The following is a 116388-nucleotide window of genomic DNA, read 5'->3' on the forward strand; positions in this document are numbered from 1 at the left end:
CGCTGCTAAATATTCCACAGTAATATAGTGTATGTGTAGACTGGAGTTGTCCAGTCCTGCTTCACATCCAATGTACCTAGCTCTTATAGTCAGATTCCGCAGGAGGGCTTGATGACCTGGATCAGGTGTGTTATATTACATTTGGAACTAAACTCTGTGAGGCAGTAGATCTCCAGGACCAGTATTGAACCAACCTGGGTTGGGCCTGAATTTTTAATGGTGGTAGATATCCAGGACCAGGACTGGGGGCCCCAAGCCTTGGACAACAGCTGTGTAACTAAAAATGCACTTTTCAGTCAGCCTTCAGTACCACATTTTAAACTTATGCTTTACTAATGAAAGTACAAGTGCAGGACCAGGATTGGGTTACATAGGAGAAGTGTGTGATCAAAAAAACAAAAAAAACAAATCCTGTTGACTTGTAAGGATGGATTGCTCAAAACTGCAGAAAATCCAAAATCCACAACTGCACTGCCTTAATTTAGTCAAGAATTTCCCGTCCTCTTAACCATTTGGTCACAGTATGATTAGTGAGTGAGTTCTTTGTTTAATTAGGACATGATTCAGGTGGCAAGAAAGCCCAGCTCTGTTGTCCCTCTCAACTAGCCAATCCACACAGGCCAGCGGTCTCCCTCAGTTGCCAAACAATGCAAGCAATTCAATTATGACCTTGCCTACTCTCCCTTTGAAATCAGACATGATGGCATCATCACCATAGCAACAGTATGCCAAAGGGCAAACTCATGCCAAAGGGCAAAAACATGCTGTGAATGTGGGACCGTTTGAAAAAGCTGTTGCTCTTTACTGGGTAAAGTGTTGCCCAGTGCAGTCTTTTCTTCATGCTTTCATCTCTTTATGTCTTCTGCCACTAGAAGGGTAAGATATATAATCTCTGAGGTCATGATCAGGCCACCTGAGGCTGTCCGTTTCTTTTTCAGCGCTAAGAAAATAGATTTTATAGAACTAGTCTGTCAAGCTCATTATGGTTTATATCTCTTTCATCTTTTAAATGTTTTTAACTGGTGCCAACTTTAGTTGCTTGGATCTTTATTTCATGTCATACATCACAGCTTTAAGGCATTAAAGCATTAAGGCATACTTAGAAAATGAAAGGGGCAAATAATCTGAGTGCTGGCATTTTTAGTCCAAACATAACCCAAAAAATTATTACTATTATTATTATTGTTATTGTTGTTGTTGTAATTTTAAATTTTTTCTGGGCCAGCACAACTGATCAAACTCAATCCAGGGCCCACTTACTGACCACATGTATCAAATGTTATACAAGCAGAAAGAAAGTACAGAAGAAAGGTTTGAGTATTGCAATGAACAGAACTGCCTTGATCCATATTCCGCTTGGTTTTTAATGTTTGTATCATTACTTACTTCATTATTGCATCATGCCTAGTGATGTGTTATACTGGGAGCTGTCTTGTCTTTAACAGTCATTCAGACGCTGGCCACAATATTAAATCACATCCCAACCAGAACACTCCTCCAAAAACACCATGACAGTCACAGAGTCATCCACAGATAAGCCTAGCTTTTTACTGAAGACCATGCTAGTAAAAACAAATTTACATTATGTTCCTAAAGGCATCAGGTCACTGCAAGCCAATGAAGAAGGTGTGTGAAAATTTCAATAATTTGATGACATAACATGCCACAAGTACCAGCATATCACAGTGATGATATCAGTGGATGGAGAAGGTGGAATGGACTTCATAATATGCATTGGATCTTTAGATGACTTCACGACTTGATTGATACCCCTTTGGCTTCCAAACAAGTTGGAGCATAACTGATTCTACTTGTGGATTATTGTGGACAATAATCCTGCTTTGTTGGAATGAAACCCTACAATGGCTTTTTGCAGATAAGATTGGACTCTACTGAACTAAATAGATGATCCAGTGAAACAATGTTCTGTGTCTGTCATATTTTTGTTTTTTAATAAACTACCTTTCTGGATATGTTGGCATTATTTCCAATTAAGTTAGAAACTCAAAAAATTAAAAATTGTAGAATAGACTTTAAAAAGCAGTTAAAAACAGTCCAGCAGTAAAAAACAAACATTGGAAAATTATGGAAGCAAATCACCCACAGGACACAAACCCTTATGGTTACAGATCCAGACACATGTACATAGCTGTGTTATGTACATATAAGGGCAAAGATGTTCTTGCACTCTTAACAGAGGATAAATCAGGGACGCTGCATCACTCCTCCAGTCTGTCATGGAAATCAAAGCGAAGTAAAGCTAGTTTGTCCTTGCTTAACTAATGAGTGCTTAGAAAATATATCTATTTGGGAAACAGCTATAATTATTCAACTGAAACTTTGCTGGAAAGTGAAGTCCAGTGACCATCATCCAAACCTTTTATCACATACAGTTCTCTTTTGACAAAGCCCTTTTGCCAATGCCTACTATCAAGTCTATGGCTGTTTCCGAAGCTTTAAAATCTGCAGTAAATAATCACTATTTTTGTAAGTAGAAAGCTGCTTTTGAGCTTGGCAGAGTGTTTGGAAGCTGCCTCAACTGCAACCCCCTCTTCAGAGTCCCTTGAAAACAGATCATAGAAACGACCAACTTTGGACAGACTTTGGAAAGCATTGAGGGTGGATGTGGGGGAAGGAGGGTAATATGGTTTAGATTAAAAGCAGAAGTAACAACTTTACATGGAAATGCCTTTGAGACAATACCTAAAATAAGCTAAAATTGAGCTATAGCCCATTAGTCTCCTCTTTGCAGTTGGCAAACAAAAGAAGAGGCTGCTAAAGCCTGAGTAGTGAACGGCTGAGCTGGGTGCTGCTGCTACTCTTAGAGAAACAATAGGCTCCGGGAATGAAAACTATGATTGCTGTGTTAGCAGTTAGGATTGTATTACTACTGTATGATATGACTGAACGAATAGAACATAGTTAAACATTTCATAGTTTATAAATACTGTACTTGATCAACTGTGCAAATAGCAAGCAAGAAAACTTAAGTAACAACTAATGATTATTGTTGTCCAAGCACTACAGATATTTGGTTTCAGGAGAATGTATGTGATGTTTTAAGCAGTAGTGGATCATGAACTGTTCAATGGTCTCATGTCAAAAACTGGAATTGAGACTTATTTTGTCACTAATTTTGTCATAACATAAAAATTATTATTGCTTTTATTGATTTGATTGATAAAAAAATTCTTTTGAGGCTATTATTCATCATGCTGATCTATTCAATACTGATTTTATCCTAAACATTTCCAATTGGGGAAAAATCCCACTCACCAGTGTTCTCACAAGCACCATTATGCATAATAGAATGTGATAAATTCTTCCCAATATTTAGCTGAGCATCAGTTTGTAAATCAATCAGTATATAAACTCCCAGAAAGCCTTAAACCAGGGTAGTGCAAACAATAGACATACTATAATGATGCAACAGCAGGCCTCTCAATGTAACTGTAGAATGATGCAACATGACGTGTTCTTCTCTTTGTATTGACATTGATGTTTATAAAAGGAACGTATAACAGGAAAGAGTCTGTAACCTTGGAAAGAAAACCATTTTAGTCACTTTAGCCGAACAGAGAACTTTGGCTACCTGTCCCCATCTCCAGTCCAGTGCTTACAAGAAATAAACAAGAGAACTAAAAATCGCCATCAAATTAGAGTGTGAATGACCCTGAAAGCCACACTCACAGTAAACTGGAAAGCAAAAGAATACATTAGAAAATTACAATGGACTCAAGAGACATTTGTCACTAACACCACTACAGTGCAAACTATCTCCAAGAAAAAACCTAGCACGTGTGGTAGCTTAGGTTTCCCTTCCTATGAAGTCTGTGCAAGGCAATGTGTCCCATAGGTATTTCCTTTCAAGAAGAAGACCCATTTAATTTTGCAAGTATTAAAAAATGTTTGGATTCTGAGCAAATCTCTGCTTCACAGCTTATAAACCATTATAAAAGGCAGTCTAAGTGGTTTTTTTCATGTATCTTGACTCTAATTCTGGCGCTGTTACAGTTCTGAAAGAGCTCTCAGATAATCCTGTTTGATCTCCTTCATGATTCATCACTGTTCCAGTATCCTAGAGTGCCACAATACAGCATTGTGAAAAATGGTATTTAAAAATAAGTGTGTCACTTCTAATATGTGTTAATGTTCACATCTGCCGTTATCACAGATGACCCTTTAGAATAAAGACAATCGGATGGTTGAAGTTTCCACAACATTTTTAAGTGTGCCTGTTGGGATTTGTGCCCAACCTGTTAAAAGAGCATTTGTAAGAACAGTCAGTGATGTTGGACAAGAAAGTCTTGTCGACATCACTGACTGGCCTTACAAATTCCAAAACAACGTTCCAATTCATCCCAAAGGTGTTCAGTGGGGATGAGCTCAGGGCCCTGTGCATTCCACTGGAGCTACTCCACACCAAACTTGTCAAACCATGTCTCTATGGACCTTATTTTGTACTCAGGGCCACAGCCATGCTGGAAGAGGAAAGGACCTGAAATTTATTGCAAAGTTGAATGGATATTGTTTTCTAAAAATGTCTTTGTATGCCGTAGCATTAACAGTAACGTCAACACCCTTTACTGGAACTAAGACAATAGCTAGTACATTTTTATCTCAAACACGTCAAGAAGAACTTTGTGAGCATGTGCACTACACACAGAACGTACTGCAAAGCTAAAGAGAAGATGTTCAACAGCATGATGATGCCATGAATTTGACCTGCAGGCCGTAAGACCTCTGTTATTCAATATCTCACACACATGCAAAGTCTAGTGATTTAAGGAAAACAAAAGGCTTGAGAGCAGCAAGAAAGCCTACCACTTGTTATGGTTTATGGTTATTTATTTTCAAGAAATCTAGCAAAGTGTAGACAGTATAAAACACTGGCTTGCTGTCTTGCTAATATTAAGCATATTAGGCTGACAGCAAATAAAACAATTTTTTATTGATTTTTAATGCTTTTTCTCTTTTGTTTGCAGATGGAATATGAACGTCTTTTAACAATAAAAATAAAAAACTAAAATAATTTATAAAAAAGGCTAGTTAATTTAATTGACTGAATGGTTTAAAATCCTTTACTACACACTCTATATAGACAGATGTATTGGGATACCCATTCCTAATTATTGATTTCATTGCTAACAGGTGGATAAAATTAAGCTTGAGGAAAGTTTGAGGAAAGCCCTTTCCTTTTCCAGCATGACTGTGCCCCACTGCACAAAACAAGGTCTATAAAGGCAAGGTTGGTAAGTTTGGTGTGGAAAACCTTGACTGCTCCACAAAAAGCCATGACTTCAACCCCATCGGACACCTTTGGAATAAACTAGAACGGAGATTGCAAGTTAGTGTGTAACCCCACAAATGCTCTTCTGGATGAATTGGCAAAATTCCCACATACACGTTCCAAAATTGTGGGGGGGGGGGTCTAACTATATATTAATGACTATGTATTTAGAATGGGATGACATAAAAGCTACTGTAGGTGTAATGTGTGGGTGTCCCAATCATTTTTATCCATATAGTGTATGTCAATAAGTAGAGATTGCCAATGCAGTTAACTGTACAAATGCACTGTGATGATCCTCCTGTAGATAGAACAGTGTCAGGCATCTCAGTGAGATTCATATTCTGTAAGAATCTAAACTTCATTGAGACATGTATGACATAGTAATTATATATTTGTATTTTTGCAGTTTCACAATAAAGGAATAGGAACCTGAAGATCTAGCTCTGCATCTGCGTTCTTAGTTCATCCTATTGCCTCATGTTTACCTTGCTGGATAGCTAAGTAGCAGCAACAATTAGTGAGCCCATTACATTAAGAAAAAAAGTCAGCCTCTATTGAGTCATAATAGAGTGGTGGGATACTTCAAACGGCCAATACTGGAAGCCAACCACAGCCAGTGGCTCTATGGGGCTGGAAACCCTTATGTTGTCTGATCTATGAAGGCTGGTCTGGGTCAGGGAGTGGAAAGGAGAGTTGAGGAGCTTCTCAACTCAATAAATTCATAATGTGAGAAGGCTTAAGACAGCAAATAGGAAGTCTGCACGTATTTGGTTATAAATTATATCGCTTTACTTTATAAGACCTGTACTGGCTTCCAACTTCAGCCAGTGTATATAAATCCATGAGATCCCTTGGTCTGGTTTCATGTCAGACACTAAGCAATGTGGGACTTGGTCAGGGCTTGTACTGAAAACAAACTGGCATTAGAAGTTGCCGTCAGGTTTTGAACCTAACCTTTACTTTGACATAAAAATAGCTTTGATTCAAATTTAAGTGTCATGGTCTTAGTAGACCACGAATATAGTCTGTTCATGCAATGGAAGTTTTCAGTTGTTGTTTGTAATGTTAGACCTCCACCTAATGGCTGCTACAGGTCTTTCACTTTAGAATATTTCTTCTGGTTTCCACTGGGGAAAAGAGAGTTGTAGCTCGCTCTTTGTCACCTCATGTTCAAGTCACAGTTTGAATCAGTTTTTGGATACAAAAAAAAAAAAACAAAGTTAAAAAAAAACCTGTCTTTCCACCGGCATGGTTTTTATAGACAATTTCAACCTCTTCTAGAATCGTCCATCCTTTTACTTGAAAGATGGAATTGATCCATGCAGATTGGGTCCGCTTCCTTTAGCCCCCAAAGGAAGAACAGTAGTAGAAATTTCATAAATGCTCCTACATTTAACATTATTTTACCGTTCAGATCACAATCAGCCCCACAGCTCTCAAAACCGCCCCGACATGGACCCCGACATGTTTTGAAACAGAAGTGATCTAGGCTTAATTTATTTAAATATAAGAAACCCCCTGCAGCAAGAACGACTAAACCAACTTAAGGTTATGATTTTACAGACTGTCCCAGATATTGTGATGCTTAAATATCTACAGTTTGTATAGATGTGACAGAGATTCAAGAGGTGGTGGTGTAACAATGTATGTCAAGTCATGTTTTTCTACTACAGTTCTTGAGGTCGTCACTGTGAAAAACTGCTTTGAACTTTTAGCTCTGAAAATAACTGTAGGAGAAAACACCTCAGTCAATGTAATACGGGTATACAGACCTTCTTCTGCTCCTTCATATGCCATTAAAGGTAATGCAGAGCTGTTATCTAAATACTTGAACTCAGAAGCTATCATGGGCGATTTTAACTTAAACTGGTAAAGCAGTGTAAAGAACTGTGAAAGAACTGTGTGATGATTTTAATTTCTCACAACTGATCACTGATCCAACCAGACCAAATTTAAAGGAGCACTCTCAAGTCAACCATGATTGATCTATTTTTAACTAATAGGAGTGATTGAATTACAGCATCAGGAGTCTTTGATCTAGGTTTTAGTGATTATTGCCCAACCATGTGCATCAGGAGTACTCAAATGAAAATGTCTGGTTCTAGAATGGTAATCAGGAGAAAATTGTAATATTTTAATGAGCAGGCCTTTTAACACGATCTTGCTACTTAGTAATATTCACTACACCTCTGAACTTCAGAATGTTGATACAGCACTTAAGCACTTCAGTACAGCCTTTGTGGTCAACAAACACGCACCTTTTAAAAACTACAGAATTAAGGATAGATCAAGCCCCTGGTTCTCTAATGAAATATCGTCGCTCCTTAAGGCAAGAAATAAAGCCTGGAAACATGCTAGACAGACAGGAGGAATCTCACTGGCTTGCATTAAGAACACATTGATATAAATGCACACCTCTGACTAGGAAAGCTAAATCAGACTACTATTTGAATCTGATTTCTAGCTCTCAGTCAAGCCCAGTCAAGTTTTGGAAAGCTGTTAACTCAATAAGCCCTTATCTTCTGTCCCACCTCAGGCTGGATGATTGTCTGATAACTGACCTAGAAGAGATGTGTGCCACACAAACAGTTTGCTGTTGTCAGTCATTTATTTGCCAGTATATCAGTAAAACCACCTCTAAATGTTACTGAGTAACATTACTGAGAATGTTACTAAAGAAGCTGTAAGCCATAATGCCAGTTTTACCCTGCATCCCTTTTTCTTCAGTGTGGTCACAAAAGCACTTTTAACTATGAACCCTAGATCAGTGGGCGAGGATAAACTGGAGCTCGCCAACCGAATTGTATTGGATTCAGCATAGTGTTTTTCTTCGTATGCTCTTAGTGGCATCTAATGGTGATTGCGTTTAGCTGCACAGAAAAGGATGGGAGCTAATAGAGAACGTTCAGAAAAACAGGAAGTAGTATTCAGGAGCACATTTTCCTTCATGGACTCTTAGAGTGAGCATCTCAGTATTGCAGTCCTCTTAATGCTTTGCCTTGAAACCCACAAAAAGGCTTCAGTTGTAAGTCTCACTGTTTACAGTTACATTAATGTGTTTGTATATTTTTCTTGCAGTACTGAATTTATGATAATGGTTAGTTTTACTGTCAGCTACATGTATTGGTGATTGCTGGTTAAAGCATTGGTGTTTGTGATACTGATACCGATAAATGATACTGATGTATTTTCATCCTTCATTACTTACACTGGAATACCTACCTTTAAACACTTGTTCACATAGTTTTTTCAGTAATCGTGTCTCTCCAAATGTACAAGAGATATATTTAGTACATATTTTCCTACATTAAATCCTGCCAAACACAACTTTTCATTACTGGAGATCCATATAGGTCTAATCAGTTGACGTTTTCATAGACTCCTAGCTATTACTACTACTAATACTACTGCTATTAATATTAGTAGTATAATCACTTGTAGGTAGCTTGACCAGAGGAGGATGGGTCCTCCCTTGTGAGCCTTGGTTCCTCCCAAGGTTTCTTCCTCAGCTCTGAGTTTTTCCTTGCCACTGTTGCCCCTGACTTGCTCACCTGGGTGTTTTTACATTCTTGTTAAAACTTTGTCTTTTCTGGAATTCTGTGAAGCTGCTTTGTGACAACATAAGTTGCAAAAAGCGCTATACAAATAAATTTGATTTGATTTGATCTATCATTGTCATTAATTGAACTCTTAAAAAAATGACAACTTACATTCAATTGTGCTTGCACAACTTATGCAATCTCCACAGAACAGCATTTCCGATAGATCAGAACACACTGAAGCGAGTACACATCAGCTTAAGGTCACCATGCCCAATATCAAGAGGGGTATAAAGCACCCTACAGTACCTTTCGGATGAGTTAGTCACATTTGTGATGTGAAACTAATCATTTAACATTAGTACCTGACATCATTACCACAGAACACAATCAAATTGTCACAGTAATTTCCAACATCTCCTGTAGTGCCATACAGAAGAAATATTTGATGAGCTGGTTGTCCACAAACTTTTAGACATATAGTTTATTTGAAATTATGTGAAATTACAAAATGAGGAATAAACTAAAGCGAATAAGTAATAAGACCCATGAGCATGACCCATAAACTAGGCCACTACATGCTGCCACAGCTTCAGTGTGTCTTGGCATAGATTACAAGTCTCTGGAACTGTAAGGGATGGTTGGAACACTATTCTTTCAGAAGAAATCCCCTCAGTTGATGTTTTGATGAAGACAGTGCTAAGTAACATTTTGGTCCAAAATCTCCCATGGGTCTTTAATCGGCTTGAGATCTGTTAACTAAGAAGGTCATACCACATATTTTACATAAATTTCCATACCCATGAAACCATTCAGTGACCCCTTGTGCCCTTGTGAAACGTAGAAGAGAATATACCCATCAGGACAGAAGTACTTCATTATAGAATAAAGGTGATCAATCAAAATGACTGATAAGATAGGATGTGCAGTGACCCTTCCTTCTCAAGGGACAAGTAGACCCAAATCATGTCAGCGAACTGCCCCCCATAGCCATGAGATCTCCTTGGGTCCAGTATTCAGGCCTGGACTTGGTGTATACCACACAAGCACTCATCCACTTGTGAAGAATATGGGTGAAGGATTATTAATTTCACTATGAGATGGCCAATGGTTTTTGCACCACAAAATGAAATGTGCAAAGGTCTTTGATAAGATGCGATAGTCCTTTATTAGTCCCACAATGGGGAAATTCTCAATTGTAATTAGGGGTTGAATCCTAATATAACATCTCTCTCTAGCTGGTAAACTGACCTGCTCTTGCTGAGGAGACTGAAGAGAGGAGCAAGCTTTGACACAACTGTGTGGGAAGAACTGTGCGATCCTTTGTAGGGAGGACATTGATAGTCTCACACAGTGTATTGCTGAATACATAGACTTTTGCATGAAAAACACTGTACACCAAGACTGTTCAGTGTTTCTCTGACAACAAACCATGGATTAACTCTGTTATAAAGGATATATCCTGTTATATTCTAAAGGAGAAAAAGAAGGCCTTTTTATAAGGAGACAAAGAGGAGCTGAGAGCTGTGCAGAGGGAAAAAATCAGGGAGGGAAAAGAAAGTGGAGGAACCGCTGCAGAATAACAACATCAGTGAGGTCTGGAAAAGCCTATAAACAATCTCAAGACACAAGAAACCCAACCTCCAGGTTGTAGGGGAGCAAAAGAGGGTAAACAATCTAAATCTGTTTTTCAATAGATTACTCACCTCCCCCTACACAGTTAACCCTGCTGCAATCCCCCTCTCCTGGACACCCAGTGCACTGTCCTGCCCCCTCCTCTCCCTCTCCCCTCTTCACAACTCACACCTCACTGCACTTTATAGGAAAGGCCAGAGCAGACTCTACCTACTTAGGAAACTATGGTTATTTAGAATGCAGGGGGCACTCCTGAGAACCGACACTGTTGTGGCATCAGCCATGTTTTATGGAGTGGTCTACTGGGGCAGCAGTATCTCACCTGCAGACAGGAAGCGACTTGACATGCTCATTAAGAAGGCCGGCTCTGTCCTGGGAAGTCCCCTAGACCCAGTGCAAGTGGTGGGAGACAGAAGTAGGTTAGACAGTTAGCCAGACTAGCATCCATGCTGGATAACAGCTCCCACCCCATGCATGAGACTCTGGCAGCACTGGGCAGCTCCTTCAGTGACAGGGTGCTTTACCCCAAGGGCGTGAAGAAGCTTCATCACAGGTCCTCACACACCTACAACACAAAATGTAAAATTCATCACCATTCCTGTGTGCCATATAATCAGTACTCCATGTGGAATACTTGTATAATATCTCTATAAAGATTTTTTGCTTTTCTATTTATAATGTTTATATTGTTAACTCCTCACCATTACCATGTGTAATATAAATCAATACCTCATGTGCAACACTCCAAGGTAAAATATCCTTTCTGTGTACATGTTTAGCTTTTGTTTATTTATAGTTCTTTATATTATTATTTTTTGTGAAGGATTGAGTTTATATTCGCATCTATGTTTTACTTGTCAGTATTATATAATGTCTATACTGTAACAAGTAAGAAACTGTAAAACTAGTAAGTTAAGTAATTAGGTTACTTACTTTCTAGTTAGTTCTCTTCTTGTTGCTTCTATCTTGAGTGCCTTGCTACCCCTTTGCTGCTGTAGCACTGTGAATTTCCCCATTGTGGGACTAATAAAGGATTATCTCATCTTACCTTATCACATCCTCATTGATATTCTCAATCATGTGATTAACAGGGGTCTTCTTTTACCTTACCTATTGCACTAATGCACAGGCATCACACTCATTGAATGTGATCTTTTGACCATGATTTCCAACTCTATTTACTTATGTCTTTCCTATATATCTGAATGCACATGTAATTTTAGTCACTGTTTTTTTTGAAGCACTAGTTGAGCACATTTTGTGACTGAGGCTCCTGCTATCTGTGCAAAAGACACTTAGATTTTTCCCTCTTGCTATCTTGAATCAAAAACAAGGTCAGCTGAGCCTGCTCAGAACTTTTATCCTTGCCACAGAGCATGGTAGTATTGTAGCAACACATAAGAAGACAAAGAAAACCCTGCATGTATGGGTAAATGCTCTTTATTGAACAGGCACTTCAACTGAGAGCCTTTACAGAGACCAGAAATGCCCAGCCAGCCAAGCACCAGACCAATATGAAACCAGGGAGGGGGTGATACAGGAGGACATGTAGAGGGTGGACAAACTCACAAACAAAGCCCATCCTCCACGGGCACAAATGGCACCTCCCAACTTCCCAGGAGCCACTCTGCATAGCCAAACCCCCACTCAGTGCAACCATCCCCTGCTCTACATCAACACTGAGGAAGCTTTCCAGGTCTCCTGCTGCCTGAAACGATCTCTCTGTAGCCTTAAAAACCTATCACACCCCTTAATAGGCCCCACTAACCCATTAACTAACCATCCCTTTGACATAAGTGTCACTTATTCCATCACAATTTATATGCCAAATTAACCTATTAACTTATTATTACAAATATGTCTATTTGTTAGCTAATTATTGTTCTTGATTATGGAGATGCCATGATGTCACATTGTTTTTATAACAATGACAAGACTTTGTAGATGTTTTACTTTCTTTTTATTTTAAATGTGGAAGCTTTGACATGAAGTTAAATAAATACACTGTCATCAAACTGGAGACATGAAAAAGAGCACTCAAATTTATTCAGGTGTATAGACTATTTTTTGTTATTCAGGTGTATAGACTATTTTTTTGTTATTCAGGTGTATAGACTATTTTTTTGTTATTCAGGTGTATAGACTATTTTTTGTTATTCAGGTGTATAGACTATTTTTTGTTATTCAGGTGTATAGACTATTTTTTGTTATTTAGGTGTATAGACTATTTTTTGTTATTCAGGTGTATAGACTATTTTTTGTTATTCAGGTGTATAGACTATTTTTTGTTATTTAGGTGTATAGACTATTTTTTGTTATTCAGGTGTATAGACTATTTTTTGTTATTCAGGTGTATAGACTATTTTTTGTTATTCAGGTGTATAGACTATTTTTTGTTATTCAGGTGTATAGACTATTTTTTGTTATTCAGGTGTATAGACTATTTTTTGTTATTCAGGTGTATAGACTATTTTTTGTTATTTAGGTGTATAGACTATTTTTTGTTATTCAGGTGTATAGACTATTTTTTTGTTATTCAGGTGTATAGACTATTTTTTTGTTATTCAGGTGTATAGACTATTTTTTTGTTATTCAGGTGTATAGACTATTTTTTTGTTATTCAGGTGTATAGACTATTTTTTGTTATTCAGGTGTATAGACTATTTTTTGTTATTTAGGTGTATAGACTATTTTTTGTTATTCAGGTGTATAGACTATTTTTTGTTATTCAGGTGTATAGACTATTTTTTTGTTATTTAGGTGTATAGACTATTTTTTTGTTATTCAGGTGTATAGACTATTTTTTGTTATTCAGGTGTATAGACTATTTTTTAGTTATTCAGGTGTATAGACTATTTTTTGTTATTCAGGTGTATAGACTATTTTTTGTTATTCAGGTGTATAGACTATTTTTTGTTATTCAGGTGTATAGACTATTTTTTTGTTATTCAGGTGTATAGACTATTTTTTGTTATTTAGGTGTATAGACTATTTTTTGTTATTTAGGTGTATAGACTATTTTTTGTTATTTAGGTGTATAGACAATTTTTTGTTATTTAGGTGTATAGACTATTTTTTTTGTTATTCAGGTGTATAGACTATTTTTTGTTATTCAGGTGTATAGACTTTTTTTTGTTATTCAGGTGTATAGACTATTTTTTAGTTATTCAGGTGTATAGACTATTTTTTTGTTATTCAGGTGTATAGACTATTTTTTTGTTATTCAGGTGTATAGACTATTTTTTTGTTATTCAGGTGTATAGACAATTTTTTGTTATTCAGATGTATATACTATTTTTTTGTTATTCAGGTGTATAGAATATTTTTTTGTTATTCAGGTGTATAGACTATTTTTTTGTTATTCAGGTGTATAGACTATTTTTTGTTATTCAGATGTATATACTATTTTTTGTTATTCAGGTGTATAGACTATTTTTTTGTTATTCAGGTGTATAGACTATTTTTTTGTTATTCAGGTGTATAGACTATTTTTTTGTTATTCAGGTGTATAGACTATTTTTTTGTTATTCAGGTGTATAGACTATTTTTTTGTTATTCAGGTGTATAGACTATTTTTTGTTATTCAGGTGTATAGACTATTTTTTTGTTATTCAGGTGTATAGACTATTTTTTTGTTATTCAGGTGTATAGACTATTTTTTTGTTATTCAGGTGTATAGACTATTTTTTGTTATTCAGGTGTATAGACTATTTTTTTGTTATTCAGGTGTATAGACTATTTTTTGTTATTCAGGTGTATAGACTATTTTTTTGTTATTCAGGTGTATAGACTATTTTTTTGTTATTCAGGTGTATAGACTATTTTTTTGTTATTCAGGTGTATAGACTATTTTTTTGTTATTCAGGTGTATAGACTATTTTTTTGTTATTCAGGTGTATAGACTATTTTTTTGTTATTCAGGTGTATAGACTATTTTTTTGTTATTCAGGTGTATAGACTATTTTTTGTTATTCAGGTGTATAGACTATTTTTTTGTTATTCAGGTGTATAGACTATTTTTTTGTTATTCAGGTGTATATACTATTTTTTTGTTATTCAGGTGTATAGACTTTTTTGATTCGGATGGATGAGATTCGTCCAGAGATGCTCTGGATATTGTGGGGCTGTTGTGGTTAACACGCCTCTGCAATATTGCATGGACCTCGGGAACAGTACCCTTGGACTGGCAGATGGTGCCAGGACTGGTGCTCCTTTTTTTAAAAAGGGGGACCGGAGGGTGTGTGCCAACTATCGGGGTATCACACTGCTCAGCCTCCCTGGGAAAGTCTATGCAAAGGTGCTGGAAAGGAAACTCCGACTTGCCAACCCAGTTTACATGCATTCTGGAGGAATCACATGGACGCCTCCAGCGCTCGCTGGAGCGGTTTGCAGCTGAGTGTGAAGTGTTTGGTATGCAGATCAGCACCTCTAAGTCTGAGTCCATGGTCTTGGCCCAGAAAATGATGGCATGCCCACTCCAGGTAAGGGGTAAGGACCTGCCCCAGGTGGAGGAGTTTAAGTATCTTGGGGTCTTGTTCACGAGTGACGGGAGGAGGGATCGTGAGATCGGCCGCAGGCTGGGACAGGCGGCAGCAGTAATGCGGTCACTGTACCGGACTGTAGTGGTGAAGAGGGAGTTGAGCCAAAAGGCAAAGCTCTCTGTTTACCAGTCGATCTACATCCCAACCCTCACCTGTGGTCATGAGCTGTGGGTAATGACTGAAAGAACGAGATCGCGAATACAAGCGGCGGAAATGAGCTTTCTTCGTCGGGTGGTGGGCTACATGCTGTGTGATAGAGTGAGGAGCTCGGTCTTCCAGGAGGAGCTTAGAGTAGAGCCACTACTCCTCCACATTGAGAGGTGCCATCTGAGGTGGTTCGGGCATCTGATCCGGATGCCCCCTGGACGCCTCCCAGTGGGGGTGTCGTCCTACCCCGGGGTCGTCCTAGGACCCGCTGGAGGGACTATATCTCCAAGTTGGCCTGGGAGCGGCTTGTTGCAGGGGACAGGGTGATCTGGACCCTATCTGGACTAGTGATCAACGATGATGATGATGATGATGAAGAATAATGGACTTGATGAAAGGGAACGTCATAAGAATTAGATTTGTTGTATAACGATAGAATTCAGCGTGTGTGTGTGTGTTTGTGGGTATGGTAATAAAGCGGGGAGAGTTTATGATTGTATAGAGTAGTTTGGAACTGGGTATTGGATCACAGTGTATCAGCTTCTCCAGTAAAGTTGATTTAGTGGAAGATTACTGTTGTAAGAAGTTAATAACTGGTGTCCAGGTCGACTCAAATGGAATGTTTTTGTGTTTGATGGAAGCAGATATTTTTACCACAGATAGATGTTCTAAGTAGTACATTTTTCCAGTGGGTGACAGTAATGGTGTTTTTTGTTTGGAGAGGATATATTCAAAAAATCAGAAATTGGGAGGGGTAGATCTAATAGATTTTCAGTCCCTTTAATTATGGAGCACAGTAAGGATTTTAACTGGTGGAATTTGAGGAACTGATTGCTGCCAATGCCGTGGTTCTGGTTGAGATAAGAGAATGATACCAGTGTATTGTTTCGGAAGATATGTTTAATGTGTGTAATGCCTTTATTTTTTCAGTGTTTGGGTGATAAATGGTAGGTCTGCTTTCTGGATATCTCTTTACATAGTGTTTGTTCTATATTGATCCATGTGTAATCTGTCTGGTTGGGAGTTATCCATTTTAGAATATACTGTAATTGGTTTGCAAGGAAAAAACTGTAAAAATTTGGAGCTTTTAAACCTTCATGGGTTTTTACATTTTGTAATGTAGTCATTTTGATTCTTCGTGGTTTATTTTGCCCCCCCCCAAAAAATTAAATAGTGGTATCTAAAGTCTTGAGTCAGTTTACTGGAGTTTGAAGAGGTATCATTGAAAATAAATAATTAATTCTGGGTAGTACTGTCATTTTGGTTATATCTATTCTACCTAGGAGGAAATTGGGAAGGTTTATCCACCTTTGGAGGTCAGCACTTATTGTTTGAGAAGGGGGTGTAATTAACATTACGTAATTAACTAAAAGCTGGGGGGATATTTTGATACCCAAATATGTGATGAAATTAGTGCTTAATGGAATAGAGACTGTCTCTAGCAGTTTTTGACAAAGGTTCTTGTTTATTGGTAGAAGATTTGGAGCAGTTAATTGAGTAGTCTGAGGCCAGTGCTGAGAGACTCTCCAGCCCCCAGACTGCAGATTGAGGTAACGGGTTCAATGTTATATTATTTCTTCTGTGAGACTGTAAATAGCTGTAAACTTGACACCTGCAGGTTTGTGAAACTACTTTGTGAAACTTAAAGACCTCAGTTCACAGGGGTTTATCATGTATTGTGTGACCTTGTTACTGATCCCATATTATAGCCTTAGTTATAATAATATTATATAGTATGCAAAAGTTTATGTGCCCATGGTCAAATGAGATGTTTTCGTATTGAGAATAACCACACATTCTCTACAGAGAAACTTCTATACATTTTAATGCACAATTATGGCTTATTGCTGAATTTAACATAAGACTAAATAAATAAATAAATAAATGAAATTAGCTGAAAATGCCCTATTTAACCCCTTAGAATCCCTGGCTTATTACATACTAAGTCTCATTATTCAGTAATTACAGGAATTTCTGGGATTTCAGAGGTTGCTGCTGTTTTGCTTGGAGAAATAACCAGGAGTCTTCAAGAACAGGTAGTCAACTATATGTCAAAAGAAGACACCACAGGAGAACAGTCAGTGTTAATGCTTAATAATATTGTTATGTAGTTAATAAATAACCTTGCAGAGGCATTCATTCATCATCGCTTACTCTGTTTAACTATTACCCAGGAAATAGCCTGGCTATAAATGCCTTGATGGCTATAAGTCACCATGTGCCTTGTTACTAAGCTGTAAGCTGTAACAGCTGGGTAATCCGTAACTACGCAGATCTGTCTCAAATTTATTGACTTGTGTTGCTACTTCTTTAACTAATACATAAAGATGACCAGTCCGGTTAACATTTACTCAAATCAATTTTGTTTATTTACTTAAATTCATTGAAGTACATAAAACTCAATCCATATTTAGATTCAAAAGTATTTAAAAATTGACTAAAAACATAGGTGTGGTGAACCATTTGAAAAAAAATCTGATAAATTTTACATTCTTTTTTTTCATGAGTATTAAGTGTTACCAGTGAATTTATTCATTCATCTACACTCACCTATAGCACCAGTCTAAGTTCTGCAATTATTATTAACAAAAAAAAGTTCACTTTTTTTAAATGTCACATTTTGTGTTTTAGACATACAAAGATTTGAAGATTCATTCTCTTCATCGATCTATGAACTTTTTAATAAAGCATATGGTTTGGTAAATAGGGCTCCATGTTGAGACATTCTAAACTATTATACATTCATGGGCTCTGTTCTGAACACAGCTGCTGGTCTTGACAAAACACTCTCCAGACTACAATTTATATTGCAAAGCTAGCAAATTTTCCATGTAATTTAAAAATCATTTATTCATGTTTATTCACATGCACATTCCAAATTTTTCCTCCCTCACCAACAGGATATATTTCCCATGCTTGTGATGAAGAAAAGCGCATGCCAATCTCTATCAGCACCTCTATCGATAATCACTGCCAAAGTTAGAATTCTTCAGCAAGACGAGGTCTCTTTTAAATAAGAAGAAATTTTAGAAGAAAGAGAGAGAAATGAAAATAAAGCAAGAAACAATACACAAACAAATGAACTGGGGCAGTTTATTTGCTAGTAAAATTGTTTAATGTATTTTATAAAAATTAATTGGCTTTATATCAAAATAGGTACTACTTTAATAAATACAGTGCAGTGTTAATATTATTATACTTAATGCCTCATATTAATATACTAAACATTTGAAATGATATAGTATGGATTTTCCTACATTTTTTATTGTGCAGAGTTAATCTACGTGCTGAAATTTGAAAAAAAAAAAGCACTACAGCCAACAGCCTTTGTAACTACATTTAAATGTCACAAAAGCCTAAATTAAAATGAACTCATTATTATTGCAGAAAATACTGTATTAATACATAGATAAGCACTAAAATCAGCAAGTAATAAAGGGTAATAATAAGTATGCAATCATTTTAACATCCATACACTATATTTTGAGCAAGAAGTAATGAATGACCCGGAAATACACAATGTTCAAATACTAGATTACAGTCATTAGGATTTTATGGTACTGTTAGTAAACAATGTATTACAGCAAAATACACATAAATCATGAAAGAGAGAAATGTATACTAGAAACTAGAATATCTTGATATTTCTTCATTAGAGTTTTGATATTTCTGCCCATAAACCATCAATTAGGATTAGACGTGTGTTCCTCTTCAGGTCTTGCAGTGGTAACACTGTAAGATGAGTGTCTCATTTTACAACTGAAAGACAAACCAAAGGACAATTTCCAGAAGACACATCACTTCAGTGCTCTTGTCTTGCTAAATCATTAATACATAAGAGATAAAAGATTACCCAACAATGACCCTGAGTCCAAACTTCTGTTCTGAAATGCCATCAAGGACTATAAAGAAGTTCTAATGCTTGACTTGCAGTATAAGGCTTACCCAGTAATTTTCTGCATGTGACTGATGGTGTCAGGAAGCGGCATATCAAGGCTCTCTGGAAGCAGTAGGCTCAGCAACCCAGAAAGAACACTTAGAGTGCCCATTAGGATGTAAGGCAGGGCTCTATAATAGCCTCCTGGAACAATGAAAAAACAATAGCGTGTAACTACAAAGTGTTTATTGTGTATTTGGCGTACAATGGATCCTAATACTGTGCTTTTTATAGAGGATACCGACTTAAATTTCCAATAAGGAATCAACACAGTAGAACAGCGGTGTCTCTAATTTGAAGTAAAAATGTACAATGGGTTTGCCGTATTAGTAAACTCAGCTACAGCCTTGTGACATTCGTTTGGCATTTTTTGACTGGAACCTCCTTTGAAGTAAAAACATCATTATGTGGTCTCCATGTTTCAAATGTCAGGAAGACCACAATAAGTGGGATGAGAAGTATTGTTGTAATGCAGTCACAACATTTAGAAGGTATATAGATGTGTACAATAGCATGCCTTGACATTTGAATTTGCCAAATTGATAAGAGTTTACTCACCAAAGTAGATGAAATATGGTGCAGATATGCTGCCTATTCTTGAAGCCATTGAACAAGCTCCCATGGCTGTGTTCCTCAAGACAGTGGGATATAGTTCAGCAGTAAAAGCATATACTATTGCAAATGCTGTGGTGACGCCGAACTTGCCTAGCATCTCCAGCGAAATGGCAACATAACTCATGTCTGTGGCAGCAAAAGACAGAATACTCAAAAAGTTGTGACAAATGGTGTCTTGCATAACTCAATTATAAATTACAAAGCCATGAATACTTTTCCTTTAAACTGAGTTGAAACAAAATCATAACCACTTATTCTAATACATACATATTCATGATATTCTATTTGTTACACCCAACACTAACTTTAATGTTCAGAGCTTAAATTCAACTATAAATCTCTTTTCAAAGACACAGTGAGTAGTTCAGAGGTCAAAGTGGATAAGACTTTCAAAAATGAAATGTATTTTTTAGGGTTGGCTTAGAAAAGAAAGACAACAAGCCACACATGCTCTAACCTTGTAGTTCCTATGAATTGCACCAAAGCTACAGAATTTAATAAGCTTTAATACATCTCACGTTGGGGCAGAAGATGTATGAAGAGTAGGACCAATCCACCCAAAAAAAGGGTGAAGAAGAGACACAACCGTCTGGGCAAGTAGCGAAACATGAGCCAGGAAATAATATAGGCAGGCACTTCAACAGCTGCTGAGAAAAAGCAATTCAGATAGGGGTTCCCATATAGGTTGGACGTATTCAGAGACAAGGCGAAGTACCCTATAGAGAGAGTCATCCTTTATAACAAAATAAAAAAATAAAAAAAAAGGGGGGAAGAAAAAAGTCCTATTAGCATCTAGTAGTCTAAAATATAAGCTAGGTAGAGTGGTCCCACTTTATTGGTATGGTCCACCGTAGATGATAATTGTGTATTATGTATTACAGCCAAATGTAGCTAATTAGCTAGAGACTAATCATATTAACAACAGTTATAACATCTTTGTGAAATTTGTAGGTCTTGTTTTATTGCTCAGTCAAAACTTTCCCAAGCTCAAATTATTAGCAAGCTTGGTTTCAAGGCAAAGGGTTACATTTAAGTGCTTTGCTTTGGACAGCTGGGCTTTTATTTGTTAATAAAACAGTGTGCAGATGGACACTTACCAGACTAGGCACAGCAGGATGGTAATAGTACGGATGTTGCTGGATCTCACCAGATCACAGAGGTTGTGGGGCTGCATAGTTCCAGCCTTGTCCCTAGGCTACAGAGCACGCGAAAACAAATGTGTTGCAATAAAACAGCAGTGACCACCATCGCCAAACTAAAACACACACAGGCACCATCTAAAGACAGCTAAGAAAGCATGCAAACAAGGGTCTGTAGTTGTTTAAATGGAAAATTTCCATTTTAATGAAAGCATCCTCAATTTCTTATTTCAGAAGCTTGTAATTAGAAGAGATTGTCTTGGCATAACACAAGAACAACAGTGTAGGGCAAGATATGTCCTCTGAGCTGCCCTATGGTGCCAATATGATTATGAAATCCTAATTTCAATGTTTACTGTACATCATAATAATTGTAATAATTAAGTCCGAGCCTGTCTTACGAATAAGGGTGCAGTGAACAAATTTCAGACAACAAAATAAGCTCCAATTCACAACCACTAAAATTTCCTTGCAACTATAACTTTTTACATAACATGACAGGAGGCACCTAGATGGCTTGTTTTTAATCACAGACTGTGAAAAAATGAATCCAAAATAATAGGCAGGAAATAGAGACCCTCAAAAGAGACAGAGGAGCGTGTCAGTGATATAGCTTTAAATTTCAATACACAATTTTGAACATTTACATTTTACCATAATCAAAATCACTACACATTTGCTTCTTCAGAGTGATTGAAAGAAGCAACCTCTACTTCAACTCACCCATGTCAGTGTGGATTTAATTAAGGCATTCCATCTCCATGGGGAGCCATCTCACTTTATTACAACTCTACACAACAATACAAGGAATGCACGCAGAAGGAAAGTATCTCTCTAATGAATCATACCTCATATCTAACTGTACATAATTTGGAGCAAAATAATGCACACGAGTCTTATGGTGAGTTAATGGCGAAAGACATAAATCATGGGATATTACACAAGTACATGACCTATGCACTTACCTGAGAAGGTGGAAAAATTTCTTCAGGGGCTTTGATCCCATTCCTCTTGGCAGCATCCCTCAGTATGGCCTCTGCCTCATCCACACGACCCTGAGACAGCAACCACCTTGGAGACTCTGGAACAATCCTGTAATGTCAAAAAACAAACAGAGATCTCTAGGTGAGCAGTCCTGCCATCGTTAGGGTTGTCATTTAATTCAGTCAAGCCCATTTACAAGTTACACACATGCACTGCATTGTTTGTGTGAATCGATCATATTAACAGCTGCATCATTCTAATGAGTAAATAATAACTTGTTACCTGGACTCATTTGATCAGTATAATATATGACACACACCTACCACCAAAGTGGGATGTAGAGGAAGCCAGGTAATGTGAGGGCCAACAGTAACATCCTCCAGCCTCTTATGAAGTAAGCCACAAGTGGAAGTACCATGTAGCCAATGGAGAAGAAAATGCACACTCCAACAGTTGAGTAGATGATGCGGACCGGTAAGCTCAAAATCTCCGTTCCTTGTGATAAAGTGGTGTATTAAGAGAGCAAAATCCACACAGCCAAATATCTTTAGGTAAAAAAAAATATCCAAATTTGAACTTTGACTTTCACTCTTAGCTCACATTCTTGTAATACTGAATGTTAAACAACGTGTACATTCTGGCATCATTATGGGTACAAATGAAATAAATGCATGTCTACAGTTCAACTTAAAAATGACATTTAGCTTGACTTAAGAGTGTGAAATTCACTTCTACGCACCTAGAACAAATGCAGCGACATAGTTTGAAATCTGTCCCATCCCAACGACAAAGAACAGTGAACAGAACACAATCCAAGATGGAGAGAAAACCTGAATGAGAGTGAATACTGTCTGAACTCCCATCGTTAAAAACAGCACGATTTTTCTTCCATACCTGCAAGTGAACATACATTTTTTTGAACAGTAAAGTACAAGTACATAATTGATTCAAATATAAAAGGTTTGTCCATGTATTTCAGAGGATGGAAAGCTATGAATTTTCAACTATATAATTTATCACAAATGTGACAAACTACATAGTCCCTGTGATATAATGTGATGTCCATACTGGTGAAAATAAAACATCAAATCCTGACAGTAACTGTCTTTCTGTCACGTTCTGCCACATTACAAGCTTCTAAAGTATTGTGAAAAAATAAATGTGTCTACATGATTTTTTTAAATATTTGTTTTAGCTTTTTGAAAATGCTTCTTATGTTAGGTTTGTAGTAAAGTATTTTGGAATCTTGAAATTCTCTGCACCAAAAATGTACCACATGCTGCCACATCAATCACCATCTAGTCTGCCCAAAATTTAAACCAACAAAATGCAATGGTTTAAAAAGTCACATAGACATTCGTTCTAATGCAATGATTTCAGAGCCTGTTTCTTTTAATACTGTAAAGAATGTTCACATAATTGTAAACATTTGTGACATACATTACCAACCCTCATGATCTCCTAGCACATCTAAAGATCTGTAGGTGAAATTTGCCCTGTGAACAGGAAATACATTCCAACCGGTTCTTTGCCAAGGCATATATGAAGAACATCATTTTTTGACCACCTAGAAACATGCAAAGGCATGAATAGAGAATGTGATTTAAGTGTACTTGGTGTACCTGGATGTGCCCTTCATCCTCACCAAGTCTAATTCAATTACACTAAAATACCCAACAGGTTCCGTGTATTAACCAGATAAGTGTGTGGTACAACCTCCAAATTCGTACATGACTATTTTGGATAAAATAATGGGAAGTACCAAAACAATCTAACTAAATCACACTGAAATGCCCAACGGGTTATATGTGTTAACCATGTAAGTGTTTTGGCACTAAAAGGTAGTCATGAGCTGGTGATGTGACATGGGCTAGACTGTGGAAATAATACTCCTAGGATATGTATGCAAATGGCAGAACACAGAGCATCTGAATACCATGTTCGCAAATAAGTAGCATATTTACTATTTTACGATTAATAGATAAATACATGCTGCTCGAGTGATTCTTTGACATCACTGTGTTGTCATTTTCTCACTAAACTTGCACCCAGTTTTCACCTGACCCATTTTTCTTTGCAAACTATTTTACATTCCCCAAGGTTATGAGGTTATAATGTTATGATGCCTTGATCAGAAGAAATTCTAGTTGAGATGAGAATCATCATCTCCTTCCTCTTCTTTCTCAAGCAATCCTTCCCTTATTACTTATCCCAACCTCTCACTCTATGATCTCATCAAACCTTACCGCCATGACCCCATCAGCGTCTTCTACTACAATTCTATCAGTCCTTTCCTTTGTTGTCCTTTCCCTATGCCTCTTTTCCAGGTTTTTCAGTACTACCTTGCTGTTGCTGCCCTTCTTTGGCCTCCACAATCAGCTTTGTTGCGCCTTAAGCAGGCTTGCTTATACAGGTTTATGTCAGTTATGAGAGGCCTACATAGGCTGTAATGTAGCCGTATAAACAGTAAAGTGTTGCTTAAAATTTGTAGAAATGTTTGTACACTCGATCTATTATGGGATAAAAAGAAATGACAAATTATGATGGAAACACATTTGCTATATAAATAATGTAAAGTCTGATCAGAAGTAAAGAAGCATCAGTCGCTTTGTGAATGTAACCTTTTCCTTTCCTCTCACCACCTGGCAAGCCTCCTGTTCCTTGGTGCCAATAGCATAAGTCATTTGAATGTACACTATACCTCTTGGAGGAGGTGAGCAATGGAAACACTATTCTCACCCAGTGTTTGGGCAATGAAGGACTGAATTTTTAACAATGTGCCTACATATTTGGACTGTGGTGCTGTGCTGTCTAGATATTTTCCCACTCCTGAAAGGATCTTAAGACTTATTTAGACTAGATGAGTTCACCAGAATTATATTTTTAAAGACTTTTTTTTACACGTCTCTTCAGTGATAAACACTTACTTCTACATGGCAAAAATATCACTGCAGAATGAGTGAGTTTAGTGGGAATTTCAATTTATCAAATCTTTTTGAAAAAAATCTGAAAAGTTGATTTTGTTCATATACTTTTTACGGGTAGCTGCCATTTGAATTGCTCCTTTAATGAGTCTGGGGGGTTTCACTTTTCTCACTTCTTGGAAAAAACAGATGTGCATCTGAATAGGACTAAACATACACTATATTGCCAAAAGTATTCACTCACCCATCCAAATCATTGAATTCAGGTGTTGCAATCACTTACATGGCCACAGGTATATAAAACCAAGCACCCAGGTATGCAGACTGCTTCTACAATCATTTGTGAAAGAATGGGTCGCTCTCAGGAGCTCAGTAAATTCTAGTATGGAAGCATGATAGGATGCTATCTGTATAACAAGTCCAGTCGTGAAATGACCTCGCTACTAAATATTCCACAGTCGACTGTCAGTGGTATTATAACAAAGTGGAAGTGATTGGGAACGACAGCAAGTGTCATGAAGTGGAAGGCCACGTAAAATGACAGAGCGGGGTCGGCGGATGCTGAGGCACACAGTGCACAGAGGTCGCCAACTTTCTACAAAGTCAATCACTACAGACTCCAAACTTCATGTGGCCTTCAAATTAGCTTTAGCAGCGTAGAGAGCTTCATGGAATGGGTTTCCATGGCCGAGCAGCTGCATCCAAGCCTTCCAACCCAAACTTTTACCTCACAACCCAGACAAGGGGTGTCTAAGTCCATTTATCCTTCATCATCTTCTGAATGTATGGCTCATTTGCCATTAAAAAAGTGTTAAATGTGTGGATATTAAAAATATCACCTGTCAGATAGTTGTCCAGAGATGAAGGATCCAATGAGGACACCACAGAAGAAAATTGATGAAGTCAAAGGAGCTTTCCAGTCATCTGAGCATACCAAGTCCCACTGCCAACCACCAAACACAGCAATATCCCAATTCAGTGCATAAAAATACCACAATCACATGCAATCAGTGCTCACATGGCATTTTAAAAACATCCAAACTTATTGCTTTCATTTTCATTGAATTTATTATTTTTTACACAATTTGAATTCACCAGCTGCCCTTTAACAAAGAATGATCCACTTAAATGTGTCCTATATTACATTTTTGGGGGTTTTGTCACAACAGAGACAATATTCTGCAACAGGCACTACACTTCAGAAGCTCATATTTGCTTTTTTCTAATTTATGCCATTGTCAACTTTACACATAATATTTTATCTAAAACTTCCAGTGAACCTACATAATTGAATTTTTAAGTTCTCAACAATGCACCACTTTAAATGATATAATAAAAATTTTATAATGGGGGTGGGACAATGTGGGCATTTATTTATTATAGCCTCCTATTAGTACATCAGCATCCTCTGTATAACAATAAAACATTTAATCACATTGGTCTGAATGACAATCATGAACTGAAATGACTTAATATTTTTAAAAACAAAAGGTCTTCAGCATAATCCACGCAGGAAGGAGTTACAGCCGAGGCTACCTCTCTGATTCGATTTGCTCTCTGTTTTCATTCTGCCTTCATTCTGTCCACTGTCCATGACTCCTTGAGCACATTCCTTCCTTTACACTGTCTTTTCTTTCTCTGTCATCTCTGCCTTTTACTGAGTTTTCTGGCATTTGCTAAAACAAAATTTGCTAAGACAAAAATGTTAGAATTGTGTTGAATTATGTTTATATGCAGCATCATTCCACATAATGGCTTATTTAGATGAAGCCTGTAGACTTAAAAGAATGTTTTACACAGTTTTCAGTTTCAATGCTTGCAGTCTTTTGTACAGCACACCAAACAAAGGCAATACAGTAGGTAGTAACAATGTTAATATCTTCAGTCGTAGGCAGTTTAAACACTCCCAGTGCCAAGTTTGTTTACTTTCTATATGAAAGTAAATTAACACATCGTATACAGGGAACAAACTTAAATGGGATTTTTTGCACAATTTTTAATTCATACTTTATTTATTTCCTAAATAGTGGCCTATGGTAAAAAAAAGCTATGATACATTTTATGTTTCATGTTGTATTTTTGAATTTCTGTTAAATTTAGCAAATGTGCAGTAATTGTGCATTTAAATGTAAAGCGTGTTCTCTTCCGTCAAACTGAATTAGAATATTCAAACGTATTGCAAGATCATTTTTTGAGGGGTAGTTATGAGATTTGTGCACTAGATGAAATGAGATACCACAAATGACTACACTGGTGTAACCCTCAACACACTATTGATAACATTAACACTTTTTCCGACATATTTACTATATTTATTATGAGGTGCTATTTAGAGATGTGGTAATTAGCTTCTTTGGTCTCTTAGTCAATAACTGCAACTCTGTTTACTGGATTGAAAAGTTGTTGCCCTTTTATTACAACTTTACTTCACACTGCAGGTCTCTGTGGGCCTATGTATTTCATTATTATCCCCTTCAAATACACGATTTATTTGTATTTTGCATTCTGACTTTGATACAACATTAACTCAAACTGCTGAAATAGGTGATGGAATGCTTGCAGTTTCTTCACCTAAAGCATGGATTAGACCAATTTCAAACCTAGAACAAGTTGTTTTCATGCAGTGAAGCACAGTTGTTCATTTCCATTCCTTCTGATAAGCAAGACTTTGCTGACAGGCTTATCAGCTGACTGTCATATTTCCTACTGGATGCCACAAAATTGTCTACAACTTAATCATGAAAAAACTGAAATACTGATCCTTAGAAAAAAAATTCAGAGAAAGATGATTTATGAGAAGCTCGGTTCTTCATATACCAAACTTTAAAGTACCAAATCTGAGTGTAACCTTAGACTCTGAGTTCTGGTTTGTCCCGCATGTAAACACAGTCAGTAAAGTAGCTTTTTATCATTTGAGAAATATATTGCTAAAGTTTGGCCATTTCTATCTCAGAGTCGATTACTGTAACGTTCTTTTTACTAGGCTTTCTAACTAAGAAAACAATATGGCCTCTATAACAAAATGCAGCATCACAGATTCTAACAAAAACAAAAAAGAGCTGATATCACTTCCATTTTTAAATAACTGCACTGGCTAATTGAATCTTTTAGGACAGATATTAAAACTCTGCTATTAGTTTTTAAGGCTCTTAATCACCACTGCTTACATCACAGCATGTCTGTCTGTTTATGTTCCAGAATGTGACCTTAGATCAGCAGATACTGGCCATCTGCAAACACCTTCTGGAAAACATGGAGGAAACACAGTGAGGCATCTTTAAGTTATTATGCTTCTAAACTGCTTCTAAACTATTCCACTCTTTAACTTAGTGCTTGGTGACAATTCCATGTCTCTTTTATTTGATCTTTATCATTGTCTTACATGATTTTAGATTTATACTCAATTCTATTACTGTTAAGCTTTATTATCATTATTATCATTATTATTATTAGTAGTAGTAATAATAATAATAATATAATATAAAGGTGTAATTAAGCTTTAGCTTCCTGACTGCACATAGCAGGTATTTTCATTTTTCTGCACTTCAATGAATTTATGAATTTATGCATTTCCAAGACTATTCTTTTTAGAACAAGATCATTCTGTAAAACAGACAAATCAGCAATGGAACAGCACATCCCAATAGGTTAAGGTTTTTATAACTTTTTTCATATCTCTATTAAACTTGATTAACATAGATGATGGATATGGATGCTACCTCCCTTTCAAGTTGGCTTAATATGGGTTTTATATGGTTTTATAAAAAAAAAAAAAAAAAAAACACACACACACACACACCTGAAATACTCTCTCTCTCTCACACACACACAAACGCATGCACACACACACACACACACACACACACCCTCTAAGCCACTTCTCCTTCTGGGTCGTGGGGTGCTAAATTAATATTTAGTGTACATCAATAGACTCATATTGATTAAAATGTTATTAAGGATAAACTTGGACAGATTGGGGAAGTGAGGTCGATTATCACTTCCAGTCAACATCAGTTATTTCAACATATTAAAATCCAACCATTCATCTTTCACAACTGTCTTTTGAATTTTGGAAGTAAAACACAATGTATCTCACAAATACAGTATATACAGTGTATACACAAATACAGTGTATACAGTATCTCACAAAACTGAGTACACCCCTCACATTTCTGCAAATATCTATTTTATTATATCTTTTCATGGGATGACACTATAGAAATGAAACTTGGATATAACTTAAAGTAGTGAGTGCACAGCAGCATATAGATTTACTGTGCTCTGAAAATAAGTCAACACACAGCCATTAATGTCTAAATAGCTGGCAATTCAAGTGAGTACACCTCACAGTGAATATGTCCAAATTGTGCTCAAAGGGTCAATATTTTGTGTGACCACCATTATTTTATAGCACTGCCTTAACCCTTTTGGGCATGGAATTCACCAGAGCTGCACAGGTTAATACCTGAATTCTCTTCCACTCCTCCATGATGACATCATGGAGCTTGTGGATGTTAAGACACCTTGCACTCCTCCTTTCGCTTGAGGATTCCCCACAGGTGCTCAACTGGGTATCCCTTAATGAACTGTAGCTCCCCAGTGCCAGCGGCACTCATGCAGCTCCAAACAATGATGCTACCACCACCCGGCTTGACTGTAGGCAAGACACAGTTGTCTTCGTACTCCTCACCAGGGCGCCACCATACATGCTGGATATCATCTGAGCCAAACAAGTTTATCTTGGTCTCGTCAGACCACAGGACATGGTTCCAGTAATCCATATTCTTGGACTGCTTGTCTTACGTAAACTGTTTTCAAGCATTCATGTGTGTCAGCTTCAGAAGAGGCTGCCTTCTGGGACGACGGCCACGCAGACCAAGTCGATGCATTGTGCGGCATATGGTCTGAGCACTGACAGGCTGACCTCCCAATTCTTCAACCTTTGCAGCAATGTTGGCAGCACTCATGCATCTATTTTTTGAAGCCAACCTCTGGATATGACACTGAACATGTAGACTCAACTTCTTTGATCGACCCTGGCAAGGCTTGTTCCAAGTGGAACCTGTCCTGGAAAACCACTGTATGACCTTGGCCACCGTGCTATAGCTCAGTTTCAGGGTTTTAGCAATCTTCTTATAGCCTAGGCCATCTTTGTGGAGAGCAACAATTCTATTTCTCACATCCTCAGAGAGATCTTTGCCATGAAGTGCCATGTTGAATATCCAGTGGCCATTATGAGCGAATTGTACCTAAAATACCAAATGTAACAGCCCTGCTCCCCATTTACACCTGGAACCTTGTAGCTCTAATGAATCAAATGACAACAGGGAGGGACAATGACGCAATTTGGACATGTTCACTGTGAGGTGTACTCCCTTGTGTTGCCAGCTATTTAGACATTAATGGCTATGTGTTGAGTTATTGTCAGAGGACAGTAACTACTTTGTTATACCCAAGTTTCATTTCTATAATGTTGTCCCATAAAAAATGTGTGTATATATATATATATATATATATATATATATATATATATATACACAAACAGACATGTTAAATTTAGTTTTAAATGCCAAGAAAGTTAAGTTTATGCTGTTCTCCAGATCTTTAAAAATTTATTTTAAACCCGTGAATACTACTACCCTGACAAGATACAGCACTAAGCAAGTCAAAGAGTACAGGTATCATGGTATTTGAATGGATGACAAGCTTACATTTAAATCTCATATTAATGAACTAATCAGTATGCTATATTGAAATAAATCTTATCTGCTTATGGATGCTGCCCTCAAATCACTACACTCAATCCATCACTCCACCTAGCGATTCGTTGTAGCCAACCCTTACAACACTAACTACTACAGAATGTATATATAAAGTTGGTTGGTCCTCATTAACTGCAAGACAGTAAACACATTTATCTGAGTTCATTAAATATCAATACTTATTAGACTTGCTCCAGTGACTGGATCACCTGTCAAGTGCAGAGAGTTTTAATGAACTGGGAAGAATCGCTTTTGGCTACAGTGCACCTGTGAACTGGAATTTATTACAAGAATCCATGAAACTTGGCTTGCTAGTGTCATGCAACCATTTCAAAGTTTTAGTCTCTAATCACCTTAAGACAGCCTGCAACTGTTTTCATTGAGCTTAGCTTTTCTCCTTTGTATTTCATTTTACGGTTATTTTACTTACAAATCTATTTTCTCTTAATCTGATTTGCTGGTTATTTGTTTTACCTTTTATAATCCTTCGTTTGTCTATCTAGCATTTTATGTTAAAATCTTTAGTTTATTTATTATCTTGGTTTCATTTTATTTCTCTCTCTCTCAATCAATTGTTCTCTTAATTATTTTCCATTTATCTTCTGTGTTTTTTCTGTTATTTTGTTTATGTAGTTTTGCTCATTTTAATTTAATTAACATAATTCAATTCCAGTGTCTTTTCTCAGTCTCTGATGTTCTACATGTTGTGCTACGCTGTAAATGCAGGTCAGCATCATGTATTTCGAGGGAAATACAGGCTGATTGACTCATTTGACCAATTACGGCTTGGCTACAACGACTACCAACGAGTCTTTCATACAGAAAATAAGAACTTCAAAGTTCAAGTTTAGACCTACCCTGTACACTAATTGGTGATTTTATCAAACACCCCGACCCTCTCAGGTTTCACTTGGAAATACGTCGCTGTACAGAAGGAAAACTTGTTAGGAGTCGGTACCATGAACACACGTGACCGCCAGCTGTACCGAAATGGCCAGTTTAAAGCCGGACACGTGTGGAGCGAGTTAAGCTCAGGTGGTTTAGAACTGTGCCTGTGATAACAAAGAGAAGAAAAACCTATTCCAAGCCCCCCAGACGATCAACCTACCTCAGTGACGATGGTGGAAACGTATGTTTCCCGGTCATATTCCCACCCGTCCTCGCAGCGCTCCTGTTCTATGGCAGATACGTTCACGTCGACCCACGGCACCAAGCCCCTGTCCGAATAACTTTTCAGCACCTCCAGTTTGTACCTCGAGCATTCACTGGCTCTGCCGTTCGCTTCTATGGGAATAGAAACGTTCTTCCATTCGGCAGAAATATTTACACCAACGGGAATGTGGCAATGGTGAGGCGGCGTGTCGCCGATGAAGACGATGGACAAGCCTGTGAAACCGTTCGGGATAATGCTGGAGCACAACAGAAAGAACACCGTCTTTTGAAATGTACCCCAGTCTCCGAGGAAAGCCGTCCTGTGGTCGTAGTCTGAAGAGGACATCGCAAAACGGCAAAAGAAACACCCGTCAAACGCCGGCGCGGAAGTGAGGCTCAGGTATGAGGTTTATGTTTTATATTGAGGTGGAGGAGGATGAAGGGAGGGGAAGAGAAGAGAGGGCGGCGGGTTGTACAGATTTACGGCCACTTGCGTGCTAATAGCGCTCCCTGCTGGAGAAGTTTCCGACTACAAGTGATTTCCAAAGCAATGCCTGGGTGCTTTGCACATTCAAAACAAGTCGTTTTCCGACGCGACTTTTTTATGTAATTCAACTAACCACCGGGATACCTCAATGTTTCAAGAGTAAAAGTGGATACAACGTTATGTTATGTTAAATTATTTGAATATTGAATATTGGCTGTAGACAAGGATCAGGGAATTTCTCTCCAGGTTAGAGTTATGACTGTTAGCTCTATGCTAACATCCAGTCATTTCAGCATGTTGTTTTTTGACTATAGACAGAGACTTTGAGGCAAACTGAAGTTTTGCGTGTCGGCATTCATTTTCAGTTCTATTCACGTAATGTACATTAAGGGGAAGAGGTGCGGTAAAGGTAGCATTACAGTGTGTAACAAAGAAATTACACAGGCAGTTTCTTACGAAACCTCTCTCTCTCTCTCTCTCTCTCTCTCTCTCTCTCTCTCAAAAACAAAACTGGCTACTATTTCGTGAGCCTGCACTTTTCTTAAACTTAAACCCTTATTAAACTTAAAGCGTATTTTTCAAGCTATTAAATTGTAAATTAATCCTCTCTAATTGTCTCAGCTCTTTTACCAAAACAGTGATTATTGCCTTTTACACATAGCCATGGGTTACTTGTCCAGTGATAATGACCAAAAAAAAAAAAGGTTCTAAAAAGGTGACATGCACATGTAATCAAATTGACTGCTAAACCGAATAAATATGAAATATACATCTTATTAATTGAAACTGTTTTCACAGAGTACGGTGTGGAAGTACACGATATTTCCACAAGTATTCACTCACCCATCCAAATGACTTCCATGACCACAGGTGTATAAAACCAAGCACCTAGGCCTGCAGACTGCTTCTACAAACATTTATGAAAGAATGGGTCGCTCTCAGGAGCTCAGTGAATTCCAGCATGGTACCACGATAGGATGCCACATGTTGCAAAAAGTCCAGTCATGAAATTTCCTCACTACTAAATATTCCACAGTGGTATTATAACAAAGTGGAAGCGATTGGGAATGACAGGGCCTCCTCCTCACCAGCACCAACCCACTCTCCTGTTCATTTGTGCCAATTGTAACACTCAATTACATCACTGTGCCATCCAGATGTACCAGCATTGAGATACAATGGGACTGTTTCATCTCACTCCCACTTTTCATAAAGACTCAGTCAGAAACTGCCTCTACCAGTGCAGTTTCTAAAGCTTTACCATCCAGTCCTAAAACAGATCCTCTTAGCTTCTATTTGGTGTTTAGCTTATTAAATTGTAAATACTGTTTGACCAGAGGGGGGATGGGTCTTCCCCTTGTGAGTCTTGGTTCCTCCCAAGGTTTCTTCCTCCAGACTGAGGGAGTTTTTCCTTGCCACCATCACCTATGGCTTGTTCACTGGGGGATATTATGTTATAGCTATGTTTTCAAACTTCTGTAAAGCTGCTTTGTGACATTGTTGTAAAAAACGCTATACAAATATACTTGACAGCATGTAAAATGACAGTGCAGGGTCAACGGATGCTGAAGTGCATAGTGTGCAGAGGTCGCCAACTTTCTGCAGAATCAATTGCTACAGACTTCCAAACTTCATTGTCTGACTGCATGGTGCCAAGTGTAAAGTTTGGTTAAGGGGGATTATAGTGTGGTGGTGTTTTTCAGGAGTTGGGCTCAGTCCCTTAGTTCCAGTGAAAGGAACTCCTAATGCTTCAACAGACCAAAAGTCAACCTGCCACAACAGCTCCTCTGCAGCTTCTACAGAGCCACAGTGGAGAGCATCTTGACCAGCTGCATCACCGTGAGGTACAGCAGCACCACTGCTGCTGAACGCAAGGCCCTACAGAGGATGGTCAAAACTGCTCAACTCATCACCGCAGCTGTCCTTACACCCATAGAGGACATATATGACAACCGATGTGAGAGGAAAGCCACCAACATATCCTCGGACCCCACACATCCCAGCCACCCCTTGTTCCATCCTCTGCCATCTGGAAAGAGGTACCGGAACATCCGAGCCAGAACAACCAAGGTTTAAGAACAGTTTCTATCCCCGAGCTGTCAAACTGCTCACACTGGCAGCATCGACCTGAGCTTAACAACAACACAACAGTCTGTTAATGATCAGCCTGATCACCCAGCATACTGAGCTCCACTAGCTCAGAGGACTGTATGCTGTGCAGTTCATCTCTGGCTAAGCCTTATTTCTAGTATAGTTATACTGTTACTGTTTATTTAAGATGTTACCTGAACATTATGCTGCTACTCTGTACCTGTACACTTTATATACAGATCACTGTTTACATCTTTTTTACCAATAGTACTTCTGCATTTACTGTACTGTACTGCAATTCACCATGCACATTTCTGTCTATATACCTGATACACTTGAATACCTGACTATGCACTAACTGTCTATATGTCCAATACATCTATAACACTTGCCTATGCACATCTTGTCTATGTTCGACACCTGTACCTACTGACTGTGCACATTTTATCAGTCTTTTACTGTCTTTTGTCTTTGCATCTTATACTATGCATCTTATTACTGAACTGGAGAAGTAGCCTGATAGTGTTGCGTTATACTGTACTACCCTGTATTGTATAATGACAAAGTTGAATTGAAAAAAATTTGACAATGTCATGCTCCCAACTTTATGGGAATAGTTTGGGGATGGCCCCTTCCTCTTCCAAGGAAGTGTGACTGCACACCAGTGCACAAAGCAAGGTCCACAAAGACCTGGATGAATGAGTTTGGTGTGGTAGAGTATGACTGGCCTGAGTCCTGACCTCAACCCGATAGAACACCTTTGGGATGAATTAGAGCGGAGACTGTGAGCCAGACCTTCTTGTCCATCATCAGTGTCTGACCTCACAAATGCACTTCTGGAAGAATGGTCAAAAATTCCCATAAACGCTCTCCTAACCCTCTTCTTCCCTTCCCAGAAGAGTTGAAGCTGTTATAGCTGCATAGCCGACATAATATTAAATCCTATGGATTAAGAATGGGATCTCAATCAATTTCACATATGTGTGAAGGCAGATGAGCAAATACTTTTAGCATTATAGTGTATTTCCAATGGCAAACCACCCATAAAAACAAACTCAAACTTTTCATACAGAACTCTGATTTAATTCTTTAAGAAATGTTTACACATTTACAAAACTGTAGACAATGTACAAATCATCCTATTTCAGGTATTCATTCTATAGAAGGTTGGTTTGATAATACCAAAAAAATGAAAAAACTTCAAGGGGCATGGTTGTTAAAAAATCATTAAAAGAGTTGTGATATGCTTTGAGCAATGCTCAGTATTACTTTTCTTTCAATAATTTCTTTTATTCATACATGTATATTCATAAGTGTAAATAGTTAAAATAGAAAGTTTATTTAAACATTCAGAACTACATAATTGCTCTTTCATAACAGTAGGTTAAGAGTTACTATGGATGGACTGATTTAGCTGAAAATATAATTTTTTAATATACTGCTTTTTCCACATCACACTGCAGGTTTTATGAAAAATAAAAGAATGTGAAAAGGATTTTGTAATCAGCTTAGTACTGAACAGTATCCTTAATTCATACACATGATAAGCCAATGACCAGATTTTTACAAAAGACGCAAACACATCTGGATATGGTCATACTATAAACAGTTCTTAGCATTCATTTGTGATTTGTGTGTATAATTAATCAATATACAGGTTAGAGAATAATTAAAACATCACAATGGCTTTGTTATAAATGTGTTAAAGAATTTCTCCATATTCTATTAAAGGTTTATTCACTTATAGCATCTGTATAGTAATGAAGGTTTAACAGAAGTTCCCAAACAAGGCAAATACAGACCTTAACTAAACTGAGATTGTCATTAAATAAAACCAACAATGAAAAAAACTAAAGCAAAAAAAAAAAAAAAAATTATTAGGTCAAGGAATACTTTTTTCCCTTGGTCAATACAGGGAAAGGTAATAAATTAGAAACCCTTGCATCACACACTGATCAAAAAGGAGAACACATGGCTCCAGCATTTGTTTGAAAACTGAACTGATTTGAAGAAGTGATACATAGTATATGTGCTCGCATCTAACTCTCACCCTCAAAAATAACTAATATTTTTGCCCAAAACTTAATTCACACATACGACTGCATTATTTAATCAAGAGTGTGCTTCGTCAACAGAGCCATTTCTGAACATTTAGGGGGGGTGGGGGTCCTAAATGACATCCTGCATGAGGAAGGCACACACCCTACCCACCCCATAACATTCCTTTATATGCGTGAACAAGAACAAACACTAAATCAATTGTTTATAAAGTGTTAATCTCTGGATTCACTGCGCTTCATTACAAATAATATTGAACAATTTAAAAACAATGCATACTCCACCCCCCGTAGTAACTCAGAGAGTTCTTAAACCACTTGTAGTCTGAAACAGCCCTGTTCACTAGTAATGCTACTTAACATTAATGAAAATACTGTCATTTCGCGTTTTTGCTCGTTGTGGACGACAAAAACAGAATTTGGGTCTTTGTATTTAAGTGGGTGGCTAGGATAAGAAACTTCACTCCTGAACGTAAAACATTAAGGTAGCAGACAGGGAATTGTGGTAAAGAAACAGACACACTATTTTTACAGATGGAGGATGCTGTATGCTGTATATTTACATATGGAGGAGGCTCTAGGGATGCTGCAGTTGTTTAGTGTATTTGGTTGATCCATCAGCTGACTGGCTTATTTGGAGACTTGCTGTTGTACATGAAGCAGGAACTCATAATACGACAGGGCAGACTCAGTCCGGTCCTCAATCATATTCTGCATAAAACTGGCCTTGAGCGGGCTTTCATCTCTGTAACATAAAGTGGAAATTGATTTATTGTCTTGATTTCATATTTATGTCCCACACTTTGATAATTAATTAATAAATAAATAAATGCTAACCTGACAATATGCAACAGTGGATAGAAAGGTCGTTGCTCTCTCAGCCAGCTAATGAAAGCTCTTGTTCTGGTAGACTCTGCTGTATCCAACTCTGGTAGCCGATTCTGTGAACCACAATAAAGTGTAATGTTGCGTTTTAACGAATTCACTCACAAAATCTATGCAAACCTAAAATGCATTACTAAAAGGCCAACCATGTTCAGAGGCAGAGTCGCATAGTTCTGGACTCCCAGCACTTGTTTCAGGAAAGTGGGGTTGCAATTTCTTCCCACCCAGAGATACATCTCCTGAAAGACAAACGGCACAGACCTTCCATTATTCACTGCTTATTTCAAGTGAAAGTTGATATTTTGTGGGTGGTTTAATTCATTTTGTGCCCACTGTATATTTAAAATACAATGAAACCGTTGCACAAAACAGTAGTTTTACATTAGAAACCTAATTTTCCAAAAACAGTACAGTACGTGAAATGCAAATGAAAACAGAAAGCAGTAATTTGTAAATCCACTTTGACCTGTATGTAGTTTAAAGCAGTAACACATTCTTCACGTGTAACAACACGGCTGGATAATCAGAGCGTGCAGATGCTAGCCTAGGCAGCATGTCTCCGTTTAAAAACGTGATGCATTATGAAGTGCAAAATAGTTTATAAGTGCTTTTAATCCAAAGAACTATTAAGCACATTAATAAAATGTGATGTATCACAGTGGTAAATCTGCTCCTGTCCCAGCTGTTTTTGAATGTGTTGCAGGCATCACATTTGGAATGAACATTTATACTACTCACAAAAAGTTAGGGATATTTGGCTTTTGGGTGAAATTTTAGGATGAACCTAAAATGCACTCTAACCTTGACAGGTGAACTTAATGTGACCTTCTCTAAACTTTTGAATGCACATGTCCAACTGCTCAATGTTTCAGTACTTTTTGCACAACTTGCTGTTCTCTAACAAGGAGCTTAATGGCAAGGTGGTGGTGGTGTTACAGTGTGGGCAGGTGTGTCTAGTCAATACAGAACTGCCCTACACTTTGAGAATGGTACAATGACAAGCCCATACTACTTGAATAACATCATTAATCCAGTCAATGTGCCTCTGCATGAACAACACGGGCCTAATTTCATCTTCACGAACGACAATGCTCCAGCTCATCGAAGTTGTATCATTAAGGAACAGCTAGGGTACCTCAAATGGAGTGGCCTGCACTTTCTCCAGACCTGAATCCCATGGAAAACCTATGGGATCAGCTGAGTCGCTGTGTAAAGGCTTGTAACTCCGTACCCCAGAACCTCAATGACCTGAGGGCCGCCCTTCAAGAAGAGTGGGATGCCATGCCTCAGCAGATGATTCAACTTGTGAACAGCATAAGATGTCGTTGTCAAGCTGTAATTGATGCTCAAGGGCACATGACAAGTTATTGAGACATTGACATTTTTTGTTGGGGGTATACCCACCACTGTTGTTGGCTTTTGTTTCAATAAATTGTTTGAGATGAGCTAATCACCACTGCATGCTTCTACTTAAATGCCCTACTTTCATGATATTATATCACTATAGCGTGAACTTCTTACGTTTTCCATAAATTTCAGCCAAAAGCCAAATATCCCTAACTTTTTGTGAGGAGTGTACTTACACAAAAAAAAAACATTAAAACATCAACAATCCTCAACTGCTTTATATTTTATTGGCAATTTGCATACTGTCCCAACTTTTAGAGTTGGGTACATACAGTATCTCACAAAAGTGACTACACCCCTCACATTTCTGCAAATATTTTATTATATCTTTTCATGGGACAACACTATAGAAATGCATGATCCCCTCCCCCTCCCGGAAACTGCGACGCATGGCAGTTTTCCAACACATTAACGACCCCAAGCACACCTCCAAGATGACAACTGTCTAGCTGAAGGTAAACGTGATGGACTGGCCTAGTATTTCTCCAGACCTAAACCCAGTTGAGCACCTGTGGGGCATCCTCAAGCAGAAGAAGGAGGAGCGCAAGGTGTGTAACATCCACCAGCTCCATGATGTCATCATGGAGGAGTGGAAGAGGATTCCAGTAGCAATCTGTGCAGCTCTGGTGAATTCAATGCCCAAGAGGGTTAATAATAAATGGTGGCCACGTAAAATATTGACCCTTTGAGCACAATTTGGACATGTTCACTGTATGGTGTACTCACTTGTGTTGCCAGCTATTTAGACATTAATGGCTGTGTGTTGAGGACAGTAAATCTATACTGCTATACAAGTTTCATTTCTATAATGTTGTCCCATGAAAAGATATAATAAAATATTTGCAAAAATGTGAGGGGTGTACTCACCTTTATGAGATACTGCATATCACAGCAATTTAAGTAGCTGCCAAGCCCCTCCTTCTCTTAAACGAAGGCAGTGAAAAGCCATTACCAGCAACACAATAATGCAAATTTGGGATGCATTATTTCTGTGGAAATTTGCATATGCCACAATTACTATTTTTTTCTATTTTACTTTTTGCTGCAGGGGTTGTCTTTACTTCTTTTCACCTCAAAAATCCACAAAATATTTAAGCTGGCCAGGAGTATCAAACTTTCAGCACAACTATAGTTTTTTGTTTGTTTTTTTTGTTCTAGGTCATTAAATTTAGGAAGCTTCATCTGCATTTTGGGAAGGTTACATCTTATTTCAGGAGTTTCAGAACTGTTGTTTAATTTAGAGCCCTTATGAAGTGCATGCAATATCCTGCACTGACTGAGCCTGTATCCATGAGGAAGGCCCCCTCGCTGTTGAGTTTCTCTACAGACAACTGCAGCATTCCTGGCTGAGGGATGGTGCAGTCATTTATGTTCAGCGACCCCTGTGGACAAGAGGGAAAAATGTCCTATTAAAACACACAGGACCTAAGTGAAAAGGCTGAAATTAAGGAAGACATGCAATGAGTTACCAAGTATGCACATGCCATTTGCAATTCTTGTAACATTCTTAATGTTCTTTCTTTCTTACTGTTATGACAGTAACACTGTTATAAGAATAGGTACAACAAATAACAAAAATGGATACACAGTATAAAAAAAGTGCAATATTGTACAGGTTCAGATTTCACTGACAGCAGGAGATGGTTGAGTTGTAGGTGTAATATGTGCATAACAATGAAAGCTTAGTGTGCATATGCAATTAGTTATGCCTTTACAGAACAAAACTCAACAATCAAGCAATATCTCATGAAAAGATAAAGATTTTTTTTGGACTGCCTTATTTTATTTACCTAATGTAATGATATCAACAGGATTAGAAAAAGCTTATTTCTCATATGAAGAATTTTGTCAATTACAATTGTGAGCGCAATATGTACAGAGTAATGCTGAAGCAAGTTGTTTATTATATGCCACAATAGATCAAATTAGCATTACTGAACAACCGATTAAATTTTAAGGCTCTCTCACCTCATCAGTCAAATTGTCCAGTCGATAAAGGGAAGGGTGGATCATAAGCATGAGGTACATGAGTGGCTGGTACTTCAGCTGGCACATAGCAAACACACGATCATCCAGTCGGGTGCTGGTCCCTGTCCGAAATGCTTTCTGTAATAGAAACCTAGGCCTCAACAAGGTCTTAAAGATTCAAAACAGTACAGGGAATAAAATTTTGAAGTGGTGAAGAAAAGAAAACAACAACTATCTTATTGTAATTGTAGTTAAGCAGTTGACAACAGTCTTTTCAAATTAATTTGCATCAAATTATATATACACACACATATCCTCATTTAATAACATACTTTGGCAGATATCACGTATCAAGTAAGGGGACTATGATTGGCATTTAGATAGATAGATGGATGGATGGATGGATGGATGGATGGATGGATACTTTATTGATACCGAAGGAAATTTCAAAAGCTTCAGCAATTGCAACATGTGCAAATGTTTGGGCACTCTTCCAGCTTTAAAGTCTCACAACATAATTAAATCATTAAACCTTAATTGATAAGTTAGGGCATTACACAGGTTAAGAATTGTCTAGAAATCATTTCAACTAATGAAAATACCCAAAGTGTAATAAATTACATTTGGCAGATGCGCTTATCCAGAGCGACTTAGAATTTGATCATTTTACACAGGTATGTGAAGGTAGTTTTAGTTGTCTTGCCTTGTCTCTCTGGTATAGTGCAGGGTGCTTACCCAGGCAAGGACTGAACCCCAGTTTACAGCATGTTACCCACTACACTGTTCCAACAAAATGATCTGAATCTTCAAATTTGTGCTTACACTCAACAACCACAGGCTCTATGTGCTTTTCAGTTTGCAGTTTCCACTGTCTGAAATGTGTAAGAAATTGCAGTTTAAGTCAAGTCAAAATGTGGACAACTAAAAAAAAAAAATCTCGGATAGAACTGCTTGTGAAAAATAAAACATTGTCTACAATTACCAAAAATGTATTTGGAGTATTTGATGAAAAGAACATGTTGCCAAATATTAAATATGGAAGTGGATCTATCATGCTATAGAGGATGTGTGGCTGTTAGTGTTAGAGGAACCAATATTAAACTAATGTCAACAAATTCTGCAACCAAATGCGACACAGATGCTAAAAATAAGTGGCAGTAATCCAAAACATACCTCAAAAAACACAAGCTGAAACTTTTAGAATGGCTATCATATTCTCCCTAACTTACACAGCAGTGAGAATCTGTTAAACCTGAGACCTTAAACATGCTGTGCATTCAAGTGTTCTAGAAGAGAAACTAGAAGTTTTTTTTCCTTCAAAGAAATCCTAAAACAAGAAAACAAGAATAGCCAAGCTGGCTATCAAAATGTTTGCCAAAGGGTAAAAAAAAAACAAAAAAAAAAACTTGTTTTAATATTACTGATTAGCCAGCATTGATGTGGCTACCTGTTTGAGCAGGGCCAGGATATAGAGGGGGAACAGGCGTAGACAGGCAGGAGCAAGCAGGCCAGGTTGCTGGATGGTAAGCACAGAGGTGCGGTAGGATATCAGTGAGTCGATGGCAGCATTGGTCATGGCATCACGGGCATCACTCAGGCTAGCTGTCACTGAGCGATCCACAGCTGTAAAGAATAATCAAAAAATTAATGCATGCCATAGCATGATGTTATAATGGTTTGCTCACAGTGTATCCGCTAGGGTTGGGTGAAACACTACAAACTAACCATTATCAAGCTTGGCTTGACCAAGACTTATATTTCTATACATCTGAAACCTCTATAGCAAGTAAGAGGATGATTGTAGCTATGATTAAAAATGTTTTGTTTCCACCCTCATGCTACTTAATTTCAGTCCCATCATTAAAACCCTTCATTTTGTGTTAGGTCTTGATGGGCAAAAATCAGTTATATACAGATGAGTTAAAAAGTAATTTAAAAATAGAGAGACCCTTACCCATACTAGCCAGCAGGCCAGTAATGGCTTGTACATCAGCTCCAGCAAAGATGTCTGACATAGAGTTCACCACAGGCAAACACATGGTATGCACTCGGATCCTCCTCTCTCCTAAAACAGTCAAAATTGAGCAATAGTGATAAGCCCTTGGTTTACAACTGGGTCAACAGCAACACGTGTTTGTGTGCCAAGATTAATAATTGTTGTTTGAAATGAATGTATAAATATTGTGATATTAACATTATTATTTACATTAACAATATTTACAATAAAGGAGAAATATACACTACATGTCCAAAGGTATGTGGATTACCCAAACATCCCATCCATGTTTGCTTGCTGAACATCTCAGTGTAAAAACATGGGCAGTGACATGCTGATATGACAGCTTAAACTCATCTAGGAAGATTTTTCTACTAGATTCTGCAACATAACTTTGGGGACTTGCTTTCATTCAACCACAAGAGCATTAGTGAGCTCAGGCACTGATGCTCGGTTGGCCTGACTCAGTCAGCATTTTCATTCATCCCAAAGAAGTTGGATGGGATTACGGTTGGGGCGCTGTGCAAGCCAGGTAAGTTCTTCTGCAGTGATTCAGCAAGATCATCAGCAAACTATTTCTCTGTTGACACTGCTTTTTGCATGGGTATGACACTCAAACAGGAAAGAGTCTTCAAGTTGTTGCCACAAAGTTGGATGCACACAGATCTCTAGAATGCAACTGTATGCTGTAACGTTAAGATATCCCTTCACTGGAAAAGGGCCCAAATCATGAAAAACGGCTACACATTATTATTCCCTTGCTATCAAATATTAGACTCTGCATTCAGGCAAATAGCGTTGTCCGGAATCCAGCCAGATGTTGGAGCATGACTTACTCCAGACAGTGCTGCTTCAGGGTGGTGTCCTGTACACCAGAGGTTCTCAAACTTTTCCACCCCCAGGTGTGTATGACCACAAAGCATAGTGGCTCCCCGGAAAACTAAAATGATCTTTTTAAAATATCACATTAGTTTTCTTTTCTTAAATACTGACATTGAAAACCAGAAACCGAGGTCCTAAACAACAGATCAGCTATTCAGGTTGTCAGTAGGTTTGGAAAATGTACAAGTAAAAAAAACATGAAACATGTTATGTAAGAGAAATAACTACAAAAATGGTTGTAGTGACGTTAAAAAAAAGGGAAAAAAATGATGGAAATGTTCAAGGTAGAAGTGATTTGGAGATGCAGTCAATTGTGTGATCACTGGCTTTTTCAAAAGAGTAACTGTTTGGTCTTGAGTTGTCTGTAGTTTTAAGGGGTTTTGTGATTCATTGGAAATAAACACTCCATTCACTGGGGCTTTTGAATTGGATTAGTTAAATATTGCCACAATTAACAATAATGGTAAACCTTACCTGACACCTGCTTTGTTTGTCATTGGTTTATCAGTTTGAGTTTAACCACTCAGGTGACTGATGCATGACAAAATATATGCTCCGCCATTTATGAGTTGAAATCAAGCGCATCTCTTCTCTATTATTCTATGGCTCACCTGTTGTTTTTAAATGCAACTACTGCTCAATGTCTAAAGAGTTAGTCATTAAAACAATTGTTAACTGTACATGCTGGTGTGCCGCTAGAACGGAAGGAGAGCCAGCTCTGTTGATGAATTCCCTTGTTTAATCACAGAGAGCGATTCCATCAGCAATGAACCAGACAGGGTTCGGTTTGAAGTACAGAGACACACTGTTTCTGCATAACCGCTTCAGCTGTTTGATGCAGACTCGAATATGGGTGGAGGGTTCACAAGTGTCAAACAGAGCTCGTCTTCTGAGTACAGGCCCGTAGACCACAAAAGGGATATTCACGGCCCACAGGATGAGAAACCCTGCTGTACACCACTTTAGCCAATGCTTGCCATTGCTTATGGTGATTGTAAGCTTGTCTGTGGCTGTTTGTGCTGATTTGACAGAGCTGTTGTTTTACTTCGCCTTCACAATAACAGCAATTACAGCTCTGGAAGAACTTTGACTTAATATCCTGTAATAGAGAGACAGTGAACATCTTTGTGATCTTCAGTACGGAACATTCTATTACCAATATTTGTCTGTGGATACCACAGTGTTCAATTATATACAACTAAACACGCATGTCACCTCCTGAAGAGGAGACTGTAGAGATCTAAAATTACTAGGTAGCTAAGTCATTGGACCCTAGATCTCTGTCTTAAGAATTATGAATTATGTAGTTCTTCATAATTCTTTGAAATACAAATTGTTAGTCTAATTTCAGTCCACATAAAAAAAATTTCAACATTTTATTTCAGAAATGATAAAAGCAACTCCAAAAAGACAGTGAAGGACAATGGACAGTGAAGCCAAGACGCACGACACATAGCAGAGGAAGGAAGATGGCAAGATACACAGACACAAAGCTGCAGAGAGATAATTCTAATATTGATGGACTGCAATAAAGACATTCATACTAATTATCTACACATTCGCGTAGTTTGATTTGACTTTGAACCCATGCGAACCCAGCTTTACAAAAGCAAAAAATTCCATTGATGACTCGTTATTTCCAGAAATAACAGTGCAATGAATTGGTTCATCACAGAAGTACATTGAGTTTTAAATATCATTTAAAGGTAAAACACAGCGCTGTTTCATTTGAGCTATGTCTTAGCCATAATATATCTACATCCCCTTGCTATTTGGGGCAGTCATGGCCTGGAGGTTAGGGAACTGGCCCTGTGATCAGAAGGTTGCTGGTTTAATCCCCAGGGCCGACCGCACATGACTTGCTCACTGGCTGCCGTGGATAGGGCTGCCCACCGCTCCGGGCAAGTGTGCTCACTGGACAGTGACACTGGCCCCTTAGTGTGTGCGCGTGTATTCACTAGTGTGTATGTGGTGTTTCACTTCACAGATGGGTTAAATGCGGAGGTGGAATTTCCCGGTTTGTGGGATTAGTAAAGCATCACTTAATCTTACTTAATCTTATTCTACAAAGCGCTCAATAAAATCATTTACTGCCCTACAGTTTATTGAAAACCTCCCAGAACTATCAACCCCAGTTTCCACTCCATCAGACCAAACGGAGCCAGATGTACTAACCGACTATTTAGAAAATACCTTTCGATCTACTTTAGAAAATGTGGCACCAGTTAAAATAAAAAGGATCAGGCAGAAAAAGCTCACCCCATGGTACAATGATAAAACCCGCACCTTAAAACAAACAGTACGGAAACTACAGCAGAAATGGCGATAACCAAGCTGGAAGTATTCCACTCTGCCTGGAAGGACAGCCTTGTAGAGTATAGTAATGGTCTCACTAAAGCTTGCCCAGCATATCTGGCCTCGCTGATTGAGAATAATAAATATAATCCTAGAGTACTGTTTAGTGTGATTTCCAGAATTACAAAAAAAAAAAAAAAAATCAGGCACAAATTCTGGTGACTCAACAGTGAAGTTTTTATGGACTTCTTAAATAATAATAATTTTAAAAATCTATATTCACAAATTCAACCCACAGTATTAAATCCAAATTGGCTGTCATCTGATGTGGCTAATAACATAACATTGTTGCAGAAGAAAGATTATCTCCTCTGCAAACTGTACAACTTGCACACTTGATCTAATTCCCTCAAAATTACTGAAAGGAGTACTATACCAGTTACTATCAATCCTCTTAAGTATAGTAAAATTGTCTGTACCCTAGCAGTTATTAAACTTCTGATCAAGAAACCAAATCTTGATGCTAGCGTATTGTCTAATTACAGACCTATTTCTAACCTACCATTTATATTTAAGGTTTTAGAAAAATCTGTGGCTAGAAATAAATGATCAGATTTCATTTTAAATCTCTCTGACTTTCCAGTAATACCTGGTTCAGGAGCAAAAAATCTTGACGTCATAATTGACTCAGATTTATCATTTGATCAACACATAGGCAGTAACACTAGGACAGCTTTTTTACATCTTCATAACATTGCCAAGATAAATGCCCTATCCCTACATGTTTTCATTACTTTAAGGCTAGACTATTGTAATGCACTACTGTCAGTGTGCACTAGGAGGAATTTAAGTAAACTTCAACTAGTTCAAAACGCTGCAGCCAGGGTCCTCACTAAAACTAGAAAATTTGATCATATCGATCCAGTTCTATCATCACTCCATAGGCTGCAGGTTAAATTCCGTATTGATTACAAAATTCTTTTATTGACGTATAAAGCCCTACATGGGCTCGCTCCTGAGTACCTACAAGACAAATTTCCTATTATGAGCCACCACCATTACTCAAATCACAGAGTGCTGGCTTATTAATAGTTCCCAGAATTCAGAAGTCTTCAGCTGGGGAAGAGCCTTTTCTTATAAAGCCCCCAAACTCTGGAATGATCTTCCAGAAAATGTTAGGGACTCCAACTCAGTCACAATCTTCAAATCTAGGCTGAAAACTCACTTTTTCAGTTTAGCTTTTGGCAGTTAATCTTCCCCCTTAGATAAAGGTGGCTGATCCAGGGGTCCATGGACACAGGGAATTATAGTAAACAGAGACGCTGGTGCTGTCGTCCCGCTGCTCACACGTAACCACTCAGATTTGTGGACAGTGGAGCGCATGATACCAGTTGTTTCAGGGTACTCCTGTGTCTGTGTGTCCTTTCTGGTTCTGTCCTTTTAGTTAAGCTGTTATAGTCAGATCTCCTGGAGTCATTAGCCACACTCTGGAAATGCTCACATTCTCCGTTTTACATACACCCAAACAGAACAAAACTACACCCAAACAGAACAAAACTAACTCCATCTCCCTACCTTCTTCCGAGTAAACGACTGCCCACCTGTCCGGCTGGACACTGATGGATGACCGACTGTCGAGCTCTCCTGCTACCCCCTTCAGACCAGCTACCCATGCTCCAGCTACCGCCACCTGCCTTGAACTAGCTGCCCACACCCTACATTGAAGTTTTCATGGACTCCTTACGACTACTACTACTACTACTACTAACAATAATAATATCGATTGCTTACATTATATATACTATGACTTTCAGTACACATGAGCATAACAGCAGATGTATGTGATGTATAAGGTCCTGTTTTTTGTCAATAATTTGTCGGTAGTTTGACCAGAGGAGGACTGGTCCCCCCCTTGTGAGCTTTGGTTCCTCCCAAGGTTTCCTTGCCACTGTCACCCCTGGCTTGCTCAGCTGAGGGTTTTAAATTTCATGTTAAAACTGCATTCTGTGAAGCTGCTTTGTGACAACATCAGGTGTAAAAAGCGCTACACAAATAAATTTAATTTGATTCAATAACAGCAGTATAAGAGTAAAAAAAGTCACAGAAGCCTGAAATATACAGCCATTGTGGCCGTCACCTGATGTTGGATGGAACAAAAATTGCACTCTATGCTGATTTTCACATTCGGGTTCAATCAAACTCTGTGTCCACGTGATGAAAATAATGTCATAGAAGTGTAAAAAGTAAAAAATTATTTATACAGGTTCAAAACTGATAGCACAAATGTGACTATTCTCAATTAACTATACAAAAGAAGGTGATTAACCATGAGTAATTACTTTGTTACTTTGTAAATAGCTTTAATATAAAAATTCCAATAGCTTAGAGCAAAAAAAAAAGAAAGGGCATGCAGATTACTCTGCACACAAATAGTGCCTTTTCTGCATATTGAAGACTATGAAATCACAATGGTGTACTTTTCTGTTAAGCATGATTATACCTTTACTGGAAGTGTAGAGCAGAGCTGCTTGGAATGACACGACTTGCATGTCCACCAGGTTCTCTTCAATGGACATCTGCACAGCAAAGCCAGCATCAGGGTTAATGTTCGGTAAAGACAAGAGGTCAGTGGACCGCACGAAGAAGTTTCCATGGAAGGTATGTATGGACAAGCCTAAGAAGGACAAAACAGACACAGTAAGTCCCTGCACACATACATCATTCAAGACCATATATAGTCAGGTCCATAAGTAAATAATAACAGTTTCTGTAATGTTTTTCACCACCACCACAATGGATTTCCACTTTTAATTCAAGAGATTTTAAAAAATAGTGCATTAACCATTCAGGAAATACAGCCATTATACAGATTATTTTAATACTTGTATGTAAATCATTTGCAGTCAATGACTGCATGAAGTCTGGAACCCATGGACATCACCAAAAACTTTGAGATTCCTCCCTTGAGATGATTTGCCACATCTTTACTGCAACCGCCTTTAGCTGCTGCTTGTTTGTGGGTTGGTCTGCCTTCAGTTTTCTCTTCAGTAAGTGAAAAGCATGATTAATTGGGCTGAGGTCTTGGTCATTTAAGGACATCACTATTGCAAGGACTGATAGGTGGCCAGCTTAGGTTTTGGTTGAGTTGGTGTTGTTTATGTGGTGTGTGAATAAATTGCAAAATTTTCTTTGGGATGACCAAAATGTGTGTGTGTGTGTGTGTGTGTGTGTTTTTGTCTGTCTGGCTATGTACAAGTAAATGGCTGCTGCAACAGCGAACCCTGCCTCCAGTGACCTTCATGAGCCCAGGGTAGCACAAGTCATGCTTTGCCTTAAGAAAATCTTTTTTTTCGGGTCATTATCCATCTGTACTGTGTAGCATCGTCAGTTTTGCAGCATTTGACAGAAAGTATGGCTCTATTCACATACAGAAATCATCCTGCTACTTCTATCAGCAGTCATTAAACACCAGTGACTCAGTTCCAGTGGCAGCCATACGAGCCCATGCCATAACATTGCCTCTACCATGTTTGACTGATGAAATGGTGTGCTTTGGATACTCATTTCTTCCCATTGTGGTACAACTTAATCTTGGTTTCAACTGTCCAGAGAACCTTGTTTCATACCTGGGCAGGCTTTTAGATATTTTGTAGCAAAGTCTTTGGCCTTTCTATGTTGGAGTGTTACTTGTGGTTTACATCTTGAGGTAAACCCTCTGTATTTACATTCATCTGCACGCCTCTTGATTGTAGACAGTGATATGCCAACCTCCTCTAGAACGTCCTTTATTCCAGCACGCCCCGTGACCCAGTTGGATAAGCGGCTTAGAAAGTGTGTGTCTGTCCAAAAAGGTATGGACCCATCTATACACTACATGTCCAAAAGTACCCAAACACTGCTTCTTATTAGTGAATTCAGCAACATTAAGATAAACTCACTGCTGACATTTGTTGCACACACAAAAAAAAGACCAGGGTTGCTGGCCACCTAAAGTAACCATGCCTAATGACAAGTGTGAGCTAGAGGGGTATGAAGATCCCCAGAATCCTGAATGCAATCAAATCCTCACAGCAATGTTCCAAAAATTAGGAGGTAGAGGCATGAACAAACTCCCTATTCATACCCTTGATTTTGGTAAAAATGTTGGATGTGCAGGTCTACAGACGTTGTTAAAGTAAAATAAATAGACATGTTTTTTTAACTAGAGTTACCTCACAGGTAAAACAGAAAATGTTTAAATATATTATTTTTTTACAATACAATTTTAAATCCCAAATTTCAAAGCACCAGCACCCACCAATGTTTGAAGCTACATCTCCTGATCTTTCAGAACAATAACCTACAGAGCATCAGTGACCATGTCAAAATGCTCACAAAATCTTAAATCACCTAACTCTACAGATGCTTTAGAGAGAATCGCAAACCTTTAGTACAGCGTATCCTCATAACAGCTTCAAATCCAATCTTGCGGGTGAGATACCTCTTGAGATCTTTCTGGAAGCGTTCTGTCTGTGCAGGATTGTGTTGGCTGTGATATGAAGGGTAGAAATAAATGCTTCCTGCTGAATATCTGGATACACATCCTGCAAAATAGCAGTAAAAGATACAAGATGGGATGCATCCTGATATAAATGTTTTAAAAGATATGCATGTTTTAAAGTAAAGACAAGACATAAAAAAAGAACACCCTGTTGAAAAAATTCTACAAGATTTATAGCAACAACATTTTGGCACGTTATGTGCAATATATGTAATAGAATATTTACCTAACACCAAAGTACATACATATGTTTAAAAGGTATTATGCGGCATGTATAAAATGCTGAGCAGTCCCTGCTGACAGCAACAGGACAAATTCTAACTTTTAAAGAGGGTTTATTATTGGAGGAGCTTTACTAACACTATTTACCAGGTAAATGTTTTGAATAGGAAATTATTCAAACCAAAATATTTGAACGACTAAGTGACATCTGCATTTCTTGAGAAAGAACTTTGAGAAAGACATCAGTAAATGGTTCTGGAAATTGTGGTCAAAAGCACACAGTCAGCGAATTTGTTATGTGAGGAATACTAGAAGAGCAAATTTTGCTTAGAAATGGGGATTGTCAACCTAGAACATGATCAGCAAGAACAACCTGTCAACAACTTCACAGAAAGAGGTATTACAGTAAGGTTACGGAGCATTAAGCCCTCATTAGAAATATGAATAGAGATTTGATAGTTCATTGATGCAAAAACAATAGGGACGTTTTTCACAGGGAAAAAGTCATGTGCTCAGATGAGTCTTCCTTCACCATGTGACAAGTGATTGAGTGAGAGCATTTGTGGTGTACACCAAGAGAACAGTACTAGCCAGAATGCTTGATCTGTACGAGTGTTTGGAGCAGGTGGGGTGGCCGAGCGTCAAATGTGGGACGGAGAAGCTGGTCTGGCTGAACCAGCGGACCAAGTAGCTGATGATGCTCACATGTGCCTTGTTTCTGCCAGCCCAATTATAGCCATCTCTCCCTTCAGTAGGTGGCAGAGCCCCGCGAGAGAAGGAGACCAGTGATGGCGCGAGAGCAGAGCCAGGCTGACCCAAGCCGAATGAGTGGAGCTAAACGAATGGAAGAGAAAAGTCCCCGCTAGCCGCGCCTTATTTCGTAGGCTGAAAGGCTGAGTGTTTCATTTGAGACAATAAAACAAAGCTCAAAAAAAAAAAAATAAATAAATAAAAAATCTTTGTTGTGCTGATTTGATAGGGGGTCACCATCCCCAAACACCAAATTCATGTGTTCTGAAGGAATGACATTGTTAAATGGAAATGGTAAAGTATTGTTTGTTTAATCATCGCTAAAATAATTCTAATTTCTGATAACAATGCAATGATTTAACCTAATCCCTATGTTAGCATCAAGTTATCAGCATTAACACGCAGCTGTAGCCTACGCACAGACATTTTAAGCTTATATCAGATACTCAAGGGTTTTTTATCTGCAGTTTTACAGTGAAATTTTTAGTAAGCATGTCAACTTGAAGCCGAAATCTAAATATTATTTGATTAATTTGTCAGCCCATTAACAATTATTATGTTTTTATTATTTAACACCATCTGTCGGTGAAAAATTTAAGAGATGTGCTTCTTGATTTGCTACAAGAGATTTCTGAAGAAATACCCCCCCACTTAGGTTTGGCTGCTGTTAAATGTGAGATTAATGACGATTTCTGTGATGTATTCAATTTCACAGAAATTTAAATCAACATTTAAGTCACCTGCAATATATAATTGTCTGATTCATGAAACAGAGCAGTTTTGTTTTTTTGGTGATTGTCAAGTTAAATTCAGAAAATATTCAGATTACACTGATTTAATACAGTAACCATTTGGATTAAAATACATTTCAACAGGTAAATCATTAATCCATAACAGTAACCCTCCTAACCCTGTTCATACACAACAGTCATGTGAAAAACGTGAGTACATGCCATGAAATATTTTGTTTTTTGACATGTGTGGGCATTTCTGTATTTGATCATCAGCTAAACTGCATGTCTAGATAAATGGTACATAATAGAACAGAAAAAAGAACAAAGGAACCTGTCATTGCAATCATTTATTTGAAAATAAAATGGGCCATTCAACAACCCTCATTTTTTCTATTTGAGCAATTACTAGTTGGATGTTGTATGTTTTGCATCTTGGTCCTGTTGGAAGGTCTACTTCTTCAGCTTCAAATCTTAAGCATATGGTCTCACATTCTCATCAAGCACTCTGGAGAACTCAGAATGGACCTGAGCACTGCAAGTTGGCCAAGCCCTGAGGCAGCAACACCCCCCAAAACCATAATATTTCCACCAACATGCTTTACAGTTATGAGGCATGAGGTTGTTCTAAACAAATGCAGTCTTTGGTTTTACCAAACATGGCGTCTGGTACTGTGGCCAAACAACTATCTTTGACTAATCTGCCCATAGCACATTGTTCTGGAAGTTCTGGTCCTTACCTAGATATTGTTTGGCAAACTTCAGGCTTGCCCTGATGTTCTTTTTAGACAATGCTACCTTTAGCGTATCTCCCATGTAGGCCAAATTTGTGCAGTCTCGTTCTAATGGTAGATGCCTGCATTTTGAACACCTTAGCGGCAAGAGTTACTTGCAGACCCTATAATGACATTTTAGGGTTCTTAAATTCCAGTTGCACTGCTGTGTCTGATCCACTTGTACCTGCTCAACACACAATAACATGCCCCACTACATCAGTGTCACCGCAGTACTGAGAATGATCCAATACCCAAATATCTGCTCTGAGGTGTTCCTGAGGGGAACCAGTAATGAACAGGGTACAAGAGGGCTGACAGTGTACGCAGAGAAACAGGATTACAGTACATAATTGTACAAAGCGCACCTGTGTGTTGATTCCTTATGGTAACAGCGTTGTTGGGACAGCAGCCACCATGTCTTGATGTATTTTACACAGGACTTGATAGAAATTAGCAACTTTGTTTTAGGTTAAAATATTTTACCATAAAAATGTTGTGGCTCCCAAGGTGGTTTGATTTTTGTTTAAAGGACAAAATGGCTCTTCTTAACATTTGGGTTGTTAACTCCTAACATTACCTGGCTTTTAATGCAGAGGTCAGATTTCTTGCTCATCCACTTGCTTTTTTGTTATGTATAGTGTCTGGGCACTGCTCTTCCACACTCTTTCCACCTTTTGCAACGTGTTAACACAGTTTTAAATTAAATATTTAGAAAATCAATTTTTTACATTTGTGAATCGATTCAGAATCATCCACATCCACAGTGCGATGCATCTAAGAACTGATCCCCCCCCCTAGTGTATAATGATTAAGTACTGAAGACCACATACACATGATAATAATAATAATAATAATAATAATAGGCAAATTTATGGTCTTTTCAGAGACACAATTTAATCTTCACTGGTTATCCTACATGGAAAATTCCCATCATTCTTTTGACCAAAGAAGACCCTTCCCACTTTATAGAGCACTGCCCATGTTTGCGGCCAACTATTGTGTGCAACAGGTATGGTGAATGTAAAAAACAGATGTTGACATAAGCAGTGAGCGCAGCACGAACAGCATTACTTATGAGAGCATCTTAAGTCACCAATCAGAAAAGCCACAGCTCACACAGGCATACTGGAAAGTACACAGGTGCACTTTTCTTCTGTAACAACAGAAAAAGAGGAGCTGGTACCCTGATACCACTTACCAAAGCCTTAAACTCTAAGTCATTACTGAAAAACACTTGTTTCAACTCCTGATTGACGCAACCGTCTAAGCGTTGGAGAAAGTGTTGGGTAAAAAAATATATTTTATATATATATATATAGTAAAAAAAAAAAAAAAAAAAAATATATATATATATATATATATATATATATATATATATACACACACACTATATAGAGTAAAAGTTAATAAGAGACAAAAGAAAGTTCTGTTTATGAAATTAACTGACCTAAAGTGGCGAGGTCACAGTATTGTCCACTCAGCAAAAAGAGGTCCACAGCCACCTGCTGCCCAGAACAGTCAAGTGCCAGCTTCTTATAGAAATCCGTAGCAGGTGAGAGATGTTGAACATCCTGTGATTGAACACAAAGAACTGTCAGAAACAGAACCATTAAGGTTAGGCAGTGGTCATGGGCCACACTATTCTGTAAAACAATAATTATGGATTCTACTGTAACTATAACTGGTTTTATTCAATAAAAAATAAAGGTTGATCTAGTGGAGTCAGGGTGCTGTAAGACCAGGTTACAGATTTTTTTTTTTTAATCACACTATCTTGCCTTATGCACTGAATTACTTATTAATAAAATAATATTTTATGAGCATTTTTACTGCAGGAAGAAGACAGTAGAAAACCTTTGCTGATGCTCTCTGGTTGGGATCCTCTCTAGAATTGAGCGCCCCCACACCCAAGGATGGAAGCTGGGTCTGAAAGACAGATACTCTCCCGCCAGTGGGTGACATCAACTTGAAGGAGGCTTGCAGGGCAGGACCCAGAGCAGAATGAGTCTCCATTGTTTTCGTGAACATCTGAGGTAAACTTTTCAGCAAGTCTCGCACCAACTGCACAACAACAGACACAAAATGGAATTGTTTATTTTAATTTTTTTAAAGGGTTGACATGCACTAATATCAATGCAAGGTTACTTTTAAGACTTTGTAGTAGATAAAAACTCCAAATAAAAGTGATAAAAATGTAATGAATGTAACCAAATCCATGCAATTTATTTGTCATAAAATGAAGCTAAGATTTACCTCTTTGCATTCATTGAGATTCACTAAAAGGCTGTCAGGAGTGGGTAAAAAAATCTCTGGAGAAAATGAAGAGAGAGAGCAATAAATGGTAAAATAATCACATTCTGACAGACTTTTGCTCTCCTGTCCAAATAAGTCTGGATATGGAGCAAGTGTCCAATGCAGACACTAGTGAGTAGTGTAGCCAGTGATTTTTGCTAACTGAAGTTTATACAAATACACAGGAAAGCAGTCAGTTTATAATGGCGTACAGAAGGGTGTGAATTTGAGGGCACTGAAATTTTAAGTAGCATTCACATGATGTATACAATACCATACTGAAATGCTATGCTACTTTTTCTCTGCTTTGTAGCTGCAGCAGTAGGAACATCTGGGTTTATTTAAATACTTTACACTCACCAGCCACTTTATTACATACACCTGTTCAATTGCTTGTTAACACAAATAGCTAATCAGCCAATCACATGGCCACAACTCAATGCATTTAGGCATGTAGAGGTGGTCAAGACAACTTGCTGAAGTGCAGACCGAGCATCAGAATGGGGAAGAAAGGTGATCTAAGTGACTTTGAACGTGGCGTGGTTTTTGGTGCCAGACGGGCTGGTCTGAGTATTTCAGTAACTGCTGATCTACTGGGATTTTCACGCACACACAACCATCTCTAGGGTTTACAGAGAACGGTCCGAAAAAGAGGAAATATCCAGTGAGCGGTCAGTTGTGTGAATGAAAATGCCTTGTTGATGTGAGAGGTCAGAGGAGAATGGGCAGACTGGTTCGAGATGATAGAAAGGCAACAGCAACTCAGATAACCAACCAAAATCTCTCGGGAATGTTTCCAACACCTTGTTGAAAGTATGCCATGAAGAATTAAGGCAGTTCTGAAGGCAAATGGGGGACATATGGGGACATAATGGTATTCCGGTCAGTGAACTCAATCAAATGGCACCATTTGTATATCTGTACACTTCAGAATAGAACTGTAACAGTATTTATGATTTTTTTTGTGATTGAGTGCTAATGCATGCCTAAAGGCTAATCTGGACCAAATGTTGCAAACCCGATCTGATTTTCAATATATACAAATATTTAAAATTTTGAGATGACAGGACCAAAGACTGATGACTTATGGCAAGTCAAGCTAGCAATGCAATGGATACAGTGATAAATTGATAGAGTAACACCATATTGAATGAAAAAGCCAATATCTTTTTGATAATTATTTATTTAGAGAGGCCACAAAGTATTACAATATTTTGAAAACTTTAGATCAAAATCCAGAGGCTAGTTCAACAAGTATGGTTTTCAAACTGTTAACAATGACAAAAATCTATGCATTTTTAAAACAAAATTGTAATTGGAACTTTTGAATGTAGCAAAAGTCAATTAATGTAAAATTATAATCATGTCAAATGTGACACTTTTTTAACATGACAGAAAAAACACTAACACCAGTGACACAATGAAACACCAATGACATACAGAAGACCAAAGATCTCCCAAACCTATTTAAGAAACAGTCTAAATTATTACATCTAGCATAATATCAAAGTTATCACTGATACCTCATGAAAGCACTACGTACCAAGACATAGGTCATAAACAAGAGTTTAAAAATAAGTAACTTTATTAGAAACAACTAAACCTGTCAAACAAAGTACACTGTGTAAACTGCACTCCACTACTATTTTATGTCATGCTATGTTACAAGGTTATGATTAAGAAGAGTAAAGTGGAATGGTCCCTATTTTTCATTTTATGGTTAGATCAATTTCAAGCCTCTCTTTTTAAAAGTAAAATCTTTGAAAAAAATAGTTTGAGAATTAAATGTGCATCTAATATCAAACATGTTATATACAAAGTTTCAATCAGGTTTTCATTCTAACCATAGCACTGATTGGCTCATGTTGTGAATGACCTTATGTTCAGTGCTGATGCACAAAATCCTGGTCTTTTTCGATCTTAGTGCAGCTTTTGATACTGTTGACCACAAGATTCTATCTTGAATACTGGGTCGCCTCTCAGGTACAGTTTTAGAATGGTTTAAATCATAATTAGGTAATAAATCATTCATGATTTCAATGAGAAATGATTAATCAAAAAATGTAACATTTCTTATGGAGTCCCTCAAGGTTCAGTTTTAGTGCCTTTGCTTTTCTCTCTGTATAGGTTACCTCTTGATGTCATTAAGAAACAAAATATCAATTTTCAAAACTTTGCTGATGACACCCACTTCCATTCCTTTTGATGATCAAGATGCAGACAGACAGCTGTGTGTCAGGTATTTCTCAATGGATGTTGCAAAATTCTCTTTGTGATCTATTTGTGATCTAATTTGTGATCTAGTCCTACAATTTTCAATCCTCATGGTTCTGGTATAAAAAAAATCAGAAGAGTGTGTTCACCAATAATAATAAAAATAATGGCATTTGCAAACAACATGGCTGCCATATGCTAATTAACCCTTCTGACAAAATTCAAAATTCATTTAAGACTCTATAACTTGAGAATGCTTCAGCCAAGAACACTGAAACTTCATATGCTTATTTAAGATAAGATTCTGTGGATGCCATTCAATTTTGGTAGGCATTAAGGTTAACTGTTTCTCAGCATCTGTGCATCCAATTGAGTTGAAACTTGGCAAGTAGCATTTACTAGACAGAATATAAGTGAATCTATAAGGACAATGATACATTGAAATTTATGGCCACCATCAGCCAATCAGGTCTTTGACAGGCTTAACATTGACCAATCTTCATGAAACTTGAAAGGTGTCTATGGAGAAGGGGGTGTGGCCGAGCATCGAATGCGGGACGGAGAAGCCGGTCTGGCTGAACCAGCGGGCTAAGTAGCTGATGATGCTCACCCATGCCTTGTTTCTGCCAGCCTAATTATAGTCATCTCTTCCTTCAGTAGCCGGCAGAGCCCCGAGAGAGAAGGAGGCCATGAAGGTGCGAGAGCAGAGATGACCTGACCAAAACCGAGCTGAGCTGAAGAGAAAGAGGACTGATAATCCCCCGCGAGCCATGCCTTATTTTGTAGGCTGAAAAGCCTACAACAATTAAAGAAAGCTCTCCACCTTCACCCCCTGCCCCCGGAGTCTTTCCTCCACCCACTGACAAGAACGAATACAGTGTCTATGTAGCCACTTTCTGACAATCAGTCAAGGTTTAACAGACTTGGCCACTGGGTGGCAATAGTCATGAACATCACTTACTACATGTCATTAAGACAAAATTGCAATTTCATCAGAAATTCTATAGGAGTCAAATCTAGAACAGTGTGCCAAACAAATTTGCAATTACAATTATATTTTAAAAATGCATAGTTTTTTGGTAATCGTTAAATGTTTGAAAACCATGCTTTTCTTTTTTTCTTTTCTCTGTCTCTGGTTTTTGATGCAAACTTTCTGAAATTGGTCTAGAAATATTTTCTAGTCTCTGTAAGTAAATAGTTATCAATAAAATGTAGACTTTTTCACCCAACATGGTTTTGCTCTATAAATTAACCACTGTGGCTGTGGCATTGCTAGCTTGATTTGCTATAAATCATCAGTCTTTTGTCCAATCCTCTTAAAACTTCATGTCTTTATATACATTGAGACCCAGATGGGATCTGCAAAGTTTGGTCCAGACAGACCTTTAGGGTGCGCATTAGCACTCAAAAACACAAACACACACAAAATAAATAAAAAATAAAAAGCAGCAAAAATGCTATAAAGTTATTACAAAGTTTACAGACAAACAAGTGGTACCGTTTGATTCAGTTCATTGAACTGAATAACTCTGTAACTGCATGGTATGTCAGAAACTGCACTCATTTTTCTGCATTTTGGCTTACATTTATTTTGCTTTTCACCACGGTTCTGTATGCTTGGACCTGCTCATCATTGCTTGCGGCTATTTTTTGCCGCGAAGGTGTACTGCTCCATGCCACGGCAGGCTGAGCCATGGTCTGTTGCAGGTGGAGGTTTGCGGGGTGGTAGGCACTCCACCCACCACCCAATAACTCGGAAGATCTGTCTAAACAACAGGTTCTCCGTAATGGAAGAGCTGGATGACGCCACTCCAGCAAAACCCTTCAGAGTGAGCTCTCCAGCCATCAACTTCACCCCCGCTACATCCACAAACCCCACCGGGCAGTGGGCTGCGCCTGGCCTGCAAAAGTGTGGCTTAGCTCTGAGGGACACCCCCACCTCCAGAAGACCATCCGGCCAAGCTCCCTCCCAGACTCACACCCTGAACGATCAGCCTGAATGATGCTCCCCCCCCACGAGAATCTGCAGATCAAACACCGCTGATCACCAAGCAGTGACCTCATCTTTTACCCGGCGACAGACCTGCAGGCCTGCAAACCACCCTCGTAGTTGGCGACTCAATCGTCAGGAACATCATCGCTCAGCTGCTGTCCACTCAATTTCTGGTGCAAATGTCTGACATTACGCTGCAGCTTCCCAGAAACACCATTCAGTGGAGAAGATAATAATCCACATGGGATGTAATGACATCAAAAACCAGAGCACAGAACTGGTAAAAAAGGACTTCACATGCCTGCTATCCTTCATACAAGACTGTGGTAAATCTGTTTTCATTTCTGGACTAATTCCTTCACTAGGAAGAGGTGCAGGTCATTTTAGTAGACTTTTAAATCTTCATACCTGGCTTCAGAATACCTGCCTCTCCCAAGGTCCCTTGAATTTTATAGACAATTTTAACTTCTTCTGGAATCGCCCTCCCTTCTATAGATCTGATAGGATTCATCCCAATAGGCTGGGTGCACAGATTTTAGGACACAATACGTTTTACTCTATTTTTAATTTTAAATGACTACTCAAGACCTACAATGCAAGTTCAATTATACCAGTAGTCATTAGTAGAAGACGACCCAGGACCAGCATTTTTACAAGAAATGCCAATAATCCACATAATCTTAACGTTTTTATTAATTGTGATAATCTTATACGCATTAAGCCATCTCAAATTACCATAAACCCTCAAGAAAACTGCACCGATAACCCAATGAGTAATCTTGAAAGTTAAAAAAAAAAAAAAAAAAAGAAAAGGTTTAGGTATAAACCATCTGAATATTAAAAACCTACTACAAAAAGATAGAATGGATCATCTTAAAATCCTGGCTGCACAGTCTGATCCTGATATAATAGTTTTAACAGAGACCTGGCTTAGACACTGTACAAATGATGAAGTTGTAGCTTTAAATAATTTTATCCTCCATAGAAAAGACTTTCAAGGGGAGGGAGTTGCTATTTATACAAGAGTAAATTTACAAATTACTGTTTTATGTGCAGTATCTAAAGAAAAATGTTATGAGTTCTTAGCCCTCGAGGTCTCACTCGGAAAAAATAACTTGTTTTCATTGGGATATACAGACCTCCCTCTGCCCCACACTCTGCAGTCGAGGAATTAGCTGATTTTTTTTATCCAAATTTAGTGCTTCTGAATTGCTGGTCCTAAGTGATTTTTACCCTCAACTGGCTTTCTAATGCATCCGAACACTTACGGGAAATATGTGTCAATCTTACCCTAACACAGTTAATTAATGAACCAATTCGCCCAAGTCTGAAAGAACCCACCAAGTCAACCCTCATAGATCTAATACTGTCCAATAAAGCTGACAAAATTACTGCCTCAGCATTTTTTTTTAACTTGGCATAAGTGATCATTGTCCCATCGGACCAATAGAAACAGTTGTACAAACAAAACAGGCTCTCGGTTGGTGGTTAGAAGAAATTTGAATAATTTTAATGAGCAAGCTTTCCTTTCTGACTTGGCAATGAGTGAAATTAACCTTACACTAGAAATCTCAGATGTTGATGGGGCACTAAACCATTTTAGTAAAACTTTCCTAACAGTGGTAAACAAACATGCCCCATTCAAAAAGTCAAGAATAAGAGACAAATTAAGTCCCTGGTTTACGGGTGAGGTTTCCTCATTGTTTAACGTCAGAAACAAAGCTTGGTCAACTGTTAGACGCTCAGGGGAGTGAGACCATTGGCTTACCTTTAGACAGTTGAGAAATAAATGTACCTCTGCTGTTAGAAAATCAGAATATTACCATAGCTTAATCCCCAGCACTAGAAACCCTCAAAACTTCTGGAAAATAGTAAATTCCCTCAAAAATAATTCCCCTACTTTTGCAACCAGTGTTTTAGTTGACAATCAGCTGATTTCTGCCCAGTAGGAAATATGTCAAGCTTTTAACTCACATTTTGCTGCAGCTGGCCACATCTCTGATAGAAATAGCACAAACCTATTGAATAAAACTGATCTCAACTCTACTGTTTCTAAAACACATGGTCTCTTCTCACTCCAGCCATTTTCTACATATTTAGTTGCTAAAGCCCTGGCTAAAATTAACCCACGAAAAGCCACTGGAGAAGATGGGCTGGACCCCTTTTTATTGTGTCTCACAGCCCCGATTATTTTAGAATACATTTTATACATTTTTAATTTTTCAGTTTTATCTTGCAGAATTCCCAGGGTCTGGAAAACAGCTCATCTAATTCCTCCGCATAAAGGTGGTGACCCAAAACTACCTCACTGACAGAAATCAATGCATGGCATTGAAAAATTATAAATCAGATTTGGTATCTGTATCTAAAGGCGTACCACAAGGTTCAATTTTGGGTCCAGTTTTATTTAATATATACATAAATAATATTGCTGCCTCCGTTTCTACCTCAAACTGCAAAATTCGCCTTTATGCAGGTGACACAATTTTATATTGCTCAGCTGATTCTATTCATGCTGCAACAAGAAAATTACAGAGTTCATTTAATGCTCTACAGGTGGCATTATATAAGCACAAACTAGTTTTAAATGCCATGAAAACTAAGCTCATGCTGTTTTCCAAAGCTCTTAATACTGATTTTAGTACTATAAATATTACCTCCATGGCAGGATCCACTATTGAGAAAGTCACAGAATATAAATACCTTGGCATATGGATGGACGATAAACTCAGTTTGAAAACAGACATAAATAAACTAGTCAGTAAATGCAGACAGAAGCTGGGTTATTTTTATAGACATAAGTCCTGTTTCCCCATGCACGCCAGAAAAAGATTAGTTGAAGCACCTTTACTATCAGTGTTGGACTATGGTGACGTTATCTATAAATATGCTCCCTCCAGCTCTCTCAAATTACTGGACCCAGTGTATCACTCTGCCCTGAGGTTCATTACTGGAGATCCGTACAGAACTCACCACTGTGAGCTGTATGCGAAAGTTGGGTGGCCCTCTTTAACGGTACGAAGGAAAACACACTGGTTGATTTTTATTTAGAAGACACTCTCCGGGCATTTGCCAGAATACATCACTTCATTGATGAATACAAATAACAATAATTATCAGACTCGCTCTAGTTATTGGATCAGCTGCCAGGTACCAAGAGTTTTTACTAAACTGGGAAAATCTGCTTTTAGTTACAGAGCACCAGCGAGCTGGAATTCACTAAAACTCAGCTCACTGTTGTCACTTCGTCATTTTAAACTTTTAACATCGAACCATGTTCAGACAGCCTGTACCTGTTTTATTTAATCTCATTTATTCTTAACTTTTATTTCTTGTTTTAGATCTTCTCTCAGTTCTTCATTACTTTAACTTATTTTAATTAGTTTATTATTATTATTATTATATTTTTATTAATCTCTTATGTTCTGTCTTAACCTCTTATCAATGAAACCTCAAGATTTATTTTCTATCTATTTTTATCTTTTTTTCACTGTTATTTTAAATTTTCTTTTAATTTAAAATGTTTACATATAGATATTATTTTCTTTCATGTCAATCCCTGTTTTTGTAAATGCTCAGCTACACTGAATGTACACTGAGTCAAAATAAAGGTTGATTGATTGATAATTAATATTTGATTCCTTATTGTAGTGCCCCCCGGGGACTGATTCAGACCAAGATTCTGAAGTTTCCTCAAATAAAATGATGTATGTCCGTACCTAATTTGGTCTCCATCAAACAATGTATGTGTGTATTACAGATGTTGGGAGTAGTAAAAACTCCACCTATATGGATTGATGGACAAGTTGTAGATACCCTGTGTCAAAAAGTCACTCCAGCTTGTATTTTAAGACCAGATGTAAAATAATGAGGTGTAAACTGGAGGAGTTCAAAATTTTTCTTTTTCAAATAATGCACATTTATAGAAAAATGATTAGCAAATTTCTTGCATTTGCAAAATTGCCAGGCTCATGTTAGTGCATTATTTTATGCCTATTTGACTCCTGCATTGTCTATAATCTGAACAGTATAGAACATTTACACATTTACTAAAACAGGAGCAGTACCTCCCAAGTGGCTGATGGACTCTGTACTACATTAATTGGTAGTAGGAGTCCACGCCTAGAGATGCATCACATTCCAAAGTGACTGGCCTATTCTAAGGCTGTCAAACACCACTTAAATCTGGTTGGCCGATGGCAGCCATATTTTTAATAGGACATCAGCCTAATTAGATCCTCATCTATGACAGCACATAGTAGCATCATGCAAACTTTCATGTCATTCTCATGAATTCTCTGTTGGTGCAGGAGATATCACCCAAAAAGTCTGAAGCTATAGCGCCACTGTCTGGCTGATCAGGCTGAGCTTCTGCACCCAAGATGTGGGAGGCACTACTACATACTGACTTAGTTTCATGTCTGTATGAGTTACAGGTCAGTCAGCATGATTTCTTTCAGTAAAGAAGAAGAATCAGAAGAATAAGAAAAATCTTAACCATTACAATTGTTTATAATGCACTTCATTCTAGGACTTTAATAAAAAAAATGCCAAGATGACAGTGTGGCTGAGGGCCCCTTTTTCTTCTATAAATACAAAACTGATTGCTTTTCCACTTTACTGTGCAAAGGTTTATGCATACTTAAGTAGATGCTAGACCCATGCACAGACATAGCTTTACAGTAAACACTTTAAGGATTTATACTACGTGTACAATGTTAAACATTCTATTATTTTATGTATATTATCTATCCTGAATGCTGCAGCATCTTCAGCCTCTCAGCTTCACCCTCATGGTATCCATTCATGATCACCCAGAACGACTCCAAAAGGCATGCTCAAACTTGTTTAAAAGTCTGCTACAGAACATTTGGAGATGTCTGTAGACAACTGGGAGAATGTAGTGGGGTCAGACCTAAAATGTAATTTTTTGGCAAGAATGCAGTGCAACATGTTTGGAGGAGAAACTGCTCTGCATATGGTGCAAAAAATACCTAAACCACCAGACTTGAGCAGAAACAGACCTACAGTGCTGCGAAAAAGATTTGCCCCTTCCCAGTTTCCTTTATTTTTGCATATTTGTCACACTTGAATTGTTCAAATCTAAATAGAAAATGTTTTTAAATGATTTCATTTACTGAAGAAAACTGCTGTTCAGCTCTACGTGGCCACACATATGGAAAAAGTACCTGCTCACAAAGCTAATAAATCAACCAGTTAACCAAATACAACTGATTACTGGGTTCAATTTCACGAGCCAAACAAAGCCATGATTACTGCCAGACCAGCTGAATATAAACATCACTTAAATAGCAACTAACTGGCAATGTGAAGCAGGCTAGATGGTCTCAAAAAGCAGCACATGATGCCATTTTCCGCATCAATACAGATGCAAAATAAAGTCTTTAAAATCTATTAGTCTCAAAAGGGTTACAAAGACATTGAAAAAGCTCTGGGACTCCAATGAACAATAGTGAGAGCCATTATGCACAAATGGAGAACACCTGAAACAGTGGTGAACCTTTCCAGGAGTTATAACTGATGGAAGCATGAATGCTCTCTATTAGAAAATCCTAAAGGAGAATGTACGCCTGTATGTTTGTGACCTAAAGCTTCAAGCGTAGTTGTCCTGCAGCAGGACAACGATCTGAATGACCGGCTTAAAAAGGCTCAATGGTTTAAAAGAAACAAAATTAAGGTTTTGGAGTAGCTAAATTGAATCCCACTGAGATGGTGTGGGAAGACCTTAAACAGGCAGTTTTGTGCACAAAACCCTACAATGTTACCAAATTAAAATGGTTTTGTAAAGAAGAGTAGGCCAAAATTCCTCCACAGAGACATAAAAACTCATCACACGTTCTCACAAATGTTTGATTGCAGTTGTTAATGCCAACTAGTTTCTAGGTTTAAGCGGGAAATTACTTTTTCACATATATGATATAGGTTTTGAAGAAATCTTTATCTTCAATAAAATGAAGAATTATTAAAAATTGCAACTTGCATTTACTCGTATTGTCTCTCATATGAAAATTAGATACAGCACTGTATCTTTTCCAAAGAGCATCCATTTAATTGTTATATTTATTATAAATTTTATAATATTTATTACAGTCATTATAGTCATCTATGACTTACCTTCAATGTCTGAAACAATAAGCATCTGTGGCTGGGACAGTCCTTCCTGTAGGTTGTAGAAGTGGATCATGCTATCAAACGTGATGAAACCAATCTTTGTTCTTGTATCTCCTGGAAGACTAGGAAGCATACACACATTCATGCTCTAGTTTGAGCTCAAAGAAGGTATGTTTGTTATGACTAGACATCAAAGGTCTACTTACGAATTAAGACTCTCTAGAAGCGACTGGCAGACAACATCAAGATATCCCGTTTCCACAGCATTGTGGGACACATCAAGCACAAAGAGGTACACAGCAGGTTGTGGTGGTCTCAGCTGGATGGCAGATATTTTCAGTTAGAATACCTTCTAATATGATTCAGTTCATCACATATAAGCCAACTTAAGTAATTACTTTGAGTGTAGACAAACTTTCTTTCATGTGATTGAAAAATATTTACAATTTACCATTTCCTTGAGATTTGATCACCACTATCTAAAATCTTTTCTCAATCAACCTCAAGACATATAAAATTTATTTTTTATGGCTTATGACAAAATATTTGTAGAGTACAGGCATCTTATTACACTCATGTAATTCTACATGTATCACCAACCTGTACTGGAACATATAATAAGCTTGATAATGTACATGGAGAAATATGACATAAATAAAATGAATAGCTTTAAAATATATTTAAATTGTCAAGCAAATACATTATTCTTGTTTTGTAACCCTACAAACAAAAATCCACCACCACACTTCACAGAAGAGATAGCTTCTAAATTACTACCCTAGTAGTATGAGATGGCCAAATACATGTGGGTACGACTGCATAGTTCTAACTCTGAAGTCAGGTGAAGGAAGAATAATGGGCTGGGCTGTTTGTATGGTTTGCTTGAAGCCCTTTAGCTCCAAATTCACATTATGTGCATGTGTATATACAAACGGTGTTCAGTATTTGTTTTGTGAACTCTTATATTATTATGCTAAAATATATTAAAATATATTATATGAAATTATATTAAATAATATTAATATCTACAAAATGTTTGTTAGCTTAAGACACTATTCTCCAGGAGGCCTTCTTTAACCAGATGGGGGACATCTTGCAGTTTTCAAGATTTTGTTCTTGTGCTATGAAAACACATACACGAATATGATATTTTCAACTGAATTGAAAAGTTAACTGAGCTGTAAGGCATCAACACTTCCCAAAATCCAAAAAAGGAATGTTGGAAATAGAATGATAATTGAGAAGATTGGAGGGATCAAGATGTGAGTGCCTAAATAATGACTTGACAACTACACTAGGTATTGGCTAGGTATGGAGTGAAGGACAGATGTGTTCGATCTAGAGAACATCAAGCCATAAAGATTTTAAGACCAATGGTCAAGTAAATTCCATAAACCATTCTTGGGACATATGGCGTCTAGACTGTGTAACACACTTGAGTAGCATATAAGTGGTAAGATGTCCGAGAACTTGCTCCTATTAGGGGCTGGAAAAATCTGAGAATCACTAGTGCCACAAACATCAATTAGATCCTTTTTATGCTTGTTATTAATATCTGATCAGTGAGTTATGTACATTTTGCATCACCACAACAAAAATACAATCTTAGACCAAGAAACACACTGGCCAAAAAAAAATAAATGAATGGGTGGAGAAGTGTGTGTCGTACAGACACACACTTCACAGACACATTCACAGATAACTATGACACACTACAGGTACTAATGCAACTGCATGCCATCAGATATGCAGGCTACTGAACTGTGCACTGATAATAAGAAGAGCTTAACCATCAAGCTGAAGTCCACAGGACACGGTGTCCGTGGTTTCTAAAAAAAATAAAAAATTTTGATTCATCTGACCACAGAACAGTTTTCTATTTTGATACTGGATAAATACTGGCACGCTCGAACTACACAAGATAGTTTCCAGCAACAGAGAGGTCATGGAAGCCTTTCCAACTGAGGATCATGCCAGTGATCTAAAGGATCTTGATTTTAGTGTTGACTTACTGCTTGTTCAGTCTTGGGATCAGCTGGAACCTCAAAAGATGATATATTCACTTTTCAGGTATCTAGCAATAAAGACATCTTTCATGTGTGCAGAATCCTGTCTATTAACAGCAACTATTAACAGCTTATATGGGCTTATATGATCATTATTAACATCTTATATAAGCCTTTAGAGGCCTTATTGCCCCAGTCCTCATACAAAAGAAAAGTCTTCCAAAGGGCAGTCCTCTCTGAACATTGTATATACTCCTGACAAGAATGGCCTGATAAGAGTAAGAGGTCTTCTTGCCTGGCATTTCCATGAAAAAAGTCATACCACCAAAGGCATCACATCACTGAGGGCGCAATTCATACAGCAGGGTTTTGGATCCAAGGTGCCAAAAGGTGGTAAGCAGCCTCATGTTCAACGGCGTTTGTGCCTGCCGTAGACTCTGTTAAGACTATTAGGTCCGACTGAGGGACAAACTTTGTTGGAGCATGTCATAAATTGGGACATGCTCCGACAAACAACGTAGCAGAGAGATTTCTATCTGAGCAAAGTTGCTCAGATAAGGCACAGTGAATGGCGGATGGGTCAAGTCACTCAAGCGTTTTCTAGCAAGGATCGAAAAATCTGTAAAGTGGAAGTGAAAATCATCAAAGACAGAAATGTTAAGTTACTCCTCAGACCAATAACTGAGATACTAATCCTGTTTTCTGACGACTAGGTCTACTTACGTAAAGGGCAGCTAAACTGTGGTATCTAGAGACTGCAGGCGAAGTGTGTAATAACAATAGTAGCAGTATAGTTTAGTGAAGCTTTCCCCCCTCCTGATGGACTTATTTGGTAATGCAAGTAGGTTTTCTTGTTTGTCTTGTTCTGATGGTACTAGCCTGTTTGGTAATGGAGAGGGACAAGCATGGTTGTATCTGTAGATTAATCCTGTTCCATCTAACATCTTTTTGAGCTTTTCTGAAGCATTGTCGGTATGTAGATCGCTTCTCACGTGTTTATATTGTAGTATAATGCAATATTTTACATATGGAAGGTGTTAATTGCATATGTTAATCTCTGTCTGGTGTTGATGTTACTATTATGCTAATAGAGAAGTAAGACATGCAGTAGAAATACACATACCAGTCATATGTGATTGATCTAGATAGGAGGTATTACAGATTGTTTTTGCTGTTTTGTTTCAGTTTTACCTTTTCTCAGCCTGCTGCATTAAACAGGTAAACAGCACTTCCTTTCTGTGCTGTGAAATTGGTTAACTGCATAAAACATTAAAGCCTTAGGTACCAGAATATTCACTTAGAAACTATTGTCTTTGGGGAGTCCCTGACTAAGCAGTTTTTTTTCACAGAAAGGGGAGGCATACTTAGCTGTATCTTTAAATGTTTACATAAACAGTCTTTACACATGCATTTTTAAATGTATTAAAAAGGCTAAACCTTTGTTTAAAACCATGACACTCACTCAATGAGGGTAAAGATTAAATCTTTTAAGGCACTTGTCATTAGTGAACTGATGATGAAATACATAGTGTAAAAGACAGAGACCACAGGTATATTTGATTTCCACTCAAAATACTAATTAAGAACTCTTTCTAAAACGGTCACTTCTAAAAAATACTTCTGAGGAAATTAGGATTCAAGATATAAAATGTGTTTATTAGAGTTAAAAATATAATATTCTTATAATTAATATATATAAACTAGAGAAATATATATATATATATATATATATATATATATATATATATATATATATATATATATATATATATAAAAAAACTACCGTGCAAGGCCTGGTAGACCAGTGCTACTATTACATAAACTATACTTAAATTACTTATGATTCAGAGATGCTTCAGATCTGAAAAAAAAATCCAAAGATGTTTGTCATCCTTCCACTGTGGAAAGAGAAATCAACACTGAATATATAAAGATGTGAAGCTGACAAGATGATTTTGGACAAAAAAAAAAGCCCACTTTGCAAATTTAGGACGATCCCTGGCAGAGAGAGGACCACAATGCCAAACAATGAAGATATAAGCTTACCATATATTCGGAGGGAGCAATAAATTCAATAGTAGCATTCTGGATCTCGGGTCTTTTGTGTGGCTCTCCATACGATCTGCTGACTGGATTGTACATGAAATCCTCAGGAACTAGGGCAAATAACAGTAACATGGAAAGAACAAATGAGTCATGGAATATTTGGAAAAATATATTTCTGATAAACTCTAACAAAAAAACACTGTAGATGAACATGTGTGGTAGGTATCCTAAATATAAGGTACTAATTTCTTAAGTTTAAAGCTTGCTCACCATCATTGACCCGATAGCACAAGTTGCACTTCCACCGTCTTTGATCCAGGAAGGATACAAATGGATTGATATAGGTTCTACAGGAACGACAGCGCACTATGCTACTGGACATAACTACAGGTAGTTGCTGCAGAGAAACAAATCAAGAGTGTAGCATTAGGAACTAACAACCTCATCTGCATCCTAATCCATCATCAATGTGCATAAAAACAAAAAGGCGTTTGACAAGCGATTTCACAAAAAGAATAATATGACATTGTAAGTTTGCACATATATTTCATCAAGCTTCATTGGGAAAAATAATCTTGCTGTTCCTTAACTTTTTTTTTTCAGAAACACTGAAAGATCAGAAAAAAGTTAAAAGAACTGTTGGTTTGTCATCTAGTCTTATGTCTGTTTCTTTTTTATTAAGAATTATTATTTTGAGTTAAACTGGAATTTAAAAATAAATTGGAAATAAAATAAAATGGGCACTCCTACCATTACTCACTCATATACACACAGTCATAACTGTAAACCTTACACTGTGCAAAGTATGTATCTTAAGGTAAAATGCTGAACACAGCAGCAATTTAAGGATGTATAGTGGCAAAGAAAGGGATAAGTGAGTTAACAGTCAGATAAGTGGCAGGTAAGTAAGATGCTAGAATAAACACTGGTCTGTGATGTAGTTTCAGAGGATGTAATGTTGAGAGTGATACTACATATAAATATATTTAGAAGTGCAGTTAGCAGCTGGAATATTGTTAACGTGTAATATTTTAACTGTTCAGGAGCGATGGCTTATGGGAAGAAGCTCCTCTGCAGCCTGAATGTCTTTATCAACCGGCTGAAGCCAGCCTGAGGAAGAAGATGGAACAAGTGGTGGCCGGGGTGTGATAAGTCTGATGACGATGGAGCTGATATTGCTGTCCTACTTCAGGTCTGTGGTGAATGTTGTGCCCAGGATCTTGCAGGACTCTATTGCCATCACAGTTATGTCCAGGTTGGCAGTGCTGGCAGGCTTGGAGGGCTCCTGCTGAAGTCCACTGTCTTTCTCCACTGTTTTCGTCGTATTCAGCACCAGGTTGCTGTGACTGCTCCAAAGGATGACCTCATCCACGCTTCTGTAAGCAGACTCATCACAGTCTCGCATGAGACCAAAGACTGTAGTTTCATCTGCATACTTCAAGATTTTGACTAAGTGGTCAGTGAAAGTACAGTCATTAGTGTACGGTGAGAAGAGCAAAGGGGAGGGAACACAACCCTGTGGAGTACCTGTACTGATGATCTGGGTGTTTGAGGTGAACTTTCCCAATCTCACCTGCTCTCTGCCAGTGAGAAAGTTGATGATCCTGTCACCTAGACACATCCAGCAGCAGTGTGAGGATCAAGTTCTTCGTTTTCTCTAGTGCATTTAACACCGCACAAACTGTGCTGGCAGGGGAGAAGCTTCAGTTGATTCAGGCTTATGAAACTTAGGGCAAAATAAAAGAGCCTACTGTGAACACAATAAAAGACGTGGCATTAGCAAGCCTGAGAAAATATGTAACACTCCCCAGCTCAGCCAGAGGGAGGTGTCTCTGTGACTCCAAAGGTGGCTTACTGCCTTGGCCGACTTGCTATCCATGCAGCAGAGTGGTGCACATGCTAAGTCTTGCCCTTGGTAGAAAGACTGTTGTCATGGGTTACTGAACACAGCTTCGAAAGTGTCCTTATGCTTTACTAGTCCTTATGCTTTACACTCCAGAGTCAGGCAATGGAGAAGCAGCTCTCAGGAAGTACATAAAAAAATAAAAATAATTCAAAGCAAGCAGGCAATAAGAGCAGTCCCTCAGGCTGAATTGCAAAAGGGCTGGTACAGCCTGTATTTTGTGGTGCAGAAAAAGGATTCCACGTCCAGGGTTCCACTGATACCAATACCAGTGTCAGGATTGGCATCGACAATTACTGATAGTGTCAGTATCCACCGTCTATTTCGAAAAGTATTCGCTCATCTGCCTTCACACACACGAATTTCAGTGACATCCCATTCTTAATCCGTAGGTATTAATATGATGTTGGCATACCCTCTGTAGCTGTAACAGCTTCAACTATTCTAGGAAGGCTTTCCACATTGTTTAGGAGTGTGTTTATGAGAATTTTTGACCATTCTTCCAGAAGTGTATTTATGAGATCAGACACTGATGTTGAATGAGAAGGCCTGGCTCACACTCTCTGCTCCAATTCATCCTGAAGGTGTTCTATCGGGTTGAGGTCAGGACTCTGTGCAGGCCAGTCAAGTTCTTCCACACCAAACTCATTCATCCATGTCTTAATGGATCTTGCTTTGTGCACTGGTGCACAGTCATGTTGGAACAGACGATCCCCAAACTGTTCACATAGTTAAGAGCATGAAATTGTCCAAAATCCCTTGGTCTGCTAAAGCATCAACATTTCCTTTCACTGGAACTAAGTGGCCAAGCCCAAATCCTGAAAAACAACCCCACACTATAATCCCCCCCTCCACCACACTTTACATTTAGCACAATGCAGTCAGACAAGTACTGTTCTCATGCATTGGATTGCCAGATGGAGAAGCATGATTACTCACTCCAGAGAACATGTCTCCACTGCTCAGTGGCAGAGCTTTACACCATTGCATTCAACGTTTTGCATTGCACTTCATGGTGTCACTTTGTTATAATACCACTGACAGTTGACTGTGGAACATTTAGTAAAAAGGAAATTTCATGACTAGGCTTGTTGCACAGGTGGCAGCCTATCCCTGTACCATGCTGGAATTCACTGAGCTCCTCTTTTCTTTCACAAATGTTTGTAGAAGCAGTCCACATGCCTAGGTGTTTGGTTTTATACACCTGTGGCCATGCAAGTGATTGGAACACCTGAATTTAATGATTTGGATGAGTGAGTGAAAACATTTGGCAAAATAGTGTACTTCTAACTAATAACAATTTCTGTCAGCTCGTTTGGCATCAGTTGACAAGCATCAGTAAAAATGAAAATCTTCAATAATCCTTATTGTCGTATTTCTTGGAAAGGCAGTAATAGATAAAAGAGAATGGTGCACCTATATTGGTCAGCTGTGTATTGCAGCAGCCTTTTATTTCAATCGAGCCATGGACTCTGCAGTAATGATAATACTTACTAAAGTCCAGTAGAGTCCAACACTTAGAAACGTAAGTGCAAGTGAATGGGACACATAAACCAAATGACTTGAGAAATTCTTATGTGCAACAACATTTCGCATTTTGCTGAGCCAGAGAAGCTGTTGCATGTTTACATGTTCAGACCACATGTTTATATTGTTCAGTCTGTTTTTCACCATTTTGCACAAGCATTAGCAATTATTATTATTCTGCAGAAGCTCATTTATAACAGTAATAATAACAAGACAAAGTGGAATCAGTATAATCATCTCAAGGTGGTGGGACAGGGGGTATTATATGATAAAGCAACAGGGAAGGGGTTGTTGTCTTCAGCTCAAGTGTTCACTCTACATCAAGTATACGGAAGCATTCTACCTAGGTGAAGTAGTCACCTGAACCGACACTACAGAGGAGGCCCCATAGCAAAAGAATGGAAACTCCACCCCACGGTAGTGGCACAGACCTGGGAGCGTTTTGGCAGGGCAAAAGAAAATCTCTTCGCATTCAGTGAAAACAAACATTGTCCCTTGTCTTTCTCTCTGGCAGATCCTATCTCAGGTAGACAAAGGAAAGTGCTCACTCCTGACCAGAACTGTGGTGGCTCTCCCGTGTGTTGGAGAGTTTGTTCCCTTCCAATGCTTCATTGTTGACCTTTCCATCTGGAGCTATTAGAGCAAAGGCTCTCATTCTCAGTTATAAAGGTCTATTTGGCAGCTACATCAGCCCGTCATGTTGGCTTTGGGGAGGTGTTGCCGTGGGCCCATCTGCACTCATTACTCTGCATCATCTATGCTGCTGGTATGATTAAAGGGGTCTTCAGCCAGACATGCAGCCAATGTATTCATTTCTCGTTCATCTTCCTCAGGGAACAGTGGTTATATGCATGACTCTTACGTCTTCAAGGCATACATAGTAAGAACACATCAGGCACAGTCGTCTAGCAGCAGTAAAATTTGATCAGAAAATCTGTTGACCCAAAAAAAGATTTTGGTACTTACTGTGATTTTTGGTAACTAGCGTGATATTTAATTTTTTTTTCAAATGTGACCGCCTAACACATCTTACCTAAATTAGATATTTTTATGCATGGATAATCTGGTTTTACAAATTTGAATACACCCAGAGTGTGCTTTGAAATGTCTGTATTATCTATGAAACTATAAATATTCATCATTAAGGAATCCTGATTGGAGCAGAGCATTTCTACGTGAAAAGTATCATCTTTCGGACACTGCCCAGTGAATGTTCGATGTAACAGCTTTTGCAAAATAAGTTTAGCGGGGGGGTCCGGGGACACTGAAATTGCTGATTTGCATCTTCATGCAGCTTCAAAAGTAAATGAGAAGACAGAGCAGTGTATAGGTAATGGACCATTTAAGTGAACTGCTGGACTTACTGAGAGATCCTTAAATGGGTGCAAGAGCAAACCAAGGGGCAGTTTCGCTTTATTTAAGAGTGCCTGTGTCTGAGGGATGCTGGTAAGTGTGCTACAGAAGACCCTGTGGAAAAGAGGAGATGATTATAAAACTGAAAATAAACAGATCAAATAAAAACAAACAAACAAAAAGACTCTCCACTACTTACAGCATCATCATGATCTCTATTTTTTTAGAATCCTATTTATCATGTATTTAACTTCTTTATTTTTCAGCTCTTATCTTTTTAACTGTCACCATGGCTACATGCATTTCCAAATTGTATAATCAGCATTGTGGGCATGTATTTACTCTGGGCTACAGTTGAGTTTTTGCAGGTCCTGAGGCAAGCATGGTGTTGGTGCAGGAACAGGTCCAGGGGGCAAGATATTACGTTCCTGCAGGAGGTTGACCACTCTTAGAGCCTCTGGGGTCTGGGACTGCAGGCTTAATGCCGACAAGGATGGACTTAGTTGGGCTGGACCTACAGAAGGCTGGAAAAAAAGAATAGAAAAAAAATTTAAGGCAGGAAAAAGTCATTCACTATACTATCCATACATCTGTATAAAAATTGAGAAATTCAATATTATATAGCTTTTTTCATACATTTTTTAGAACTGCAACATCAAGCTTGCAGTTAAATTTTTAACGACACTTTCTTTTGACCCAACTATTTCAATGTGAGTAAGCAAAATAACATTTTCCTGATGCTAAATTAAATCTCAGTGGCTTGAACTATCCAAAATGGAATCAAAGGCCTTCTGAACCAATGATTCAAGAAAGAGTCAATGTAAGTCATAATTGGACTATGCCCATGTGCTCATTATTGCTCACTCTCATTGCCAAACATATATAGAATTAACCAGGCAAGTCACATGGTAACGAGCTGGGAAATGGCAGCTCCAGACTTGCCCACTGTTAAAAGGTTTGTTTTAAACTTTCGTACTTCAAAAATTGTATAAAATTGACATCCAAGGGTTCAAGACAGAACCGAGTTGGACGTAAACCTAGTAATGGAGGAATAAGCGCTACCAAACATCTAATTCGAGGAGGGCAAACCTGCCTGAATGCCACTAAAAGTGAAGCTAACGTTAGTGGCATGATGCTGTCGCCACAGTCAAGCAGCCAATCTCCCAACCTGAAAGACCTTCTCGAAGAAATTAGTAAGATGAACACAACTTTGCAAGGAGTGGCAAGTGATGTTGCCACCGTAAAATCGACGACCACCAAACTCAAACAAAAGGTCAATGCCATTCAAGTGAGACTTGAAGAGGCCGAGACTCGCAACTCGCATGTGGAAGACCTATCAGACCATCTGGCAGGCACTAACGAGAAAATGGCTAAACGGCTCGAGATGCTTTGGAATTTGGTTTTCCATTCAACTCTTTCTCAGGCGGTATAGCATCAAGTTTTACGCTCATCGTTGTGCTAAAATGCCGTTTAGCAGAGCACTACAAGTGGATGTACCTTTCTCTCTCCCATAATGGGCTCCAGTTATGTTAACTTAATCACATGGAACATACACGGTTGCGGGTTGCCTATTAAAAGGGAAAAGATACTTTCATTTTTGAAGTCCAAACAAATCGATATTGCCTTTGTTCAAGAAACACACTTTGAAAATAAAAAGAAAATGTTAAAACTGAAACGGGTCAGTCACATATTCCACAGCTCTGTGTCCAGCAAACACTGTGGAGTGGTTATACTTGTTAATAAAAAGCTTGACTTTGTATTGCTACGTCCATATAAGGGTGTGTGTGTTGTCGTCAGACCAGTGCAGTTTGTTGTTTAGATGAACACCCAGGTACTTGTAGGTATTGACAATCTCAATGTCTCTACCCTGGATGTTCACTGAAGTGGGTGAGGAGAACTTAGTCCTGCGGAAATCCACCACCAGCTCTTTGGTTTTAGCCGTGTTGATCTGGAGGCAGTTCTGTTGGCATCAGTCCACAAAATTCCTCGTAACTTCTCTGTATTCCCTTTCATCATCGTCTGAGATGTAGCCAACGATGGCAGAGTCATCAGAGAATTTCTGGAGGTGACAGGTTGAGGTGTTGTGGGTGAAGTCCGCAGTGAAGTGGGTGAAGAGGAATGGGGCCAGGACTGTTCACTGCGGGGCGCCTGTGCTGCAGAGTAGTGTTTCTGATACACAGGCCTTAAGTCGCACATACTGCAATCTGTCTGTGAGGTAGTCCATAGTCCATGTGATGAGATGGTGATCCACTCTTGCTCTCTCCATCTTGCTCCCTAGTAGAGTGGGCTTGATGGTGTTGAAAGCACTTAATAGATCAAAGAACATGATTCTAACAGTGCTTCCCGCCTTTTCAAGATGAGCAAGGGATCTGTGGAGTAGGTAAGTTATTGCATCCTCCACACCAATGCCTGGCTGGTAGGCAAATTGCAGAGGATCCATAGCTGGTCCCATCAGTGGACAGAGATGGGCAAGAACAAGTCTTTCCAGAGCCATCATCAGATGTGAGGTCAGTGCCACTGGTCTGTAGCCATTCAGATCACTGGGGTGTGCAGTTTTGGGATAGGAACTACACATGATGTCTTCCAGTGTACTGGCACTCTCTCCTGTTTCAGGCTTAGGTTAAAATATCCTTTACAATCCCACACAGTTGGTCTGCGCAGTGCCTCAGGATCCCAGGACTGATGTTGTCTGGACCTGCTGCTTTCCTCACCTTCATCTTCCTCAGTTCCCTCCTCACCTGTTCTCTGCTTAGGGGCAGAGGAGCACAGGGCAGCTCCTTCTGAGAGCTTCTGTACTCTCCTCATTTCCTCTTTGTTTCCAGATCTAAATGCCCTCTTCTTTTCTTCCTGAAGGGAATTCTGATCTGGGGTAACCCAGGGCTTATTATTGGAAAAACACCGTACAGTCTTGGTGGGTACAGTGTTCTCCACACAGAAATTTATGTAGTCTGTGATGCAATCAGTGAGACCGTCAACATCCTCACCACATGGGTCACGGAGAACCTCCCAATCTGTTGTTTCAAAGCAGTCCTTCAGAGCCTCATAGGCCCCGTCGGACCAAATTCTCACCTGTCTTGTGTTGACAGAACACCTGTGAACAATGGGTTTGTAGACAGGCAGGAGATGTACCAGATTGTGATCCGACTTCCCAAGGGTGGGAGGGGTGATGTGTTATATGCATCCTTTGTGTTTGCATAAAACAGACCCAGTGTTTCATTGTCTCTTGTGTTGCAAGTCACATACTGTTTGAAGTTGGGAAGTGTGGAGGACAGGGAAGCATGACTGAAATCCCCAGAAATGAGGATGAGAGCTTGTGGATGCCGTGTTTGGAGTGTGCTCGTGACGGAGTGGATGATGTCACATGCGCACGCGTCAGCGGAGGAAGTAATGTACACAGTTATCGCAAGAACATGCGAGAAATCACGTGGTAGATAGCATGCTAACAGCTGACATTTCTGCTGCATATCTGTTGTGTCCTGGATTGCACAATTTGTCGTTTTTGTACATGGCCAGTCCCCTTCCTTTCCTCTTGCCGCTTTCCTTTGTCCCGTCTGCCTGCCGAATTTGGAAGCTCTCCAGTGCGATGTTAGCACCCGGGGTTAGCTCAGTTAGTCACGACTCCGTAAACAACAGCAGGCTGAACAGCCGGTATTCCCACTGGTGTCGCGTCAGCGCCGCTAACTCCACGCTAAAATCCACTTTATTGGAGAGCGATCTTACATTCCCCATGACGGGTTTATAGCGTCTTTTCCGAGCGCGACGCTCGACACCAGCGCGTTTCCCCTTCTTCGCCTCCTCAGCTCACGTGGAATCTCAGCGAAGCCAACTGGTGTAGCAACAGCGTTGCTAAGCGCTAACAGCTGTTCCCTGGTGTAAACAACAGAGCCGTGGCTGTACTCGTGCTCCCCCAGCGTGAACATAAAGAAAACTCCCAAAACGAGCAGGAAAACACCACTGTCCTGAACATGACGAGTCGAGCGTAATAACAATACGACAGATACTACATAAAACTTAACTGATTAAGAAAAAAAGTTAAATAGAAACAAAAAGAATGAGCTGCTGTAACGGGCTGCCACTCGAGCGGCGCCGGAACCGGAAAGTAGACCTGAAAACGGTCAAAAGGAAAAGAGGGCGATGGAGGTTAAATACATTTCTGTTGGATGAGAAGATATTTGCAGACTGTTTACAGGAAGAAAAAGCAGGCAAACTTCAAACTGCCAGACAGTTAAAACAACAAAGTCATCTCTGCTATTAAGAAAGAAGATTCACTGATTACCTCTGATGAAGGTATTAACAATTTATTTTACCAGTCCTATAATAATTTGTACAAATCAGAGTGCAATCCTAATCAGGATGAGCTAGACTGATTCTTTTCTATATAAATCTGCCCACTCTGTCTACAAACGAAAGGGAACAACTAGAGGCATTAGTAACTGAAGAGGAGGTGAGAGCCACTATTATGTCCATGAAATCTGGAAAAATCACCATGTTCCGATGGTTTTCCAATAGAGCACTACAAAAAGATATATTGATGTACTGGCCCCGATATTAACAGAAGTTTACTTAGAAATTTTGGATCGTGGCACATTGCCTGATACTTTTAATGAGGCCCTAATATCTCTTATACCTAAAAAGGACAGAGACACTACAGATCCAGCAAACTTTCACCCAATTAGTTTGTTAAATGTAGATTTAAAAATATTAACCAAGCTGTTAGCTACAAGACTGGAAGGCATGCTATCTTTGACAGACAATAATGAGAAGGTTACTTCATCTCATCTGGATGAATCAACCAAGCTTAAACCCTATTGCTGCAATATCGCTTGATGCCAAAAAGGCATTTGATAGGGTAGAATGGCGATTTTTGTTCACAGCCCTGAAAAAAAATTTGGCCTTGGAAAATTTATTAAATGGCTTGAAATTTTATATGCAAACCCTAAAGCAGCAGTAATAAGGAATAGGATGACTTCGCCCTTTTTTTAGTCTGTCTAGATCCACACGACAAGGGTGTTCTCTGAGTCCACTTCTATTTATACTCGTTCTGGAGCCACTTGCAGCTATGATCAGAGAGAACCTTGGAATTAAAGGTGTACATGCAGCTGGAAGGCAGCAAAAACTCTTCTTGTATGCAGATGGTATATTTTTAATAGTTAGAGAACCTGCTGATTCATTGCAAACACTTCTTCATACAATAGACTCATACTCTGGATATCTGGATATAAAATTAACTGGCATAAATCAGAGGCCATGCCCATATCTAAATCATGCTTCCATAGCTCAGTTAGTGCCTTTAACTTTAAATGGATCCCTGAGGGAATGAAGTATCTAGGTATACAGCTAAGTTCAAATCTTTAAAGCATTATTTTGAACCTTTACTACAAAAAATAAAAACCAAACTGGACAGCTGGAGAAGACTAAATTTAGTACATGCCTTCATTACGTCAAGGCTAGACTACTGTAATGCGCTACTGTCAGGATGTTCTAGCAGTAACTTAAATAAACTTCAGCTAGTTCAAAATGCTGCAGCCAGGGTCCTTACTAAAACTAGAAAATTTGACCATATTAGTCCAGTCCTATCAGCTCTTCACTGGCTTCCAGTCAAATTCCGCATAGACTATAAAATTCTCCTGTTAACGTATAAAGCCCTACATGGGCTCGCTCCTGAGTATCTGAGAGACCTTATCTCCTATTATGAACCACCACGATTACTTAGATCACAGGGTGCTGGCTTCCTAGTAGTTCCCAAAATTCAGAGAAGCTCTGCAGGAGGAAGAGCTTTCTCTTATAAAGCGCCCCAACTCTGGAATAATCTCCCCGATAATGTTCGGGACTCAGACACAGTCTCAATCTTTAAGTCTAGACTAAAAACTTACTTGTTTAGTTTAGCTTTTGGTAGTTAATGTTAATTCCCTTTAGATAAGGCTGCAGATCCAGGGGTTCATGGACATAGTGAATTGTGGGTAAACTGAGATGCTGGTGCTGCTGTCACTCACTACATGCAGTCACTCAGGTTTGTGGACGGTGGAGTGGGTGAATGCCAGTGTCTCAGGGAGCCTCCATGTCTATGTTACCTTCTGGCTCTCTCCCTTTAGTTAGGCTGTTATATTCAGACCTGCCGGAGTCATTAGTCACACTCTGATAATTTTTTACATTTTCTGTTCTTCATAAATCCAGTCTAAACTAATTCCTAAATCTTTCCTTCCTCCGAGTTACTGACTGTCCACCGGTCTGGCCAAATACTGATGGATGTCCCACCCTCAAGTCCCCCTGTCCCCCTGATTGACCAGACTGATGGAAGTTTCTGGAACGCAGCTTCTCCACTACAGATCACATCCAAATCTATATGAACTCTAATTGTTTCCACTGTTGATTATACACACCTGAATATATTAGAACTGCGTGGATGTAAAATTGACTTTTCAATGTTTAACTTATAAGTTGTCTGACCAGTGGTAGGATGGTCCCCCCTTTAGATGTGAGTCTTGGTCCTCCCGAGGTTTCTTCCTCCTCCAGCTCTGAGGGAGTTTTTCCTTGCCTCAGCGCTCACGGGGGTTCTGTATATTCTGTATATTATGTTCAGTGTTTTGTCTGATTCTCTGTGCTGTGATTCCCATTTTTGTAAAGCTGCTTTGTGACAACATCAGTTGTAAAAAGCGCTATATAAATAAATTTGATTTGATTTGATTTGATCTCCATGGGGAAAAGTGAACATAATAAAAATGGTGGTGGCACCACAATTTAATTATATTTCTGGAATGATACGTACAAGTATGCACATTTTTAAACATTCTAAATCTCTAATTAAAGATTTCATATGGGATGGCAAAAAGCCCAGAATAAGCATAAGTAAATTAAATCTCCCTAGGGATAAAGGAGGCCTAGCAATACCTGACGTGGAAGTTTATTATCTACTTTGGCTCTCAACGAAAGGGGTCGCACTTTCTCCCTCTCCTCTCCCTTATCTCTCCTGCTTTGCTTCTGTGTCTAGTCTACTGTCTGAGCTCTTTACTGAGAGACTCTCTCCGCGCTGTTCTTCAAACCTAAAAAATGGATTTGATCAAATGATCTCTCAACGCAATTGACACCATCTTCTCGACGAGAAGTCCTGGTTTGGGGGAACCAACCTGTCCTGCCGGAACGTTAGCAGCTGGCTACACGATGGACGCATGGGAGAGGTGGCGTGTCACGTGCCTGGCGGCTCTCTTCGTGGAGGATATTGAGGACGTCTACCTATTCGGAACCCTGATCACAGGCGTTTTGCTGATTGGATTAGGCATTGCCCTGGTGTATCGCAAAATTCGCAGAATGGGGGCAGCTGTCCACGGCCCCTTGAAGCTGCCCGACATGATTGACGTGGTGGGCAGAGCTGTCAACACTCAGACTTTGACTGTAAGTCGTACCCTGGATAACACTGTGGAGAAGTTGGCGGCTTTGCAAAGGAAATGGATCGTTTGTGTGACCATAATGGACTTGGTGAGCTACCGTAAAAAATACGGCTACTCGCTCGAAGCCTGCAACTCCTTTCTTATCTGCTTTCGGCTCCCCGTATCAGCGCGGGCCTTGGCCTTCGCTGGTACATCACATCTCCCCCAGAGGAACACTGCTGTGAGACGCTCTTTTATCCCTCCCCCGTTTCCTTGGATTCCTGATGATTGTTGACTCTGCCCGGGCCCGATCAAGGTTGTCTCCTTGGCAAATTTGCTGTGTTATCGCCATACTACCCTGCGAACTGAGATACCTGGACTGGGATGCAGAGTAGGGCGCCTTCATCAAAATCTAAATTTCGCTGGTTACTCTGGTGACGATGTGACAATAAAGGCTTCATTCATTCATTCATTCATTAGATTTCTTTTGAAATGGCCAAACTTGATCAGCATTGGAGTGATGTGGATTCCTCGTTAGAGTGTGATAAAAATAGAAAAATAACTTCGCCCCCTTCCAACTGATAGAAGTACTCTCACAATTCTCAGAAACAGGAAAAAGTGGGGATATGATTAACCTGATCTTATTGCACTCTAAAGAGACCTGGTCGGCAGCTCATAAAAAATATAAAATTTCACATCTGTGTCAGCGCTATTCCTCTTTATGGAATAATCCCTTTGTTAAAGCAGGAATGAAATCAGCGTTTTGGGGACAGTGGTTTGGTAAGGGAATATGTATTTTTAATGAAATACTTAATGAGGAGCGCTTGTTATCTTACAGCGACCTGGTGGCAAAATTTAATTTGGCAGGCAAAGGCAATTTTTGGAAATATCTGCAAATCAGAAATTGTTTAAAAACAAATGTCGCTTCCCAAACAAGGAAAAAACACTAGAACAGAGTATTGTGAGCAGTCACCCTCTTTTGTTTTGTTTGTTTTTCCTAGAAAGTTTGTTATTTCTAAGTTGATTGTACTGTTTCTGATAACTATGTGAAAATAAAAAAAAAATAAAAAAAGAATTAACCAGGCAGCTACTATCAAGTATGTTGATTCACACATGCCCTGATACAAGCAGAATCAAATTACTATTGAAATCCTTCTTCCACACATTCATCGAACACTAACAGGTACATCTGCTTGTTCACACAATAATCTAATCAGGTAATCGTGTGGCAGCACTACAATGCATACAATCATGCAGACATAGACAAGCAGCTTGAGGTGCTGGTCAGATCAAATATCAGAATGTGGTAAATATCACAGTGATCTTGACCGTGGCATGATGGTGACAAAAGGGCAGGATTTTCATACACTACAGTCTCTATAAGGTACTCAGGATAACAGAAAAGCTATGGTAACTCAAATAACCAGTCTGTACAATTGTGATGAGGAGAAAAGCATCTCAGAAACACATTAAACCTTGATGCAGATGGGCACCAACAGCAGAAGATTATGTAAGTCTAATTTCAGATTAATTATGCTCAAAGATACTGACACATCCACAGGCATTAGGCTAAGAAATTACAACAAGGTTAAGTACCTGCTGGTATTGTTGAGGTGGGAAGCCATACAGCGGTGTTGGAGGGTGCACAGGTAATGGCTTGGGTATCCCTTCAATGCCCTGGTAACCAGGTTCCAATGAAGGGTAAGCAGTGCCAGCTGGCTTGCTCATCTGTCCTGCCTGAGGAGGGTATGGGCCAGCTATTACAAACAGAAACAGAATGTCAGACACACACATATACAAAACATACACACATTATATTATATACATACATATACAGACACACACACACACACAAATATGTGTTATGTATGTATGTATGTACGCATGTTATATATAAGCATTATAAGTTCCTTCTACTCGAATTAAGGGGCCAAGACCAACTCCTGAAAAACAACCCCACACCATAATCCCCCCTCCACCAAACATTGCACTACTGACAGCACAATGCAGTCAGACAAGTACCGTTCTCCTGGCAACCACTAAACCCAGATTTATCCATCACATTGCCAGATGGGGAAGTGTGACTCCAGCAAAAATGTCTCCACTGCTCTAGAGTCCAGTCATGGCACTTTACACCACTGCATTCGACGCTTTGCATTGCGCTTGGTGATGCAAGGCTTGGATGCAGCTGCTCAGCAATGGAAACTCATTCTATGAAGCTCTCTACACTGTTCTTGAGCTAATCTGAAGGCCACATGAAGTTTGGAGGTCTGTAACGATTGAATCTGCAGAAAGTTGGCAACCACTTCCACTTTGTCATATTACCACTGACAACTGACTGAATATTTAGTAACAAGGAAATTTCACGACTGCACAGGTGGCATCCTATCACTGAGCTCCTAAGAGCGACCCATTCTTTCACAAAAGTCTGCATGTCTAGGTGCTTGGTTTACACACCTGTGGCCATGGCACTGACTGGAACACCTGAATTGAATGATTTGAAGGGGTGAGTGAATACTTCTGGCAATATAGTGTATGTACACACACACACACACACACACACACACACACACACACACACACACACACACACACAGAATGTTGTTTCGTCTATCAGACTTCGTGGCTTAGGTGCTGTCAATCCCAATCGCTTCCACTTTGTTATAATACCACTGACAGTTGGCTGTGGAATATTTAGTAGCGAGGAAATTTCATAAGTGGACTTGCACAGGTGGCATCCTATCATGGTACCTTGCTGAAATTCACTGAGCTCCTGATAGCAAACCCCCCCCAACCAAGCTTCAAACAGTTTTTTTTTCCATTCGCGAGCAATTGAAGTGTAAACTTTCTAGAAATTCAGTCAAATTACATACTTTTTAAAATAATTTTTTTTTTTTAATGATCTTGTTGGTTGGTACTTTCAGAGTCGTTCCTGTGTGTGCCATCAAGTTTTACACCTACTGTAAACTTGTTTAATTGGAAAACAAAAAGCAGAAAAAAGAGCTAATATTTCAATCAGAAGAAGCTATGTGAGGAAGCTGAAACAGGCATTGCACATGGATGCATGGTAGATAAGGATTACTATACTACAAATCTGAGATGATTCATTAAACTCGTCATTTATACATGGTATATCAACGTCTTCATGCACAGTTTTCAGAGAACAATTTTCTTATTGTCTAATCATTTACAGACCTCCAACAAATGTGTTTTTTCTTCCTGAGGCATCTCTTTAGCTTGGCTAAAACAATTTAGCCATGTGGAAAATGCTGTAGTTCATAGGTGAGCTCCCATGAATGGTGGTCATGAATTTATGATGCATTTACCTAAACCAGTTCTAATTTTCAATAATAATTAAAAAAAAAAACAAATACTAAAGACAGACTGAAATACCAACCTAATAATGAGTACTTTACTATTAAATTAATTAAGTATTCAAAATCAAATTATTTGATTTATATTTACTAATTATTATTTCAAAATAATTGAGTCTAAAATTCCAAAATTGATGCAGGCCAATTATGACATATTAATGCATTAATGCAAAGTAATAGACTGCAGCTTCTGTATTTCTATACGTTTATAACTACAGTTCAAACAAACATTATTTCTGAATGTTTGTACTGTGTGCTTCACATTTTTCTTAACCCCAACCTTAAAATATGTATGTATGTTTCCTTACCTTCATTTTGATCAGCAAGAGGGGGTGGCAAAACAGAACTGACTAAAAGGCCAGGAGGACGTAAAGGTGGTGAAGCTCCCATGTCTGCTGGTGACCCTACTGCTGGCGGGGTGCCATAAAGTTTTCGGTCAAGCTGATTTGAGGTTTGAGGTACGGCGTTTGCTGCATTAGGCCCTGTTGAAAAAACAACATTAAAATATAGAGTCAAGCGGCAATCTACATGTTCAAAGCACCATGAGGTCAATGAAGCCTTATGTGCCAACCTCTGCTCATAGAAAATGCAGCATATGGTTGAATTCTTAAGAAAGATCTCCATTTTTTATTACCAACATGCCTCAGTGATATGTCTACTGTCTAATGTTTATATGTATTTGCACAGTATTCCTAACGAGGAATCAAATCCAGGAATTCGTCTTTAAAAGCAGAAGCTTTCATGGTGAGCCACAAAAAGCTCATTGGTAGAGTAAAATGGAACCAAGCACTATTTTAAAAACTAGTCTAAAAACTAAACTCAATTTTCAATTATTGTGGTTTTGGAAAATCAATTCAGAATTAACCCTCAGTTAGTCATTCTGTATGCATCTCTCATATTCAATTTTAATCAGACAATTACTGATGTATTTCTTAAGCAGAAAAATCCAGGTCACACCAATGCGTCATATCAGCTCCAGATCTTGAGCTAATTTGCCAGAAATCACCCTGTGCTTAAATGTCATTATGTTTTTGCAAACTTATTTATCTTGAGACTCCAATGGATAGGTTTAGATAGTTTGGTCAATTTAGAGGTTTTTAGTAAAACAAAAGGACTAGTAAAAAAAAAAAAAAAAAAAAAACATGTATATTCCAAATTTATCAAATGTGGAACAACTACAGGTTTCCTCCGGGTTCTCCAGTTTCCTCCCACAGTCCAAAGACATGCAGTCAGGCCAATTGGACATGCTGAATTGCCCCTGGGTGTGAGTGTCTGAGTGACTGTCTGTGTCTGTCTGTCTGCCCTGCGATGGACTGGCGACCTGTCCAGGGTGTATCTTGCCTTCCACCCGATGACTGCTGGGATAGGCTCCAGCACCCCCAGTGACCCTGACGGAGAAGCGGCTTCGAAAATGGATGGATGGATGGAACAACTATAATCTTACTTAAAATACTTGTCAGACTATGTGGAATGAATGACTTGGACCAATTTATTTTACCACAAGAGAAATGCAGTAACATGCATGACTGCCACTATGTTTTGAAGCACACTACTTACTGCAATTATTGTTTGCAGTTTACATCTTTTTAAATGTAGTTGAAATTTATCATGAGTTTAGTTTTAAACTAAATAAATAAATAAAATCATGGTCACATTTCACTACTGAAACAGAGGTTAAGTCCATAGGCAGAGCCTTATTTTAGCTACATCCCAGTATTTTAGAGTAGGAAGTGAGATTGCATCCCTGTCCTTCAGTGCCACGTGATGAGCAGTTAATTCACACTGGTTCCAAGTACATGTCTCCCAAAGTCTAAAAATCAACCTTAAGAATGGTCTCTATTGAAACAAATTTCTGCAATTAATCTTTGTTTTTTAATAAAAATATGATGATTGTGTGTAAACCAGTTCAAAGCTGTTATTCCTAGTCATGACCATAGTTATTGCTGGTCATAGCTCTCTCAAAAGTATTCGCTAGTTTGCCTTCACATGCATATGAACTTGCGGGACATCCCATTCTTAGTCCATAGGGTTTAATATCATGTCATCCCACCCTTTTGAGCTATAACAACTTCTGGGAAGGCTTTCCACAAGGTTTAGGAGTGTGTATGGGAATTTTTGATCATTCTTCCAGAAACGCATTTGATCAGACACTGATGCTGAACGAGAAGGCCTGGCTCACAGTCTCTGCTCTAATTCATCCCCAAACATAGCATAGGGTCACTCAAAGCAAAACAATTTTAGTCTACAGTTAGTTAAAAGTCCAAAATGTGTTTTGAACTCTAAACCATTTTGGTAAAATGATCCAAATAAAGTTCATACTAGTTTTAAGCATTGCTTGTACAGCAACAAATCTTTACTCTGTCTGTCTCAGTACATTTACATTTTTAACAGACACTGCAATCCAATACAAATTACAAAAGATGAGGGACTTTCGGATTCTTTGGGTATGGAGCAGATGTGTGCTTGGAGCTCTCTGCACAAACAAGGTTTTCTTTCCATGGTACAAGTTATTTTTTCTTTTATTCCTTTGATTTTAGTATCAAGTTTAATCTGGTTATCACTATCGCACTAATTTTCGTTTCTGAAATGCAAACAAAACGCCGGGTCCTTCACAATCCCACATTTGTGTAATGTAATGTAATGTAAATGTAATTTCGTTACTGTACTTAAGTAGTTTTTTCATGTATCTGAACTTTACTTAGTATTTCTATTTTGGGCGACTTTTTACTTTCACTCCACATTTCAAAGTCAAATATCTTACTTTTTACTCCACTACACTTTGTCTGTCGTTCCTTTTGGATTTTGTGTGTATAAAAGCGTAACATGTCAAAACAAAAGAAGTGCAAAGCAAGAGCACCAATCAGGGCACAGCGGTCACTTTGTTCTGAGCTTGTTTTGAACTGTTGGTCATACCGACCAAGTGCAAGCACACGGTTCAACGTCAGTGCAGCAGCGTAAAGTTTTGGGAGCACATACGTCACCTAAATGATGGAACTAACCTAACTTTGTGTAAATGGCATGTTTCTTTTTTTCTGAATTCATACAAACGTTTTCATTCTATAGTAAATAAGTTTCGGTTAGTTTATGAGACTTACAGATCTATATAGTAAAGGAAAACTTATTAGTGATCCTGAGTTTAAGGACAGTTTTTATTCAACTTGTAACTAAGTTACAAAGTAATCTTAAACTGAAACTTTACTTGTTTGTAAAAGTGATTTCAGAGCCACTCAGTTCTACCTGATGAAAACTATTTGCCTTCTGTGTTTTGTGCTTATGATCATTTTAATAGACGTCAGCGTCACTAATTAATGACATTCTATTAAAAGACTGGTTTACCAAGAGAGACACTGGAGGATTTTCACCTAAACTGAGTTGATAAGACTCTTACTTTATTACAAAAATGAGCCATAATTACTCTTTTAGTACTTTTACTTTTGATATTTAAGTACATTTGAAGGCAAATACTTTAGTACTTTTACTCAAGTGGAGGTCTAGAGTAAAGACTTCTACTTTTACTGGAATAATATTTAACCTTGGGTATCTCTACTTTAACTCAAGTGATTTGTGTACTTCGTCCACCTCTGGTAGTAATTATTAAGAATATGGCGATAAAACAATCTAGGCTTTTAGCACCACAGTAAAAAAAAGACAAAATGCCTCTCAATCTTTTTTACAGATCAGGACCTCTACTGGTGTGCTGTGTTCAGATCCTCTCACTATTAAAGCTGCTTTAAAGTTCTTTTACTCTAATCTTTATAATTCAGTGTCTACATGTGATGGTGCTGAGATGCTGTTTTTTGAGGATCTTGCGTTTCCCTCTGTAAATCCTACAACTCTTATAGGCCTATATCTGTCCTGTATGTAGATGTGAAAATTCTGGCTAAAGTACTGGTGCTGCGGTTGGAGAAAATCCCTGATGTAATTTCACCAGACCAAAATGGCTTTATTAGGGGGCGTCATCTATTTTTTAATGTCCACACTCTTTTAAATACAATTTTCACAAAACATTCCTCCTCTGCTGCTGAAGTTGTTCATTCTTTCGATGCAGAGAAGGCTTTCGACCAAGTAGAGTGGGATTATCTTTTTGCGGTCTTACATACATTTGGATTTGGAGACAAATTTATCTTTTGGATAAGATTGTTATATACTTCTCCCCTCACTTGCATTAAATTTGCTCAAAGAGGATTTAAATATCTAGGAAATCATGTGTCTCGCACTACCTTGTCTATTTCATACCAATTTTTCTCTGTTAATCAACAAACTTAAATTAGATTTGCAGAGGTGGAGGTCTCTTCCTTTATCGTTGACTGGTAGAATATTATAAAAATGCCCAGATGTCTTTTTTTATTTCAGATTATTCCTTTATTTTTGTAGAATAAATTCTTTAAAATGCTGGACCAGCTTATTATCTCTTTTATATTGGATGGGAAAGTTCCCAGAGTGAGAAAATCAATATTACAAAGATTTAAATTCAATGGGAGATTTGCACTCCACAACTTTCTATTTTATTACTGGTCTGCCCATATTCATAAGGCTCTCTTTTGGCTTGACTCTCCGGAATCACTGTGGTGCAGGCTGGAGACCCACTTCTGTTCTCCAATCTCTGCGCAGACATTGCTTACCTTGGCTTTTCCACTTAAGCCTTCCAGTTTCACAGATAATCCAGTAACACTCTACACCCTTCGCACCTGGTCTCAGTTCAGACATCATTTTAAGTTAATGTCACCTTCAACCTTGATGCCTATATTGGATAATAATTTATTTCCCCCAGCTTTGAATGATGCGGTCTTTAGGATGTGGCATGAGAGAGGGATCAATTCTTTACAAAGATGGTGCCTTTGGTAGCTTTTCTCAATTAGCAGAAGAGTTTACCTTGCCCGCTTCACATTTGTTCCGTTATTTGCACATTAGACATTGTGCTTCTTCCCTTTTTCTAGACTACATCCAACTTCCTACCGAACAACCACTGGACAACATTTTGACTCTTGATGCCTCTCAGAAATCTCTTATATCTAGGATTTATTCACAACTCATAGCTATAGATGTTTCCTCCCTTAATTGGATCAAAAGTGCTTGGGAACATGAGTTGGACTTTATCTTTACGGAGCAATGGTGGGAGAAAGCCATATATAAAGTACGTTCAAGTGTTCCTTGCGCAAGGCTTCAGTTGATACAATTCAAGGTATTACACAGTTCACAGATCCAAGTCTCAATTATCAAAATTTTATCCAAATGTCAGAGGTAGATTACATGGCGTAGCATCACGTCTATCACAGCTAAGTTATATTAACTTTTTTGCCCTTCTTTACAAAAATTTTGGTTTGAGTATTTTCAGATAATGTCAAAGGTTTTATGTTTTAAAGTTAGTATAAATCCCTCTGTTGCAATATTTTGTTTTCCCTCTGATCTGCCCCCACCCACTGGTGTTCAGTCGGATATCCTTGCATTCACATCCTTATTAGTGAGATGTCATATTTTATTATTGTGGAAGTCCACAAAACCACCTTCAATTGCACCATGGCTCTGTGATGTTATACATTTTCTTAAATTGGAGAAGATTAGATTCATAATAAAAGGTAATACTGCTGTTTTTTATACTGAATGGAATTCTTTTCTTTTTTATTTTGATGCACTCCAGATTATGCTTAGTACATCCTCTTTCTAATCTAAAGGTGTCTTTATCAGTGTATTGTTTGGAAAGTCTTGGTAGGTGGGGGTGTGTTTGGGGTGTAATTAAAAAAAAAAAAAAAGGCTCCCCACACACCCATAATTGTGTGGCCTAGAGGGTACAGAGTCAAGTATGTATATGTTTGAACTAGAGGACATGAAGCTATAATGCCTGACAAAATTGAACACTTGAACTGAACTCTTCAAAATGTTATTTGGACATAACACTTTTAAACTGCCTAACCTTAAAAGCTGTGTATTACTTCTGCTGACTGTGCAAAAAACACACAAATAGAAACACTTTCCCATTACAGGCAAAGACACATAGGCTGGCAAAACAGAGGCAAAAAGGTTGACAACTGCTACTAAAATCTATATGTGCGGATGTACTCTATTTAACTGAATAGAATTGTGTAGTATATAGCAGAATGTATTGGGTGCCCTCACTGATGAGGATACAGTAACTCATGTTCTATGGTCCAAAGTAAAGGACTTATGTACATTAGTTCACAACTGTATTCATAGAATGTTGAGCAGGAGACTGCTCATCCAGCAATAGACCTTAAGCACAACCAATTTCAGCATTTCCTTCTCTTTGCTGGGCAGGCTGAAGTGGTACTACTTGAAATAGGAAAGATTTCTTCACTACATCAATGGCTCTTGTTAAACTTATGGCTTAAATCCCCTTTATGTACATACACACATATACACCACTTGCTTTCCTATTTGGCCCTACACAGTCCCCCTTTACCTGTATTTTGATGTTCCTCTTGGTTAATGTCTTCTGCTTTTGAGTGGTCAGTGTCATTATCGCTCACTACAGAGTGTGATGGCTGCCTCAAGAAAACAAAAAAATCTCAACAAAATCCTTAAAAGTGCTAAACTCAGAAAAGACGTTGTCAGTTGTACTATTTGTTAAGCTGAAGTCCCTGAAGTGACTATGCTATGAGGAACAAGAGATGTTAAGAGAACACCAGAGGCGTTATGGTTTTGCCACTGGCCATTCCAGTCCTCTGCCCTAAAACCCATGGCATGAGCTGAAGAGAAGAGTCCACAGTGTAGACAATGGAATCTGAATGATCTGGAGAGGTTCTTAGGGAGTAACGGTATAATAAATAGAACGTACTTGTCATCGTCCATCTCCGTGATGCACCTCACATTTCTGCATCGCGATGTATTGTGTCACAAAAATCTATCATTATGCCCCTACTATTAATTACTGAAAAAATTACTTTAGGATATCTGAAATGTGGACAAGATATTTTGGGTACAGGCAAGAAATTTGTTAGGAAGTTAAAAGAAAATTCTCTCTCTACCTGGCACAGGGAGGTTACTCGCAGAGGCTGGTGGTGGTCCAGGTGACTGTGATGCATTACCAAAAAATAGAGGTGTGGGTGTTCCCAAACTGTAAGCCATGGATGTCAGACTTGATCCCAGGGCTGGATTAGGGTTTACTGCATTGCCCACGTGTGTATGTCCCTCATACTGCCTGCTTATAGGTTGATGAAGATTCTGGCAGAAACTGTTAGACACTGGAGGGGTTGAGGAGCTCTGTGAAGTGGGTAGTAAAAGCATTCTGTGGTTACACGCTGCAGGTTGAGATGGTGCAAAGGGCTCCGAACATCCTTCTGGTGGCCTGATGGGCATGGATGACGCAGAAGGGCTTTGGTATAGGCTCACTGGTGTGGCTTGCTGACAGAGCTTGAAATTGTAGTTATCTGGGGCAGGCAGCAATGGAGCTTTAGACTGTGTCATGGTGGAGCTTGGTTGGGCCACAATGTATCCTTGAGTTGAAGGATGAATTGTTATGGGATTCTGGAAGGGACCTAGGGAATAAGAAGATGACAAAGGTTAAGCATTCATCTAAGCTTCATCAGACAAAACTGCAATTTCCATTCATACAGTGCAGTGAAAAAGTATCTGCCCCTTCCCAATTTCTTCTATTTTTGCATATTTGATTATCAAACTACTTTTAATATTAAATAAAGACAACTAAGTAAACAGAAAATTCTATTTTCAAATAATGATCATTAATGAAGGAAAAATGCTATTCAGCCCTTCATAGCCCTATGAGAAAAACCCAAATGTTCCTCCTTAGCAACTAAATCAACCGGTAAAGCAAATTTAATTAACAATTTCTCTAGCCACACCCAGTCATGATTAGTGCCAGACCTGTAGAATCTAAACAACACTTAAATGGTGTTAATAACTGTCTGGCAACATGAAGCAGGCTGCTCTAAAGAGATTCAAATATAGATGCCGTACAAAATTACTCAAATGTACCAGTCTTGAAAGGGTAATAAAGCCATTGCTAAGACTCTGGGACTGCATTATCCACAAAAGAGCAGAGGTGGACAAAGTACACAAATCATGTACTTGAGTTAAAGTAGAGATACCCAGGGTAAAATATTACTCCAGTAAAAGTAGAAGTCCTTACTTTAGACCCCAACTTGAGTAAAAGTACAAAAGTATTTGACTTCAAATGTACTTAAGTATCAAAAGTAAAAGTACTAAAAGACTAATATGACTAATGTCCTGTTATCATTTTTGTAACAAGACTCGCTTCATGAACTCATTTTGGGTGAAAATACTCCAGTGTCTCTCTTGGTAAACCAGTCTTTTAATAGAATGTCATTAATTAGTGATGTTGACGTCTATTAAAATGATCATAAGCACAAAACACTGAAGGCAAATAGTTTTCATTAGGTAGAACTGAGTGCCTCTGAAATCACTTTTACAAACAAGCAAAGTTTCAGTTTAAGATTACTTTGTAACTTAGTTACAAGTTGAATAAAAACTTCCTTTAAACACAGATTCACAAATAAGTTTTCCATTACTGTATAGATCTGTAGGTCTCTCTTCATAAACATAAACTAACCGAAACCTATTTACTATAAAATGAAAGTGTTTATATGAATTCAGAAAAAAAAGAAAGATGCCAGTCACGACTGCATGTGTGTACATATTTCTATATTGTGGTCTATTTACACAAAGTTAGGTTAATTCCATCATTTAGGTTATGCTGCTGCACTGACGTTGAACCGTGTGCTTGCACTGGGCTGCTATGACCAACAGGTCAAAACAAACTCAGAACAAAGTGACCGCTGTGCCCTGATTGGTGTTCTTGCTTTGCACTTCTTTTGTTTTGACATGTTACGTTTTTATACACACAAAAACCAAAAGGGACGACAGATTTCACAAAGTGTAGTGGAGTAAAAAGTAAGATATTTGACTCTGAAATGTAGTGGAGTGAAAGTAAAAAGTCGCCCAAAATGGAAATGCTTAAGTAAAGTACAGATACACAAAAAAAAAACCACTTAAGTACACTAACAAATTACATTAACTTAGTTACTGTCCACCACTGCAAAAATGAGAAAACTTAGAATAGTGGTGAGCTTTCCCAACAGTGGCTGGCATATCAAAATTTTACAAAGAGCATTTCGCTGAGTCACACAGGATGTCACAGAAGAACACAGACAAACATCTAAAGAATTGCAGACTTTACTTGCCTAAGTTAAGATCAATGTACAGGATCCTACGATACAAAAGACAATGGGCAAAAATGCAATCCATGGAAGGAGCAAACCAATGCTGCCAAAAAAGAACTCGTCTTGCATTTTGCCAAAAAAATGCTTAGATGACACTTGAAACTGTTGGGATGATATTCTGCGGAATGATGAGTTAAAGATTGAACATTTTGGAAGACATGGGCCCTATTACTTCTGGCTTAAAGACAACACTGGATTCCACATCATACACACCAACAGTCAAACATGGTGGCGGTAGTACGATGCTCTGGAACTGCTTTGCTTCTGCAGGACCTGGACGAATTCTTTTAATTGATGCAACCATGAAATCTGCTCTCCATCAGAAAATACTGAAGGAGAATGTCGGACTGTCCGCTTTGTGACCTAAAGCTTAAGCGCAGTCGGGTTACGCAGCAGTGCTATGATCCGAAGCACACAAGCATGCTCACTTCTGCATAGCCCAAAAGAAACAAAATTAAGGTTCTGGAGTGGCCAAATCAAGTCCCGACTTTAATCTCATGGAGTTGCTATGGTAAGACCTTAAACAAGAAGTTTGTGCTCGAAATGTAGTCTAATTAACACAATTCTGCAAAGAAGATTGGGCCAAAATTCCTCCACTGATTGCAGTTACTGACAAGGGTGGCACGTCCAGTTATTAGGTTTAGGATGACAATTACTTTTTCACATGGGTTAAAAAGGTTTTGAATAAATCTTTATCTTCAATAATTACAAAGGTCATCAGTAGCAGTTTGTTTACTTGTGTTGTCTTTATCTTATATTAAATTTAATTGTTAAACAATAAAATGTGACCAATTATCAAAAATACAAGAAATCAGGTGGGCAAATACTTTCACAGCACTGTATATCAATCCTAGGATCTAAGAGGATTTGTAGGTTTGTTTTCTTTCAGTAGATCAGAGACTAATTCAAGTTGTGCGCTGTACCTTGCTACACAAGCTGCTTGCACTGGTAAATATCTTTAAAAATGTAGCTATTGCACTACCTTTATTGTTTGTTCAAGTCATAATTCTAGTGTCGAGATCTAAAACATGTTGATCCTGACGTACAAATCATTTTTGGTTTGACTGTTGTACAACATTAGTTGTGCATGTGTCTTATTTGTTCTATTTCCTATCGGAATGAAACTGAACTCTGCAGGCCAAGGCTCACTAGCACAGACTTAGCCCAACTGAAACTCTAGGTCTACTGCACTGTATTCAAATTCATGTTGTTTCTGCACATGCACATCTTTCTGCCTCAACTGTACACCAGATATGCAGCATCACACAGCATTGCATCACATGGCATAGCACTGCTACAGAATGCCGATAAAAGCTAGTTTCAAGTTCATATTCTACTCTTACAAACTAATAGAATTACAGTGTTCAGTATCACTTATCAACTCACTGCCTCTTCACAGACTGTTTGAGCTGAAAGGTACAAGCAGAAAAGCCTAGTGGTTGCTATGGTTTGCTAGATGTTTGCTAGATTCCAGGTGGTTACTACAGTATCCCATGTAGTTGCTAAGGTGTTGCTAAGCTTGTTATGGTATCCCAGGTGGCTGCTAGAATGTTGCTAGGCAGTTGCCATGGTGTAGGCTGTGTTCATTAAAGAGTAACTACACCAGAATACCTTTTTTTTCCATTAACAGCTGAAATACACAGCCCTTTAATAATAAAATATACAAGTATTGCTTGAAATGTAAAAACCTCTTTCCAAATTGTAAAAAAAAAATACTCTTTTTACAGTAGTAAGTTCTACCTCTGCAGGGCCCTCTGGTTCAACTGCTATACATGCGGATGACGTGGCTTCATATATCACATCAGTCAACCAACGTTACCCCCTCCTGATGACGCCCTACTCATGCCGCAATCATAAATACAAAAGCATAGGAGCCTTGACTGAGGAGATAATCACACTCAGCACCACCTCACAAGGCTGCGAGATTCCAGATGTCTGTACCAACTGTAAATAACTTAATCAATATCTCAGTTTGTAATAAATATCTTGGACCCATTAAATAAGGATTCTTGCAAGTCTCCATAAAGCTGCCAGTGTTGCATGCAATTCACATTTCCCTTAACAACTCAATCCTGATCAGAAAAACCTTACCTCGTCAAACATAGGGATGCTAGTAAGGAAAAATCATCAACCTCGCGATTCGGTCACTCTCTATATTTTCTGGTTCCTAACGTTGGCTATAAAACACATTAGCCCAGCCCATCTGATTTCCCTCACAGCCTCACCTCCAAACCCAAACATCACTGTAGTGCTCTCCCAGCATGCCCCTCCCATTTTTCACATCCAAACCATAGGGTTACACTGCACAAAAATACTGAATATCTATACTATTTTTTAATTCAATGTTTCATTTACTGCATTGCCCTAAATCCAATCAAACTGGATTAATTATGCCCTCTTTTTAATGAAACAAGAGCAATGTTCTTGAGGTACTGAGAATATCTACAAAGTACCCAGAAAAGCTGACATATCCGGGATAAAATCTATAACAATAACAATTTGTCAGATTGACAATGGAAAGCATATCCCCATAAATACTCAGGAATACACACAAATTATGCATTTTACATCATTCAGATCTCTCAAACCTGTAAAGCTTGAGCAAAAATGAAGTGTGCACCATGACAGAGTACACCACCACAATCATGTAATAGTAGCTGCTACTGTAACCAGCAATTTCTCTTTTTTGATCATTGTACGCAACTATTAAAGTAAAAGCCAAACAGGCTGATTAGTTCTCGTTTCCTAGCCATCAATACACACTACTAACTAACGATACAAGCAGCTCAAGCTCAAATAAATAAACACTACCCACCACCACCCCCCTCTAAACGTGTTACAGCACCAGTCAGAAGTTAGAACTGTTTTCCAAAGACTCATGACACGTCTCAAAAAAAGGTTTTCTGCTTTCTTTTATTTACATGTATTTGTCCCAACTCAACTAATCAAAACAAACCCAATTCACATTCTGTTTGTTGGGACGTAAAATATTTGATCGCAAAAGCTAACAACTGTGAAAAACATAGTCTGCTTAAATAATCACAGCCAATCCTGTTATAGTTGTGAAAATCCTAACACTAGGATTTTAACAGGACATTTTAGTTCTGGACTTCAGCACCAATATCATATTTAAACTAAATTTGAGTAGCATGACTTTTCTGTCCCTGTACCTTACATGGTTTCACTGTATTAGAAACAAGATCATATTAACCAAATTCTAGTCTGATTAAATCAAACCCTATACATTTTCTTTAGTTACGATATTTTACAGCCAAGTAACTTAAAAGACTATTTAGAGTGACACTAGAGGGCCAAGGAAAGTTTGTAGTGAGAGAGAGAGAGAGAGAGAGAGAGAGAGAGAGAGAGAGAGAGAGAGAAAGAGTTACAGTGGGAGATCAGACATGACTGCCGGTTTAAAGTCTGAACTTATGTAAAAGCGCTCTCAAATGCTAGACGCCCAGGAGCACACTTCACAAACACGAGTTAACATTTTAATTATCTAACATTAGAGACGAAAGAGACCCGCGAACATATGGCTTTCAACAGCACAACAAACGAAAATGATCCGGCTATGGCCGTGCGGGTTCACTTTAAACGACGCTACTAAAATTAGTTTGAAAACATGAAGGGTCAAAAACCTAACTAGCCTGCTAAGTAATCCGAACTACTGTGATTTGGAAGGCGGTTAGCTAAACTGAATGACTAACAGCAACTGCGTCGGCCAAGTTTAACTAACCTAACTAAATATAATAATTCACTTGGCTCAGTTAGATTAAGTTAACCTAGTAAATTAGCTAGGTAGCTAACCAGGTGAGCGAATGTAGCTGGCGAATCCGGCTGTGCTCTCACATTACGGGTCTGTAGAACGACGTCGACGTTAATGTCACCAGCTCAAGTTTGACAGGTAAGTTAACATAACGCTGCACGTTACACTACCAGGTCACAGTCAACACATAGAAGTGAAATATACCTGAGATGGCTAAAGAACTTACCATTGATATATGACGGCCCACTAGCCCCATTCCGAGAGCTGAAGCCGCCGTTTGACATCATAAGACACGAATTCCAACAAGTTTAAGGTGGTGCGTTGGCGAGTCGTTAGCTCAGAAGCTAACTTAACCAACTAAACAAGTAACCCAACGACGTAATGAATCGCGTTGCTGTTAAGTAAAAACAGGAAATAATACGCCTCTAAAAGTGGTCTACTTCTGCCTCGGAGCCATGAAACTACAGAAAACACTTAACACTGTTTAACTTATCTACAAGGTTGTCATGGTTGTGGACTCGTTCCTTCTACGTCGTAAGTGCCCTGAGAAAAACGGTCATTTCGCTCACAGGAAGCTCCGCGGATCAGCAGTACCGTACCCTCATCAAGCATGCGCAGTTAGTACACGTGGCATTTCCTGTCCGTAATATTTGCGAGCGTGCTGGAAACAAGCGTGACTATTTGATGAAATCTCCATAAGCCTGGTCAGCTTGATCAAAGAACATTATCATGTAAAATTGCGCTTAATTATTTCAAGATAAACAAAACCACGGAGCCACTTTACGGGGCACGGCGAACATGCCCGCGGTCTCTTGGTTGGTTTTGTTCTGAACGCATGAATGTGTGGATCACTAACCCGGTTAGGAAGCCGAATCACCGACTTCTGCAGGCTTACTCACAGAGTGGCGATAGATACACAGAAGGGTACCATAAAAAACTAAACCGCGTATTTATGATTTAACTTTCATTTCTTTACATTTGCTTTCATTAAACGACCATTTCTATTCTGGCCGTCCTGCTTTCCCGTTTCTATCGATAGCACTCCCGGAAGAATTAACTGGTAACACAAACAGGAAGCGGCTGGGCAGGCCAGGGGAGAGACTGTCAGCCATTGCTGTGCGTCGTGGCTCTATCGCAAAACACGAAGGCAGGAAAGACGCCGTTTGCTAGTGTTTGTCGGAGTTCCTTATCAGTGGTATCGAAGAGCAAACGTAACTCGTCTGTAAATCTACATATAGATACGAGGTATGGTTTCCCGATTTCGACTTGTTCTCCGTACGCCTGGACAGCAGGGCTGTTTCAGCTCCGTTGCTAACTAGCAAGCTTAGGTTGGCTAACAGCCGATAAAGCTAAGCTAAATTCAACAGGAAGCTTAAAATAGTGTACCTGGAAGTTATTTAATGAGTAATTCCACAGCTGACATGTATTGTGTGTGTTGTATTTGGCTCTTAATGTTATTAGAATTGTTTGGGTACGTTGTCTGTGACGTTACACGTGAATGCTGTTGTTCTACGTTGATTTGTGTGATCATCTGGCTCGCTAGCGTTTAATCGGTCGCTGTCGTTGGAAGAACCACCGCTGTAATCTAGCTGGGTTAGCTAACGTTAGCTCTCCGGCGTGAGTGACACGTAGATAGCAATTTTCAGTAGGTTAATGAGTACAACGCTTTCTTCAGCACAAAGAATTAAGTGCAGTCAATCGTGGGTGTAGTTAGGTGTTTTCAGAAGTTTGTGTCTTTTATATTTTGTGTCCTTTCGAATAAGAATGCGTCACCTTTTGCCCACAAGCCAAATGACACAAATCTGAGGGTTTTTTTGTTTGTTTATTATTCATAGGATGCTGTGACAACAGGGTTCTCTTAACGATTACCATATTCCCATATCACACGCATGAACCCTGGCCTCAGGAGTTGTTTTTTTATTATTTTATAATTGCCATTCCTGTGTAATGATCTTAATGGAATGGTTCGAAGGAAACCTCCAGCATACTTATTTTCTACTTTTTTCCAAAGGTAGTCGATAGGTCTGAGGCTTCTTTGGGGTTTGAAGTTTAGTTTGGCAGTGGAGCTGAGAGGCATGTGTACCTAACAAGTAGAGGAAGTATGTCACTATTCAGCTGACATAGATTTCTCTTATTTAGCGTTAGGCCTCTCGGTTCCAAAGCAAAACCAAAGAGGCAAACCTGACCCATCAACTTCATTTGTGATGAGAGTAAATTAATTCAGTTTGAATATTCTGTGAATCATCTTTTACCGTATTGGTTAATACATGCTACTCAAACTGAAATGTCTTCCATAACTCTTCCTTGGGACTTACATTTCTCAAAATACAGTTCACGTGGTGGCAAACCAACTGATTATACTTATTTAAATTTAGCAAGGCACTTTAGAATGTTTTAATTTGCAATTTGCCATCTCTGATGTATTCCCTTTTCAGGTTAAAAGAAAATCCCAAACTCTTCAAGTAATTAAAAATGTAACCTGCTTCAACAGATGTTGCTGAGTTTATGATGCATCTGTCTGGAACATAGCACTCAATAGGGAACCATGCTGACGTGTAATTTATCTGTATTTGTGTGCTCTTGACCTTTGCTGTTGCTATACTTTAACCTAGTGCTAGTGTTCATCTTGTGCAATTTGGATCACAGGTTGCTCTGATAACTCCACATCTGTGGAAATCGATGACGATACTAATACCATGATAGTGTAATCCTGAAACCCAATGATATATTGCCACTTGTAATGGAAGAGCTAGAAAGTTTGAGAGTGGGTAGTGCTTTGTGACTGCATTCTTATTTGCTCATGTTTGTTGTTCAGTTTTGATGGGACAATGAGTGAAGGAGTTATTTCATGCATGATTTATGTAGTGCAGGTTGTAGCACTAAAAACAAGAAAAATCTGTGAGTATGCTTTTTGTAGGTTGTTTGCATAATTTAGAAAGAGATCCCATATGTGGGCAGGGTTTTATGTAGCACAGCATTCGTTCGACTTTAACTGCCTTTTTTATTAGCTTCAAATGTCATAATGAACAAATTTCAGTAAAATGTAACTGAGTTAAGGAACTTACCATATGTAACCCTCTTCTGCCCTTCCTTAGTTATGGAACTTACCATTGACGTGAGCCCTATTCTAAGAATTGAAACGGTTTGGCACCCTAAATTAGGAATGCAGAGATGAAATTTGAGATGCTTTGTTGGCAACTCATTAGCTCACAACCTAACTCAAACAACAACAGTGTTCCTCAATCGTGTTCCTGTTGGCTAGTAGTAAAGGCTCAAAAAGACTGCTATGACCACATGATAAGGGTCCTCGGCTAGTATTTGGATATAGCTGAAATATGTATTGAACGTATAGGACTGTACAACTAATACATATAAATAAGGTCTATATTACAAGGTTAAAATACAAAAAAAAATCATGAGTTATAATGCATTGTTTCTCCATTAGCACATTTTGCTGCAGACAAGACTGCCTACAATGTGAATACAACCCCAATTCCAATGAAGTTGGGACGTTGTGTAAAACATAAATAAAAATAAAATATGATGTTTTGCAAACCCTTTCCTTTTATTGTTTTTTGCAAATATTCAGTCATGAGTAACTTGCACATCTGTGAAGGCATCATTAATGCTGAAAGGTACATACAGGTTTTGGAGCAACATATGCTGCCATCCAAGCAATGTCTTTTTCAGGGACGTCCCTGCTTATTTCAGCAAGACAATGCCAAGCCACATTCTGCACGTGTTACAACAGCATGGTTTTGTAGTAAAAGAGTGCGGGTACTAGACTGGCCTGCCTGCAGTCCAGACCTGTCTCCCATTGAAAATGTGTGGCGCATTATAAAGTGCAAAATACGACAACGGAGACCCCGGACTGTAGAACAACTGAAGTTGTACATCAAGCAAGAATGGGAAAGAATTACACCTACAAAGCTTCAACAATTAGTGTCCTCAGTTCCCAAAAGCTTACTGAGTGTTGTTAAAAGGAAAGGAGATGTAACACAGTGGTAAACACGCCCCTGTCCCAACTTCTTTGGAACGTGTTGCAGGCATCAAATTCAAAATGAGTGAATATTTGCAAAAAAACAATAAAGTTTATCTGTTTGAACATTAAATATCTTGTCTTTGTAGTGTATTCAATCGAATATCGGTTGAAAAGGGTTAGGGTTGGGGTTGTATTTTGATTTAAGATTAATCAAATATTCATGGTTATATGACATAAAATAAATCTCAAATTTATGAGAGCCCTAACATTTTGCTGTTAAATATTTGAAGTGCTGTTTTGATGGTGGCATACATTGTTTGTTTGTTTTCTTTCTCAGAATTTACGAGATCCGGATATGTCCTTCATATTTGATTGGATTTATAGTGGTTTCAGTAGTGTACTGCAGTTTCTAGGTAAGTACAACCTTTTCACATTCCACAAAATACTCCAAATGACTGGAAGCATATTGGTTTTTAGTGTGTTCATCATCATCATCAATTCAGGAAGTGCACCACAAGACCCTTCAGCCACTTTTTTAAAGTTAATTTTGACAGTAACCTTTGAAGCCTGTTTTCAACAGAATACTGTCAAGTTTGTTGTCGTAGGCAGTGCCCTTTAAAAATGTTGGCGCTATGGTGAACTTGAGCAAAACAGTCTGTAAAAACATCCTTCTCTGATCTTTTGTCAAAAACATTAACAAAAATCTAACCTCTATTTGAAGTACAGTTCATCCCATTATGAAATAATTATTTTCTTAAATCTGTGGTATAATAATAGCTCTGAGGCTTAATGAGACTCAAGAACACATGGCAAGGAATCTCCATACAGAATCTCTAACCTGTCACATAGATCCGTCAGATTCCAAAGACCACATTTGTGGACTCTCCTCTTCAGATCATTTCACAGGTGTGCTTAGGATCATTGCTGGCTAGATGATCCAACCATGGCCCACTTTAAGCTTTCTAACTATTTGTCCATGACACAATGTATCCAAAAAGTTTTCCTGAGCCTTTGGAAGATAAACGTATCCAAACAATTACAGATCCACCACCATACTTCACAGTGGGAATGGTGTATTTTTCTGCATGACTATTTTTATGTCTATGCCAAACCCACCTCTGTTGTTTGTTGCCACAAAGCTCTATTTCTAGCTCTTCTGACCATACAACACAGTCCCACAGAAAGTTCCAGTAACATCTGGCAAACTGTAGAGTATTATGCTTGATGGTCCTGGACAAAAAAGACTTGCTTCTGGCAACCCTCTCAAACAGTTTGTGGTTATATAGGTGGCATCTGATTGTAGTTTGATGTAACTAATGTCTGCAGTTCCCCAGCTGTGATCTTTGAAAATTCTTTGGCCATGCAAACCATCCTCTTCATTGTGTGGGGTCAGTAAAGACGTACATCTTCTATCTGACCCTACGTCATCCAGGTATATCTAGCATTAAATTTTTGGAGAAATTTATTTTGGTCACATACTACTTATTTCACTTAGGCACAATTATTACATGTTTAGTATGTAGTAGTAGTACTATGGTAGTAGTATTTCGAAAACAACATAAGGGCATTTGAGTTTCTAATTACTGAAGTGAAATTTCTTTAAACATAGAATATGATATGGAATATACTTCAATTAAATCTCACTTATAAGAATTTTCGGAGGTGCCCAATATTTGTGGCAGAGAAAATTGAGAGAATTTTTTTCTTTCATTAATTGTGCTTCAAATAAAGCTTAAATGTTTGTCAATATTCTGAAGGAGAGATCAAAAGGAGAAACTATTTTTTTTTTCTCAGCCCTCTTTTGCTCATGTTGATCAGGGGTGCCAATATTTGTGGATGGCACTGTATATTTGTACTGAAATTAAACAATTGCAGTCTAAACCCCAAAATTATTATCAAAATACCTTTTGACACAAAAGTAAAGATTCACCGTCTTTCCTTTTTAATTATGGCAAACTGTAGTGCTTTGTTGTTCTGTATAAGTGGTGTTATTATTTCAGGTTTAATGCTGTTTAATTCCATTTTTAGGATTTTAAGCATTAACAATGTTTTGATTTAAAGCTCTTATTATGCTAATATTATGGGTTTGGCTCTGTTTAGTTTGGCAGTGCCAGACCTCTAGCAAAGTAAACATGAAAATTTGCACCCCCACAGTTTATAAGCGACTTCAGTCTTCAGCCAAGTCCTTTGAGTGTGGGTATGTGTATAGCCTATACCGCTTTTCCTTCCCCTCTGAATATAGTCTGATGGGATGCACCCAGATGTCTAGTTTTAATCATTGACGGTTGTTTCCACAAAAGCCTGCAAAAGGCAGACACGTTGAAGAGGTGGCTGTATCGGAAATTCAGTTTTAATTTTTAATATACTGTTGTGAACAATCATTTTTCAAGTTTCTGTTAACATTTAAATGAGAGCAATACCCATGTACTGTGTAAGTAGTAGGTATGAATTTACACAGAGATGTTGATGTGTCAGCAGAAACTGGCTGAAAATTATTCTCGCTCCTTCAGGGCTGTACAAGAAATCAGGCAAATTAGTATTTCTTGGCCTGGACAATGCTGGCAAGACGACGCTACTGCATATGCTTAAAGATGACAGACTTGGTCAACATGTGCCAACCTTACATCCAAGTAAGTCGAAGTCAAAATAACCAAATTTTTAACTTTAACACTAGACTCTCTAACACTAAAACACAGATAAACGATTTACGTCTTCTAGTACTGAATTCAGCTCGTGGAGGGCTTAATTGCTGCTTACACAATGACATGTAGCATTAACTGTGCAGCTAAGCACTAGTATCAGTGGTATGGCAGATTTTAATAGAGAGAAATTCTCAACTATTTTTACCGAATATATACCTATGTATTTTTTCGACACTAGGTTAAGAACCACTGGTTTGTAGCATCGTTAACTTCTGAGGATATGTAATATTTATGTTTGCATATGTTTATATAACATACCACTGCTTTCAAGCACAAATATACAGGAAATATTTGTATTTCACTTTTGAACCAAGGTGATGGTGCTAAAGTTAATATATTTATTGTGGCTAGCAACTGGAGATATTGATATGCTTATTAGTTTGACACAAACTAATTTAGTGCAGCTTTTTACAGTTTATGTGAGTGAAAGGGTTCATGGTTGGTGGCAAGGAATGATAATTAAGGCTAAACTATGAGTTGGGAATGGGAAGCTATCCTAAAGTGGTGTTTGTGTGAACTCCATGACTGTATAAAAATGGCCTTTTTTGTTTAATTCTTTAGCCTCAGAAGAGCTGACAATTGCTGGCATGACCTTCACCACTTTTGACCTTGGTGGCCACGCACAGGGTAGGTAGTGCCAAATATTACCTTCGTTAACCAACTGTGTGGCAAAGTGTTGACATATAGTATTTGTCTCCTAGCACGAAGAGTATGGAAAAACTACCTCCCGGCCATCAACGGCATTGTCTTTCTTGTTGACTGCATAGACCACCCTAGACTCGCCGAATCCAAAACAGAGCTTGATGTAAGTTGTGCCAATCATTGCAGCTGTTAACTAGCATTCCATGTTGCTATTATTATTCAATGGGATGTGATTTGCATGAATGTTGATTTTAATAGCAGTAATTATATGCAGTATTCAAAATGCAAAATTGACACCCCTAGTACACATGAGAAAACAGGCTGTAAAAAACACTCTTCGTTGCTTGTCCTGTTGATCTTTCATTCAGAATGTTAACCAAAATCTTACATTATGATGTACAATGATTGAAATGAAAAAAATATATCTGATCATGAAATATTTTTTCTGTAATCCAGACTACATGTGCCACAATTACTGGCACTTTATTTAATATTTGTGCAGCCATCCTTTGCAAAGATAACAGGTCTTCTATATTGCTTAATGTGTTCTTCTATAATGTTTAACAAGACTGGATAACGCATGGCAATAGACCTTAGACCGTACGGTATACACAGTCTGTCCAGATTTGAAGGCCACCACGTTGGATTCGCCTCTTGAGCTCATCCAACAGGTTTTTTAAGGGGTTTGGGTCAGGGCACTTGGATGTACATGGCAAAACTGTGGTCAGTGAAGCATTTTGGTGTTGATTTTGAGGTGTCCCTTGGATTATTTATTGTCCAGTTGTTTTGGAAGAAGAACAGCCCACAACGTCACTATAATTCACACCATAATTTACAGTGGAGATGAGGTACTTTTCGGCATATCAGCTATCTTTGTGTCTACACCAAACCGACCTATGATGGTTGATACCAAAATGCTCTCTTTTGGTCTCATTTAACTGTAGAACACAGTCCCACACAAAGTTCCATCAACGTATGGCAAACTGGGGGTGCTTGAGTTCGTTGGTCTTTGACAGCAAATACCTTCTTCTAGTAACCCTCCCAAACAATTTGTGGCTGTGTAGGTGGTGTTTGTAGTTTGGGAGCTGTTCTGACCCTAAAACTTAACTCGAACCATGTGTCTCACATTGCGTGCGGTCAGTTTAGTCATGCGTCCTGTTCCTGACAAACTTCAATTGCTTTACACTTCTTAATGATTAGTCTGTTAGTAGAAATTGGCAGTTGTTTAGCTGTTGTTGCCATTTCCTGATTTCTGCAGCGTAATAAAGTTCTGTGGTGTGTTACTGTATTTTGTGGTCTTGCTCATAAAGATGAAAGATTAAGGGAATTTGGCCTGTGTTACCACATTTTTTATACCTCAGAGAAACAGGAAGTTATGGATAACCATTGAATTGCTGCTTAAATGTTTTTGGTTGCTGGACTATTCCCAGTCCAGCAGTGATACTGAGGTGTTTAAAAACACACATTAACACACCATCACCACATTAGTGTTACTGCAGTGCTGAGAATGATGCACTACCTAAACAGTACCTGCTCTGTGAGGGTCCATGGGGATCCTGACCCCTGAAGAACAAGGTTAAACAAAGTAACAGATTGACTACCATGTGTAACTGTAGAACTACAAAGTGTACCTATATATTAAGTGGAGCTTATAAAATGGATAATGAGCGTAGAAACAAGGAGGTGGTCATAATGTTATCCCTGATCAGTGTATACTTTTTATACTGTATATAAAAACAAACAAACAAACAAAAAAAACACCTGGTTGTTCATTGGCAACAGGTCTGTAACATGAGTGGGTATTAAAAAGAGCACCCCAGAGAGTCGGAGTCTTTCAGAAGGGGTTCACTACTCTGTGAAATACTGCCTGGGCAAATAGTGCAACAATTCAATGATAACATTTCTCAACATAAAATAGGAAAGAAATCAGTATTTTACATTTACCTAAGTTGTTACACCAAGTTCCAAAAGCCAGTTTCAGCAACCGAGGATCAGAACGCCAAGGCCCACGCCTTCGGACACTGCCCGATCCACAATGCACCGCACCCCTACTACTGCCCCTCCCATCGGTGGTGGGTCGATGGGTTCTCGAGGGTTCATGGGAGTTTGCCCAACCAGTCCACATGTGCTTTGTGGATTTGGAGAAGGCATTCGACTGTGTTCCCCGGGGTATTCTGTGGGAGGTGCTTCTGAATTACGGGGTACATGGCTCTTTGCTACGAGCCATTCAGGCCCTGTACAAACAAAGCAGGAGCTTGGTTCGCATGGCCGGCAGTAAGTCAGACTTTTTCCCAGTGAGAGTTGGACTCCGTCAGGGCTGCCCTTTGTCACCGATTCTATTCATAATTTTTATGGATAGAATTTCTAGGCACAGTCAGGGGATGGAGGGTGTCCGGTTTGGTGACCTCAGGGTCACATCGCTGCTGTTTGCAGATGATGTGGTCCTATTGGGGACATCAGGCCGTGAACTTCAGCTTTCACTGGATCGGTTTGCAGCCGAGTGTGAAGCGGCCGGGATGAGGATCAGTACCTCCAAATCCGAGGCCATGGTTCTCACGCGGGAAAGGGTGGAGAGCCCTCTCTGGGTCGGGGATGAGCTCTTGCCTCAAGTGGAGGAGTTTAAGTATCTTGGGGTCTTGTTCACGAGTGATGGTACAAGGGAGCGGGAGATTGACAGGCGGATTGGTGCTGGGTCTGCAGTGATGCGGGCTCTTTACCGGTCTGTTGTGGTAAAGAAAGAGCTGAGCCATAAGGCAAGGCTCTCGATTTACTGGTCGATCTATGTTCCCACCCTCACCTATGTTCATGAGCTTTGGGTAATGACCGAAAGAACGAGATCGCGAATACAAGCGGCTGAAATGAGTTTCCTCCGCAGGGTGGCTGGACTCTCCCTTAGAGATAGGGTGAGAAGTTCGGTCATCCGGGAGGGACTCAGAGTAGAGCCGCTGCTTCTTCACGTCGAGAGGAGCCAGTTGAGGTGGTTCGGGCATCTTGTTAGGATGCCTCCTGGACACCTCCCTTGGGAGGTGTCACAGGCAAGTCCACCGGGGAGGAGACCCCGGGGAAGACCCAGGACACGCTGGCGTGACTATATCGCCCAGCTGGCCTGGGAGCGCCTCGGAATCCCCCCCAGGGAGCTAGTGGAAGTGGCTGGGGAAAGGGAGGTCTGGGCTTCATTGCTCAGGATGCTGCCCCCGCGACCCGAACCCCGGAGAAGCGGAAGATGATGGATGGATGGATGGATGGATAAGTTGTTACACATCTAATTAGTAAATAAACTAGTATTTAGTGCATAAGTAAACAAAAGTAGGTTTTCTTTAGCATGTAATACATGTAATTCAACAAGTAAATGCCATTCACATCTATTCCAAAGGATAAATGGCATCTGTTCACATGAGTGTTTTATTTGTGACACAGAACATAGATATTTGAAAAATGTGATTGTATAATTAAGACTTAGAGATTAGTCCATTTAGATAAGCATATATTTTCAGTATTGTTGGTATCATTGTTTCTTTATCGTTTCATTAATTTATTCTAGTTCCCTGGACACTGTTAGTTCCCTTAACAAGTAAATTAAACCATGTATTTTAAGTAGGGATGTCAGTAAACTGTCCTGGACACTGGCCTTCCTGGACTGAAATTAAAGAATGCCGGTATCGTTTGTGAGCCTTGTTTCAGGGGCATTAATGTTGTAGCTAAAGTCTCCAGGTAGATCTTCAAGACCAGGGTTGGGTACCCCTGCCTTAAGCCATTGAGCATATGCAGTGCCCACCATAAAAATTGACAACCCTGGTAATTATGAGCAAAATGAAAGGTACCAAATTTTTTAAAATTATTTATTCTTTTCTTTTTTTGCTCAAAAATCTAACCTTTTATTTAAGGTATAATCATTGGTGTTAAAAAAAAAAAAAAAAAAAACGTCATGGACCCACTTTTCTCTCGTGGGTGTGTATGTATGTATGTATGTATGTATGTATGTATGTATGCACACACACACACACGAGATGAAACAGACCAAATGCCTTCAGTCATCAATCACTATAAGAAAGACCAAAGAATACATCAGTGATGTGAGGAAATTAAATACCATTGTAAATGACTACAGAATTAAGGCATAGAATATTCTGTGGTTCATAAAAATGTTGTGGTAACATCTAAGTATCTGCAGGTCACTGTTACACTGGCTAATGTCAGTGTTTGAGTCCACAATCCAGCAAAAACTGAAGATGAATCGTATGTGTGGATTTATGGCATGAGAATGCCACTTATCTCCAGGAAGAAAACTTCTGTCTTTTTAAAGTCCACCTGGATGAGCCAGGAGATTACTGAAGTAATGTTATGTGGTTGGATAAAGCAAAAATGGATTTGTACGGCTTAAATGAGAGATGATGTATTTGACCAACCTAAACGCTGCATCCCAGCATGAGAACCTCTTTCCAACTCTGAAACTCAGAAGTGGCAGCATCACAGATTGGGGTTGTTTTGCAGGTATTGGACCAAGACAGCTTGCCGTCATTTGATGGCATTATGAATTTTGGATTGTATCATGTAATTCTACAGAACATTGGGGCATTCGTCTGTAAACTGCACCTCAACAGAAGGTAGATCCTGCAGAAAGACAGTGACCCCAAAACCACCAGTTGGTCTAAAAAGAATGGTTAAAACAGAAGAAATGTTTACATTTTGAAATGGCTTAGTCAAGGTCTAGTCCTTAATCCAATAGAAATGTAGATACAGAACCAAAGGTACCACATGCATGAAAGATAACCCACCGACACAAAATGGATGAAGCAGTTCTGTATTGAACAATGGGCCAAATCAATGTGCAGAGCAGATCAAAAGTTATAGGAACCGTTTGGTTGAAGTCATTGCTGCTCGAGGGGGTGACACTATTTCCTGAAAGCAGAGGTTCATATATTTTTGCCAAAAGACATCTAATGTTAGATTACTTAAATAGCAATTGGGAGAAAACAGAAAAAAATTTACTCAATCCTAGGAAAATTACCTGTTCCTGTAGCATTCTTAGTAAATCTGTATTTCCACCTGCATGAAAACAGAGCTCTTGGTTTCTGAAACCAAAACAGTTTAAATGATTTTGTCTTTAACAGGCACTAATGACAGACGAAACTATCGGAAACGTTCCTATCTTGATCCTTGGCAACAAGATCGATAAGCCAGAGGCCATCAGTGAGGAGAAACTGCGAGAAATATTTGGATTGTATGGCCAGACAACAGGCAAGGTAAGAGAGTAAAGATTCCGTCCCTAAATCTTAAAATTTTCAATTTTAAAAAGAATTAAAATGTTAATAATATATGCAGTGATAAACACAAAGCAGGTATTAATAAATTCTATTTGACCTGTATTAAATTAAAAACAATATAAATGTGATATTTAATGTTTGTGAAGGTTTTTTTTTGTAAATATTTGATCATTCCAAATGTGATGCCTGCAAGGTGTTAAAAACAGTTGGGACAGGGTCATGTTTACCACTGTGTTACATTTACCTTTCCTTTTAATAATAGTTAATTAACTGGGGACAAATAACCAGTGATCCAGCAACATTTTTGCTATTTTTTTATTTTCATTTCAGAGGTGGGCGAAGTACACAAATCATGTACTTAAGTTAAAGTAGAGATAGCCAATGTAAATATTACTCCAGTAAAAGTAGAAGTCCTTACTTTAGACCTCCACTTGAGTAAAAGTACAAAAGTATTTGGCTTCAAATGTACTTAAGTATTGAAAGTAAAAGTACTAAAAGACTAATATGACTAATGTCCTGTTCTCATTTTTGTAACAAGACTCTTACTTTATCAACCCAATTTAGGTGAAAATCCTCCAGTGTCTCTCTTGGTAAACCAGTCTTTTAATAGAACGTCATTAATTAGTGACGCTGACGTCTATTAAAATGATCATAAGCACAAAACACAGAAGGCAAATAGTTTTCATTAGGTAGAACCGAGTGGCTCTGAAATCACTTTTACAAACAAGCAAAGTTTCAGTTTAAGATTACTTTGTAAATTAGTTACAAGTTGAATAAAAACTTGCTTTCAACACAGATTCACAAATAAGTTTTCCTTTACTGTATAGATCTGTAAGTCTCTCTTCATAAACATAAACTAACCGAAACTTATTTACTATAAAATGAAAGTGTTTATATGAATTCAGAAAAAAAAGAAACATGCCAGTCACGACTGCATGTGTGTACATATTTCTATATTGTGGTCTATTTACACAAAGTTAGGTTAATTCCATCGTTTAGGTTATGCTGCTGCACTGACGTTGAACTGTGTGCTTGCACTGGGCTGCTATGACCAACAGGTCAAAACAAACTCAGAACAAAGTGACCGCTGTGCCCTGATTGGTTTTTCTTACTTTGCACTTCGTTTTGACATGTTACGTTTTTATACACACAAAAACCAAAAGGAATGACAGATTTCACAAAGTTTAGTGGAGTAAAAAGTAAGATATTTGACTTTGAAACGTAGTGGAGTGAAAGTAAAAAGTCGCCCAAAATGAAAATATGTAAGAAAAGTACAGATACATGAAAAAAAAACTGCTTAAATACAATAACAAATTACATTTACTTAGTTACTGTCCACCACTGGTACATTCACAAATTTAGTTGAAAATAGTACAACAAATCAAATGTTGAAACAGAAATTTTATTGTTTTTGTGAAAAATATATGTCCATTTTGAATTTGATGCCAACACCATGTTCCAAAAAAGATGGGACGGGGGGATGTTTACCACTGTGTTGCATTACTTCTACTTTTGACAACACACTGTAAGCATTTGAGAAGACCAACTGCTGTAGTTTTGAAAGTGAAATGTTTTCCCATTTTTACTTAACATAGGATTTCAACTGCTCAACAGTTCGTGGTCTCCTTTGTCATATTTTTTTATTTGTTTTTATTTTGTGCACATATGTTTTTTTTTTTTCTTTCTTTCTTTAAAGAGTTTATTTACAACAGTGTGCCATAGTATTTCGAAACCCAGTGTGGTGATATCCATCACCTGGTTTAAATGCAGTGCTTTATGTAAAGAATAAAACATTTAAAATGCTTGCACTCACTGACATTTTTGGCAAAAGTGGTGAGCATTGACCCATCCGTCCTCATAAAGGACTTTCCTGGTCATTCCTGTATGGACATGCTCCTTTATAAAAGCACCAACTGTTTAAGATAATGAGGGGTCTAGTTACTAGAATTACTGTTTCTAGTCTTAAATTGCCCCTGTCCCAATTCCTCTGGAACATTTAGGCATACATTTCACAATAACTACACATTTTCTGAAAGGAAAGTTGACATGATGACACTTTAACCCTCCTGTTATCTTATTTATATACTCCTTTATATATTTATATGTGTATGTATATATGTATGTATGTATGTATGTGTGTGTGTGTGTGTGTGTGTGTGTGTGTGTGTGTATATATATATATATATATATATATATATATATATATATATATATATATATATATATATATATATATATATATATATATTGTACACGCACACACACACATGCACACACACTTCTATTATAATTTTTTGCTTCATATTTAATGACTTTTCCTAATTTAATGGGGACGGGGGTAGGCATAAAATCAACATGGTTTTAATGTCCTGTATACATTTTGTGTGCATTGCTGTTATTTGGGATCAGTTTAACCCAAGGCTCTTTAAGCTGTATAAAACAGAATTAGCAACACTGTATACACATTTTTTTGGTTGTCTTGGGTGAAATTGAGATTATTAGGCGATTTTTAACCTAACCTAATATAAACATACTTGTAGTAGTGTAAGAACCATGATATTTTACATATCATGGGTAAGGGGAAAACATAATTCCCACAAGAACTTTTATATTTTCCCAGACATTTATATTGTAGAAAGTAGATTTCCAGTTGCTGCTTTCTGCATTTATTTGCATTTCACATACTGTCTCAACAGGTTTTCTAACTGCAGAAATGGTAGATGGGCAAGTGTGGCTATGTATCTTATTTTGTCTGCTCTCTCTCCAGGGTAATGTTCCCCTGAAAGAACTGAATACACGACCACTGGAGGTGTTCATGTGTAGTGTCCTCAAGAGACAGGGTTATGGAGAGGGTTTCCGTTGGCTCTCCCAGTACATTGACTAGAGGCCTGCAACAATGGGGTGCACAAGGAGCTGCCAAACCGACACCCACACTCAGCTCTATGTTCAGTTCTAAAATCTGCCTTGACTCTTCAAAAGAAAAACAGCAACCCAGTACAACTTGATTCAAATAGACTTTCATTAGGTGGACATTAAATTGTTTTCTTACAACTCCTTTTTCTAAGAGAATGACATAGCAGACTTTGTGTTAAATCCAAATTGATAAGTTTTTATTACTTTGGGTCTTTTTGTTTCCTTTGCTTTCTTTAGACATATTTCATTTACAGGACCTCTGCTTGATGTGGAAACATTGCAAAAAAAATAATAATAATGTTATTGGCAACCAAATTCAAGTGGTGTGTAAGAGACATGCAGGATGTCATATACACAGCTTTTTGACAGGAAACATCCTGGGACATCACCTGTGTTGTATTATGTTTTGATGTTTTTTTTTTTCCCCATGCCCTTTTTTTTTTTTTTTTAACAATTGTGGCCTAGCTTTACGGCTGATGATGAGCAGTTTATGACTTTACCTAATTAATGTCATTGCAGTGATTTTCAGCTGCATGGTTATCTTTTACCCTCTAAGCTATGGAAGCGATAGCGTATAGCCACACACATTTGTTTTTAAGCCCTCTTTAAATGATATTTAGTCTTGTAATTATAGCCTAATATGCAAGATAGATATGGCAATAAATCACAAACGTGGGAATGCTAGATTGCTGCCCATTAGACAGAAGAGATTATGGACAGCTGTGTAAGAGGGTGAGATTAACCAACAGTTTTTTTTTTTTTTTTCTTTCTTTCCTATGAAAGCATACAAGTTTTGAAATAACGACTGAAAGAAGATGCAGTGAGAAGATAAACACACATGCAGGACTTTAACATTTAACGTTTAAACATTCTGTAGGTCAAACACTGCTTCATTAAGGATGTCCATGTCAGATGGTAAAAATGTGAGTAATATCCCACCTGGATATGTGACTATCAAGTAAATGGGCAGCATGTACATGAATACCACAGATGGATTTTTATAAGCGGTGTCCTCGGTAGTTCTTTATTTGATCAATGTGCATTACTTGAGGAAATTACTATTTTGCATGCCTTGTTCCTTGATCTTTAATGATCATTCCAAAATGAAGAAATCCAAAATGAGGGATGCCAAATTAACATAATAGTCTTTGTGGTTCTTTCCTTAAAGGAGGTACAATGGAATGGCACAATAATAGACTTCTCTTTCTGTTCTGTTCCTTTACGTACCATCTATCATTCCACGAGCTGTTCTGTGTAAGGGAGATGTTGTTTGCATCATAAATTGTAATAAATGTTTGCAATTAATACAGGATCCAAAGCTTTCAATGACTTTTTCTGAAAGCAAACGGTGAGTGTTGTTTGAAAATAAGACCGAGAATAGGTTGGTTGCCTTATACAACTCCATAAAATACTAAGTATTTTCTACACTTTATCATTTACTTGTGAAATTATGCAATACAATACATTTTCTTGATAACTGATGACATTGTTAAAAAACACTTCACTGGCTGATGCTACACAGATTATTTGAGGGACTTACTGCAGAATTTAAGTTTCCATAGAAATCTAAAATTAGGTGAAAATAAGGATAATTTAATTGACTGACCCATACAATTCATGGCCTCATCTCCATGAACATGAGAATCCTTATCTGAAAAAGTTAAAAAGACCAGGAAAAGTTGTTCAGACGTATGGCATTATGCCCATATTGCATTTGCATGTGGCATTTGGCATTTTAACAAGATTTCCAGGTCTACATTTCCATGCTCTAATTAATCCATTTCTACAACTACAAAAATTGCTTGAGGGCCATAATGGCAGGATGGTGACTGTCTAGTGGCTGTCATATGGGATCTTCTTTCGGCTGCTCCCTTTAGGGGTCGCCACAGTGACTGTCATATGGGATAAAGCAATTTAATAGAAATCTAACACTAAGCCTTCTCTCTGCATTTCATTGGTTCCATTCCATCTCTGAATGGAAATGTTTTCAGTATCACATTTTTTGCTTTATGTGTAGTGAGATCCAAAAAAGTGGATTTTTTTTTTGCCATTTTTCCGTACATGTGTTGAACTGGTGTTTTTTCACACATGAGCAGAACATCCATGCCATGGCAGACCCTGGCTTTTGAACTTTACGCTCATAACAGTCTGATCCTTTTCTTCTTTGGCCCAAAGAACACAGACTGCAGAACACATTTCCACTATATCGGTTTATATTTCAGATGAGCTTAAGCTGAGAAGTCGGTGATGTTTCTCGACGTGGATGACATATGGTTTCCGCTATGCATTTTACAGTCTTAACATGGATGCAGCCATGAACAGTGTTTATTCACAACAGTATGACAAAGTATTCCTGAACCCATATGGTGATATCCATCACAGAACCATGCTAGGTTTTAATGCAGTGATGTCTGAGGGTATTTCTTGAGCCCCCCCCCCAGTCAATGTGTCTTCCTTTTACAAATTTTTCCATGACACAGATGACTGTGGTGTACTATCACCAAGCCTAGATATTTGTGACATCTAATGTGAAAGGTCTCATACAAATAAAACTAATGTCTTCCTAAATTGACACTAGCCATATTTGTTTTTTCTTTTGAAGATGATCAGTGCACACTGGTCTTTGAGATTCAAAGATATTTAGAAAAGAAATATGTGGTTTATAAATATATAATAATATTAGATGAAGACAAATACTACTAAACCAATATACTGGTAACAAGATAAATAAGAAAAAACTACTTAGTTGTAAGGTACAGAGCCATGTTAAATACATAATATGTTAAAGTGCTTATGTGCGTATCTGAAGTTTCCGTAATGTCTAGGTATTGTACTGAAACTTAGTTTGTTCTCAAAATGCTCAACACAATGTAAAAAAAAGTCACTGAACGGTATCAGATCACTTAATATTTATCTACGTAGTAAGAGAGACCTTGAATATATGT

General features: G+C 38.4%; 3 protein-coding genes across 3 annotated transcripts; 1 reads left to right on the forward strand and 2 right to left on the reverse strand.

Annotated features, from left to right (window-relative positions):
- Nucleotides 1-18258: 18258 nt before the first annotated feature.
- On the reverse strand, nt 18259-32093 carry slc22a21 (solute carrier family 22 member 21). The gene is made up of 10 exons (XM_017705317.2): nt 31625-32093; nt 25594-25697; nt 22570-22724; nt 22154-22325; nt 21812-21938; nt 20805-20902; nt 20226-20440; nt 19651-19833; nt 19101-19236; nt 18259-18914 (listed from the first exon to the last, which is right to left on the reverse strand). The coding sequence occupies exons 1-10, from the start codon at nt 32012-32014 to the stop codon at nt 18839-18841; spliced, it is 1656 nt and encodes a 551-aa protein (XP_017560806.1). The 5' UTR covers nt 32015-32093; the 3' UTR covers nt 18259-18838.
- A 3220-nt stretch (nt 32094-35313) lies between these two features.
- Nucleotides 35314-98550, reverse strand: sec24a (SEC24 homolog A, COPII coat complex component). The gene is made up of 22 exons (XM_017705316.2): nt 98167-98550; nt 91943-92452; nt 85268-85441; nt 83182-83342; nt 74564-74745; nt 74233-74335; nt 69709-69835; nt 69439-69548; nt 65593-65705; nt 65390-65508; nt 55009-55064; nt 54610-54816; nt 54203-54326; nt 50161-50319; nt 48237-48410; nt 42518-42628; nt 42011-42186; nt 40564-40701; nt 39873-39977; nt 37335-37427; nt 37141-37244; nt 35314-37048 (listed from the first exon to the last, which is right to left on the reverse strand). Exons 1-22 carry the CDS (start codon nt 98225-98227, stop codon nt 36934-36936), a joined length of 3222 nt encoding a protein of 1073 aa, XP_017560805.2. The 5' UTR covers nt 98228-98550; the 3' UTR covers nt 35314-36933.
- Nucleotides 98551-99010: 460 nt separating this feature from the next.
- sar1b (secretion associated, Ras related GTPase 1B) lies at nt 99011-116011 on the forward strand. Its single transcript, XM_017705315.2, has 7 exons — nt 99011-99185; nt 102260-102335; nt 104433-104552; nt 105186-105251; nt 105326-105429; nt 110378-110509; nt 113298-116011. Exons 2-7 carry the CDS (start codon nt 102278-102280, stop codon nt 113412-113414), a joined length of 597 nt encoding a protein of 198 aa, XP_017560804.1. The 5' UTR covers nt 99011-99185; nt 102260-102277; the 3' UTR covers nt 113415-116011.
- The last annotated feature ends 377 nt before the right edge of the window (nt 116012-116388 follow it).

Source organism: Pygocentrus nattereri, chromosome 16, assembly GCF_015220715.1.
Source record: "Pygocentrus nattereri isolate fPygNat1 chromosome 16, fPygNat1.pri, whole genome shotgun sequence".
NCBI lineage: Eukaryota > Metazoa > Chordata > Actinopteri > Characiformes > Serrasalmidae > Pygocentrus > Pygocentrus nattereri.

What these genes read in the sequence shown, in the direction of transcription:
- slc22a21 (XM_017705317.2), bottom strand. Translation starts at nt 32,014, where the DNA reads ATGTCCTCTTCAGACTACGACCACAGGACGGCTTTCCTCGGAGACTGG. An exon ending in TTTCCACCATCGTCACTGAG is followed by an intron (nt 25,698 to 31,624) that starts GTAGGTTGATCG and finishes GGTGGTTGGCAG; the next exon opens with TGGGACTTGGTATGCTCAGA. An exon ending in TGTCGCTGCATTTGTTCTAG is followed by an intron (nt 22,326 to 22,569) that starts GTGCGTAGAAGT and finishes CTTTATCACAAG; the next exon opens with GAACGGAGATTTTGAGCTTA.
- sec24a (XM_017705316.2), bottom strand. Translation starts at nt 98,227, where the DNA reads ATGATGTCAAACGGCGGCTTCAGCTCTCGGAATGGGGCTAGTGGGCCG. An exon ending in ACCCATTTAAGGATCTCTCA is followed by an intron (nt 69,836 to 74,232) that starts GTAAGTCCAGCA and finishes GTTTCTCTGCAG; the next exon opens with CAACTACCTGTAGTTATGTC. An exon ending in CGACTCTGCCTCTGAACATG is followed by an intron (nt 37,245 to 37,334) that starts GTTGGCCTTTTA and finishes TGTGGTTCACAG; the next exon opens with AATCGGCTACCAGAGTTGGA.
- sar1b (XM_017705315.2), top strand. Translation starts at nt 102,278, where the DNA reads ATGTCCTTCATATTTGATTGGATTTATAGTGGTTTCAGTAGTGTACTG. An exon ending in CCTTGGTGGCCACGCACAGG is followed by an intron (nt 105,252 to 105,325) that starts GTAGGTAGTGCC and finishes TTTGTCTCCTAG; the next exon opens with CACGAAGAGTATGGAAAAAC. An exon ending in ATGGCCAGACAACAGGCAAG is followed by an intron (nt 110,510 to 113,297) that starts GTAAGAGAGTAA and finishes CTCTCTCTCCAG; the next exon opens with GGTAATGTTCCCCTGAAAGA.